Source organism: Panthera leo, chromosome B3, assembly GCF_018350215.1.
Source record: "Panthera leo isolate Ple1 chromosome B3, P.leo_Ple1_pat1.1, whole genome shotgun sequence".
Classification (NCBI taxonomy): domain Eukaryota; kingdom Metazoa; phylum Chordata; class Mammalia; order Carnivora; family Felidae; genus Panthera; species Panthera leo.
In genome coordinates, this window is record NC_056684.1 from 100659501 (window position 1) to 100803679 (window position 144179).

The 144179-nt window shown below is 39.3% G+C and overlaps 1 pseudogene; it reads left to right on the top strand.

The window, feature by feature from the left end:
* Positions 1-13181: 13181 nt before the first annotated feature.
* LOC122222650 lies at positions 13182-98785 on the top strand (annotated as a pseudogene).
* Positions 98786-144179: the final 45394 nt, after the last annotated feature.

Consider the following 144179-nt stretch of genomic DNA (forward strand, 5'->3'; position numbering starts at 1 on the left):
TAATAAACCAGTAATCCAGTAAGTAAAATGTTTCTGAGTCCTGTAAGCTCTCTAGCAAATTAATTAAACCTAAAGCGGGGGTTGTTTGAACCTACAATCTATGGCCATTGGGTGAGAAGCACGGGTGACAACCGTGAATGGCATCTGAACTGGGGCTATTTCTGTGGGACCGAGCACTTAACCTATGCAATCTGTCAGAATTGAGCTGAATTGGATTTGGCTCCAGTCCAAGATGGTGACTTAGGAAGACAACTGAACTCACCTCCTCCCTGGAACACACAAAATTACACCTATTAATAGAACAATTCCTCCTGAAGAATTGAGTTAAACTGTAGGACACCCAGCTGGTGTCAGAGAATTGCTTGGTGTTGGGGGGAAAACCCGGCCACTGGAATTGGGTGCAGAATCTTACCTGTGAAGATATCCACGTGTGTATCTCTAAACTTGAGATTATAATAGACCTTCAAAAGATACGTGTTAATGGTCTTATTTATGTTTTCAGCAAATATTTACCAAACACTCATGTGCCAGACATTTTGCTGGCTCTGTGGATACAGTGTTGAGCTGTTGGACACTTGTAAAGGGCACAGTCTAGGGAAAAAGGGCAACATCAAGACAGCAAAGAGAGCAACCTGTGGGAGAGTTCTCAGGTAGGGATGGTCTTGGAGTATTTGGGGAAATGAAAATTGCGGCTGAAGCAGAGTAAGGGATAGGGAGATGATGAGAGGTGAGGCTACAGCAGTGGGCAGTGGTTACATGATGATTCTCAATTTTATTTTAGGTACCACGTGAGCCACAGGAAAGATTTTGAGTGGGCAAGAGCTATTTTATTTTGAAAAGATTATTGTGACTGCTTTATGGAGAATAGGTTGGCACTGGGCAAGAAGTGAGGTAGGAAGTCTGGTTATGAGGTTATGGTATTGGTCTCTGTGAGAGAGGTGGTCGTGGAAAGAACAGGGGGGCAGGGAAGTGACAGGCTTGGTATACACCATGGAGACAATTGTGTTGACAAGGTTGGTGTTGGATTGCATATAAGAGTTGAGGGATGGGATGTGTCAGAATAACCCTCGTACTCTGGTTGTTATAGTGCCATTTACTGAGTTGGGAGGACACTGCAGAAGCGCAGCTGTATGAGGAGAGACGAAAAGTTCACATTGAGATGCCTGAGAAATATTCAAGAAGAGTTGCCAACCAAGCAGTTAGATAGTGGGTCTTGAATGCAAAAAAAGAGGCCTTGGCTGGTGATAGCAACTTGGGAATGATTAGCTCACAGATGTTTTCTCTAAGTCTGTGACGGGAAATGAGGAAGGAGACTAAAGTGAGGAGTCAGGGCTTAGGACTTGAGATACCACAGGGCATATACTTAGCACTATGTCTGGTACAGAGGAAGCACTCAACAAATGTAAGTTATTGTTATGATTTATAACAACTGTTGTTGTTGCCCTTGCTGCTGTTTTTATTGTTAGTAGAGTCATAGATAAAAACCAGGAGGGGGGCACCTGGGTGGTTCAGTCAGTTAAGCACCTGACTTCAGCTCAGGTCATGATCTCACCGCTCATGAGTTCAAGCCCGCATCGGGTTCTGTGCTGAAAGCTCAGAGCCTGGAGCCTCCTTTCGATTCTGTGTCTCCCTCTCTCTCTGCCCCTTTCCCACTCATGCTCTGTCTCTTTCTCTCAAAAATAAATAAACATTAAAAAGAAAAAACCAGGAGAGAGTGGTGTGACAGAAACTGAGAAGAAAGCATGTAGGGGAGGAGGTGGCCAAATGCTGTAAGAATCAAGAGCTAAACACATTGCACTGGAAACACTTAACTGTCCATAGACTCATGTACCTATGGGGCTCCAATTTCCCTGGGTTCCAAAAGCACATTATTCCCAATTCACTTACTGCCATTGACCCACCAATAGCCCTTTGCCATTTAAACCAGGTTTAGGAGACCCTCCATGTCCTCTCAGCCATCGTGGAACATTTTCATCTATAACTGAACCAACAGAGCGATGAATCCAGCTACCCTGTGGTAGGTTTGCTCTCATTTTGTTCAGGATACAGTAAGATCAAGACATAGATGGATTAAGGCTACTTAACATGGTCAGATGAGAGAGAACTCCCATCTTGCCTGGGAAGAGGAAATGAGCACCTGGAGAATGGGCTGATGATGCTGAACTCATACCAGTGAGGTCTTGCTGTGGAAGTCCTGTGATAACTGGGAAGTGTACCCTCAAGACAATGAGAATGTGTGAATGTGTATTGTGTGTGTGTGTGTGTGTATGTGTAGCTGATGTGTGAACAAAGGACAGTTATGGCATGGGAAAGCAGTGGAAGGAGGAGGAGTGGCTGCTCAATCCTAGGCAATTACCATTACAATATGGATGGCCCAAGATCTCCAAAGTTCAGTACTGTCCCAGCTCTGAGCAAGGAGCATTATCTGACCACAGGGCCTCATCACAGGCTGCTTCCCTAGCATAAGATGAGATTGGGACTTCTTGGATGCTGGATATTGCACAGGTGGCCTCATTTTAAGAAAATTCAATAAATAAAAGACAATTTTTGAAATAATTCTGAGTTGGAATTTGATGGGGGCAAAGATCATATCCTATATTTCTTTCATACCCTTCACCCATTAGGCCCTCCATAAATACACATTGTTTCTCTGCTAAATAATTCATTTCAGGGCTCTTGGAAATAATGAGTTCCCCCAGCACTCTAAAGATACATTTCTATTTTCAAAGATTTCCTGGCAACTCTTTAGGGGTGTATCTATTCTACAGTCAAAAATACATCTGTAGACAATTTTAGTTCAACTATACATATAACCAAACAGAATCAAATTCATGCATTCATAATGACTTATCATGATATTGCTCAGCTTGAAAGTTTTATTTTAATAGGCAATGTGTACTTTATAATCAAAGATGATTATATTCCTAAGTATATGGGAGGAAAAGGGAGCATAATACATACTGTTATAGGAAAGTAGATACTTAAAATTTGAGTTAATTGTTCCAGGAAAATAGTTATTGCTTTTTTAAATGTTTTTATTTATTCATTTTGAGTGAGTGAGAGAGAGAGAGAGAGAGAGAGGAAGAGAAGAGCACAAACAGGGGAGGGGCAGAGAGAGAGGAGGGAGAGAATCCCAAGAGGCTCTGTGCTGTCAGCACAGAACTTGACACAGGGCTTGATCTCACAAACCATGAGATCATGACCTGAGCCAAAATCAAGAGTTGGACATTTAACCCACTGAGCCACCCAGGTGCCCCAGTTACAGCTTTTAAGGGTTCTCTTGGCTCTTAGAAGATCAAGTTTCTTGGGGCCCAGGACTTGCTTAAAAGGGAAAGTGGATCTCCTGAATTTGAAGAACTTGTATTAATTCCAAGGACAAAATTCCTCTTCATCTTCTTTCTATGTTATAGTAGAACAGAGGTGACTCATCTGGTGGTAATGGTCCTTAATCCCTGGGGGAAGCCTGGGGTCCTTATGGGCTGTGCTGACTTGCTGTCCTCCAGGCTCAGATCCTGAGGAACACACACCACTCCAGAAACCCCCCATAGCCATTGGGAGCCTTTCTTCTCCAAGTCTGCAAAGGATGACTTTTCATCTCTAAGGAATCTTTATTTTGTGCAATGAACCAAAAGTTAAGAGGCCCTTTTCCAAAAAAGCTTTGTAACTTTATTTTTTTATTCTTTCTAAAACTCCGGATTTTAACTTCTTCTACTGTTGGGCTTATGGTTGGGTTCATAGACACAACCTCCATTTTGGCATTTCTGGAGCTAGAAATGTTTCAGAGGAGGGTAATGGGGAGGGGAGCTAAAGAATGCTATCCTATAAGGAGCTGGATTTATTTTGCTCTTTGGTTTTCTAACTTCTGGTGTCTGTCTCCTTGTACCATTGCTGTAGTAATTATGACCACAAATATTTCTCTCCCTGATGGAGTGCTGTGTAGCATGTTCCCAGAGAGACGAGTTGTTTGAAGTGAATACGTTCACTCCTTGAGCTATGCTAAGAACAGACTTTTATGCACTTATACCTGTGTGGCCACCCAGACTGTAAGCATCTTGGAACTTTGGGGCTCATAATTCAAGGAAACCACTTTTATGCACAAATGAGAAATACATCCCTGGTTCGTGCATCACTGAGGGCTGGGCCATGAGGAAATGGCAGCCACAGCTCACAGAAGAAACAAGAAAACCACAGCTTTGCCTGCAAAATTGGCTGCTTGAAGCAAAGTGTGCTAGCACTTTGGGCAGGTTATATGCTCAAATTTGCTAAATCATTTATAAGAATCTCTTTTAAAAACAGAAATCTTTCCTTAAGCATCTGTGTTCTGAATTAGACACATCTCTATTTAAACTTCTTTAGGCTTTATTATTATGGTGAAGTGCAGGTGCAAGTGTGGAAAAGCAAACATTTGAGAAAAGCTATGGTCTTTATAGAGCAACAGGGCTCAATTTTCAATCATCTGATGCTTTCCAATGGGTGAGCAGAAACCTTAAAGGATTGCATTCTCTTTAGGACAATGAGATTGTAAAATAGTCCATTATTTTGACTTGTTAAAACAGGTAATAGAAAACTATTTCACGAATTCTTTTTAGGCACAAAGGTGTCATGGAAGTCTTTTCTAATGGGCTGTTCCGCTGGAGTATGAGTGAGAGCTGGCTGCAGCTGGCCAGGAAGAAGGTCTTGAAATCCAGCTAAAAATGAAGACCTAATTGATTCTCCAGGTCTAGGCAGGTGAAGAATCAAGTCCAGAAAAGTCTGTCTAGGCAAAAGGAGCAGGTAGATTACAATAAGTAGGAATACAGGTGTTAGAGTTGAGTGCTGGTTCTTAGGTAGAGGTCACGTTTTCTTTGCTTGATTCTGTGCTTCCTGTCACGTACAGCTAGACCTGAGCTAATAGGTTCTGATTCCTAGACTGTCCTTGACATCCTATACTTTACAGCCACCTTCTCTTGCCAACTGCCTGCCCTGTGGATGTCAAGCTCCACATTGCATGTGTAGACAACAACCTCACAGAGACTGTTTACCCAGCTTCCCCAACAGTACAAGGTCAATTCCTTCTAACAAATCTCTACTGGTTCTGCTTCTTGGGTTGAATCCTGACTGACATGGTTTCTTGCAGGTCAACTCTACAACAAGGTCCATGCTCTAGCATCAAGACTTAGGTTCTATATTCTACAATGCTATTTTATTTGATTCTTACCTATGAGATAAACAAGGTAGGAACTCTTGTCCCATCTTACTGAAGGGGGATCTAAGGTCCTGTGAAGTTTGAAGACTTACCCACAGATTGCACAGCATTAGAAGCCAGACCATTGGACTTCAGTTAAGTGCCCTAAAGTTATTCTGAGCTTCAATGTTAGATATTTTGGTGTTAGATCTTTTGGGCAAGGTCAGCCTTCTCCATGTGTAGTTTGAGCTGAGATTTCTCAGTGAGAGTCAAATTATAATGGAGCTTGATTTGACTTTTCCTTCTCTTTGCTTGGTACTTGCTGTTATAGACTGAATTTTTGTTTCCCCCACACCCCAAATTCACATTTTCTATTATAACCCCCAATATAACATTATTAGGAGATAGGACTTTTGGGAGGTGATTAGATCATGAGGGAGGAACCCTCATGAATGGGATTAGTGTCCTTATAAAAGAGACCCCAGAGAACTCCATGGAGTCTTCTGCCGAGTGAGGACACAGCTAGAAGACAATTGTCTATAAACCAGGGTGCAGGTCCTCACTAAACACTAAATCTGCTAGTGCCTTGATATTGGACTTCCCAGCTCCTGGAACAGTAAGAGGTAATATTCTGTTGTTTGTAAGTCACCCTGTCTATGTTACTCTGTTACAGCAGCCTGAATGAACTAAGACAGCTGCTGCTGAATTTTTTCAAGGGTCACATGCGTACTGCTCATTAACATTTTCTTATCTTTCATAGTCAAAGGTGCTACTGTCTAGGGTGAAGGAGCCTAATATTGCTTTCTCCTAGTCAGGCACCTTGTGAAGGAAGCAGGACAATTTGAGGAAAATCAATAATATAAAGTCTTCCAGTAGCTTATAAAACAGATGTGATATATTTGTATGGGAATGACATGATCAGGGTAAATTCTAGAAAACATTAACACATTAATTAATCTTTTGCCTATGGGCAGAGAAAACTATTTTTTTCCTTCATTGAAACTGAATCTTGCGGCAGCTGGGTGGCTCAGTTGGTTATGCGTCTGATTCTTGATTTCAGCTTAGGTCATCATTTCACGGTTTGTGAGTTCAAGCTCCACACTGGGGTCTGCGCTGACAGTGCAGAGCCTTTTCGGGATTCTCCCTCTCCCTCTCTCTTTCCCTCTCCCCCACTTGTGCTCTATCTCTCTCAACAAATAACATTAAAAAAAACACCTGAATCTTACCTAAAACTTCTTTGCAGCAGTCCTTGTTACACATGAACCACACATAGTGTCCTGTCTACCTTGCTTATGATTATCTCTAGCACCTGCTATATCAACAGTGCTTAGTGCATAGTAAGCATTCAAAACACATTGACAGAGCAAATGGTTTTTAGGTACATTGATTGAAATCTCCAAAGATGAGTATTTCTGTCTTATAACAATAGCTAATACTGGGATACTATTTTATAGCTTATGCCTTGATTTTGGAAACTCATAACAATGGCAGTGACAACCATGATGACAATGATAGCAAACGCACAGCAATTTCATGTATTATCTCATTTCATTTTTTATCAAAAACTTTTAAGTAAGTAATAGCGTCACCTCAAATAAGAAAATTGAGGCACAGAGAGTTTAAGTAGCTTACTTAAATTCACACAGTTGGTTAGTAGTGAAGTGAGGTCCAGATCCAGACGACGTTCTTCAAAAGTATAGTTAATTATTATCCTGTGATTATTGTTCATACTTGAATTAAATTATAAATCTAGTTTAAGCAATGAATATGTTAAGAGCCATTGCCAGTTTGTGGCTATTTCGTCCCCACTCTTGTTTATTCACATATGTGTATTAGACATGTCTATACATGTACAGATGTTTGCTCTTATGATAAATCTCTTTCCCAAACACTGCATAATAATCACATAGGGATTAGCCATAAAAAGGTTGAATATCCCTAAGTTCAGGAGCTTCCCTCTCATGTGGCTCTACTACTATCTTTACATTGACTGGAAATCCCTACTATTTTTTGGAAGAAGATGAGAAATGTGAATTGGAAGAGAGTAGGTGAGGCCACGTAGAAGCTGTGGGGCCACAGGGTAGGAAGAAAGAGGAGGAAGGAAGGGGTATTTTTAACAGCTTTCAAGCTGAAACCCACTCAATAGACATTAAATAGTAACAGTCCTCCTTAAAGTTTTAACAACGGAATGGGAGGAAAGGAATTTTCAAGACACAAGAGGCCAGGACCCTGAGTAAGGACTCTGGGTATGATGTGTGTAAGCACAGAGTCCTTAGGGAAGGAAACTCTCTTGAGTTATCTGTCACATTGAAATGAATTGAAAAATATAGTAAAGCAATAATTTTGAAAATTTGGGAGCTGGCTAGTCTCTTAATCTCATTGGTTCCAATCCCCTCTGCCTCCACCACCCTTTCCCCACTGTTTATCTCAACTACTCTGCTTTCTTGCTCAGCTCTCTCTGAGTGATCCAGGTTCTACCATATTACCTTGGTCATCAAACACACTGACCATGAGGCAAAGCTCAGTTCATTGAATCTAGTGCTATTTCTCATTTGCTAGAAATAACAGGGGTTTCTAGTGCTGTTATAAAGCTTATCTGCTCATGTTATTTCTCAATATCAAATCACAGTAGAAAAACAGAATTCCCCCTGCTTAACATAGGTAGGATTACACTTGGGAGTGTTGATGACTTAAGCAAAGATTTTCCACCTACAGCCAACTGATTGATGGCTTATCCATCTGCATATAAAACCATTGTTTAAATCTTGGTTCTGTTTGAAAGAAAGAAGGAAAGAAAGAAAAGAAAGAAAAGAAAGAAAGAAAGAAAGAGAAAGAATAGAAAAGAAAAAAAGAAAAGAAACAACAGGCCCAAAATGGAGTCACTTGTGCCTAGCTCACATCACCAAACTGAGACCTAATACTTAACCTAATTGCAGTTTCAGCCGCTCCCAGGAATGTAATCTTAACCAGCCAGTCTGGAATTTCCTGGTCAGCACTAGTGAGGTAATCCACCTGATAGACCACTGCCATCCCCCAAAGGAAGGTGACCTTGCCTGAAACAATCCACTCTTTGCTTGTAACTTCCTGGTCCCACCCCCTTCTGCCTATAAAAGTCTTCCATTTTGTACAGCTCCTTGGAGCTCTTTTCTATTTGCTAGATGGGATGCTGCCCAACTCATGAATCATTGAATAAAGCCAATTAGATGTTTAAGTTTACTCAGTAGAATTTTAACAGTTTGTATGGGTCACATCACCTGCAGTTTCCAAACAACTGCATGTTTTCTTCTAAAGTAAAAATACAAAACAACAAAAATGAATACTTGCAAATTAACTTCTTATTTCTCTCCTGTTCAACAAACCTAGAAGAGCCTATCACTTGTTATGTTAAGTACTCTATGGCTAGATCTAGTCTGTGGTTTGTTCCCATGTTTTCTTCTCACAGCTAGAGGAGAAAGCCTATCCCAGCAGGTGTCATAAACACCAATTTCATTACCATTTAGATCTTATTATATGACTAGACATGATGGGTTTTTTTACTTTCCCTAGAAAGCTGTGAGTGTGTTTTTGAGGCAAGTAAAATGAAATTTTTACATGTTTTTCTGTTTTTGTGGTTGATGTTAAATTCTCCATCAATTTTTTCCATACTTGGGCATCAGAAATTGCTTTCTATTCAACTTCTGTTCCCAGCTTAAAAAATACTATGTGTACATTCCTCAGGGTATAATGTACAAATACATATGTATGTATATACACATGTACACTATTAAGCCATTTCTAATTTGAATAGCATTCAGATTGGTGGTATGTCTAAATGTCTAAAGAATAGCCAACATACTATGTGAATTATGCTACCCCCTGAACCCTCATTAGTTCTCACCTAAACCACTGTGCTAGATTCCTAAATAGACCTCCTGGTTTTTTCTTTGACTCTTGACAGCTGTTTTCTACACAATAGCCAGAGTAATTTTAAAAAGTAAATCAGACCATATCACTCCCCTGCTTATTGTTTTCTTGTAGCTTTCCCTTACAATGGGAGGAGAATTCAAATAACTTACTATCATCTACACAGTCCTACATGATCTGGATCCTGGCTTTCTCTCTGAGCTGATCTCACAAGGGCACCTGGGCTTCACTCTACTTCAAGATAAAAATTTTTAGTACCTCAGGGGCCCTTCCACCAGCCCTTTCCCCTGCCTAAACCTCTCTTCCTCCAGATCATAGCATGGCTGGCTTTCTCTCTTCATTCAGGTCTTTAGCTCAAATGACATTTTCCAAGAGAGGATCTCCCTACTTGCTCTGGCTAAATTAGCTGCTCCTCCCCCAGCTTCTCTATTACTCTACTTTTATATTCCTTACAGAATTTGTCATTGCCTAAAATTATCTTATGTATTATTTGTCAGACTTTTTAAAAAAAATGTTTATTTATTTTTGAGAGAGACAGACAGAGCATGAGTTGGGGAGGGTCAGAGAGAGAGAGAGGGAGACACAGAGTCTGAAGCAGGCTCCAGGCTCTGAGCTGTCAGCACAGAGTCCGACCTGGGGCTCGAACTCACAAACTGTAAGATCATGACCTGAGCTGAAGTTGGATGCTTAACCAGCTGAGCCAGCCACCCAGGAACCCCTTCTTATGTATTATTTGTGAAAATGTCTGTTGTGTGTTTCCCCACAAGAATTCAAGTGCCATGAAGGCTATGCCTTTATCTGCTTTTCCCTACTGTATTGCACTGCCTAAAATCATACAGGCATATTTTAGGGGCTCAAAGAATTATTTGATGAATAGAGGAACAAATGAATAATTCCACTTTAAAGACAGTTCTGTGTAAATTTGTGGGTTTGGTGCCAGCTTCTTTATTTGAAAAACTTTAATCATAATTACCAGTGCTGATTGGTAATTAGGGAATATTTTAGTTGGAAATATTGTACAATCATTATTCCAAGGAAGCATTCCCTTAGCAACATCCCTGTCAAGGGTCATCTAGTTTCTATTAAAATATTTCCAGTGTTGAAAAGCTCACTTCTTATTTATGCAGCATGTTCAGATGTTAGACAACTATTTTTCTCTAAAATAAACTAAAATCTTCTTCCCATTATGCTGAATATTAACTCTAGTTCTGTCTTGAGGGTTATGTGTCTTTTTTTTCTCTCTCCCACATGGAATTAGTATTTCATATAGTCTTTTCTCAGCTAAACTTCTTTTGTAATCTCAATGATTCCTTATATGACACTTTTAACAGGATCTTCATTGTTATAATATTTTTCAAAAAATGTTTGCTTCCTTCTCCTTTATCCTGAATCCATCCTTCTCTGCCAACATTCTTATTAAATTCTGCCACCCAAAGTGGAGCACAATATAAAGCTATTTGAGCATGGAAAACAATCAGAGGTCAAAGAAATCATGAAGAGGTTGAACATCATGAGAGTTCCCTAGTAAAGAGAGGTCATTTTTACCAATAAGACTTCTTTTTTCACTTTGTCCTTTCTTTTAACCATATTGGTGTTTCCCTAACTATAGACTTGATGGAAGGAATCATGACAGGTCATTAGATCTCTCCCTTCATCCCAGCATGCATATAGATGGACTTTGCAGGTGTAACTATTTCCCCCTGGACCCTGGATAGGACATCATTCTCTCTGGGAGAAAGGGGTCATTGACCCCTTTGCTTTAAAGTACCACTCCATCTTCAGTCCAGAATCTCAACAAATATAGATTAATTTTCCAACACTTAATATTGTCTCAAATGCAATATTCCTTCATTTTTTCCTCATCTCCTCTCAGCTTCAATAATAACCACAGTACAAATGCTGGATTCATAGTAGAAACTAAGTGGTGACTCTCCATCAAACAAAAAAGTGATCAAATGGATACTCTCTCTTTCCTTGGATTTCTCTAGCAGTACTTTGGCCTGTACACTTTGAATGGCGTGTGAATTACTTGGCCATGTTGAAATGGCTTGAATGAATTCCAAGAAACCACTGAAGTCAAAGTCAAAACCAACCAACAAACAAAAGACACTTAAATTTTTTTTTAAGTGGGCCAAGAAATGTTTATTTTTTTCTGTTCCAAATGAATAGCTTTCTTAAAATCTATTTCTGAGTAGTCAAGTACTTTTCTGAAAATTGAAAACCATTTGATTCTAATTTCTTGAGTGGTAGTGATTATTTTTCATAAAAAAATAGAGGTCTTCAATGAACAAGTGATTCTCTATAAACAGTGTTGTCCCAATCATGAGGTAATTGACCTTATCAAGCCTCATGGCTTGGGGACCCCTCTGCTGTTGACAGATGGGCAGAGAGAGAGAAGGTGGTTTCTCACAAGCCTAAAAGGGACATGATGCTTTTAGACCTATTTTCAGTCATTGAAGTATTCACTGCCAGCATTTTACTCAAGGCCCAGAGTTGGATGACACTTTCTACTTCCATACACACCTCTTGGCTGGCTTCTTAGACTTGGACAAGTGATTTCTTTTCCTATCCAAATCCACCTTTAATCTCTATTTCAACCACATAAAATTTTACAGCTATAATGATGGCAGATAGAAGCTATGAAATTTACCCGAGTGATGTCTCTGAGCACCTCATTTAACCGGTTTTATGAATAGACCACCTCTAGCTCTCCTAGTACTTCCCTGAAGATCTGATGGTCAGCTGGTGTGGAACTTAGACATCACTTAAGTTGGAAATTCCAAAGGGATTCAGTTCAAGATTTTTTTTTTTTTTTTTTACCTTCAAGGTTACTCATTTGTGCACACTTACAGGAAAAGAAAGATTTCAGTATCAGGTTTATTATTGATTCCAGAAAGGATAGTTTAAATGTTTTTAGTTTTTTTTCTGATAGTCATGGTGGTTTTATGTGAACACGGAAACTCCTCTGTGATCATTGCTAATGAATTGCCCTTGAAGGAATGAAGAAAAAAGGAGAGAGGTATAGGCAAAAGAATAAATGTGACAACGATGATGCTGCCTGAACCCAGACATGTTGTAGAGGTTGGAGTGAGAATTCAATGAGATGAGCTAGAGGATTGGTAAAGTACAAGGAAATTATTGTATCATCTGTTTAATAGTACTCCAGGGAGAAGATGCACTAGTTTGCTAGAAAAAAAGCCAGAGAAGATTTATTTGGTAATGTGTGGCCCATCTTTCACAACGGAGAAAATTAGATCTAAATCCATGAGGTAGAGCTGGCAAATATATGTTACAGGACTTTTCTTTGTTACTGGAATGTCACCATTCTATGTAAAAACCGAAAGCTCCTAAAGACAGTACACGAAATCAAAGATACACAAGTCTCAACGATTACACCTCTTTGTTAGATGATAATCTTTTCCAAGGGAGTGTTCTATTGCTACTGCTCATGTGGCGTTTTTACTTAAATGTTCTTGAAGAATCTATATAGAATGGGAATAAGTGTAATAAAAGATGCAAGAATTGTGGGAAATGGTGTTTTGTGGTCGAGATCTTTAAATTGCAGTCTTCATCTTAAAATCAGAGAGCTGGTGTAAACAGTCACTTGTGGGGTAGCCAGTGTTTTGTACCCATTTTAGAGATAGTGCATTAGAAGGAACTTAGAGTAAAACTATATCAAAAAGCAAATTTTGGTTACCTTCGTTAGATAATTTCTTCTAGGCTAGATCAAGACCACCAAAAGTTGCAAGATGGCGTGTAGTGATAGGAAGATGAGAGGCTGAAGATCTGGTGGGTGCAATTTTCCTTTGGGTGCAGACAGCTGAAATTACAGAATTTAGTGCTTGTTCTAGTGGGTTTGCTCTATTTATTTCTTGTTTATGAATTCAGACAGGCCTGTCATTGCTTTCTCATTAGCGTCTGATTCTTTTTATCCGTCTGGCTACTTGGGGGTTTTTGTTCATCCGTGTATCATAGGTGAAGTTGGCTTGGGTTCAAATCCCAGCTCTGTCACTTACAAGTTGTACAGCATTAGGGTTGCCACTTTCTTTAGCCCACTGTTAGCCTGGAAAACAAAGCCTGAGGCAAAATTATGTTGTCACTTAGTGGAAGTGTCATGGAGAAGGAAAAAGAGAGTGAGGCGGCACAGGAAGAAGAGCAAGTAAGTGCAGAGGGGTACATTCCCAAGCTGGCCCCAGATTTGTAACCAGCATTGATGACTAGTCAATCTTTCAGGACAGCTTCAGAGAGGCTGCATGAACTACTATGTCTCAGAACAGTCCACTCGTGGGAAGAAAGAGAAGGATTTAACCTTCATCTTTCATCTCCCATTGGTCAAAATTTACCCCCACAATTCCTCTACACTTCTTGGTTGTACCAGCTGGTCCTCCTGACAGCTACTGTGAAAGCACAGACCCAAGATGGCAGGTGCCTCTTCCATGTGAGTCACAGCACACAGAGCACATAGTAGGTAGCCCCAAGCTAGGGGCCCTGCTGGCTAGCCTTTCTCCACACTGAAGAAAAGGGTAAATTAATACCTGTAAATGAACACCAAGAGGGACCCATGGCACCCCACACCACAGTGACTAAAACAGCCTTTGGCAAGAGGCAGAAAGCTCTAGGAGTGAGGTGAGAGAAAAGATGGCTTTCCGCCATGCCCATGACATCAGATTCTAGGAGTAGCTACAGTGGTAGGTTCAGCTGGTTTAGCACACAGCCACCATGAAGACAAAGATGAACTTTTCTTGTGCAGAGATCAAAACCTCTCCTTGTGGTCTGCCAGGCTGTGCTGGGTGGCGGACAAGTTTGCTGAAGGGTCATGAGCAACAGGAAACCATTTCTGAGTGAGTCTCAGGTGGGGAGGTAGCGTCAGCTGGGTTCAGCACGTTATCCATCCTTTCTAAACCTTGGTTTCTTTATGGGTAATGAGAAGCAACCACTATTATTTCCTCTTTTTTCCCCTTTACATGCTTCCCTCCACAACATCCTCTTCCTCTAGCCATGTGCCCTGCTCAAGTCTAAGTCTGAGTGCTTGTGGTCTCTTATCCTTGGAATGCTTGATCAGCCTTTCTAAATTGCTTCACTACTAGTTTCCAAGGATCCTAACAACACATTTTCTTGTATGATGCCTTCTCTGAATGAATGAGAGTGAATCTTGTCTGTTCCTCAACTTCCAAGCAAAATACACGAGCATGTTATTTAGGCTTTCCTAATGCTTTATTTGTGGCCTTGGCAGTGACTGTATTTGGAATGCCTCTCTAAAATATTGCAGATATTGATGTTACCCGTATTATTCCACGGAAGACAGCGAATGTTTAAAGTATCTTTTATGAGTAGCAGCAGAGTTCCTTCCTAGAAGTAAACTTATTGTAGCTTTTGGCTGTTGACAACAAGGAGGTAGGAATGCTCATTACTGCTACTGTTTTTTTTTTTTTTTTATTTCTTTTTACTAATATTCATTAATGTCCCCTTATTTCCTTGGACCCTCTGACCCAAAGAGGCTACTTTTTCTGCTTAATTCCATGGCATGGGATTCCCTAGTAGGTAACAAACTGCCCTGCAATAGAATAATGGATCATATGCCCCAACACCATGCTCACCAAACACCATCACCACCACCACCAATCCACAGGGCCTGGAGCTCAACAGGTCATGGTTGTAGTTTGAGTTCCAGGGACCAGAGTTGGGCAGCGGAAGGAAGAAGTTACCATCTGTGTGTCTAAGAGTGGAACAAGTCAATGGATGATTGTGATTCACTGTCCTTAGGGAGCAGGAGGATTAACACTAGCACACACAAGAGCTGCCATGAAATACAAGGAGCTGCTTTCAGGTTGGCCGATGGGAGGCAAAGTCAAGAGTGTTGCTGGGTGGAACCAGAATGATGCAAGATCAGGAGCAACAGAGGACAGTTCTGGACAATTGTAAGACAGAAGCTGAAGCACGGCAGCCTGCTTTTAATGGCATTGGCTGGACAGAAGTCAGCATGTCAGAATGTTGAAATAGATAAAAGTACAGCATTGGGGTAGGTCCTGATGCCTGGGAGTGCCCGTGTGGAAGGGGCCTCTTAACAAGAGGCCCACCTGCCCTTATATCTCTAGCCGCACCCAAGCCCTGAGCTGTACATTCATGGGAAATAAATATATGTGTAAATAATTCCAATTCAGTTAAGGAAATGATGTAGCAGCAGGTAGAATTTGCCCATTTGCATTGGCTTTCCCCCTTGCTGGGCGACACACAAATTTCACAATTGGCAAATGCAAAGTGGCATTTACCACCCCTCCCACATGTATACCTTGGCCTGTTCTGGTCATAGGCAAAAAGCCAAAGAACCCTTGTTTCACACTATTGCAGAGCATTTCATGTCCCCATGGGTAGGAAATCTTTTTCTTGTTTTCAGTATGGTGAATTTTCAACTCACAGTCTGGGTAGGGAAGTAATATTTGGTTAATGTCAAATTTACTCTGAACTTTGCTGGCCTCAAAGTTCATGTCTTGGAAACTGTAGCTCTTCCCATGGTTTGGATATTTTACATCGACACATTACATTCAGAAAGCCAGAGTTTAGACTAATGGAAAAAAATAGCTAAATTGATGACTAATTTTACATCAGAAGCTTTTCAACCAGAGAAATAGTGTGCTACAGAGTAAGCAGAGCCACCCCACCCCTGGCCCCCTGCCCTCTGCTTGAAGTGAGAAGATTTTCAAGTGTCTCTTTGAGAGAGGGTGGAGGAACGACAGAGTGGAGGCCCAGCTGCACAGACCCACACAGCAGATGGTCCAACTGAAACACAAGCGGCCTGAGTTACTCTCCAGTGGGCACTATTGACCAAGGCTATTGAGTCACGCAGGCACTTGTTATGCTGAAGAGGATTGTTTAGGAAGAAAAAGGGGTGGTTTTCTTGCTTAATATATCCATACTGAAGGTTGCAACCCATCTTTCTTATTGCCCACACTTTTATTTATACACCATAAGGAATAATTTCCAGCTCACCTTCCCCACTCCACTCCTTTGCCAGAACATATAGAAATGTCCATGTTCAAAATGAAAGGCTCTTGTTTTCTTGGCTGAATATCAAGATTTTTCCAGATTGTCAACTCTTTAAGAGGGGAGAAGCATAAAATCCAGCTGTAGAAACCCAGAAGTGACCTAACATAATCCAGGTGTTTCTAGTTTTCTTAGGAAAGAAGGCGAATGTATATACAATGCCTGATCAACCATATCTGGAGGATACTGCCCAACAACAACTAGGTTGCTGATCACAATTCTGATAGGGGGTTATGAGTGAGTCTGCAGGGTGTGACAAGGATATCTGATATATCAACACTGGTTTTGTGGTGGTGTTCTGAAAGTTTGTGACCCTGTATTTATCTTCCTCCCATCTTATTTAATGCTCATAAAAATGGATTTGAAAGCAGTAAACTTATAAAGACAACATGGTGGTATAGAAAATGCAAGCAGTGGGAGAAGTGGGTTTTAGCTTCACTTCTGCCACTTGTCAGCCATGTGTCTGTGGTCAGGTCTTCAATCTCTCTGATCATCATTTTTTTTCAGCCATACAAATAAAGTAATATTTTCCCTTACGGCTCCACGATAAAATGAAAGCATTGTGTTGGGACAGAGTTATATGAATAACTTGGACAAAGGTATGGATAAATGTGCATTTAGCAATCTGTAGTCTCATCTGTGCAGTCCATAGTAACATTCTGACCCACCATTCGCTGACCCAGATACAGTCAACTATATTTCAGATTATATTTTTAATGGTTAAAATTGAGTTCGTTTGGCAGAATGAACTAATTCTCTAAAATGAATACCAAGCCATCTGCCAAAATCTTCCTCATTCACTCTCAAATACCACTTACCTCTCAAAGCACTCTGAAATTTTATTAACTTGGAACGACTCCCTCTTAGCTACTGTGTCTTCCCAGCACTGGGTATTTCCATGGTAGCTCTTCTGTGAGGTTATTGGTAGTGGCTAATAATCAACTAAGAACATGTCTTCATTTCCTAAGGACAGGAACCTAAGGATAAGGGTAACCTTAGTCAGTTTTGTACCTGGCCCACCTCACCTTCTAGAGTGTCACTCACGTAGGTACACAATGAACACAGTTCACTTTCTGAATTGAATTACTGCATTTCTTTGGTAGAGTTTGCATGGGAGGAGAAAATGGTGGCTGCTGAGAAGCATCTGGTTGGGTAGAGGATAGCATAGAAGAAAAATCAGAGTAAGAGTCAGAAAACTGGGTTATAGTCCAAGCTTCACCACTGCATTGTTGTATGTGGCCTTGGATAAGTTACCAAACTCTCCACCTTTGTTGCCTTCTCTTTTTAATGAGAGAATAAGATGAGTTGTTTTTTAACACTCTTTACAACACTAAGAGTTTACATTTCCTGTTTTATGCTACCTTCATCTTCAGGCAAATCAAGAGAGGTTTTAAAAAGAAAATTACATACATACATACATACATACATACATACATACATACATAAGAAAAGAAAAAGAAAATTACCCGATAGGGTGATTCTAAGGCAATAAGAATCTATCCTATTTTGAGTGGTAAGGATTATTTTACATGAATATGAGATTCAGGGTAAGGAGTTTATCAAGTCTATCTGTAGATGGTTTAAAATGAAAGGTCTAACATTAGAGCAGTAACTCAAAATTATCTCCACTTGGACTATTGTACAGAATGCAAAATACATTATGCATATTAAAGATAAACATGGATTAGAATTTTATTTTTTATTTTAATTATTTGAGAGAGAGAAAGAAAGAAAGTATGGGCACAAGTGGGGGAGAGGGGCAGAGGGAGAGAGAGAGAATCTTAAGCAAGTTCCACATTCAGTGCAGAGTCCTACTCAGTGCTCAATCCCATGACCCTGGGATCATGACCTGAGCTGAAATCAAGAGTCAGATGCTCAACCAACTGAGCCACCCAGGCACCCCTGGATTAGAATTTTAATAAAGTCTTTGAATGTTGGTAGTTTTTTTTTTTTTTTTTATTTTAGACATCTTATCACACTTTTTCTTCTTCACATTTTCATATTAGAATAACTTGGGGTTATCCCTGAAACTTGAAGTATCCTTTACAATAGCATTGCATGAAATGTATTTTTATTAGTAGAAAAAGATAGAACTCTTTTGCCTGTATTGGGTTAGTTTCAGTTCCAAACTGTAGAACCTTCTCTTTTGGAGTCAGATCAAAGTTAATAGGTACTTAATGTAGTCTTTGAGTAGCATGCACTACACCAAATTATTTTGTTGCTGGGTCCTTTGTAATTTATTGAGACCACTGTAATATGATCTTGTTGGAGCATACACATATGAAAATTCCATTTCTCTCTGTATAAGTTGTACTGAATCTGCAATGTAAATTTGGTAATCTAGTCATCTTTGTAATCCTTTTATCATGATTGACTTTCTTTCAATCTATCTTCTTGAGGACCAAGAAAGAAACTTCATAAATTTCAAGTCTCTTTTTTTCTTTTCTTTTCTTTTTTTTTTTACTTCTTCTTTTAAATGCGATGGAATCTTTACTAGATGAAGTCAACCCTTAAATGAGTGAACTATTTCCATTGTTCAGTTGTCCAAGTAAATTTAAAGCAGAGTGTTTTTGACAGCTTTGTTAATGCAGCTTCCACCGCACCCCCACCCCCCCCCCCGCCCCTTATTTCAAGCATTATTGACGTCTAGTGTTGAGCTTTGAATATGTTCTTGAGACTTGAAAAGGAAGCTTGATGAGGCATGTACTGCAGCATAATCTCTCAATTATTCACACATTTATATGACTATAATCACCAAGGCCTCTCACTGTAAATATTATGAACACTTTTATAACCAGACATTGACATGAGCTAATAGGCAGTGAATTACAATTCAAATGGTGAAACTACAAATAGCAATCAGAATATGGTCAAGGTCATCAATCATAATTAACAACATCATTGTTCATTTCTAAAATCTCTGATGCTGTATCAAGTCACATTTGAGTATAAACTGAATCATTTCCAATACTTAAACTCAAAGAAGTCTGACGGTTTTACAATGACTTTAGAACCCAAACACTACTCACTGGCTTAGCTGAGGACAAGGAAGGTTGCCATTTTTGTGTCTTGTGCTCTTTTAGATTCCAGTAACTTAGCAGGTCTCTGTCTATAATTCAGCATGATCTAACAGCTGTGTTTAATAAAGTGTCCAAGTTTGGATTCTGCTAGTATAATAATATCTAACAAGATGGGAGGAAAACCTACAAAAATGTTATTAGTGACACTTACCTCCCTCTGTCCTTTTCTCTGTTCCTGCTTACTATCAATTAATTAATTGAATCATTCAACAAATACCAATTGAATCATTATGTTGGGCCAAATATCTTCTGGTCACTAGGGGAACAATCCAGGCATGCTTTCTCACTGCCCTGAGAGTGTTTACATTCCAGTGCCATAATGGAAGATGTAGAGTATTCTTAAATCAGTTTATCCTGGACACACCTCTAAGTCATTAAAAAAAAAAAAAAAAAAGAGGAGTCCATTGAAATATATTGTTAGAATAAGTCTGGGTAACCCAACTCATTTCCTTTTCTCTCCATGGTGAATGGAGAGTGCAGCTGTCAGCTGGGAGATTGCTGGCCGTTTTTGTTTCTTTCCTTGAAACAGTTGTGGAAGTGACTGAGAAGATAATAAGGAACTATCAATTGCTTCAAACATTTTGAAAAACAACAACAACTCCATACTACCTTGTGATAGTTTTCCCATTTCTTGAATGTTTGTGGGATGAGCAGCAACATAAGTATCTCTTTCCGGATTAAATGAAGAAAAGACATATATGTTTAAATTCTACTGTGGATTAAAAATCATACACAGTTTATTATATCCAGTTAATGTAAATGTAGTTATGGGTAAAAGATGATCCACGAGAACACAACAAGGTTTAGACATTCTTTCCTGAGTCCCTCCTTTCTAAGGATTGTTGAAAACCCAGACCTTGGGTAACTAATCAAAGACATTAAAACAGATACTTAAAATAATTACTGATACTAATGTCAGCAGCATCTTCTTAACCTTGTGTTTCTCCTCTTGGGTCCTCTAGTGGCTGTGGTTCCTCTTCAAAGGTCGCCCTCACTCTTCTGTAGATTATTCTGGCATGATCATTTGCTGAGAGCATTTGTTCCAACTTTTATGCAAGTTCAGTTTTGTTCTTGTCATTGTAGTTTAGTTTTAATACATTTTATTTCCAAAGATACCTTGCTCCACTCAATGTAGTCTGATAAAATGTTGGCCTCTAATTACTTAGTAGCAGGGAATGCCTTCCCTATTTTGCACTCACATAGGGTGAGGTTATTTTTAATAAAAAATACAAAGGAGAAGACTTACCTTCAAATTGTTTGCAGATCAAAATGAAAATACAGTCCCCCCCCCCCATTAACTGGAAATGCAGCTGCCATCACATGACCTGTGTCTTTCCTTAAGCGTCATCTCTGACAGCAACTGCTCACTGCTGTAGCATTCCGCTGTGTTCTTGTCCTTAGTATAGTGAGCGGTGCTTGGATATCTCCCTCACAGCTTCAGCCTTACTGAATCAGTGACTCCATGACCCAGCAAGACAGATTCGATGGATGGGGCACATATGATCCAAGGACGGCCCTGTCTATAGCCTTATTGATGACCTCCAGCAGGGTGTCTGGGTGGAAAAGAGAAGACACCCTCTCTCTGCTTTCTTGTTGGAATTTAGAATTGAGTAAATTTAGAGCCTGAGCAGGTTAGCTTTAGGAAACTGAGTTGAAAGGCCACTAGGTAGACCTGGTCAGTAATTACAAATTATGAGGATGAAGACTAAGAGAAAGCAAAGATGCACTGGGAAGGTATGGAAACATATCCATGCAGTCCCTGAAAGAGAGGGAGAAAAACAGACACACAAACACAAAGCAAAAACCACCTCAATTCCTGATTGCTTTCTGCTTCCAATGTCAGTTCACCCATGATTCTTACTTTCAGGCACGTTGACAGAGCCATCTTTGCCTCCTATGACCAAACGTGTCTTGACAACAACAGCAAAATTTTAGCAACCAAGATAAATTAACCAAAAGATATATAATGTAATTGTTGCCTTCCTGCTACCACTTGCCAACTGTGAAATTTTTTTCCAAATGCCTTGACATTAGACAGTAGTTAGAAAATTATTGGAAATTGTTTTCTCCTTTGTCGATGTTCATTAAAAAATCAGATACCATCAATATCAGAACTCAAAGGTCCATATTATGTTGTTCTTTATTATTGCATTTTAATGAACACATTATTAAACTAGTAAGTTTTTACATATGACATTAAAAAAGGCTATGACAAAGTTTTGTGCTGAGCATACAAATGGGAAACCACAACACATTTATGTTTGGTTCTTATGGTGTGATTGTTGCCATTAAATTACTCTTGGTGGGGAAATGCTACATTTTGATGGTAGCTAGATGTAGAACTCTGTCTTTACCACTTTGGGGTAAAGTGGAAGAAGAGTATTTGGGAACATTTACATATATAAATATCTTACTATTCATTTCTGTGGTTTCGTGTTCTGCAGAATATGGTTTGGCAATGAGGTATAATAAAGCTTTTATTTTGGCAAGTGGAAGATATCACTCACTGAGTAGGTCTTTCCAAACAAGTTGTTGTATAAAATTTACAGCGTCTTTGCTCATTCACATGTTTCTCTTCTGCAGTGTGTTTATCTTCTTTTATTAGCTTTCCATGCTTTCGTCATTGTTCTTTCCTTCTGTCAGCCCTTCAGTTGTCATGGAAAGAGAGGATGACTTAGATTGGAGTGGAACATAATGTCATCTGTAAATGTAAGAAGGTAAATAACTTCTATGGACATAACTCATTGGTCCAATGGATAACAGGCATTCATGTGTGTTCTTAATACCCATCTGTTTGATCATCTTTGGTCTATATTTCCTACCCAGCCTCTACAACTACAAACACACACACACACACACACACACACACACACACACACACACACAGATGCTAACACTGAGTTAGAATGTTTTTGTTCAGACAATGAAAAGGAAAAATTTCCTGCAGTAGGATAATTCTAATAGCAATTTTTTTCCTTTAGAATTTTTAACTACAGTAGGCACACTGAATTCAGTGCTGGAGGCAGCCATCGTTCTGTGAAGAGATATTATTTGTCTCATTAGCACTGTGGGAGCACCATGAAAGGGTCCATGACCTAGAGCCCATCTTGCTTTAATAATGGCTTAACACTCATAAAAGATTTTTAATGGCTACATGAGACATATTTAAATATTAAACGCCATTCTTCTTTGTTGATTCACAAACCCCAATGAATAGGACTCCTTCGGCGCTTCCAAGATTGAAGAAATGTGCCTGGCTTCTCACGCCAAGGAGTGAACAAAACAAACTCAGGAAGGGAAATACCTCAATTCTGCCCTGCTAACCCACTTGCCAACCTGAGAACTGTGTGTCTCCTGGGCTCATTGGCCGCCTTGAGTTCTCACTCAAGAGGTAAAATGTTTATCTGGCTGATACCCATTTCTAATCCTGCTATAGGAGAATTAGGAAGATGATCATATATATGCAATGAGACTATTTTCCCAAACACAACTTGTTGGCTTTCATTGGAATGCAATTCATTTGCTTTGGTCGTCTGGCCACAGTGTTGCATCTGATGAGACGGATCATACCCCTACTCAGTAAAGCACTTTTTGCTTATATCTAAATTTGAACAGAACAATGCTCATTGGGCCATCCATGTATTTAGATTTCAGTAAGAACTCATGAGCCTGGTGACAACAGAGCTATTTTTCCACAGCCTTGGGATGGAGTGTAACATTACATGAGAATCAGTGCTGTTTGTTTAAACAGAGTGGGTCTTCCAAGATCAGCACCTGACATCTCATTGTTAAGTGTGTGATGATCCTGTGTGACTGACAAGACCCAAAAGAATTGTATTTGCCTTTCTTTCTTGCCTTCTGGTGTGGATGTCAGACCTATACTTTTGAAGGTACTTTTATTTACAGAACAGAAAATTGAGTTACAGCTTTCCTGTTGTGAACAGAGCTGCCTTGGGAAAACGATGGTGGAAAGGTATTCTCAAGTAGAAAGCTAGGCTGTATGGGCCCAGAAACAGTTGGGGTTTGACAAGCTTTGTAGTATTCTTTAGATATTTGGGGGTACGGCAGAGCCTAAAATGTAGTTTGCTCAAAGCACCACTTCCCTTCCATTTTCCCAAATCGTGTATGTTGTAGGGAAACGTAATCTGTGTAGTTTGGGATCATTTAACGCTCATTCATCAAAATGGTGCAAAGTAAATACTAGATCTGGGTTCCAGAAATCTCTTGAGCTCTTCGATAAGTGGTTTCCTCCTTGGAACTCAAAAGTAAAATTTTACCAGCTTTGAAGGATCCCTGATCTTAGAGCAGTTGGAGCTTACTTCTCAAATTATCTCCCAGCCAGTGTGTTGGGAGCTTTATATGTGTCTAGTATAAAGAGAGCAATGATGGAGACAAGGCTTTTCAGGGGCAAGGCCCTCAAAAATGGAACTTGCACATTGATGAGCTTTTCCACTTGGACCTCCTGGCACCCATTTGGCTCTGCCATTATTAGATCTCTCCTGGGGCAGCCACAGACCCAGGTTTGTCTCAGCTATATCCATGCCTGGTGCTTCTGAACCTCACAATTCTATCCTTATTTAAAATTGTATTTTGGGGCACCTAGGTGTCTCAGTCAAGGATGCTCAGTTAAGCGTCTGACTCTTGGTTTCAGCTCAGATCATGATCATGGTTCGTGAGTTCAAGCCCTGCATCAGGCTCTGTGCTGACAGCATGGAGCCTGCTTGGGATTCTGTGTCCCCCCTCTCTCTCTGCCCATCCCTGGCTTGCTCTCTCTCTCTCTCAAAAAATAAATAAACATTAAATTTTTTAAAATTATATCTTATTTATCATCGAGTTTTATGCATTAATTTTTATTTTTAAGACATTGTATTGCAATATTATTTACCTTGATTACTAAGTTTTTTTGGTGCCTTATTAAATTTTGTGTCTGTGGCCTGTGCCTCACTTGCCTAACCCTAGTCCCTATCTTGCCTTTTACCTGGGGCTTCCTTGTCTTCTTCACTCTGTAGCTCACATCAGACATATGCATGGCATCTGGACAAACAAATAGCTCTTACCTGGAGGGCTTGATGGTGGTGTGGAGAGTTTAGGAAGGAGTTCAGTTAATCTTGAAGTGGGCCTCTGGGCCTCTAATCCAGTTGGGGCCCCCCAGGGTACAGTGTGGGTGGGGCACGGTGGTTGAGAACTTCTGCTCTAGCCCATTCTTGACTTTTGGTTCAACTGGGCTTTCTCCTCCTGAGGACCAGATGACCTGTATCCAGTGCCAGTCATGTATCCTCTTCTTCCAACTGTCTGAGTTAGTGGTTAGGCCATGGGATTAGTAATTTTCCTCTTGTCAGGAAGTTATCTGCAGAGTGCAGGATAAGAATGGAATAAAGACACCTGCTCCTACGACACAATCTATTTCCCCTCAAAATGATGATTTCATTTTAATCTTATACAGCTTGAAAGTGAGAAACATTTCATTCATTCTATTATCATCTCAGTGATACCTAAGGGTAGCTCCTGAGCCAAAGGAAGGGGAAGAAATTTGAGTTCATACAGAATGTTATTCTTAAGATTGGCTTCCAAGTCAAGATCTTTATATTCGTGGTTGATGGCTTAATGATAATAGTCATTGCCAGCAACAAGTGAGTAGCACCAGACTCTGTTGAGTATCCTCCTAGTTGCATTGTGTCATTTAAACCTTACAACAGTCTGAGGCTGGAACGATTATTGTTTCTATTTTACAGATGAGAAAACTGAGGTTTAGAGAAGTTAAATTACCTCCGAAGATTACCTGAGTAGGTAATAGCAGAGTCCAGAACTTCCTAACTCAAAGCTCCAGTTCTTACCAATTGTTCCACACACTTCCTCTCCATGTGGGGATAAAAGCCAATTTCCCCCTCTTTTATGGGCATGCTAATAGCAGCGTCTATCATATTAAGACACTAAATAAATAAAATGCTATAATTCTTTCATTACTATTTCTGTTTCAGTGTATTTTTTCATTCTATAATGAAAACATTTCAGCATCTAAATTATAACAAAGCCATGTCCTTTTTCTTTGCCATGTTGCAGCCCTCACAATGCTTTTCTTCTAGAGTTCTAGAGCCAAGGTTCATGCAAGCAGGTGCCCCCGAACCAGTTTCTGCAATTCTAGATGGAATCAGATAGATAGCAATTTACTATAAACATTTTGGGGATGAGCTGAAGGATAGGAAACTCTAAAGAATTCACATCCATCTGGCAGCAAGTATGCCTGTCTGCTAACCTTAAAACCCTGGGTCTAGACCTATTATGTATTCTTTACTGGCTCCTGCTCTGAGCACACTACAGATTCTGCAAGGTATTCCCAGAAGATCTGCTCTGGTCATTCTCTTCTGGGAAGGCTTTGCACCTGGCCTCCAAAATGCCATCGAGAGCATCCCCTAGACTATTTCTCTAACCATACCCTCCACCCCCAAAGACTTGGCCTATATCTTGAACATCTGATTTAAAGAATATGGTGCCTTGGGTCCTACCCTCACGTGGGACACCACCACTCACCCTCACTCCCAAACTTGTGGATTTCTAATGAGGAGGCTTTAAAAGGGGGCTCTTTAGCTAACAAGGCAATTTAATGGGTCTGGGATTAAAAGCACAGCAGCCTGTGTCCAGGACTAGTTATGTAAGAGAGGCTCCAAGAGAGGACAGAACATGGTTTTCTACAAATAAATAAGGCAAAAAGGCTACGCTCACTAGTGCCACAGCTGGGAAGCAAATATGAGCAATGAATTTCTCATGCTAACAAATCCAAGCTCTTTGGAAAACAGATGTTGAGCCCTGGGACTGGCACTGGATCTCCCCTGGCAGGAACTGCAAGGTTCAGAGATGGAAGGGTATCTAGAGACCATTTGTTCATAAACACAGCTGAGGGCCAGCAACCTGCTTTTATGCCCTGTCTGGGCTGCACCGGCAGACCCCTTCCATGCAGCGTTTCCACAAGAAGGCAGATATGCAAGGCTTCTGCAGCCCACGCTCTAGAGAAATAATTAAACAGTTTTTCTTAACCTCTTGAACTTTTCATTTATTATTGCCATCCATTATGTCTACCTTCTCAAATCGCAGAATCCCGAAACTGAGCTCTGGGGTCAAGGGTTTATTGTTTAATGGAGATAGAACATTTTGTAAATTGCACGAAGTCACAATGTTTATAATAGAAGCTTCTGGTGGACTGAATCTCTTCCACTTAACAAACAGTGAGCTTTGACATGTGTTCTTCCTACATAGCAAGAAATTTGGGGTAAGTGCAGTACTGGCATGAACACGTTACCAAATCTTTCCTGTAAACCAAGTGACATCCACAAGTCAAATAAAAACATTCCTTCCACCAAATACCAGGAAATGCTAAAAGTATCACTATTCTTCTAAGGTCATGCTAAAATGAAGTTCTGGCTTTTAGAACACAAAGCAAGGATGAAGAAGGCCAACATTTTTGTCCAACACACATATGCTGCTACAAGTCCTCAGGGACAGCCTCCTGGTTCAAATATGAACATGTGAATGGAGAATTTTGCCTAGGATTTAACCTTCAAATGAAAAGTGTAAATATTTTAAGAAAATGTATGAATGTTAAAAAAAAATTCCTGTTGTCTTTGTTTTTACTAGAATTTGTACTTTCAAGTCAGAAACGGATTTGCTTAAAACAAAGCAAACATCCTCAAAAATGTACCCAGCCAAAATAACCAATGTATAAATTCCTAGGATTAACAAAATATGAATATTCTTCAGTAAAGAAACTTAACAAAAAATTGGAAGTTCTTGGGAAGCAACAGAAAAGAAAGTCTTCAACCTTCCAATTTTAACCCTTTGTGTTGGAGATCTCATCAATATTTTTGAGGGAAACAAATGTGCATGCAACACATTCTCATGTGTTTCTTTTGAGACTTTTTTAAGTTAATGCTATGTAAAACATTTTGGATGATAAGTGTAGCTGATAAAAACCTGTGTAAAAGGCTTGTCAAAAGGTATGTAAAAAGTGACTTTCCAATAATTAGCACAACAATGTTCTTAACGCTTAATAATTGGTTCCAAGTACAAGATGTATTTTGGACTCATTTTTATGAGGTCAAAACACATACAATCCTTAAAATTTATATTTGTAATGGTTCAGGCTAATTTCCCTGCTCCTCCCTCCCAAGCTTCTCACAGGAAGGACAATGCTCATTCAATTTTTTTCTAAGTTTCTAAAATAATTTTAATAGTATTTAATGTTTGTTTCAATAGATTCATTTGCTTATACCACGAGGCTCACAGGGCCTTTGCAGGGACTCCGACCCGCCATTCCTGATTGGCCAGCAGGTGTCACTGTGGGTTTGGGTGGTAATCCAGTTGACCAAAGAAAAGAATGACTGATGGGGGGGGAATAATAAGAGGAGAGAAAGGGAAATATAAAAGCAGTTTCTTAGAGGACAAAGTTATTATAAAATCTCTTAGGTTTCCATAGACCTTTTCTTTTGAAGCTCAAAATTCTTTGTACTACCTTTCATCTCCTGTAGACCCAGAAGTTAATTCACTTGCATGAGATCTGATGATGCTGAGTTAGTCACTGAAGATAACTTCGCTGGATAAAATAGCTGTAAAGATGAGCAAAATTGAGAAATGGATTCTTGTAGCCCGTACCCTAATCTCATGTTTTACCTTTTTGCTGCATGGCTATATGTCTTGTTGAATCACAGGCACCTTTGCTTAACTTCAGAAATGTTACAAAGTCTACCAGCTCCTTGGTAGGTCATAGACTCATGGTTCAGAATAAGATTTAGGCTATCACTAACCCCTGTGGTGAAAGAAATTTGCTGTTTCATTAGTTGAAGGGGCATCTTGTCTGGAAAGTTGGTTCAAAGCTCCCCTAAATCTGGATTACTCACTTTTAACAAAGCCTATTTGAGTCATATATCTTTCTGAATACATGGAATTTATTAATAAATAAAATTTCAATTGGTAAAATTAACACATATTTCTTGAACAACTGTCAACTTTTCAAGAATGGATGACCACAAAACCTCCCTGCACAGAGAGGAATTCACAGCTGGCCTAATTTGAATAACAGGCTGTAAATTGATTTCTTTTTTGGCTTGTTACTTGGAAAGGACATCCATGTTGCTGGTGCAGAGAGCAGGCAATTTGTGAAGAAAAGATACATGGTTTGACTTCTCCAAATAAGGTTTAACACATGTGTGACACATCCTAATTTTAGTTGAGGTCTGAGGAAAACAAAGCAGAAAAGGGTTTTAAAGGAAAAGAGAACCTTTTCTACATTCTGAAGAGCTTCTGTGTCGTTACAACTTTGGCATCTACTCTGAGCCACCCATCTCAGATGATGGATCATTATCCCGTGTTGGAGTTGTAGTACCTCATTGGTGGAGGTTCTACAACCTGAGAGTGTTGAAAACAAAAACAATGTCCACTCTGTTATGAACCTCCTGCCATTTCTATCTGGTTTTAATTGGCCCATCTTTATATATAAGTAAAGTTCTTAATGATATAATACATTCTTTTAATGCTGGTTCTAATTAAGAATTAAAAAAAAAAGTCTCAGGAAAAATAGAGTAAAGGCACAGGTTCAGAAATAGAGAAATATCCAAAGTATGATACTTGGTTTCCACCTAGTTTGGTCATCCATTCACAAAGATAAATCATTCTAAAGTAAGCTGATTTGGGTCCATGAAAGATAATACAAAGGATGGTTTAGTGCTTTTTTCCTCAGAAAATCCATGCATTTATGTATATGTCCCTTTCCTGACTCTGAGATGGCTGTTTTCGCTTGTACATAAGAATGTGTCATTAATGGAACATCGTTTTCTCTGGTGCTCAGAGATTAAGACTCACTTTTACTAAGCATTTCTGGCAGAATGAGTAGGAATCATAGCAACAGGCACTATAAGCACAAGCAGCTGATGGGTGTGGGGTGGAGAGAAGAGAAATAAAGAAGAGGGGTGTTAAGGTATAAAAATATTTATCCTGGGTAACGGAGCATCAACAGAATTTTCTTTTCAATTAGATGTATACATCTGTGAAGAATGGAGTCCTTGGACACTGGTTTATCCTTTGGAAAAATTCCCACTATTTCCATGACAACATTTTAGACCATTAGAAATAGTAGTGATCACTATTTCCTCAGGGTCACTGTACCCTTTGTGTATTGTGAGTGCCATTGAACGCTTAATCACATATGACTGGGTATTTTGTATATGTGTAAGCATGTGCATACACATACTTGTGTGTTTTCCCAACTGGAGTCTAGCTTGTCTAGAACAGTAGTTGCATGTTATGTATCTCAGATTCCTTAAAACCTTGTGCCTTGATTCAAAGCACTTGGTTAGATTTAAAATAAATCTTTGTTGAGGGAATGAAATTATAAAGGGTACTTTTGTTTGGTACACATTGGTATTGTTAGGTTACTTTTATGTAGACCATACAAATAATTCACTTCTTGTGGTTCCGTATCCTGAAGTGAAAATTACACATTTACCATGTTTTCATAGATATTAATGGGAGCTATTAAAATAAGAAGTTGTTTCTAGGTTGGTGGTCTTAGGCCTGGTATTAAATGAAAAAGATGAGGTAAATTTTAATTGTGGAAAGAATAAAACTCTATGCATTGCTTTGTTAAAGTTTAGCAGTTTGTGTGCATGATTTTTCCAGTTCATTTAGGAAAGAACAACAATAAGACATTAATTTTCTTTAATTTCAGCGTGTAATATAAAAAAGAAAATAAAATGGAGAATAAAGGGATAGAAGTGACCAATCTGACATTATATTTCTTTTCCTTAACGTCAGATGTTTTGTTTGAAAAGCACAGTTTAGGGGCACCTGGGTGGCTCAGGCAGTTAAGCGTCTGACTTCGGCCCAGGTCATGATCTCGAAGTTTGTGAGTTCGACCCCCAAACTGTCGGCTGCATGCTGACAGCTCCGAGCTCAGAGCCTGGAGCCTGCTACAGATTCTGCGTCTCTCTCTCTCTCTCTCTACCCGTCCCCTGGCTCACACTGCCTCTCCTCTCTCTCTCAAAATAAGCATTAAAAATTTTTTTTTTAAAAAAGCACAGTTTAAAAATGTAACTACAGATAAGATAACCTAATTAAAGGTTTAAAGAAAAATGATTTTATTTATGCTTTGGTACATCAGGATCAGCTATTATGAACCAGATGGTATTATGTTTCTGTTAAGAAAATATTTTTAGGAGTCAAAGAATTATAAAATGAAACAAATAAAATCATTACTTATACTTTTGGAGGGGGAGGACAGTGTGAGGAAAATGTGTGGAAAAGACTAATATTTGTGTCTAATGATTTCATTATCATATTTCTACTTTCTTTGTCATCCAGGGTAAACTCTAAGGATGTGTCATGAATTCCTGAGCCACAATAAATCTGTAAACATCAGACTCTGTGTGTGGGTAAAATGGATAATTTTCTGACCTTTAGTAAGCTTTCACTAGAGCAAAGGAAGTCCCTCCACATAATGTTTCCCCACTACAAAATACTGGCAGGACTCCAAAGTATGCCCTTTGGCAACTCTCCAGTCTGGATGGCTTTCCTGGAGCTAGAAGACATTCATGAATCTGCCCAGCCCTGCATTTTTTTTTTTTTTTTTTTTTTTTTTTTTTTTTTTTTTTCAGAAAGCCTTTGCAAAGACCTTTCTAATGTGCAACCTGCTGAGGGAGATGTGAGAACACATTAATCATGGATTTCTTCCAAAGAAACTTGGGGCTGTCCTGATCTAATTCAACAGGTCCACCTTCCTGCCCAGTGTGAGCCACAAAACTGTTACAAAAATGCCAGCAGATAACCTAGAATGGATCTAGCTGAAAACTAAGGTTATGATAAAAATAAATTAGAACTTTCTGACCCTTGGAGATGAGGTTCAGCCATGGTTGGCTTTACTTTTGAAGGACAAAACTGATAGTAATTAAAATATGTTAGTAAACATATCATTTATTCTTGTTTTCCTGTTTTATTCCAAATCTCAAATCATTACTATCACTGTTTGTCGTTAAACCCATTTTCATTTTCAGTCGTCACACGATAGAATACTAGAATGTTTTTCTCTTGAGTGTCTAGTAGTGAAGACTTGCTTGGACATTTCCAGAACCTGACTATAAACCCATATTCCAGTGTTATCTCTTGCCATTCCACAAATTTACACTGTCATCTGGCTAATTCACATGACTTTCTCTTCCTCTGTCCATGACAGAGCTTGAAACATCTTTCAGCTTGGAACATCTCACTAAATTCATCCAAGCCCAATTCATCCTGCAGAGTCCAGATAAAGTGCACTGTCTCCTCAAATACTTTGGGGAACTTTGGGTGATTCCACTGGTAGTAACACATCCTGAATTGCATCAGAATTATTTGTTTGTATGACTTACAACCAGAAGGCAAGTTTCTTGACACTAAGGATCATTTCTCATTTGTATGCCTATAATATTTAGTACAAACGGCTTAGCCAACATTTGTTAAGAGATTAAAATGTGAAATTACCTTAAATATTGACAATGACATGGCCAAATTCCTTCTTCAAACATAAATGGTCCTGTAGAGAATATGAATTATAGACTTGTTTCATGACCTTTAGCCACTAACTATTCATTTTGTAATTCATGCTTTCATTAAGACTTTGATTGACTTTTAAGGACAACACATACTTAAGGGCCAAAAGGGTTTGACAATAAATGGGAAAAGACTGTAATTAAAATTCAGGTGATAAACTTTAAACAATAGGAATACTGCTGATAACATATTAGCACTGAGATAGCAGGTATCTTGGGTACCATGCTCTGAATATTAAGGCCTAACTCTTTCATCCCAATTCAGAACACATCTTAAGGGTCACCCTGTCTTCAGAACTCCCTGCCAACTTCTACATCTTCCATTAGGACTGAATTATAGCTCAACTTCCCCCTCTACCTAGTCCTTCTTCCTTTCCTTCTCTTCCCTTCCTTTCTATAAGTGTTGTCCTTGAGAGCCTAATAACCTCTTGTATTCTCTCTGTCTCAGAGTCTACTTCCTCAGGCCACCCAGCTTGTCTCCCTGCTCCACTCCATGACTACTCCTCTGATTTTACTGTCACTCCCAATATAGTTATTCTGCCAGATTCAGTCCTGCTAACCCCCCACCAGCCAGGCAAGATGTAACCTTCCCCCAAATTACAGATGATAGGGGATGGCCAGGTGTTCTAAGTTAGGAAGGAAAGGAATGAGCAACTGCACAGGAGTCAGAAATGCAGGCTAGGAGTAGGTAGAGAAAGTACCAAGTGATATCAATTATAAAGGGGCCATGTTGGAGAAGACATGAATAGACATTTTTCCAAAGAAGACATCCAGATGGCTAACAGACACATGAAAAGATGCTCAGCATCACTCATCATCAGGAAAATACAAATCAAAACTCCAATGAGATATCACCTCACACCTGTCAGAATGGCTAAAATTCACAACACAGGAAACAACAGATGTTGGCAAGGATGCAGAGAAAGGGGAACCTTCTTACACTGTTAGTGGGAATACAAAGTGGAGCAGCCATTCTGGAAAACAGTGTGGAGTTTCTTCAAAAAGTTAAAAATGGATCTACCCTGCAATCCAGCAATTGCACTACTAGGTATTTATGCAAATGATATGAAAATACTAATTTGAAATATACATATTTCAAATACTAATTTGAAAATACACATACACCCTCATGTTTATAGCAGCATTATCAATAATAGCCAAATTATGGAATGTCCATCAACTGATGAATGAATAAATAAGATGTGGTATATGTACACAATGGAATATTACTCAGCCGTAAAATTGAACTACAAATCGAACTACACATCTTGTCATTTGCAATGACATGGCTGGAGTTAGAGTGTATTAGGCTATGTGAAGTAAGTCAGAGAAGGACAAATGATTTTACTCATATGTGTAATTTAAGAAACAAAACAGATGCACATAGGGTGGAAAAGAGAGAGACAAACCATAAAACAGACTTTTAACTATAGAGAGCAGACAGAAGGCTGCTGGAGGGGACGGGGTGGGAGATGGGCTATATGGTTGATGGGTAGTAAGGAAGGCACTTGTTATGGAGAGCACTGGGTGTTATATGTAAGTGTTGAATCAGTAAATTCTACTCCTGAAACTAATATTACACTATATGTTAACTAACACTATAATTTAAATAAAAACACTAAAATAAATAAATGGGTCACATTGGGATCAAGTAAGTAAACAAGTTAGAAGAAAAAGGTAGTGTTCCTAACAACCTGTGAGGGAAAATATGGCCCCAGGATTGGTAAGCAATGTGGTTTTAGAGGTGTAAGGATCTAAGTGATAGGAAAATGATTCCTAAAGTGGTTATATCTTTTTGTTATGATGAAACAGAGTTTATAATATTACCCAGAATTAATTCATGATAGAAGAAATGATGAGCAGGAGGAGTGGGGTTCTGTGAGAGGAAGAAGCAAAACTAGAAAACTCTCATGGTGATTTGCTTAGAAGCCAGCAACATGGTTCACCTCAGAGCATATAACCTCTTACAGTAAACAGTACCTATAGTATGACATTTAGGTATTAGGCTGAATCATGTGAAATTGCCAATATCTCATTGTATTCTACCTACAAAAATGACCCACAGTTTCATGTAGTTCAATATAATAGTTTTATTTATCGACAGTCTTCCCTCACTGGGATGATTATTTTGTTCAATACTGTATCACAGTACCCAGTACCACGTCTACCAAAATTAGGTACTCACTGCAATTTTTTGATAAATTAAGTAAGAAATGGATTATTTGGGTTGCCTTGGTAGCTCAGTTGAGCATCCGACTCTTGATTCAGCTCAGGTCATGGTCTTGGGGTCGTGAGATCGAGTCCTACATCAGGCTCCATGCCTAGCATGGAGCCTGCTTAAGATTCTCTCTCTCTCACTCTCTTTCTCTCTCTTTATTCCTCTACCATCCTCCATCCATGCATGAGTGCTCTCTCCCTCTGTGTCTCAAAAAAAAAAAAAAAAAAAGAGAAAAAGGGAAAGAAGTGAATTACTTAGCCCCCAATTTTTTTAGCCATAATTTACTATATGACTTAGGATTCCTTCAATTATAAATAACAGAATCCCTATTTATGTTAGATAAGAAAAGAAGAGTATTAATGGCTCCCAAATTTAAGAATTCCAAGGAGATCAGGCACTTGTTGCAGGTACAGCTAGATCCAGGGACTTGAATAATGTCATAAAAATTCGGTCTCTTGCCATCATTCATCTCTGATTTTTTTCTGTGTTGGCTTAATCCTCAGGCAGGACCTCTCAATTTGATGATTTCTAGTGGCTCCAGGCTTACTGTCATTAGCTTAGCAAGTACCAGTGAAAAGGAAAATACCTGTTTCCCAATGGTTTAAATCAAAATTCCTGACCTTGACTCTCTAAGAATCTACTCTGACAATATCTGAGGAGCTAAAGCAGGGTTTCAGTCCACCTCAGTTAACAGGGCTGAGAAAGAAAGAGATGGTAGTTCCCTGGAGGAAAATCCTGGTGCTGTTACCAAAATAAGTTGCAATAGCCAACACTAAGCCCTTATCTCTTAGGCACTATTCTAAAAGCAATCCCCTCAACAGCCCTGTAAAGGATAGCACTATTATTATCCCCACTGTATACGTGAGTAAGTTGAAGTGTAGAGAAGTTAAGTAACTTGTTCAATATCACATCTACACCTGGGGAGATAGAGCCAGGATTAAAACATCAACAGTCCAATTTACAGCCCATTGGTATAACCACTTCACTTTGCTACCTGAAAAGAACTTTACTCTACTTAGCTTATCAATTTACAGAGCCCCTGATCTGGTAGCATCTAATTCACAATGGCGCATGGAGAGTTACTGGTTCACTCACCAAAATGTGGCTGGAGAGACAGTTTTCTCTAAGACTGTCCCAGAAGTTGTTTTCTGGCTGCTAAAAAAGTGATTCCCTACAACCACAGGTCTCTCTTCTTTTATCCTCCCCACCTCCCACAGGCCTGATTTTTTTTCCCACCAAGTGAATTGATTCTGTTTTAAAACAATATTTAGAGCATCTTCGATGCAGTGAAATAAGAACACTATTTGGATGTTTAAAAACATTAAATACATGAGTTATGTCATGTTTAGGTCCCTTCTAGATTTGACATTCCAGTAGGTTCAAGATATTTTTTCTTTTTAAGATTTTGTTCCTCAGCAATCTCTATACCCAACACAGGGCTCAAACCTACAGCCCCGAGATCGAAAGGCACACGCTCCACTGACTGAGCCAGCCAGGCACCCCTGTTCAGGATATATTTGAGTCATCCACACTCTAGTTGACTCTTCAGATGCTGAAGTTACTCCCTGGTAAAGACCATATATAGCTCTCTTTTGTCTCTCCTTTCCCTACCCATCTCCTTGAGAGTAACTTACCAAAGCTTATTTCTAACAGGTGAGGAGTAGTGGAGGCTCAGATATTGTATTTTCCCTCAAACATGGTGGATGGTGCTTGGTTGGAGGGAGCTCTGAAAAACTGGAGAGAACAGAGTCTTGAAAGTCTGCCCCCTTGCCTGGGGTTGAGGCTTGTCTTTGAAGTCAAGTGTCCAATCGGTTGTATTTCCTACACAGTGGGAGTGGAGTTAGGTGAGGGATTTGAATAAAGGTTCTTCCCAGTAAGGCTCCTGCCTGGCTGATTCATGTACACACAACTGAGTTGTAGTCTCTATGTCTCTCTGCAAATCAGCATCCTCTGCAACTTCTTAGTTTGTGCCTTCTCATGATATCAGCTTTGTCTTGCCCAGGTGATGCCTCTGGCACTCACAGTGTCTAACTAACTCCATCTCAGTTAATTCAAAGTCGTAAGTTTCCTACGGGTTCATCCCAAATTATAGATGAGTTCGATGTTAGATCAATGAATTTCTCTCATCCTGTAAACTGTGACCAGAGGGCAGGATTACGTGGTACTGACATGAACCTAGGACCACTCCTTCAGAAGGAAAACAATTTGCCACCGTGGAAAACAATTTCAAGAGGAACGTGCAGTAGTGGGGGGTGGGAGGAAGGAGCATGGAAGTCACAAATCTGTCTGCTACATTTTCCAAAATTGTTCCTTATTATAAAACAAAGTAATTTCTTAGCTGGTATATCTGTAGCAGGGAAAATACAAAGAGGGCTGGTTTTCATGATAATGATCTTTAGATCACATTTAATACTGAAGTGACTTCTAAATTCTCATAGACTAACCATGGTCATAGAGGGTGTTTTTATAATTACAGGTTGTTCACTTTCTTTGAAAATGGCAACCTGGGTATTCCCTACAGATAGCTCTTCATCAATCAGGACACTGGGTTATTTGCAATACTTGTTTAAGCTGCACAAGAAATTCTCCTGCATTTGGTCATGAAATATAATGTCATGAAATAGAAAAGTATAACATAAAAATAATGATTTCAATTGCCAAATCAAAAAACTTGTTATGAATGAGGAGGGAAGCCTGGCTGGCAATAATTAAAAAGTCATGTAATACCAGATGCTAATGAGGATGGGAGAATTCTCCTACATCTCAGGTAGTAGAGACATTCTGGAGGGTAGCATGCAAATACGAAGCGGAAACAAGGGCACATCTTCCCTGTGACCTAGTAGTCTAACTCAGATATATTCTCCAAAAGAAATTCTTAAATTGTCTGAAGAGCATGTATATGAGAATGTTCAGAGCAATTTTACTTGTGGTAGCTGGGACTGGTGGTACCTCCAGTCCTGGAAGTAATGTTTGAAAACAGTGTTGGGATGCAGTCTACATAGTAATATGCAGCAGTTTGAAGTAATAAACTAGATTTACATACAGAAGCATTCATGGATCTTAATAAAAGAGCATTGAGTGAAAAAGTAACAAACAGAAGGAGAGCTTTGTGCAATATTACTTAGGTAAATTAAAAACAGGTACTGCACGAAACACCGCCAAATTATTCAAGGATGTGTGGATATCCAAGAACATATAGTAAACACATTAGAGGGACTGCCTATAGGAAGAAGGACAGCTTGAATGGGGACAAAGATGAAGGAGGAACAGAGAGAGAGAGAGAGAGAACGAGAGGGGGGCTTTGCACAGATAGGCAGTGAGCCACAAACTGAGGGATATAATTCCCAATATTGTACAGCCAAGGTTCAAAGAGGAAGACAAGACAAGAGAAGGGGGAAACATTTAGCCAGGTTAGGAGGGAAGCCCACTGATAAGTGGGGCAAAGCTGGAAGCCAGCGCCGTCTGGCTTCTCTTGGTCCCACCACTAACTTGGGCTGAGGTTATCTGGCCCCTGTTTTCCCCATATTCTAGCTGTCTGACACAGAAGGGGAGAGAGGCAGAGGCCCCTGGAGAGGTTGAGTGTCCACTGGAACACTGATTATAAGACATGGGAGAAATGTAGGTCAGTCTTGAGCTGCAACCAGGACTCTCCACGAAAGCCAGCAGGAAGCAGCACCCCTGCCACCTAGGACTTTTTCAGACCTTCGTTTCTTCCCTGTAAAAGTGAGATGGTCTAATCTTAGATCTCTGTTCCTAAGTCCCAATGGTTTGTGATTCCCCTGGCACAAGCTCATCTCTCATGAAAACATGTGCGGAGAGGGTGCCCAGAAAGTGTGAGCCCTCTCTTCTCTGCGGACCCACTAAGGAAACAGCCTGCTGCCCTCCGTGACCCAATGGCCAAGTGCACACGGGATCTTGTCCCAGTCGCCTTCCTGTTAGACAGAGGAGTCAGGCAAACACGTTTGCTCTGATCCTTTAAAAAATTCTTCCTTGGAATTCTTCTAAGGAAATGTGATATGCAGAGATAACAGATAAAACTGGCACGTTTAAAGTTGGGGCTTTTGGGGCTGTTTTATATTAATCATTCCTTTGGGTGATTAATTAGCCAGCATCGTCTGAAGACTAAGAAATAAGGTAGAATTACACTTTCTATAGAAACCATGTGAAAGTAAGCTCCTCTTTTAAAAGGCTCAAACTACGAAAAACAAGAACACTCTAAAATAAAATGCTCTTTTCATCAAGGACTTTTTTATTAGGAAAATATTGAAACTTTCCTTGCTCCTTATCTCTTCTGAATATTTTCATTTTCCCCCTAGGACTTGAACATCTCCTGTCTTCACAGAAATGGACATTTATTATCTAAGCCCCCGCTACATATTGTTAAAAATCAATACTAACATGCCTCACCTCTTTTTCAGCTCTAAGCTGCTCCCTAAAGAGGTCAGTGTCCACCTCTTCCACTCACAGTGATGAGTCTCATTAGAGGAAGATTGTCACTCAATGTGTAGCATGACTATGTCGCTCTATCAGGGAAAAAAGTGTCTTTTAAACCCTAACGCTGAGTTGTACATTTGCATTTATCCTGATGAAGAAAGTCCCCCATTAGTTTTTCTGGCTAGGGAACACTTCCCGCAGAATGACAGAGATGTCCACCCCCATGGAATCAGCACACTGTGGCACATTGTTGGGGCGGTGGTCAGATGGGCTGCTCTTTCCCGAAGGAAGATCCACCTCGCTATTGGTGATTACTGCAAAGGACCAGATGTTTTTCTTTAACCTCCTATTGGTTCTAATCTCCCTCAATCTTTGATCCCAGCCCCACTTGAAAGTAACCCCTCATTTAGCTCCTCTTGGGTGGTCCTCAGTGGAGATTTAGTTAATTCTAACTTCTTGTACAGTCTTCCCCCATGTGCTTCCATGGTAAAATTCTACCTTTCTAATTGCTAAGAGGAAAATTGTTAATCCTTTTGATTCAGGGAGCAGTGTAATAGCCTTAAAATTGGCAACTTAATTGAAAAACTCAGAAATTGCTGACTCCTTGTGGTAGTCCTTTAATAGCATTTCCTTCCCCCTTCTTCATTTTTTTCCCAGAGTAAAATAAAATAAAAGAAATGAAATGAAATGAAATGTTATTTTAAATGTGCCTACGAAAGACTCTCTTCTTGTTATCTCTCTCTATGCCAAGATCCTGTTTGGATTTCATGCATAGTCTCAGGTATTTTATTGGTTGTTACAGATCAGCTTAATGGGTGATTATAGAAAATACTCACCAGAATACGGAAAGGACATGTGACACTGACTAATGGGAAATAGAAATTCTTCCCCCTCCCTCCTTTTCCATTATGTAAGAATAAACAACTTAAATTGCTACCCTTAGATTCCCAGGGTTGTCTAGGCTACATATGTCAAATGTCAGTGTGAGTTTTGGAGATTCAGTTATTCTGCAATGCGACTGGTATATATTAATATTCTCTTGACTTCATTATCAAAAACCAACCAAACAAGCTAGTTTTTTGAAAGAGATTTCCAATTTTGCTTTGGGTTCATAAAAGTAAATTCTTTTAGAATCCTGGGAATAAAAAGGTTTCTGGGTTCTTGGCATAGCCCATTGATCTTACTTATGAATAGAGAAAAGGTCAAGGATTTTGCTTATTTGTTTTCCATAGGCACTCTAAATTTTAAAAGATTTGGAGACTTTTAAGGGACTTTTAAGAGACACTTAATTTGTTACAGATGCATTAACATATTGAATTTATGTGAAAGAGTGAAGGCCAGGCAAAGGATATTGGGTTCATTATTTATTAGCGGAGCTAGTCAAAACTTCCCTGTTTTAACCAAGTGGTGGTTTGGCCCCTATTCAAGAAGGCATCTCTTAATATTGCTGTCCCCAGCAATTAATGTACACTGAGAGGGTGGGTGTGCCTTTGCTCTACCCTACCATATTGGATTCTAGACTGTGCAGATCTATCTTGCTTCTGTTCAGACTGGACATAATGCTTCTGAGTAATCATTTCAAAGTATGTGCTGCTCTTGCTTTCCACCCAAAATGAGACTCACCAGTTAGACCTACAAATTATACAGAGTCTGAGCTCTTCTCTCCATCATGTCTCATTTCCCACTGTATCCCCCCTACTTTCTCCACACCAAACACACTGGTTTTTTTTCCTCAGTGCCTCTTACCATGCTCCCTCCTCCTGCATGGAAAACTATTCCTTGATGGTCACACTGTTTATTCCTGCTCAGTGTCTGTCTCCTCATGATAGTCTTCTCTTCCTGATCATGTCACATTGGTTATGGTAAGCTCTCATATTATCATGTTCTTCACATCACAGTTCTAATTTTATATTTATGTCTTATTTGATTGTCTTTCTATTCCACTATTTTTAGAGCTTCATGAAGGTAGAGACAGAGTTGAGTGTTGTTCACTCTTATGTCTCCCGTGTTTAGGAACTGGTAGTAAGTATTCAATAAATGTCTGTAGAATGAATGAAAGAATAAGTGAATGGAAGAAAGAAAGAAAGAAAGAAAGAAAGAAAGAAAGAAAGAATAACGTTAAGATTCACTTAAGCTGCACCTGACAATTTCATGTAAGAGTTCAATGGTTTTATTCCAAAGCCCATACTTTTGGGTATATCTGCATCCCCTCTCTAGTATTATTACATTTCTAGGAGACAAGTTTCTCTTGTTTAGTTCTCAGTGCAATCTCAGACAGTGGTAGGGGCCAGGACCATCCCTGTGGGGCTTTAGAACAGAGAACACAATAACACTCGCTCTACTTTTTCCTGTACAGAGAAATGCGTTCATATTAGAGAAGTGGAGAAGAAGTAGAGACAGCATAAAAAGACAAAGGCAGCTGAAAGGTATGTTGGGAGGAATGTGGGTATGTGGATCTTGGTTAATGACTCATCAGAATTTCAAGGCTGATTTAGTACGTAAAAAGTCTGGAGTTTCTCTGAACACCAGCCTGCAGTGGCCATTTTCCTATTTTATCCCCCTGGGGGAGATATGCCTTGCCTCCACTGGAATCATAACATAACTGTCAGAGTCATATGGCATTAGCTATGCAAACTGCTAACCATAAGCAATTCTGTCCAGTAATGGTATATCTCAAAATGGATTAAAATTGAGCATACCATGTTCCAGTTGCCTATCATTCTCTTTATCTCCTCATGGAGCTTCTGTGACCCTTGGGGACCCTGACCACACTGGCTGACCTTGAAGGACAGCTATTGATAAGTAACTTCCCTTTAAAAAAATTTTTTTTAATGTTTATTTATTTTTGAGAGAGAGACAGAGACAGAGACAGAGCATGAGTGGGGGAGGGGCAGAGCAAGAGGAACACACAGAATCGAAAGCAGGTTCCAGGCTCTGAGCTGTCAGCACAGAGCCCGATGCAGGGCTCGAACCCACTATCTGCAAGATCATGACCTGAGCCGAAGTCAGACGCTTAACTGACTGAACCACTCAGGCACCCCAATAAGTGACTTCCCTTTAAATAATTGCCCATACCCCTGGAGTTTCCTATCAGATTATCTGTAGCAGAATCCAAAGTTTCTCTTTCAAATTTAGCCTTCACCCTGGGAACAGAAGCTAAAAATCCCATATTAAAACCAGTTTTATGAAGTTTTCCTACTTATTTATGTTATTATTTCACATTTTAATTAATATTTTTTCTTTAAAATTGTGTTCTTGAGAGATTTAAAGCAAAAATTCAATTTCATTATGTCTCCTACCCACATCTGTCCCTGTAGAGTTTACACTGTTGCATTGAATGAGACAAACTTTACCTTTTTTTGTAAGAAAAGTTTATCTTTCTGCTGGTGATTACCAAGGGGAAAACATAGAATTTTATCAAGCTATTTCTTCTCTGCTCTATCCATTGCTTGTCAAATTTAGAAACAAAAATTGGAAAATCTCACACTTCCCAAATGAATCCCTGTGGTAAATAAAACCTCAGCTCCATTTTGCCACACTGCATATGATAGTGCTTTTAAAAAGCATTTAAACATAGGTAACAATGTGTCTTAAAGACTGGAACTATTGATTTATAAAGTTAAGTGTGAATAAAATCTAAAGATAAATAGTGTATCATTAAAAAGTGAAATAATATTATTTTGATTCATACTTGACAATTTTTGAAAGAATGTTAAGCTCTTACATAAATACATGGCTTCCCCAGCTGTTCAAATAGTATGATTAATTAAATGGATTCTGTCTGAAAACCAACACTGGCTCTTGTTCTCAGGTTGCAAATATGTCCAATGTAAAGGGAAATGAAAGAGTTTCTCTCCGGTATCTACTGCATTTGAGGTAAAGAATTAATATTGTTAAAATACCAAAGTGTTCCTTAGTATGTGTTTGTGGTGTGCACCCGTGTGCGTGTGTGTGTGATACTTTTTTAACAGCAGGAAACTTCACCTATAACAAATTTAGCTATTTGACAATCTCATCAATCCAGAATAAAGCCAAGAATCTGTTAAAAGCCAACAAAAGGGACTTCTAAGAAGCCCAGATAAGGGTGATCAAAGTCCACTCATGACATCTCTTGCATTTAAATATAGAAAGAAAAAAGAGTCCTAGACTTTCATTTAGAATATTACTATTTTTATTTCAGTGTAATTTAAATAATTTGCCTGGAGGGGACAAAGCATGAAGAGGTTGCTGAGGCAGGTTGCAGTGGTTGATTGGGAATGGAGAGTGGAAGGGCTTAATCCAGAATACACTGGGGGGTCAGTAAAAATTCTGAGTAGGAGAGAGACATTATCAGACAAGTTCTTTAGGAAAATTCATCCAAGTGCATTGAATATACTGCAGAGGCTGGAAATCAAAGGCAGTTAACAGACTTAGTCTGGCATTAGTCCAGATGATCAGTAATAAGATTCTGAACAAGGGTACAGAGAGGAAAGGAGAGTCTTAAGAGATGTTGTAAAGTATAATAAAAACAACTTGGGAATTGTTCAGATTGGGAGACAAAGAAGAAAGAAAAATCAAAGATGTCTTAAAAAAAGTCAAGTCTGTGAGAGCGAAATGGTGCTACCAGAAGAATTAAAGAACATGGGAGGAAGAACAAGTTTGGGGGGAGGTAGAGGAAGATGATGGACTCAAGTCTGCAATTTGAGGCACAAGCGGAGTATCAGGAAGGAGTGGATGTCTATAAGCAGCTGCAAATGCAGCATCATACTGTCTCTAGGTCGAGACGTAAAACAAAAACCGTAACAAATAATGTTTACTGAGCACTTCCTAGGTATGAAGTACTCTCCCTACATATTTCATGTATTTAATATTCACAACTCTCCCATGAGGTAAGTAGCATTTTATTTATTTTTAAATTTTTAATGTTTATTTATTTTTGAGAGAGAGAGAGCATGAGCAGGGGAGGGACAGAGAGAGAGGAAGACACAGAATCCGAAGCAGGCTCCAGGCTCTGAGCTGTCAGCACAGAGCCTGACGCGGGTCTCCAACTCATGAACCCAGAGATAATGACCTGAGCTGAAGTCGGAGGCTTAACCGACTGAGCCACCCAGGTGCACCTGTACTATTTTAAATTCATCTTAAAAATCTATTTTTAATTAATTTTCAAAATTGTAAAAATAATTTCATAATCATTGCAAAGACTCAAGCGATAAACGTGAAAAGTCAAAGGAAAGAATAGGAGGTGTTAAGTGAATCATAGGTGTTTTTTTTCTAAATAATATTTATAGAAAATTAGAAGCAGTATCCAAAAGAGACACTTACTTCAAGAGGAAACTAAAAGCTGCCCAGAAAAGGAGAAAACATCGAAACTACAATAAGAATAAAAAAGAACTCAAACAAATACATCACCACCACCACCACTAAAACATACAAAGAGGAAGCTTGGCCTCTTTAGGAGAGAAATAGTCTTTCCCAATTTACTAAGATCTAGAGTTCTCTGCAATAGCTCAGTACGTAACTGATGTCAAAATGATACCAAGGAAAAAGTTAAGTGACTATTTCTTTGTAATCCTTTAGGAAGGCAGAAAATTTTAGTTCTAATAATGGGCAAAATCAAAGATCTTTTGCACGATGTAATCAACAAAGTCAGCACGACTGCATAAATTATTCCATGATGGTTCCATGCTATTGAGTTTCATACTATGTTTCCAACAAGCGAGGTGTCAGACTTTTCTTCCCAGGCAAGCAGGGACTGGGCCCAGGATGAAATTCTACCAGCAGGGACTGGTATTGGTGTGGGTGTGGTTTTTCTGCACTTTGAGGGCTCTAATTAAAGGGGAATTAGAATCAAAGTCTGAGATGAGTGCTGGGGTGGGCCCAGATGTAAGAGAAGTTCCAAAAACATCCAGTCCAAGGATAATGAATGAAAAAACAAAAACTAGATTTAAAGCAATGAATCACATCAGAGAACTGCAGCCAAAATGGAGTTTAACAGGGTCTGAGAGTAGGGACCAGAAAGATTCCCAGAAGCAATGGGATGTAGAAGGTATAAGACTCTTCTAGGGTAACCAGGGTCAAGTATAAGGGTGAGGAAGGCTCAATTCTTTAAGCAAAGAAATGAAAGTCTTATGAATATAAGAAAATGAAGGAATTCAAAGAATTTGCAAAGAAGGTGGAACAACATCTGGAAGGTAGGAACCAGAATGCTAAATACCTATCTATCTCATGTATATATCTCATATATACATATATATTTTATGCATTTTTAAAATAGATTTTAAAATATATTTAAACTATATATAATGTATATTATTTATATGCTATATATGTATATTGTATTATATATACATTATATAATGTATATTATATATATATGTAATATATATATATATATATATTTGCCACTGTCCAGTGCCTACTTCTACTAGTGATCAAATAGGAGAGAAAGAAACTTTTAGTGAAAGTCTTTTTAGCTTTTAAATAACTGCCAATATGTATCCTGCCCTTTGCAAACAAGTATTCAAAAAATACAAAGAATTTACAACACTCAGCAGTAAGAAAACAAATAATTTAGTAAAAGGGGGTAGGCAAACGATCTGTGCTGATATTTGGCCAAAAAGATATACGGATGGCACATAAGTACATGAAAGATGTGCCACGTTATTAGTCATTAAGGAAATGCAAATTAAAACAGCAATGAGTTACCATTACATACTTGTTAGAATGACCAAAATAAAAATATTGAAAATAGCAAGTGCTGGCAACGAGTGTGAGCAAATAAAAGTCCCATGTATTGCTGGGAATGCAGCAGCGTAAAGTCACTCCAGCAATTTCTTACAAGCTAAACATACACTTAGCATATGACCCAGCAATCCCATTTCTAGCTCTTTATCCCAAAGAAAGTAAAATTTATTTTCAAACAGAAACTTCCGCATGAGTGCCTAAAGTAACATTCCTCAAAATCACCAAAACCTGGAAACAACCCGAAAATACTTCACTGGGTGCTAATTTCACACAGTGGGATATTCACTCGGCAACAAAACTATCATACTGCTGATACATACAAAGCATGAATGAATCTTAAATGTGTTATGCTAATGGAAAGAAACCAGTGCTACAGTATTGAACACTATATGATTTCGTTTATGTGACACTCTGATAAAAGCAAAACTATAGGTTCAGAAAGCAGATCAGTAATTGCAAGGGTTTGGTGGATATGGAATCACGACTACTGAGGGGCAGTACTAGAAAATACCTTGGGATGTGAGCATTACGCGGAGTTCATTTGCATGCTGGTTTCAAGAATCTATGCGTGTGTTGAAGTCCTTAGAACTTTAAACCATAAATTAACTAATTTATTTATTATTTATTTATTTATTTATTTATTTAACTGTATGTAAAACTTTTTAAATAAGATACATTTAAAATGGCAATAACCAGGAGCGCTTGGGTGGTGTAGTCAGTTAAGTGTGCAGCTCTTGATTTCGGCTCAGGTCATGGTGTCACAGTTTGTGAGATGGAGCCCCACATTGAACTCTGTGCTGACAGCGTGAAGCCTGCTTGGGATTCCCTCTCCCTCTTCTCTCTGCCTCTCTCCTGCTCTCTCTCTCTCTCTCTCTCTCTCTCTCTCTCTCTCTGTCTCTCTCTCATGAATAAATAAACATTAAAAAATTGCAATAACCATTTATTACTTGCAATTTTGTGAGTCAGGAATTTGGCAGGGTTCAGGTAGGATGATCCTTTTGCTCCATGTTATGTCAACTCAAATGGGGCTGAAGCATCCAAGATGGTTTCATTTACAAGTCTGAGTGTTGATGCTCTCTATCAACTAAGGTACTTTGGTTTTTCTTTACATAGTGTCTCTTTCCACATATTCTTATTCTCCAGGGTCTCTCTCTGCATGTGCTTCCTTCTTCAGCAGGACAGCTTGAACTTCTTCACATAGCCACATGATTCTAAAAACAAAAGTGGAAGCTACAAGGTCACTTATGACCTGGTTTCAGAAGTTCCAGAACATTACTTCCATTGTATTAGGCAGAAGTCTAGTCCAGATCAAGGGGAGAGAAAATGGCCTCCACCACTTACTTGATGGGAGGAGAAGCAAAGTCTCATTGCAAAAGCGCATGGACACAAGGAGGCATGACTTTTGGGAGAGCAGGTGGGAACACAAGGAATATTCCAGTATTCCAAACAGAAGGAACAGCATATGCAAAGGCTCTGAAAAAGTGGAAATCAGAGGAAAGTTAAAGAAAGTCACTGGCTGATGATGAATGTAAAGAAGTTTCAAGAGGGATGAGTTTGCAGGAAAAAGAAAAACAAGATCACGTGGGACCTGAAGGCTACTGATATGAGTTTGATTTTATTCTAAGTGCAGCAGATTTCAAGCAGGAAAGATCTGATATATTTTGTCTTTTCAAATGGTGAGTGTTGGTTCCTGTGTGAATTCCAATATTCATTAATTAGCCACCTGAAGAGAAAAACTATTCAAAGATAACTCAAATGTGGAATATGGATTTAAAAGCATATTGCATTGCAATTTAATGTGAAAGAATTCAAATCACATGTCTTATTTACATTTAGCATACATTTTAGGGACCAATGTACATTAGCCACTCTAGTTTAAAAGGCAAATGAACATAGTAATTGCTAGCTATAGTCTTTTGGAGACCAAAGTAACCAAGGACAAAATTTGAATGTTCTTGGGAAATATGAGTCTTTTATTCCTCCCATAAGTCCAGTTTCCAAACCATTTATAACACTGTTAATTGCCTTGAAAACTGGAACCAGAACAAGTCTACCTTCTGAGGTAGGGTAGTGATAAACCATAAAGGGTATGCTGTGTGGGGTTGTACTTTTACTTTTAAGTACATACATAGGGAAGAGATTGAAGGATGACAAAATAAATACAGATGCATTGGGTTCTCAGCAGGGTGGTTCAGTGAGAATGGCCATGTGTAATCTCTGTGGGTGCAAAAGTAGGACTAAATATATGAGAGGAAAGTATGCAATTAATCAGAATCATGCTTGAGAATGTATTAGTCAAATCCTCTTTAAGAAATCAAAATCAGCATAATTTAGTAAGCATTAATTGAGAGCTGAGCATTGTCATAAACTCTGAGACATAGAAAAGAAACATTAGTATAACATGATATAGGAGAAATATCATAGGTTGGAGAGCCAGGAGATGGGATTTTGGTCCCATCTCTGCTATTAACTTGGTATGGAAAGCTGAGCAAGTTATTTGTCCTTAGTGGTTGTCTGCTTTCTGTTCATACAGATTGCTTCCAGCTATGCTATTCCATAAGCCTTTCTTTCCATAAGGCATACTTCCTAACATTGAGTTTACAACCTGCAATTGTTGAGAAGCAAGACTTTAGACCAATGAAACAGAAGGAACAAATTTCAATTCAATTCAATTCAATTCAACTCAATTCATTCAACTCACGTTTATTGTAAGAGGGTGGATTAAAATATTCAGAGGCTCACTTTCAATTTTACTTTTATTGACTTAACTAAGATAGTTGTACCTTTTGTTACAAATTAAAATTTCAAATTCCATTTTTAAGAGGTGCTTTTTGGCAGGGGTGTGGCTAAGGAAAAGATCTTTGTATGGCAGTTGCAATAGAATTCCACCTGCAAATACTATTACCACATTTTCGGGAGAAAATAAGCTTGAAACATTTTGGTTATTTAGGACATGATTGCTTGCTAAAGGTGAATGAAATGCAACCAGAAGTTGAGTAAAGAAGAAAATCAGTTAACATCTCTCCTCCCCTAAAACCATCATTAGTACCTTCAGGTGAAAAATACTTTTCTTATTTTTGTGTTTTTTGTCTCACATTTTTACAGGATTCTCTTGTAGCCACAACAGAATATGAAGTGGTGTTTGTTTCAAATCTACTTTGATTTTTTTTCAATGACTGGTGGATTCTTTTGGTTATCCTTTTGTGCATTTGTACCTGTACTACAGTATAGCTACAGTGACCCTGGTGCTAACTCCAGGTTTGCAAATGTTCTTTCCATACTTGTGAATAAAGACATGGACATGGATTTCACCTACCAACCAATATTTGATCATATTAACTATGTCCTTGGACTAGTAGTGTAAAGAATTGGCCAAGTGCGATGAATAAGACAGACGTGATCTGCCCTTACCGATCTTACAGTCTCATGAGGAAGACAAAGAACAAGTAATGATGAGTATGATGAGTGTAACAAAAACAAAGAGCTCAGGTGTATTCAACAGAAGGAACTGACCTGGAATTAATTGATCATGGTCAGAGGACAATAAGAAAACCAGTCATATTGGAGTAGAGGCTTGTCAACTAATAAAGAATTTGGCTGGACTTTCGTCCCTGGAAGGTATCCTCTGAATCTTTGGAATTTCCTGAGTAATGAGTGTCTTTGTTATTTGTGGTGGAACCCAGTATGACTCAGGATGGGGCTAGCTAATCTGGAAGGACCAACTATGTGATTAGAGGGCATTAGGGTTTGACACATGTGATATCAGCCTGACCTTTGGGGAGGGGAGGAGTGCTTGAAATTGAATCCAATCACATGGCCAATGACTCAAACAATGATACCAATACAATGAAATCCCAATAAAAGCTATGGACACGTGTGGCAGAAGTAAACTTCCTGGTTGTTGATATACACTGATGTGCTGGGAGGGTGACAGGTCTTGAGGGAATGAAAGCTTTGCATTTGGGGCCTTCCTAAACCTCATCCTATGTGTCTCTTCAGATGGTTGGTACTAGTTTGCATCTTTTCTTTTTTAATTTGAGAGAGAGAGACAGAGCATGCAAGCAGAGAAAAGGGACAAAGGGAGACAAAGAGAGAGGGACAGAGGGTGAGAGAGAGAGAGAGAGAGAGAGAGAGAGAATCTTAAGCAGGCTCTCTGCTCAGCGAGGAGTCTGACATGGGGCTCAATCCCACAACGCTGGGATCATGACCTGAGCTGAAATCAAGAGTTGGACACTCAACCAACTAAGCCACCCAACACCCCTAATTGGCATCGTATACGTGAAACTGTCAGCATAGGTGTAGTTCTTTCCTGAGTTATGAGTCATTCTAGTAAATTATTGAACCTGAATTATGGAAACCCCCAAGCTTGTAGCCAGTTGGTCAGAAGTGCAGGTGGCCTGAGAACTCCAGAGCTTATGACTGGAGTCTGAAATGGGGGCAATCTCGTGGAGGACTGTGTCCTTGACCTGGGAAATTTGACCTAACTCTGGGTAGTTAATGTCAGAATTGCAATATAAGGCCAATAATGGGAAACCTAGTTGGATTGACAAGATTGAGCCAGATTATGGAAGATTTAGATATCAGGCATAGATATTAGACATGGAAAGGGAAGATGATAAGATAAAATAACAAAAGCTAAAATTTATTAAGTGCTTGCGGTGTGTCAGGAACATTTGTAAGCATTTCTTAGGTATCTTCTTAAAAGGTTACCTTTTACCTCCTTCTATCCAAGGATGTGGGAAGCAGTGTTAATTATTTTATAGACGAATACTAAAAAACAAAACCACAAAAATAACAATAAACACCGGACTCTTTGCTAATATGTATTAGAGGAAAGGCAATATATTGCATGGGGGCAGAGGAGATTGGGAATGTGTTTTGCCTTACTGTTAGGAAAATGGAAGTTTGAATGGAAATGGAATGTTATGGACAGACTGTGGGCATGTGAGAGTTGAGTCATTTTTAATATTAAATAATGAGGGATTGGGGCGCCTGGGTGGCTCAGTTGGTTGAGCATCCAACTTCAGCTCAGGTCATGATCTCAGGTTGGTGAGTTCGAGCCCCGCGTTGGGCTCTGTGCTGACAGCTCAGAGGCTGGAGCCTCCTTTGGATTCTGTGTCTCTGTCTCTCTCTGTTCCTCCCCTGCTCACACTCTGTCTCTCTCTCTCTCAAAAATGAATAAACTTAAAAAAATTTTTAAAAATAATGAGGGATCTTGAGGAATAAGCTCCAACAGTAGTGTATGTGTGGATTTTGTACATGAGTGACAAGGGAGGCAGGGCATTTTTTTCTCTACATATTTACTCTCACCTGACTATATAAGGAACATACACCAATTTCACAGCCTAGAGTAAGAAGAGACTTTCAGATCTGGAGTAGAGAACTCAAGCAGAAGAATAGATGAGACTGACTGGGCAGGGTGACAATGAACATGCATAAAGCCTACACCCATGTTTCAAAGTTTCGAGAACCATTTGGGGATACTTGGTGAACATACAGATTCCACCCTGGACTTTTAAAATCAGAATTTCCAGAGGAGGAGATTGAAGGATGGGCATTTGAGATTATTCTGATGCTCTGATGGATGTGAGAGCCCCTGGTTTACCTGATTGGCACACAGTGATGGCTCTCAAAGACTCAAAGAGACCTGTCATCAATAATGACCACTTTGCTTTGCTCTCCTGACATTATTCTTCTGAACAGGCCAGTTTGGTTTCTAAAGCTATTGATTTATGGATCCTTCTTTCTTCCTTCTTCCATCTGTGGATTTTTATTCTCAGTTTCTTTTGTTGGCATCTGAAATTAAGGAGATATGTTTTGCATTTTTTCACGGTGGGGTCATTTCTTCCTTGTATAGTAGACATAGATTGGGTATTTTTTGGTGAGAATCCCAAGGATGGGGTGGAAGGTAGATTTTAGCCATCAAAATCATTTGAGCTAACCAAATCAACAATAAATCACAAACTCCAGATTTTTGTTTAAAGGGGAGGAGACCAAGGCAGTGGATGTGCAAATTAGCCAGGCCACGACTTGCTGGCTCTGCTTCATTTTGTAAACAAAAGCAGGCCTGAATTCAATCAAACATTACTTGTTAAAGTAAACTAGCAAAAAGCTGGTGAAAATTAAAGTAGAACAGAAGATGGTTTCAATAATTTCATTCTCCGGCTTTTAGCTTAAAAAAATCTACCCACCATTCCATTCTATGGGGCTTGTCCTTTCTTTCAAGATACTTTCATGAAAATTAAAGAGCATTTTAGTTATAACCATATTGAGAAATGCTACCTGTAGTATTGGGTAAGTTGCCTTGAGAACAAAATTCTGAATACTATCATTTGTCGTTTTGACAGAATTTTTGTAGGCTTTTAGAGATTTTTTAAGTGACAGAAATGGGACCTAATAGGTTGGCTAGCAGAGCGACTGAATTGTTTGATAAATACCATGTGTTTGGTATGCTATACTTGTTTGAAGTGACACTGAGAGATTAGTTGTTTCTAGACATTTTTGGTTAGGTCTTTAATGTATACATTTTTTGGTTAGGTCTTTGAGTTTCCCCTCAAAACTGAAGAAGCCTAAGGGGTTTTGCTCAGTGGGCCATTGCTTTTGCCTGAGGGAAAGTTTTCCACTGAGGTGACATGTATTTCTCAAAGGAGGACAATAGAAATACCCTCAGAATCCCTGCATGAAGGGAAGTTCTAATTATCAAGCCTAAATTTACAAGTTACAAGTAGGAATTTTCTTTGCACGTAGAACTGTCATTTTGGGGGTTGGTTTGGGGCAGGGATCCAGAAGATCATTTCTAAGAGTTTTGGGACTAGTTGTAGCTGTCTAACTATCCACCTAGGCCAAAAGTAATCCTGAGTCATTGCCTGAAATTCCCTCCACCTGTGAGCTTGTGTTGTGTTCCAGCAACTGAAAGAGGTGTTGATTCATTTCAGGCCTAGTCTGTCTATGATGAAGTTCAACCCACCACAGAAGGACTCAGGGGAATTGCATTGTGGGCTCTAGGTCTGTGATTTATGTTTTCCCTGAGCTTTTCTCTGTTTTCTGACAGTGAGGTAGACATCATATGTGTTTAGCCCAAAAGATAATGCACAGTACCCTATAAGAGTGTAGAACAAAAGGTAGGTAAGAATATCTTATAGGCACAGGCACAAATCAACCATTGGTGATAAAACAACCACCAAAGTGAAACAATAACAATATTCCCCTCCTCTGGAATCAGGTCCAGGAGGCAGATATTTGTGATGGCCTCCCTGAGGGCCACTCACTATCATCAAAACATGGAGCTTGGACTTCCTCCTGCCCAGGTACCTCAGTGGATTGTAGAATGCTCACCTTGGGGTGGATACAGAAAAGCACGCTCCCTGCCTTGCCCACTCAGAGCTCTTAAGTACTGGAAGAAGATTCATTTAATGCTTAATGATGATTTGGATGTAAAATATTACCAATTAATCTTCTTTAAATGCTTTTATTGTGGATCCTCTTAGAGACAGTACACTGGATGAAACAACCTCTTATAATTCCTTCTTATTCTTTGGTCTCATGATGATTTGTTTCAATGACATCACAGGGTGGAAACCGTTTTCTCCTGAAACCTTTAAATATCAGCCATGGGAGGAGCTTTTTCTATTTCAGGGTTATGTCATTGCCCTGGGAGTTAACGCTTCTATTTTCAGAAATACTAAATTCTTATCTTTCATCCTGGTACCCATCTATGGCTTTGGCTCTACACCAAGTTACAAAAGTCATTGAGCTTGCAGAAGGTTCTTGGGGGGAAATGTCCTGGTTTATATTCTAATAGTGCAAGGAAATAAGGATCAATTTCCTGGCACCCCTACCTTGGTGCCTGCCCTCCTGGGGTGATCAGGAATGATGTTTGCACCATCTTATAGCTCAGCTTTCACTCCTTTGTATTTATTCCATTGCTGAAAGACTCAGAACATCACTTTTCTAGTACACATTGTTTGTCTGAAAATACACCTGGAGACTTGCCCAATTTGGAAATGACTTAAATTACAAAAAAAGCACAGCTGTCTTTAACAGCTCTAGGAGTTCATGCAATGAGCCTACAATTTATTGAGTAGGATTAGATGCTTATTGCCTATGACACTTTAAATACCATTACATTGAAGTTTATACAAGAAAGTCCAAGTTTAAAACTGGAATCTTAGCAATAACAGCTGGGCCATTTGTTTATGTGATAGGCAGGAAAGAATGACTTCTGTAATCTTCGTATTTGGCTTCAGGATTCTGCTCAGGAGGGAAAAAAAGATGGGGAGGGGGGAGAGAGAGAGAAGCTAATTTCAGATTGTCAAGCTGAGCTGAACACTGCTGGCTAATTTGTCCCTCATGTTAAGACCTCTGCCAAGGTTCCTCTTGTATCCTCTTGCTCTCTCACACCTGACAAACCAGCACTTGAAATACTGTAGCCCACCTCTCTGACAGCAAGGGGTATGTCGCTAGCTAGCTTGCAGCTCTCTCCCCCAGGCAGCTCACATTCCGCATTTTGTTTCTAGCATGAAAGACTTTGTTTTAAATCATAATAGCAACCAGGCTGTAATCACATTAGAGCGCACATGGAGAACTTGCAAACAGTCATGTGTTTTGGATTTGACATTCTGATTTATGGTTGTGTGCTCCAGTTACACAGCTGCAATCTCATTTTCCGACAAAGATGTTTTCTATTTTTCTATTACTTTGCTTCACCCTGTCTTTATGTTGGGGAAAATGAAAGCCACCAGGTGAAGTCATAACATAAGTACAAATGTTTTCGTGTTTGGGTTGGAGAGCGTAATAAATGGTGTATACCGGCATTTCAAACACAGCTTGTTATTTTTGAATAAAAGTGTAAAGGGAATTGCTTACTTAAGGTAATCGCAAATTAAAGAGGTACGTGGAAATTTGTTTGTAAAACCCAGAACTGTCTTACAAACTTTCCCTCTCTATCACCTGATATCAATTTCCTAGAAGGTAAATGGATGGTAATGTTCCATTTTAGATATTTAGGTAAAATGAGCTCCCTACTTAGTATATTCATTTCACAAAATTCTAATACATTCAGGATTGGGAACGTCTAAAGATAATCTCTGCCAAGCTGTACACTGTGCAGCCCAGAGATGTAAAGTGACCTGCCCAAGGTCACATAGCCGGTTAGCGACAGAGAGTTTAGACTAGATCTACAATTTTTTCTGTCCCAATCCAACACATTTTCCACCTCTCCATTTAAATGTGAGTTGAACAGCACTTTTTGTGCTAAACTGACCACGACCACAAAGAATATTCCAAGTCTTTTGTGAACATATGAAAAAGGAAATTTCTTTTACTTTTTTGTTTTTTTCTTCATGTCTAAACATTTGTTGTTGTTGTTGTTGTTGAGTGTGGTGAAAATTCAGAATCCTACCTGGTGCACTGATTCCTGACACAATATTCTGTCTTGGTCTCGTATTTGGGTTACATTATTGGCAATAAATGCAACAATCTTGAACTCAGATGTGTTAAATTGAGTTAATGTACAAGTAAAAAGTATTTGCACAAGAAAATTAAAAAGATATGTAGTATGAAGGCATGCATGGGTATAAGCAGTCAGATTGACTTGGAAAACTCTATAATGAATAGAAAGAACATTAAAGGTCTATTGTCTGGATCATTTTGGTACCCATTTTCCTCTTGCATAAACTTGTTTTGTGAGAAGATTTCGGATTCTATGGTCAATTAGGTCACCATAGTTTTCTCATAGAGAAGAAAATCCATATACGTAGTAGTTAATTATGACATTTCTTAGTAGTATTTTCCAAATTGTAAAACATGATAAAATGTTTCCCTCTTGTTCAGGGAGTGGAAGGAGAATGAGGACTAACAATTTTGTTCATTATTTTTAGCTGAATGCACACGAACGGGCCCTATATTCAAGTTTTAGGTTCCCTTACCTATCAGGAATAACACTTAGCAGGTGTAGTAGACATATTTTTGGTGGTGATATTGATCTCTCCCAGCCTCTATTCTTCTCCTTTTCTGCCAACAGCACTGAGATTTTCCTTTTGAGGAAGTTACTTCCACCTCATTCTCATCCATGAGAATTATCATCCTACCCTGAACACAAAGGGTAAGCTGATTCCTTAAGCCAATCACCTTATCTCATCTGCTCCTCTGTGACAGTGATAGCATGTGGTTGGGCATGTGACAATGTGGGCCAAGGAGATTGATGTTATCATTCAATGTGCTGCGATAAGAATGGGACTCCTAGAATTTAGCAGCTTTTTTTTTTTTTTTTTTTTTTTTTTTTTTTTTTTTTTTTATCTCAAGGGAAAGACCTGGAGCTTCTAAGGCAGCTAACATTGAGGAAGGCAGAATGGAGGAACAGGGAAAAACACATGTCCCGTTTCATGTTGGATCAAGCTTCTGCTAAAGGTGGTCCTATGTGGCAATCCACTCTGGTAGAGGCCGGCAGTGCGGGCAGTGAAGGAATTCACCCAAGGCAGAACAAAGGAGATAGAAGTTTCTGGAATACACTGCAGAGGAACAGCAGGCAGGACAGCAAAGGAGAGACTGCCAGGAGACAGTGCTGGGGGTTGGGGAGGGGTGCTGTAGTTAAGACGGAAGGGAAGGAGACAGGTATGGGAGGGAATGTGTGGAATTCTTTTTTGGTACCTGTGCCTGGTTGTAAGTAGCCCATTGGTTGGCTAGGGCTTATGGCTATTTTGAGGTGGGTTGCCCAATGGGCCTATTTGCATTCAGCCCGGTGGTCACTGTGGGCCCTTTTACCTTACTCAGGTTTCCATTGTTCAAGTTGGTTGCCTAAAAGCGGTCTGTGTAGGCCCTACCTGGATTTTTATTCACAGATTAAAAAATAAATCCCACTTTAAGGTTTTCCAGAACTTGTAACTAGAAGACTCCTGATATACCAGGCAAGTGGAAAGACAGTGAATGTTCAATTTGGGCATAGCTATCAAGACAGTTTTTTAGAAGCATGTGCCTTTATGGGATCTCATCTATCTTGTGGCAAGGAATGAGTTTATACTTGTAGTGTTCATCAGAGTGAATGACCAGAGTGGGAGCCCCTAGGAACTGTAGCTATTATTAGGATAACGATGATGGAGGTGACTATGATCTCTAGAGTTTGGGTCAAGGAAATTATTTGGCAAATACAGAGAGAAGATGCTGAGAAATGTGTCTTTGGCTGACATAAGAGTAAGATTATTGTTAAAGTTTTTTTTTACTTTATCAGAGTATTTATATTAAAGACAAGCTTTACAATTTGCCTCAATTCCCCCCTTTAATATTAAAAAGAAGTTCTGTATGTTTTTCTCAAAGTCTCATGCTTCTATCATGGGTCTTCAGCGAAGGGTGAGTACACCCCACCCTATTATGTTATGATAAGCTGACGGTTGGCTCAGGATCCACATTGTTCCAAGACACTACCCTTAACTACAAGCAGGTTTCCTTAAACTAAATCCAAAGTACTGTTTCTATTGTCCGTACATTTTTCAGGGCACATCAGTGTATGATCCCTGAAAGCATGAGGCACTGGAAAATGGTGTGAACTGCAGTAATCACACTATTACTGTAAGGGAAACAGTTTCCTTTACCTACAGATAATCTACCAATTATAAAGTTTGTTCACTAAAACTTGTGTAAAATCTGTACTGACAAACACTTACCAATAAAAGAAGTCTTCTTTTGGTTGAATCAGGTTTGTCCGAAAATGGGAACTATCTGCGTACATAAAATGTGTGAATCTTTGAAAGGCACTGCATGTTTATTTAACTTTTTCCTTTTAGTATTATAAAAGGATTTAGTTGACATTATCCATGACCTAAAAGATGTACATTTTTATCTTAGGGCAATTTAGAGCATAAAGTGTGTTCATATACCCTGAATTTACCACCATTTTAAGTAGTTACCCGAGTCACCATCATCATAGGTAGTTGACGTTTACTAAATTATGCTGAGTGCTCTGTGACTCACCTGACAGTGGATGTGAAGTGATGAAACCACCCCAGGTGCACATTTACCGATATGACACCTCAAGCAGAGGGGACTCACCAAGAGGCTAATGAAGCTTAAGTTTTAGCATCCTACAGTTAACATGTCTCTTCTAAGGATCTGGGTGGGGGGACCCTAGCAATTTTTACTTGTAACCTTTCATTTGTTTTCCTAAGGAAATGATATAAACCTCAGCGTCCCCAAAATAAGGAATATCTTGATCTCTTTATTTCTTTTGAGAGGTAGGAACAAAGGGAGAGCAAAATCCATATGGGTTTGAACCCCTAATCATAGTGTTCCTTACAGGAATAGAGGGTTAAAGATACTCCTCCCTTCTGGGATGCAGAGAGCATACCATTCAGAGGCTGTGCCTTCTGCTCATGTTTTAGAGAGAGAAGTGTAGTGCTGCACAGCCATACCTGATTAACATGCAAAGCAGTGGGCAATGCTGTGTCGTGGTGGTTAATTTTATGTGTCAGCTTGACTAGGGTAAGGGATACCCACAGAGCTGGTAAAACGTTACTTCTCAGTGTGTCTAAGGGGTTTTTTCTGGATGAGATTGATTAGCATTTCAATCTGTACACTGAGTAAAGAAGTGTGTACCGATGCAGGTGGGTATCATCCAATACACTGAGGCCCTGGATACAATAAAAAGGTGGGGGAAGGGAGAATGTGTTCTCGCTTGAGCTGAGATGTACTTCTGCCCTCAGACACTGGTGCTCCTGGTTCTTGGACCTTCAGTCTCAGACCGGGACTTAACATCATTGGTTCCTTTGCTTCTCTGACCTTTGATTTTGGACTGATATTCTATCACCCGCTTTCTTGGACTTTCGGCAGCACTGTGGGACTTCTGAGTCTTCCTGATCATGCAAGCCAGTTCCTCATAAATCTCTTTCTATATATCTATATACAGGCTTTTGGTGTATTTCTCTGAGGAACCCGCCTAATATATACGTAGTTGCAGAGAGTAAGGACTTCTGTAATTTGTCTTTAGTCCTGGGATAGGAGATTGATAACCCAGGGCAGGTATAGCATGCAGACATGAGGACACTGACTGAGCACAGGACCCAAGGAAACAGGAAGAAACTGAGTGTAACCAGTGCAAACAGATTTCTGGTTTCGACAGGATACTTAAGTGTCTGTGTCAGCCTTTTGTGAAGGGAATTGGCAATTAGAACCTCTGCATATTCTTTGGAAACTACAGCTGGCAGTTAACCGCATAATGTCTGTATAGTAAGCTAACCATGTAATGTAGTGTTCTACCATACAAAATATGTAGTAGAATGTATTTATCAGTTCACAGCACAAGTCCTTTACGTAGAACATTTCCGCAATGATAGTAATATATGAATACAAGCTCATTTAAAATACATTCAGACAATACAGATAAAGGAGAAGTCCACTCTTGTCTGTCCCCCTTCCCCTACGTTTACTGTGCTAATTTCAGTCATTGCCTCCAGAGAGGTAACCCACATCACCAGCTCGGTTATGTTCCTCCATACCTTTTTACACGTAAATTTACATTTGCAGCTGCACTTAAATGTAAATATTACCTTATTGACTTTCAGGATCAGCTTTCAAAAAGAACAAGAGAGTAGCCTACAATACAGGTGCTGCAACTTTTGTTTTAAGCTCCATGATATGTATTAAAGAGTCTTCATAGCACTACATTAGACATATCTCATAATTAACTGCTGCATAATACCCTACAATGTGACCATACTGATATTTGTTTACACCTTCCCTTATTGAGAGAGGCTTTGCTATTGTAGTCAATGATGCAGCAAATATTTTTGTGCATTTTCTGCACATTTGTGTGTGCATTTCTCTAGGGGGGGGATACAAAACAGTGGATCCTTATGCTTTACATTTTAATGGAAGCTATCACTCTTCTCCAAAACTGTTATTCTTAGGTTATGCTTCCACCATACCTGAGGGTGCTCAGTTCCTCATCTCAGGTAATATACGATGGGAATCCCTTTAATTTTTTGCTAATTTGATGAGTATATAAAGTTTTCTAATTATTAGGTCATTAACGTTTATTAATATTTTATTTTAGAGAGAGAGAGAGAGAGAATGAGGGAAGGGCAGAGAGAGGGAAAGAGAGAATCTCAAGTAGTCTCCATGCTTAGTGCAGAGCCTGACCTGGGGCTCAATCTCACAAACTGTGAGATCATGACCTGAGCCAAAATCAAGAGTCAGTCGCTTAACCTACTGAGCCACCCAGGAGCCCCTGGATCATTTAATTTTTAGGTAAGTATTTTGGTCTCTTTGTGGGAGTCCTCCTTAAAGAACAAGCCTAAATATTTTTATATCTAGATACTTGTACTTATAGCTTGTCTATTATGGAGACGATTCTGGAATCCAAAGTTGGCAAAACAAGGTAAGCAGCCCTTTTAAAATGCAGACATGGCAACTTATATTTCTGGCTTGTTGTGTTGTGGATTACATCTACATCCGAGATGGTTTCTGCCTCAATGTTCCAAGGAAGCACAGCAGAAATCCTAACAACTAACCTTAAATACATCTAATAGACCTAATTAAAGTAAGTTTAATTGCCAAACATTTACTCAGTAACTATTATGTTCATAGTCCTCTGCTAGGAGTAAAAAGATACATGAGATATAGAGTGCCTGGGTGGCTCAGTCAGTTAAGCATCTGACTTTGGCTCAGGTCATGATCTCATGGTTGGTGAGTTTGAGTCCCACATCAGGCTCCACACTGACAGCATGGAGCCTGCTTGGGATTCTCTCTCTCCCTCTCTCTCTCTCTGCTCCTCCCCTGCTCGCTCTCACTCTCTCTCTCTCCCTCCCTCAAAAAATAGACTTTTTAAAAAAGATAAATGAGATATGATACTTACTTTCAAGTATTTTACAGTTTGATAATGAACAATGTACAGGCTGAAAAATGAATGTAATGCAAGGAATATCTCACTAAGGGTCAAATGACATGCAAACTGGATGCTCCAGAAACTTTTAGAAGGGAAGTCTAATTGAGATACCAGGACAGGCTTCAGAGCTGGTGTCTGGGTAGATTTCATGTGACAGCGGGAATATAGAAGGACAATCATGGTTGAGAGAACAAGGAGAAGAGCACAAAGGTGGGGCTCTGTGTCAGTCTCTGAGGCCTAATACCTGTGTGTGCATGCATGCATGCGTGTGGTATGTGTGTGTGTGTGTGTGTGTGTGTGTGTGTGTGTGTGTGCATGCCTTCCTCATGCACACACTAAGGATGGGATTTGGGAGTTAGTGTGAGAGATAAGCCTGGAAAGTTATTCGGGCCTGGAAAGGACATTATTCTGTAGGACAGTATTTTTTGAAAGGCAGATCAACTACACTTGAACGGGTTAACCTGCTTATTTAAAATGCACATTCCCAGCCTCACCCCAACTGGATTAAAATATCTGGCATTTGGGGCCCAGGGGTCTTCATTTTTAACAATATCCCATAAGAGTTTGGGTTTTGTGTTTTTGTTTTTGTTTTCAGTGCATTAAATTTTAAAATCACTCTTTCAGACAAGAGTGAGCCTTTGACAAACTTTGACTCTTTTTCTGGGAAGGGTCTAAGGAAATCAACCACTTAGGGAACATCCTGCAGGTGGTTAAGGGAAAGGAAAGGGAAGTGACCCTGGGGAAAAAAAAAATCCTACTGGCTAGTGCCCTTGGGACATACTGTCTTTGGGATTGCTCTAATATCAGGATGTATGTCGGTCAGAGCAGCCCAGGTCAAAAACAGAGATGCCATTTAGGACCATTTAAAACCAATATTAGCCTGAATGCTCTTTGAAAGAGGCATAATTAGGAATGTAAAAGTCAGGTTACCTCTGATTAGTGAGAAACTGAGTGAAGGGTGAATCCATTAGGAGCTACTTGTGAGACATTCACACTTTAAGAACACTGCTTTGATGATTTTGAAGGGACCGCAGTGGGGGAGAGAGGTAGCAGAACCAGTTCCTACTTCAAAGACCTATTACAGTGTTTATCTTTTTAGGGCAATACCCTTAATTGTTTTGAATGGCACTAAAAGGCTCTTTTAATTTGAATATGAATGACGCCATTTGCAGGTAAATTTTGGTTGACCTTAAGGTTAACTCCATACTATGAAACAACTGATATTTTTTAGAGGTTTGCATTTGCCTGTATGTATTTGTATTTTCATGTGCATAATTCCATGTGCTTTTATGGACTTTCAAATTATATTGAAGATGTTAGTCCTTGCTACTGGTGAGATATTTGGGACAGGGATCTTTATGACTTCTTTGGAAATGAGACAAAGGTCAAGTGTTTTCCTGCATTCAATACTGGAGACTTGGTTTTCCAAAGTCTAGTCAGGATTCTTCTCTCTAAATGCCTTGACGACAATTAAACTGTGATGGTGATGCACTGTAGCAGATAAGGAAATAGTTCTCTGTCCCCTGCAGATGGAAAGCCTCTGGGGAAATACTGCAATCTTAAGAAATGGAGGCCAGCCACACACAAAGGATTTTGAGAGGCTTAGCTGTGAAGAGGAAGATACAGTTAAACAGGAAGAGGCAAGTCACTGGACAACCTTAAGATTCTTTCTTCAGATAGATATTTGAGTTGAATTTTTGGCTGCTGTAGTAAACCCCTGGAGCAGAAGATGCTCTAGCAAAATACACTTCAATAGGGGTATCATCTTATGTAGGAGATGTCACGGTAATGGTAGAAAGGAAGGACTGCATAGAGGTGGGGAACAGGTTTAGGGCTTTTTATTGTGCCAGGTCTACATTGCAATAAAAGGAATTGGGAATTTAATAACATGCATGGTGTACCCACCTACTTCAGGGCACTATGCTATTTATACATTTAGGAATCGGAAAAACAGATAGGATCCAATAGATGTAAGCTTACAAAAGTTACCAACACTTACAAAATTTTCTCATTGGTGGTGCTGCCAGAGGTCGCATTAGCACATAGGGCAACAGCTTTCTAAAATAAGGGATGTGGCATGTAAGAACCATGGCGACAGTCACTAGAAATGGCATATGTGGCTGAGCAATAAAGAAGGATCACGGTGTGTTGTTTTCAAGTCTCCAGGCCTAGAAGCCCCGTATTTTCCTTTACTGCCTTCAGCACCTTGATAAACTTAAAAAAAAAAAAAAAAAGTTTATTTATTTTTGAGAGAGAGAGAGTGGGGGAGGGGCAGAGAGAGATGGGGGACAGAGGATCTGAAGCAGGCTCCATGACGACCGCAGAAAGCTCAATGCAAGCCTCGATATCATAAACCGTGAGATCATGACCTGAGCCGCAGTCGGATGCTTAACAGACTGAGCCACCCAGACGTCCCTCAGCACCTTGAGATTTAAAAAATATTCTTGGATCTTCCTTTAAACCAAAATCTGAATATTCATATAGACATCTATTTGGGCTATGAACTCATAAATGAAATAGGATCCTCGCCTTGATGAAACTGCATGGTAGACATCCAAAAAGTATCTGCTCTAGGAAATGATTTGATGATTCAACATGTTGGCACCCTTTCTTCTGAACCAGGACTGTGCCAGCCTTAGTGTTAGGGGCCACTGTTGGAAGGCTTGGCTTTCCACTGAGCTGGGACATGGAGTTGTAATCTGCCCATGTCAGTAAAAGTCCAGCAGCATTTTCTATCCATTTAGAGATCTTAACTTCAATCACTTGGCCAAAACCCAATTTGGGTAATCTACAGACCCAGAATTCCCCAGTAATTTCACTTGGATGAGACACTGCATTTTCTCTTCTCTTTGCCCCCCAAACTTCTGCCACATTACATGGTATTAAACATGTTTCACTGCCAAGCTGGCTGAGGCAGCAGGTAGCATGATAAATGTGCTTTGTACTCATTGACTCCCTTCAGAAGTCAAGTTTATAAACCATTTGTTTATTTGGCAAGAATGTAAAGGGAGTGTCTTTCATTTCATCCTTCCCCATTTTCTACCTTTGAATTTCATTTGTCCTAAAGAATTCCACAGGTAATAAATGGATTTATATAAGAGGCAGTTCATAACAGCATCCTGATTTTTGCAATTAAAAAAATTTTTATTAGTCTCTATGTTGCTATAACAGAGAAATTAAGATTGGAGCATATAGTTGTGTACATCAGCTATGGTTTGCTTTTTAAAGATCTATGTCTAGAGAAAAAGCTTTGAAAACCAGTAATATTAATCTCTAAAGTACATCCCCTCCCCCCCCCCCCCCCCCCCCCCAGCCCCCGGAGATTTTGGTGCATATATAGACATGTTTGACTTGCTTGCTTTCTTTATGGTCATCATCCGTAGTCCCTAGCACCATCTTGGGTATTGTTGAAGATAGGTTAAACAAGTTTAAGGTCCTACGCTTGCCCCTAAAGCAACTATAAAGCAACTGTAGTCTCACTGAGTAGACTAAACACACATAAAATGGTGACAAAACAGATAGAACATGCTAAAATGTCATAGAGAAAAATGGTATATAAGTCACACTAACTGGATTTGAATCCACACTCTACCACTTATTAGTTGTATAATTCTGGGCAAGTTATTTAACTGCTCTATGCCTCATTTTCCCCATCTATAAAATAGGAATAATAACAGTTAACACATCAAAGGGTCTTAGGACAGGATATTAATGACTATTAACTCTTAATAAAAAGATGCATGTAAACAAATTGTGTATTTTTGAAGGGAGAAACTTCTTTGAGTTAGAATACTTAGGGGAATTTCCATGGAATACTTAATGGGTCAAGTTGAATTTGAGCTCTGAATTTCAAAACTAGAAATATTTTTTGTCTGTAGTTGCTGACTCCCTTCTGAATCCAAGTTTATATCTCACTAGCCTACCTGATAAGAATGTATCAATAGTGGGTCTACTATTCCAAAATAAGAATTTTTAAAAAGTATAAAATAACATGTTTATTATAAAACATTTAGAACATACACAAGTACAAAACTCTTTTATGCTCTGTTGATTTTTTTTTGCATTTCCTTCCTGTCTTTTTTTTTTTTTTTTTAATTCATGTATTTTAACCAAAATGTTGTCATGGTACATATGTAGTTTTGTATCCTACGTTTTCATTAAGTCCACCGGATGACATTTTCCATTGTCATCTCATATTTTTCTACATAAGTTTTTGTGAGGTTCTTTGACTTTTTTGTTTTAAGTTTATTTTTATTTATTTTGAGAGAGAGATAGAGAGCAAGCAGGGAAGGGTCAGAGAGAGAGAGGGAGACAGAATCCCAAGCAGGCTCTGGCTGTCAGCACAGAGCTCGATGTGGGGCTCAAACCCACAAATGTGAGATCATGACCTAAGCTGAAGTCAAGAGTCAGATGCTTAACCAACTGGGCCACCCAGAGGCTCCCTCCCCACCTTTTTTTTAAAGAATAGAACCCTAGAAATGAATATACTGGGTTAAAGACTGTGTTTTAAAAACTGTTGATGTTCATAGTTAAAATTATTTCAGAAAAGTTAAACTAATTTACACTCTCCCAATGTTGAAGAGTTTATATCTCACTGCAAATTCACTATAATTAATATCATTTAAAAATATTTGTCAGCTTAATAGACAAAGCATAATATTTTCCCTTAATTTATAATGATTTGCTTACTAGCACAGTTGACCTTTTCTTCATATGTTTCTTTGCTTTGGATTTCTCCATCTATGATAGTCTGCACCATTCAGTTTTACAGGGATTTTTTTTTTTAACGTTTATTCATTTTTGAAAGGCAGAGAGAGATAGAGTGTGAAAGGGGGAGGGGCAGAGAGAGAGGGAGACACAGAAACAGAAGCAGGCTCCAGGCTCTGAGCTATCAGCACAGAGTCTGACCCAGGGCTCCATCTCACGGACCAGGAGATCATGACCTGGGCTGAAGTTGGCCACTTAACCGACTAAGCCACCCGGGTGCCCCAGTTTTGAGGGGATGTTTTTGATATTTGTATCTATATACATGAGCTCTTCATATATGGTAGTGAAAGTAACTCTTGGTCACATTTGAACCAAATTATGTCTATTTGTTTTTGATGTACCCAGATTTTACATTCTAGTGAAGTCAGTTTAAGATTTTTTTTACTTTGTGATTTCTTTCATGTTTTTAAATTTATGAAGTCTGAAATTATGCTTGTCTTAGTAAAATCTGTATAAGAAATTAAATTTTCACTAAGGAGAGGTAGAAGATGTGAGAAACAAGGTCACTGACCGAAACAAAGGAGGGGCAGGGAGACTCCGAGCACAGTGAAGTGAGGCTTTAAATCAAAGTTTATGCAAGAGCAGTGTCTGATGGACAGGCACACTCCTGAGGATACAGTAGGCAATTTATCTCCCACCACATCTCCTTCCCCTGGTTCCTCATTGGCTGAGTACTACAGAGGTTACAGCTTTTCCCAGATATCACTGATGCCCGTGTAAGGCAAAAAGTAATCCGATTGGAGCAAACATACATTCCCTGAGGTGATGTGGCAATGTTCAGTCCCTCCTCCCTTTATTTTTTGACCCACGCTCATTGCAAAGCCCCCAAGCTAACCCCATGAAAATAAGCCCAGGAAAGGGAGAGGGGAAGAAGAAGAACCAGGGAGTGAAGTGTCCAAAGGTTTGGGACTCCATTGTGGCCACTGGGGTCGAGGGGAGCTACATATTTCCAGGAGGTTGTAAACCTACTGTTAACTGGAAAGCACAGCTTTTATTTAGTATTTCTGAAAATGAATCATCTCCCTTACTTCTCACAGAAGAGATACTTCTTTCTCATTCTGATTCCTTTTCTCCTGCTTTCTCTCCTCCTCCTTCTTCAAAAGAATCTGTCAATCAAAGACAATTCATGGTTAATTTTGGAAAAATACATATTTTTTTGGTCAATTTCAAGGCTTCTACTTTTGGTTCACACCAGTTTCTTGTAGAGCCTTTAGTAGTCAAATAGTTAAGTAGAAAATATTTTCCCACCAGCTGGAAATAAATTATAGGACATTGTTTGACAAAGATTCAAACTTTAGAATAGCAATTAAAAAAAAATCACATTTTGCTCTTGACTCAGTTTGCTCATGACTTAGTGGAATCCAATCCTCTTTGTTGAGTTTGTTCTTGTTGCTGTTGGTTAACCCCAGCTCAGGGGATAAATCTAAAATGCACACTGCCTCATCATTTGTTTTCCTGGGGGAAACTGATCTCTGCCCTCTACCTTGCTTCTCAGCAGGTCCGCTATACGTGGGGAAGAGTCGGGAAGTTTTTACAATCATATCTCACAGGAGGTTTGATGTAAAGGAGATTAAATCTTAGTATTGTTTCCCAAATTATTTTAAATGTCTGTTTAAAAGGCTTTTAAGGTTTTTGTTTTGTTTTGTTTTGTTTTTTTTCTTTGAACGGAAGTATTAACTAGAACTGCCAGGGGCAGTTAGTTTGAGAAAAGCAATACTGTGCATCTTAAATTGGGTAGAAATTTTTATGACTCAAATTCTTCATTTATTATACGCAGATGGTGGGAACATGCTGCTGTCTCCGATGCCCTGGTGGAAATGAACCATCAAGGGCTAAGTGGGAAGCTTCACTGAGAAGTTTGAACATGGTGCCAGCATTGTCTTTTGTTCAACATCTTGACTGGTGCTTCATACTGGAGCACCTTTAATTTAAATCCATTTCATTGAATTCCCTGAGATTTAAAGCTCTTCCTGAAAATTGCAGTTGCCTGTATGTACATTGGCTAAGAAATTAACTGAAGGTGTTGCTTTACCAAAGTACCCACCTGAAACTTGCAAATATGAAGCAATCAGTTGTTCACTCAACAAATTATTTGATCATTACCCACAAAGTATGAGATATCCTAATGGAGTTAGGAAAAGAAGTTGCTGGAAAAAAAATTACATATGAAAACTGAAGAAACTATTTAAAAGTACTATTTATAAGCCATATCTTAATGGAAAATTCTTTTGTTCTGAGAAAGCCTTTATTGAAAAATTAAATATACTGGTATAATGTGGCACTGATATTAGCTTAACATATATAGCACCTCATAAAGTATGTTTACATAGGATATCTCATTTAATTTATACAACTTTTTTTGTGGTAGTTAGGGAAGACATTACCATCTTGTTTTTACACACCAGTGAGTTGATAGCTGAAGTTACAGGGTGAGTAAGAAATGGAGCCAAGAATCAAAAGTAGGTCTTCTGAGTCTTAGGCTGGTCTCATTCCTTCCCTGTTATAATGCTAAGGGAGAAGAAGATAAGAAATAGTGACATTTGCATGTAAGGCATCTTAAAGGTTAGTGCAGCATTTTAGTGGTAATCCGTTGTCACAGTTTTCCCTTTTAAAAATGAATGTAAATTAGGGTATTGCTAGGATTTTATCTCTTAGTATAAATGGACTAGTAGCTAAGGTTTAACTATAGTAAGACTGCAGAAAATTTTCATAATATTTTAAGTTCGAACATGGAACATTGATTATTGCATTTGTTTAGGCAGGAGAAACCGCAGGTTTTGTCTTATCTAAGCATTACATCAGGATTTCCTTTTCTTCTTCTTCTTCTTCTTCTTCTTCTCCTTCTAAGTCTTCTAATTCTTCTAATTCTTCTAATTTTTCTTCTCCTTCTCCTTCTTCTTCTTCTACTTCATTTGATAGTATAGTTGATTGGGACATGCAAGCTGAATTGGCAAATAATTGTAGCCACAATCACCTAATTCTGCTGCTCCTTAGGTGGAAGGATTTCCTCTCTGAGGGTAGTGTGGGTAGATGATGACAGGCTGGGTTGTATGCTGCTGAAACCACTGTTGTATGTTGGAAGAATGAGCAACAGATAGAGAATTTTCATTGTTTTGGCTCAGTATGGATTTCTGCTAAATCCAAAGCTTGAGAAAAATTTTTGTCCTGGTACCCTTGCTCAGTAGAAAACAGATGTGAAGAGGACCACCATCATTTATACTCGGAATGCAGTGCAGACCTGGGACATAATTGTTTGAAGGTCAGAAAACCAAGGCACTAGAATATAACCAGTTAAATTCAACAAATGTTTATCAAGTGCCTCCTCTGGGTCAGGCACAGTTCAGAGAACCTAGACCTATGATAGAAAAAGCAAGTGAAATATAGCTTCTGCAGTTATGGAACTATAGGCCAGGGGATTACTGATATTAAACATGTGATTAATTACAAGGATGATGAACGTTATGAATAAAAAAGGATGGGGGACTATAGGGCATGAAGAGTCAGGGGATTTAGTCTAGGGTAGGAATTGAGGGAAGGCTTCAATCTTTTAACCTTTAAAAACTTCTTAGAAAAATAAAGCAGAAGAATTTAGAAAAATCACAAAACCAAGTTAATTTTGTGTTCAACTTGACTGGGCCATGGGGTGCCCAGATAGTTGATCAACATTATTCTGGGTATGCCTGTGAGGATGTTTCTAGATAAGATTAACACAAGACTGAGTAAAGGAGATTTTCTTCCCTAATGTAGATGGCCTTCATCCAATCAGTTGCAATTTGGTCATACCTTAGAATTAATACGATTTATCAAAGGCATGAAGTTACTTAACATTAAGCTAATAATTTATTAAAAACTTAAAACAATTACTGAATTTTAACAATATTAATTTCATGTTGCCACTCAGCTGATAGAAGAATCTACCAACCATATATATATTTATAGGTGACTATACACCTACGTATATATATGAATCTATCAACTATACATTATCATAGTGATGTCAAGACCTGGATATCATAGAAAGGATGACTCCTGAAGATAAATATAGTTGTCCAGGAAGAGTGTGAGTTATCAATCAACCAGTAAACACTAGTAAATATAATTTCATGGTATTGGGAGTAGCAAATATGTGGTGAATACAAAAGAAATAGAAAATGTAGCATTTTTTCACATAGAGCTTACAATCTAATCCTAAACCAGATCCAAGTACCTTGACTACACCACTAAAGGACTTTGAGACAAGTAGAAATTTCAGCTCTGCAAGCTGAAACTCACCTGGGAAGGGATGTGGGGCAGGAGTGCAAAGAGGTAGGTGGGGTTAATTCATTCAAGACATTTTTATTAAGAAACACTAGACTGAGGCATTCCTGCTAGCAATGGGAATTCAGTAGTGAGAAAGAGACACAGTCCCTCTTAGAGTTTAGGCATATGACACAACTAGGAGGTAGTAGACAAATAGTCATTCCCCAAATTATTCTACGGTGCTTTTACTAAGTGTCACAAAGAAGTTGGGTGCTGTGAGAGTACATGAGGAAGGTAGGAAAGGCTTTTCACAGAAGTGATGTTTCAGATTTGACAAGAAGAAAGACCAAGGGCTGATATGATTAAGGGAGAAGAGGAGAGCCTTGTTATCAGCAGAGAGAAGACCCCCATGTGGGGAAAGGAGATCAACAACTTTGGAAAATTGAAAGGGTGGTATGTATGGTGAGCTAGAGAGAATGAAACAGAATATGCTAGATTATGTGGGCCTTGTAGGATTCTAAAAACATTGGAAGGACACAACAAGCCTTCAGACAGAAGGATGACATGATCAGATGTCCATGTTAAGAAGACAGTTCTATCGTGTGGAGAATGGACTGTAGGAGATGAAGAGTGGAAACAAATGGAAACCGTTACAGTAGGGGTAGGCCTCAGGTAATGGTGGATTAGCCCGGAGGGTTAGTGATGTACATGGAGAGAAGAGGGTGGGTAAATACATTTGTTGTCGAGGTAGAATCAATAGAGTGACTAGATGCAGGGGACTATGGTAAGGGACAAACCAAGTGACTCCAGAGTTTGAGCTTGAGTGTTTGGGAAGATGGTAGAGTCATTTGTTAATCTGTGGAGGAAGATCGAGGGATTAATTTTGAAGTCAGGATACGAGTTAAACAAAGGATATTTCTTTTTTTTTTAAGTTTATTTATTTATTTTGAGAGAGAGAGAGAGCACGTCCACTCATGCACACATGTGCAAGTGGAGGAGGGGGAGACAGAGAGGGACAGAGAAACACAAGCAGGCTCCACACTGTCAGCATAGAGTCTGACACAGAGCTTGATCTCATGAACTTTGTGATCATGACCTGAGCCAAAATCAAGAGTTGGATGCTCATCTGACTGAGCCACCCTGATGCCCCACCAGGGATGTTTCTTGAAGGGGATGGGAAGTGAGAAAGTACTCTATAAATACCAGAAAGAAATGCTATCAATGCATGGAGGCAGAAAGAAGGCTATCGATAAATGTGTCTGCTTACAGAGGAGTGAATAGAAAGGAAGAATCTGTTGTAATGAAGGAAAGGGAAAGACAACCTCAAAGGAAAGGCAAATATATTTGAATTCAACCTGTTGAGCCTACAAAGAAATGGTACTAAAGACCACTGCTTAAAGGTTAAAGATTATCCCAATGTCTGGGGCACCTGGCTGGCTCAGTGGGGGGGAACATGCAATTCTTGATATCAGGGTTGTGTGTTCAAGTGCCACGTTGAGTGTAGAGATTACTTAAAAATAAAAATAAAAAGGGGCGCCTGGGTGGCTCAGTCGGTTAAGCGGCCGACTTCGGCTCAGGTCATGATCTCGCGGGCCGTGAGTTCGAGCCCCGCGTCGGGCTCTGTGCTGACAGCTCAGAGCCTGGAGCCTGTTTCAGATTCTGTGTCTCCCTCTCTTTGTGACCCTCCCCCGTTCATGCTTTGTCTCTCTCTGTCTCAAAAATAAATAAACGTTAAAAAAAAAAATTAAAAAAAAAATAATAGTAAAAATAAAAATAAAAATAAATTAAAAAAAAAGATTACCCCAATGTCTTTGCGCAGGATAAATCATGTGGGCAGACAGGAAGAAGTCACCTTTATTTAACTTGACGCCTTGAGGAGACCCAATAGTGACATAATACTTTTCTTAGATATTCAGTCCTATGCAAATATTAGGATGGCAAAAGGGGTTGTAAATAGTGGAGAGAACTCCAGATATCAGAAATCCTATATGAGCTGATTCAAAAACAAGAACAAGAGCAATAGTAAAGGCAACAAGTACAACTGCTATTCATGGTGCATTTAGTATGTGCTCACTAAACGCTACCATGTTTCATCTCATTTTACTAGTGTAATCACTTTACAATATATTTTTAAATCTCCATTTGCAGTTAGAAGATAGAGCTCAGAGATATAGTTAACTTCCCAAGCATTAAGCAACAAAGAAGTGGTAGAGGCAAGATACAGGTTTAGATTTGATTAACTCTAAAATCCTTGTGCTTTACCCCAAATCATTCCAAATCATTTCTGCCCTCAAGAAACATCAGGAGGACCGTGGTTTGTATTGATCCAGGAGGAATCCGGAAATGGCTTTGAGTGCCCTATATATACCAAGCTTCTAGACCTTTCTAGGGTCCCGCGGCAGTGGAAATAACTGCTTAGGGATAAAGGGTACCTGAGAGGGCTGGACATACAAATAGGGAAAGACCTGAAGCCTCTCCATTTCTTCACCCCCAATACTGCCAGTTATCTGGATTTAAACTCTATGCACTGATCGCTGTTTGGGTTTCATTTTCTGAATTTCTAGGGTAAGAAATAGTCTGTGTCCAGACAGCACTCACTCATCACCCCACATGCCTTTCAAGAAGTGATTGCACTGGGATTTGAACCCAAGTCTAGTTAAATTCTAAATAGACGTGCTTCATCACACAACACACAGGCCTTTGTGAGACTGGGGGAAGATAAAGAAGAAAGACCAGGACTGCAGAGGAGCCTTTTAGCTTGAACAGGAGCTAATGGCCACCATAGAGGGGTGTGACTAGGAGCTAGAAAGTCTAGAATTTAAACTGTACTCCACTGGCCACAGATAGTAAATGACCTCAGCTCCTTCCTTCTTTATGGAAATCCGGCTTATGGTATATGTCACAGGAATGTCAAGAATGAGTTTTGTGGTCTCAGTGATTTCATTGTTAAAAGCCATGCACCAAAGTATAGGATAGTAATTATAGGAGAGGCAACGGATTTTACCAAGTTTAATTCAATTGAACATTGTGTCTTAACAAATCTTGAGTTCCAAACCAATTCCACTCACTGGGGGTTCAAGTTCACATGTCTTTGCACCACACAGCTTCCTGCCACTACGGAAAAAGGGCTTTAGAAGACTTACAAGGCTTCATAGACGTCAAATAAGTCTTATGAAACAACATGTTCACGTGTTAAGTGTAAATGAGTCAGAAACATAAGGATTAAATTTCCCTTAAAATACACAGGGGTTTGAAAATGAAGGGAAAAATGCTGAGGGCAAAACGTGTTTTGGATTTTGGCAAACCGAAAACATTTGAAAAAAATGGTTTGATGTTTGATGAACCCTAAATACAGCAGAGTTTGCTCATCTCTCATTATGATGAAGACCAATAGACCATTTTTGTGTGAAAACAAAATCCCACTGGAACTGCCTGTGGACCCCTCACTACTGTAGAATTTGACTGATTTTTTTTATTTCATTAATTCACCAACTTCCTTACTCACATGGTGGTTGGTGGTCTCTCCCACACAAGTTCTCAGCAAAAACATAATAAGAAAATACTGGAGAAGATGTCTGGGATTACTAAGACTTCATTTGTCTTATAAAATGTACTTCAGGGCATAACCACTGTACAATAAAACATTAACATAAATCATTCAAATAGAACCATTCCTTGTCAAGATAAATAAGAGGAGTGTGTTTCATGTGGCACCGTCCTCATTTCTTTAAATTGGTTTGTTCACTTGCTAATTTGCAACACCGGGCAATCAGACATCCTGTGGTATGAATTATGGTGCTGAGATTTCTCCATTCATAGATTTCCCATCACTACCTCTGATTTTCATTGAAGTTTCTAAAGTGGTCGTAAAGATGGGAACAGGGTCTGGTGGATGCTTTAGGAGCCATAGAAATAGTAGGAGGTGAAAACAGATGGCAATACTTTTTCTTCCTCAAGTACATTCCGAGGGCCCATGGGAGGGCAGATTTGCAGATGTCATTTTTGTTCCTTTTGTGTTAGATCTCTCATGCAAACAGCGGCTCCCTCGTTAAAATTATTCTGTCTGATTTATTTGGGTTGGCCTTTGATTTGAGCTGAAATTACTTTATCTTTGCAATGCTCCGGTAGTCGGATTCGTGTGACAAGCCATTCACTTTTTGAAAGACTTTCATAATGTGTATGAAGAAATGCTTCAGAGACAGCTATAAAAATAGCAACAAGAAGTTCCATGGATTGAGTAAGTGCTATGTGTCAGCCCTTGTGCTAAACTCACTGCACACACCACACTGTTGAAAATTCTCTGAAGGAAACATGATTATCTCCTTCTTATAAATGAGGAAATAGAGGTTCAGTGAATTACATCACGGTGGTAGAGTTGGTATTTCAAACATTTATTTGAATGGTTATTAAACAACTGATTTATGTCAGACATTATTCTAGGTGTTAAGGATATAATGATGAATAAGATATATCCCCTGCCCTCACAGAGTTTACATTCTAGATGGAAGAAGACCTTTCTGATCAGAGAACTTCATTCTTGGCCACTGTCCACATTCTTCATGGTTTTTAAGTATAACGAGACAGGAATAAAGACTTTATATTGATTTATCTTGGATTTGCTTCATCTGAGAGTGTTTGGTTACAGGAACAAGGTTGTTGGTGGATTATCATTGTTCAGATAGAGAAGAGTTGCCAAAGCAGAAAAGAAAACCCCTTTTTCCAAGAAGTTACACTTTTCCATTTTGCAAGTTAGAGTGCTTTAAACTTAAAGCCATTAGTAAATACACAATATGGACTTGGACCTTGAAATTTTAAGAACTATAGGTCTGGAGGATGGTCTCTCCTGCCTTACATGTTCAGTTGAACAAGAGCTATGCTTTTTATATCTCTGTTAGCAAGTACTTGCTGCCATCCTTGTGATTTTCCTAACTGACTTATTTGAGGTTTTATTGATTTGAGGGTAAATTGTCAATGAAAAAAACCAATTTAACCCAGAAAGCTTTGGGTTGAAAACTCGAGTTTCTTGCTTTCAATTTTCCAGGGTATAAGACTTCTGGCATGAAAAAGGATCTAGTTCAAACTTTTCACTTTATAGAAACTGAGAAACTAAAGTTAGAAATCTGAAATATAAACAGTCCTCATGAAGGCAGGCCTGGTGTAAATCTCATATAAAAGAAGTAATACTGATCTTTGTTAGATTAAGTTTTACTTGATTACTCACATGTCCTTTGGGGTCACTCTTGCCCTTAAGATTTAGATGATATTATTTAGAAATTCCATTGCAATGTTTGTAGGAAGTCAAGTATGTTTCCAAAATTTTCTGCAAATTTCCAAGGTCTCACATTCCCATGCCCACCTCTGGCTCCATGCTCTGGCTGCTCCCATGATAGTTGTGTTTGTAGATGGATCATCTGTCACATTATATTCCTATTCCATGATGTGTTGACCTACACTTGGAACTCAGAGCTTTTACTTAATTTCACCCTCTCACATATATAGAGGAAGACCCAAGCAATCAAACAAAAACCACTTATACGAAGTCTTTATGTATTTATCAGACTTCATTGAGGTTTGGGTAAGATAAAGAGGATTTAATATTGCACCATCTTAACACTGAACATTGGGTATCCTTAATCTTAAAATTATCCTTGTCCCTTTCAGCGAGTAAGGCTCAGTCTCCAGCAATGTCACTCCAATAGCTCTTTTTTTCTCTTCTTGCTCCTGATTCCTTTTCTATTTCTCCTTCCTCTCCAGAACTGAGGCCAGGTTCTTCTATGTTCTATGTTATTTTAAAAATGAGATATAATTCACATACCATCAAATTCACTATTTTAAAATGAACAATTCCGTGGGTTTTTTAAGTATATTCACAAAGTCATACAATAATCATCCCTGCCTAATTTCAGAAGACTTTCATAACGTCAAAGGAAGCCTCATATCTGTTAGTAATTCTCATTCCTCTGCCCCAAACCCCTGGCCCTGGCAACCATCAATCTACTTTCTGTCCTTATGGATTACCTATTCTGGGCACTTCACGTAAATGGAATCTGACTTCTTTTACTTAGCACAATGTTTTCAAGGGTCTTCCATGCTATAATATGTATCTGTATTTCTTTCCTTTTAATGACTGAATAATATTCAATTGTATGGATAGATATTATCTGTATACCCATTCACCAGTTGACGAATATTAGGTTTGTTTCTAGTGTTTGGCTATTGTGAATAATGCTGCTGTGAACATTCGTCCAAAGGTTTTTGTATGAACATATATTTTCACTTCTCTTGGGTATATACCTAAAAGTGGAATTGCTGGGTTAAATGGCAAGTCTATGTTTAATTTTTGAGAAATTCCTGAACTGTTTTCCAAAGTGGCTATACCATTTTACATTCCCGTTGTCAATGTAGGAAAGTTTCAAGTTTTCCACGTTATTGCCACACATTATTTTTATTATTTCAGTCATCCTAGTACATGTGAAGTGGTATCTCATTATGGATTTGATTTCCATTTCCCTAATGACTGGCCATGTAGAGTATGTTTTCAGGTGCTTATTGGCATTTGTGTGTCTTCTTTGAAGAATGTCTATTCGAATCCTTTGCCCATTTAAAAAATTGTGTTGTCTCTTTGCTGTCCAATTGTAACAGTGCTTATGTTAGACCTTTATCAGAAACATGATTTACAAATATTTTCTTCTGTTTTATGGGTTGTCATTTCACCTGCATGGTAGTATTGTTTGAAGCCCAAAAGTTTTTCATTTTGGTAAAGCCCAATTTATTTAGTTTATCTTAGATTGCTTTGCTTTTGGTGTCACACCTAAGAAACCATTGCCTAATTCAAGTTTCTGAAGATTTATGCCTATGTTTTCTTCTAAGAATTTACAGTTTGGGCTCTTTTATTTAAGTCTTTGATCTATTTTGAGTTAACTTTTGTATATAGTGTGAGATGGATATTCAGTTGTCCCAGCACTATTTGTTGGAAAAAAATATGCTTTCCCTATTTATTGTCTTGGCACATTTGGGCTTACCTCTATGTTCTTAAGTAGAGTAATTCTGTGATTTCCAACCCTTACCTCCAAATTTAGCTCTGGATGTTCCTTTGAATGTTCAAGGATCTAACTGAAGTGTGAGTATATTGCTCCCAAGTGTCCCTCTGATTAAGTCTTAGATGAGAATTAATTTCTAACATAGCGGAAACGGGGAGCAAAGAGGAAGGATGATGGCTTGTCTTTTTGATCATATGGGAATTAATAATGTTGTATAGTAGCCAAGAGGATGATCAGATAGTCACACTAGCTGTGTGATTTGGGGCAATAACTTAACTGCTTTGAGCCTCAGTTTTACTTTCTGTAGTATATATCTTATAGTAGTATTTCTATCTGGGAAGCCCTTCTCAGAATATTCCAGGGAATGTATGTTTTTCTGAATCTTGCAACTCATGAAAAATCATTGAGAAATCAGGAAAACAGTACAAACTATTATAATTCTCTTATGAGAATTAAAGCTTAATAATCAATATATAAATGTTCTTTGCTTTAAGACAGTCACTGATGTCACATTGAAAGTAAGAGCAGGACTTCTATCAGAGTGAAAGTCAAAGCAGACATTTCCAGAATTGGGCCAGGACCACGTAGGAGAAAAACAGCCACAATTGAATCCTGCTCAGTCTAATACAGTATATGTGGTTATTGAGTACTTGAACTGAGACTAGTCTGAATTGAGATATGTGCTAGAAGTATAAAACACATATCTGATCTTAAAGATTTAGTATGGAAAAAAGAATATAAAATATCTCAATAATTCTTACTTGTTACATATTGAAATGATAATATTTTTAACATATTGGGTTAAATACATTACTAAAATTAATTAGGCCTGGGTTTTTTTTCCCCCATTTGTAATGTGGCTTCTCAAAAAATCAAATTACATAGGTGGTCAGCATATGTAGTTTGTGGCTATTGTCATGTGTAATAGGCAAAATTCTAATATGGTCCCCAAGTTTCCAGGTCTCTGGTGTATACACACTTTCTCCCAGTGATTCAATCAAACACTAATCTAGGTGCTATTGTGAGAGGATTTTGGAGATGTAATTAAGGCCTTAAATGTGTTGACTTTAAAATAGGGAGATTATCCAAGTGGATCTTACCTAATCACATGAGTGCTTTAAAAGCAGAGAGTTTTCTCTGGCTGGTCACAGAAGAAGAAAGCAAAAAGAGCACTCCAACTGGCCTGGAATAAAGAAAAACATCCAGGTTGTGAATTGCCTATGGGGACCACAGGCAAGGAACTGTGGGTGGTCTCTAGTAGCTGAGAGTGGTCCCTAGCTGACAGCCAGCAGGAAAAAAGGGACCTCAGTCCTAAAACCATAAGGAAATAAATTCTTTTAACAACCAGTGAGCTTCAAGAGGACCCTGGGCCCCCTGATAAGAACTGTGGCCTCAGCTTACACTTCGATTTCAGCCCTTACAGGCCTAACCTACAAAAATTATGAGATAAATTTGTGTTGTTTTAAGCTGTTAAATTGGTGGTAATTTGTTACAGAGCAGTAGAAATCATGGGGCTCCTGAGTGGCTCAGTCGGTTGAGTGTCTGACTTTGGCTCAGGCCGTGATCTCACAGTTGGTGAGTTTAAGCCTCACGGCAGGCTCTGTGCTGACAGCTCAGAGCCTGGAGTCTGCTTCAGCTTCTGTGTCTCCCTCTCTCTCTGCCCCTCCCCGGCTTGTGCTCTGTCTCCCTCTTTCTCTCTCAAAAGTAAATAAACATTAAAAAAGAAAGAAAGAAAGAAATCTAATGAACCATATTATAAGGCTTGTTTGTGGTCTTCTGACTAATAGTGGGTTATTCTTACAAATAAAATACCAATAAATTTGTATGTATACTATACTTCATACAAATTCTATGAGTTGTATTTTAAGAAAGAATGTATTTAGAAGCAAACCAAGTCCTTAAATTAGCTAGTTTGACATATAATTCTGTGTACTGCTGTTAATCTTGCTAGAATATCTGAAGGTTAGGTTTTTCCAGCATTATACAATAATTTTTGCTGGCATTTTCCAATGTCTGAATATTCACTATAGGGTATAATTCTTTATAAATCTGACCAAAATACTAAGACAGAACAAAATAAAATAAAAATCACAACTAAAAACTTTCCCTTGGTAAATACCACTAAAATGCAGAATAATTTAGGATTTTGGGAACTCACAAAAATTCCTGGGAATTCTGATTTCTTGTTTCCTAAGGGTTATTTTCTATTGGGAATTTGGAAACACTGTTTAGTGTTGCTATAAGGATTAAATGAATTAATGAATGTAAAAGGCTTAGGCCAGAGCCTGGAGAGTGTTAAGTGCCTAACACATGGTATTCATTATTAGTCTCTAGTCTCAGACACATAAATAACAGGAACATCAAATTGACTATGAGCATTTATGGATGCAGCTGATTGAATTTATATAACAAAGAAGAAAGTAAGGGAATTTTAAGCAATTGTTTTAAAAGAAATCCAAAGGGATTAGTCTTAAAGGTGCATCAGCAACCTGAAGATTTTTTTATTTGAGGGGTATTTTGATATATTAAAGAATTTATTGAAAAAAATCATCACGATGAGGATTAAAGGCACTTGTGGGAGATCAAAGAAAGATGAGAAAATAAGAAAGCAAATGATTACCTTTCCCTCAAAGCCCATGTCTATTTTCTCACATTATAAAGAAGTGTGAATTGAATTTCAACAGTTTGATCTGATTTGATTTGCTTATTGCTAGCAAAAAAAGTGCTTTGCATTATCTAACAAAGAAAACAGTCTTTATTTTTTATTTTTTGAATCTGAGTATAGTTGACACACAATGTTACATTCATTTCAGGTAGACAATTTAGTGATTTGACAAGTTTATGCATTATGCTATGTTCACCACAAGCAGCTGCCATCCGTATCATTACATCACTTTTGGAATATCATCGACTATATTCCTTATGGTCTCCTTTTTATTCCCATGATTTACTCATTCTCTAACTGGAAGCCTGTATCTCCCACTCGCCTTAACCCATTTTGCCCAACTTCCTCCCCTCCTCCCCTCTGGCAATCATTGGTTTGCCCTCTGTATTTATAGCTCTGATTCTGCTCTTCGTCTGTTTATTCTTTTTTTTTTTTTAATTCCATTTAAGAGTGTAATCTTATGGTATTTGTCTTTCGTTGTCTGACTTATTTCACTTAACATTATATCCTCTCGGTCCACCCATGTTGTCTCAAATGGCATAGTCTCATCCTTCTTTTTGACCATGCAATATTCCATTGTATTTATATACACATTTTCCTTGTCTGTTCATCTACTGATGGACGCTTAACGTTGCTTCCATGTTTTGGTTCTTGTAAATGATGCTGCAGTAAACCTAGGCGTGCATATATCTTTTTGAGCTAGTGTTTTTGGGTTTTTTGGGTAAATATCCAATGGTAGAATTACTGGATCATATTGTAATTCTATTTTTAATTTTTTCTGGAACCTCCATACTGTTTTCCAAAGTGGCTGCACCAATTTACATTCCTACCTACAAGCGCATGCTTTGTCTCCACATCCTCACTAACATTGTAGTTTCTTCTTGATTTTAGCCATTCTGATAAATGAGGCCTGATATCTCATTATGGTTTTGATGTATATCCCTGATGATAAGTGATGTTGAGCATATTATCATGTTTCTGTTGACCAACTGTATGTCTTCTTTGGGAAAATGTCTATTCAGTTCCTCTGCCCATTTTTAAATCAGAATGTTTGTTTTTTTGGTGTTCAGTTGTGTAAGCTGTTTATATATTTTTGATATTAACCCTTTATTGGACATATCATTTGTAAATAGCTACTATTCAGTAGGTTGTCTTTTTCTTTTATGGATGGTTTTCTAATTGTGCAAAGGCTTTTTTTTCTTTTTGTGAGCTCTGTGCCCAATGTGGGGCTCGAAACTCATGACCCCAAGATCAAGAGTCACATGTTCTGCCAGCTGAGCCAGCCAGGCACCCCTGTGCAAAGCTTTTTATTTTGATGTAGGCAGTCCCAATAGTTTATTTTTGCTCTTGTCTCCCTTGCCTTAAAAAATGTACCTAGATAAATGTTACTATGGCTGATGTCAGAGGAATTACTGCCTGTGCTCTCTTCTAGGATTTTTAAAAATTTTAATGTTTATTTTTGAGAGAGAGAGAGACAGAATGCGAGTGGGGGAGGGGCAGAGAAAGAGGGAGACACAGAATCCTAAGCAGATTCCAGGTTCTGAGCTGTCAGCACAGAGCCTGACACGGGGCTTGAACTCACAAATTGTGAGATCATGACCTGAGCTGAAGTCAGATGCTTAACCAACTGAACCACCCAGGCACCCCTCTCTTCTAGCATTTTTATGGTTTGGGATCTCACGTTTAGGTCTTTAATCCATTTTGAATTTATTTTTTTGTATAGTGTTGGAAAGCAGTCCAGTTTCATTCTTTTACATGTAGCTATCCAGTTTTCCCAACATCATTTATTGAAAAGATGTCTTTTCCCCATTGTACATTCTGGCCTCCTTTGTCACACATCAATTGGCCATATATATGTGGGTTTATTTCTGGGGTCTCTATTCTGTTCTATTGATCTATGGGTCTATTTTTGTGCCAGTGCCATATTGTTTTATTTATTATAGATTTATAGATCTTGAAATCTGGAATTCTGATACCTGCAGCTTTGTTCTTTTTCGGGACTGTGTTGGCTATTTGGAGTCTCCTGTGGTTCCATATAAATTTTAGGATTATTTGTTCTAGTTTTGTGAAAAATGCTATTGGTATTTTGATAGGAATTGCATTAAATCTGTAGATTGCTTTGGGTAATATGGACATTTTGACAATATCAATTCTTCCAATTCATGAGCATAGAATATCTTTCTATGTTTGCATGATCTTCAGTTTCATTCATCAATGTATTATAGTTTTCAGAGTGTAGGGCTTTTGCTTCTTGGTTAAATTTATTCCTAGGTATTTTATTCTTTTTGTTGCAATTGTAAATAGTGTTGTTTTTTATTTTTTTAAGTTTATTTATTTGTTTTGAGAGAGAGAGAGTGCGAGTGAGTGGGAGAAGGACAGAGAGGGAGGGAGAAAGAGAATCCCAAACAGGCTCCAAACTGGCATCACAGAGCCTGATGCAGGGCTTGAGCTCACAACAATGAGCCAAAAGCAAGAGTCAGACATTTAACCAACTAAGCCACCCAGGCACCCCAGTAAATGGTGTTTTTTATAAAAATTTTTTTAATGTTTATTTATTTTTGAGAGAGAGACAGAATGTGAGCAGCGTGAGGGGCAGAGAGAGAGGCAGACACAGAGTTGGAAGGAGGCTCCAGGCTCTGAGCTGTCAGCCCAGAGCCCGATGCGGGGCTTGAACTCATGAGCTGTGAGATCATGACCTGAGCTGAACTCAGATGCTTAACTTACTGAGCCACCCAGGGGCCCCTAGATGGTGTTCTTTAAATTTCTCTTTCTGTGACTTCATTGTTAGTGCATAGAAATGCTACTGATTTCTGGGTATTAATTTTGTATCCTGCCATTTTACTGACTTTGTTTCTTACTTCTAGTAGTTTTTTGGTGGAATCTTTAGGACATTCTATGTGTAGTGTCATGCTGTCTGCAAACAGTGACAGTTTAACTTATTCTTTACCAATATGGATTCTTCTCATTTCTTTTTTTCTTGTTAGATTGCAGTGGACTTCTAGCAGTATGTTGAATAAAAATGGTAAGAGTAGATATCCTTGTCTTATTCCTGACTTCAGAGAAAGCTTTCAGTTTTTCACCATTAAGAATAGTGGTAGCTGTGGGTTTTTCATACATGATCTTTATTACATCAAGGTATGTTCCCATTTTGTTGAGGGTTTTTATCATGAATGGGTGTTGAATCTTGTCAAATGTATTTTCTGCATCTGTTGAGATGATCATATGATTTTTGTCCTTCATTTTGTTGATGTGTATGATGTTGATTGATTTGCAAATATTGAACTATCCTTGCATCCCAGGAATGAATCTCACTTGATCATGGTGTATTTCTGTGTGTCCATTTTTATTTCTCTTCTCTAGTTTCTGATTTTATTTATTTGGGTCCTTTCTCTATTTTTCTTGATGAGTCTGGCTAGGAGTTTGTCAATTTTGTTTGTCTTGGTTTCATTGATTTTTTTTTTTTTTTAGTCTCTTTCATTTATTTCTGCTCCAAACTTTATTATTTCCTTTTCTAGTCACCTTGGGTTTTGTTTGTTCTTCTTTTTGTAGTTACTTTAGGCATAAAGTTAAGTTTTTTGTTTAAGTTTTTTCTTATTTCTTGAGGTAGGCCTGTATTGCTATGAACTCCCTCCTAGAACTGCATTTACTGTGTCCCTGAGAGTTTGAACCATTTTGTTTTCATTTTCATTTGTCTCCGTGTATTTTTTTTATTTCTTCTTTGATTGATTCATTGATCTTTGTTTTTCTAATATTGTGTTGTTTAGTCTCCACATGTTTGTGTTTTTTTCTAGTTTTTTTTTTCTTTTGATTTGTTTCTAGTTTTATACCATTGTGGTCAGAAAAGATGCATGGTATGATTTCAATCTTCTTCACTTAATGAGTCTTGCTTTATGGTCTAATATGTGATCTGTTCTGGAGAATGTTCTATGCACACTTGAAAAGAATGTATATTCTATTGTTTTTGGATGGAATGTTTTATATATATCTGTTATGTCCATCTGGTCCAGTGTGCCATTCAAAGCCACTGTTTGCTTATTGATTTTCTGTCTGGATGATCTATCCATTGATGTAAGTGGAGTGTTAACATCTCTTCCTATTATTGTATTACCATCAATTTCTCTATTTATGTCCATTAATATTTGCTTTATGTATATAGATGCTCCAGTGTTGGATGCATAGGTGCATAGATATTTATAATTGTTATATCCTTTTGTTGTATTGATTCCTTTATCATTATATAATGCTCTTCTTTGTCTCTTCCATTTGCACAGTGAATGTTTTTCCATCCTTGTACTTTCAGTCTGTATGCATCTTTAGGTCTGAGGTGAATCTCTTGTAGGCAGCACATGGATGGGTCTTGTTTTTGTTATTCATTCTTCCACTCTGTGTCTTCTAATTGGAGCAGTTAGGCCATTTTCACACAAAATAATTATTGATAGGTATGTACTTATTGGCATTAAAAAATTTGTTTTCTGATTGTTTTTGTAGTTCTTCTTAGTTCCTTTCTTTTTCTGTTGCTCTCTTTCTTTGGATCGATGAATACCTATAGTGTTTTGTTTGGTTTTCTTTCTCCTTATTTTCTGTGTATCTATCATGGGTTTTTGGTTTCTCTTTACCATGAGATTCATGTATAACATCCTAAGTAATTAGTAGTCCATATTTAGTTTGATGTCATTAAAGTTCGAACACATTCTTAAAAAAAAAAAAAAAAAAAAAAAACAGAAAAAGAAAAATCTTTTTTCTTTTCCTTTTTCTCCTCTTCCCTTTTTACTCCCTTCTCCATGCTTTAGTATGTTGTCATATTTTACATTTTTTATTCATATTTTTCTATGTCTAATTATGACTAATTTCCATTTCTCTTCTGCTTAAAGAAGTCCTTTCTCTTAAGTCTTGTTTAGTGGTGATAAATTCCTTTACCTTTTGTTTGTCTGGGAAACTCTTTATTTCTCCTTCAAATCTGAATAATTTTGACTGGTAGAGTATTCTTGGTTGTAGTTTTTTCTTCCTTTCAGGACTTTGAATATATCATGACACTTCCTTCTGGCTTGTAAGAAAAATCAGCTCATCATCTTATAGGTTTTCCTTTGTAGGTAACTTTTTGTTTCTTACTTGCTGATTTTAAGATTCTTTCTTTATCATTAATCTTTGACATTGTAATTATTATGTGTTGTGATATGGACCTCCTTGGGTTCATTTTGTTTGGAAGTCTGTGCTTCCTGCACTTGGAGGTCTATATCCCTCCTTATGTTTTCAGAGAAGTTTTCAGTTATTATTTCTTCAAATAAGTTTTCTACATTTTTTCTCTCTCTCTTCTTCTTCTGGGACCCCTATACTACAAATGTTTGTTCACTTGTTGTTGTCCAAGAGATCTTTTAATCTATCCTAATCTTTGAAAATTCTTTTATCTTTTTGCTGTTCAGCTGTGTCCTTTCCATTATGCTATCTTCCAGGTCACTGATATGTTCTTTTCCATCCTCTAATCTACTGTTGATTCTCTCTAGTGTGTGTTTTATATCAGTTATTGTATTCTTCAGCTCTGATTGGTTCTTTTTAATATTTTCTACCTCTTTATTGAAGGTCTCACTGAAGTCCTCCATTCTTTTCTCCAGCCCAGTGAATATCTTTATAATCATTACTTTATTTATTTATTTTTTATTATTTTTTTAATGTTTATTTATTTTTGAGAGAGAGACAGAGTGTGAATAGGGAAGGGGCAGAGAAAGAGGGAGACACAGAATCTGAGGTAGGCTCCAGGCTTTGAGCTGTCAGCACAGAGCCTGATGTGGGGCTTGAACCCACAAACTGTGAGATCATGACCTGAGCCAAAATTGGATGCTCAACTGACTGAACCACCCAGGTGCCCCTGCAATCATTACTTTAAATTCTTTGTCAGGCATATTGCTTATCTTTGTTTCATTTAATTCTTTTACTGAAGTTTTTTCTTGTTCTTTCTTTTGGAGCATATTCCTCTGTCTCCCCATTATGCTCACCTTTCTGTGTTTGTTTATGGCTCAGATGAAGCTACTATTTCTAAAGTTGAAGGAGTGGCCTTGTGTATGGAAACCCCTATGCAGATTCTGTGTGGTTGGTGACTTTTGCTGGGGCTGGCTGGACAGTGGTAGTATATGCTAGCTACTCTTTTAAACCATGACTTTTTACAGAGAGAATAAAGAAGAAATTATAATAAAAGAAAAAAGAAAAAGGAGGAAAAAAGAAAAAGAAAAAAGAAGAGAAAAAAAGAATAAAAGAGAAAAAGAGAGAATAAGAAAAGAACAAAACCCAAAAGAAAAAAATAAAAACAAAACAAGACAAATTTTAAAAAGTTAAAAAAAAAAAGGTAAAATAAAACAGCAAAAATTTAAAGAAGAAGAAAGAGAAGGGGAAGGGGTAGTTTCTGGTTTGTTTTTTGTGCCTCAGCACCACAGGGCAGGTAGAGTAGGCTTGAGACTTGGGACTTGCTGAGAAAAAAGCATAGAAAACTTATTTGAAGAAATAGTAACTGAAAACTTCCCTGAAAATGTAAGGAGAGAAATAGACTTCCAAGTCCAAAAGCACAGAATTCCAAACAAAACGAACCCAAAGAGGTCCATACCACAACACACAAAAAGAGAAGCTCACCATTAGCTGGGTCCTGCTCTGGTCTGGGTCCTCAGGGTAGAGGGAGAGAGAGCATTCCTACAGTTCCTCAGCTGTTCTCAACCATGGTTTTTCCTCTGTGTCCCACTGCATCTTGGGCTGGTGTAGACCTGTGGACCCGGGCTTGCTAAAGTCATAAGCTAACCCAAATGATGGGACCAGCCCGCACTCCTGTCCAGGCTTCCATGGGGGCATGGGAACATAAGCCTTGTACTCCAGTCTCTCTGACCTGGAGAGCATTCCCACAGCTCCTCTGCTGCTTGGCAGAGTTGTAGTATTGTTTCTTTTGTATGCTAGTTGCTCTTTTAAACCATGGGTATTTTTCTGTGTCCAAGGACAGAGGAATTTATTTCCAGCCCCTTAGTACTATCCCTCCCTACTGCTATTCATTGGGTTGGGAGTGGGGGTTCCCTTTGTTACTATGTCTCTGTCTCCTTTGTTGTTCTCTTGCTGTTCTCTCTGTCTTTGGTTGTTCAGTAGCTTTTCAATCATCCTTCAGCTCTTCAGGAGCAATTATTCTATTAATAGGTATAATTTGGTGTGTTCCATAGAGGAGGTGAGTTCAGAGTCTTTCTACATCCCATCTTGAACTGGAACCTACTCCTCAGTCTTTATAACTTAACCATAGAAGTGATATCTACTCTTCCTTTACTGATTAGGAGGAGAGAATTGGATTGCAGTTAAGGTTGAAAGAAAAGAACAATGAAGTAGATTTTGCTTCAGGGTCTTAATTTCCTTCATTTCCACTGGAATATCTTACCTTCTCCTGTCATCCAGCCATGTTATCCTCTCAAATTTACCTAAAACCTCAAGTTTCTTTGGGAAAGGTATCCCTGACTGACTTCCCTTGTTCTTAATGATTTCCACTTGCCTTCAGGGACTTTGCCCTCTGTTGTGTGTTTTCACTTGGAATGGTGATCTCTGAGATCTTGCAGGTTCTTAGGTCTGTGGGTGCTATTTCCCTCCATTAGATTATGAGGTGCTATATCAGAACAAGAATTCAAGTTGTTTTTTTGTTTGTCTTTAATCTATAGTATTCTGCACATGGGTACCGTTTAATCAGAGGCATCTAGTAACTGTAAGTGTATCTCAAATAAGAATTAATGGTACATGGTGAGATGTTAGTTTAACAAGTAGGGAAATGTCTTTTTCTGTTCAGTCCAGATTCTTAGAGCATGAAGATCCCACTTTTTCGTGCAGTTTTGAGTAAGATGTTTTTCTTTTGCAGTCATTAAATCTTTGCTGTTCTCAGACTCTCAAGCTCTCCTGTCACCCATTATATTCCTAATACAAATGAGAGCTGAAGGAGTACATAAATTAATAGATTGGAGATATTCCAACGTTTTTCAACCCTTGTTTTTAGAAATAACATAGTTGTCATATTTCATTGAATGAGTGATGGTATTCAAGAATCCCAGAAATATCTCTTTTATAACTAAGTCTATCTTCGGAATTTGGAATTTCCTAGCTCCTGCTGAAACTGAATGAATTTAATGGAATGTCACCACTTTAGGAGTTTTGGGTTCCCCAGTTTTTCACTCTGGACACACGGTGTACATATTTGTAGGTGTTGGCAAATCCCACACATGCAGTCTCTTCTTTCTACCCCTTACCCAAACAAAAAATATTTCCATTCATATTAATTCAGTCTTGAACTTATTTTAGAAGCAACTGGAAAAAGCCTCATTTATCTTTGTCGTTATGCAACTGGCCAAGAATTGCAGAAATCATGTGGTTAGATGATTGTTGAAAAGACCTAGCTTATTAGAGATGGGCAAACCTTGGAAGGGTTGATGAGGTTCTTAGAGGGCCCCTGAAGTGTGGCTACTTCTCTGAAAGCTAATCAAATTAATAACCAGTACATAATAACATTCAGGATCTCTCAGAAAGTTATTGCCTCGTGAGGTTATCATCTTTTCACATGTATTTGTCTTTCCCAGCGAGGGCTCCGTCATGGGAGAACTCAGACTAATGGCATTATGCTGTGACTTCAGGCATCTCCTTCCCCACCCCCATCCCACCTTTCCTTTCTCAGCCATGGTGGGTCCCCTGTCTGAGCAACAGCAGAAAATTCAGAGCAAGAAAAAAGCCCACAGGGTCAGATCTTTACTGCTATATTGTGGGGATGGTCCTACGCTAAGCTGGCGTAAATAAAATATGCTGCTGCTGCTGCTGGCTATGTCTCCAGAGAAAATCATCTGGGAGCCTGTTAGAACAAAGAATTAGACATGGTCTCCAGTGAGTGGCTTTTCTAGGCCTGTGGCTGGTGGTAACTTCAAAGTGAGGTCTGTGCACAGAGGGAAGCATTGAGAATATTGGAGACCAAAGCGTTACATGACCTCAAATGTTTCCCTTGCTTGCTTGCTTGCTTTCTCTTTTGAGCCTGACAAATAGCTTCTGGAGGCCCAGTTCCATTAAGGAAGTTGAAGAACCAATGAGCTTTCCTCTTATTAAAATACTATTTGTTTCACTGGCGTAAAATGAGTCCAGGGTGGGAAGTGGCCAGGATGAGACAGAGTCCACCACGTAAGTCTGCTGGGCTTGTCCTTCCTTGTCCATATCCCTTTGTGCTATTGTCTTGTAAAACTGCAGATATTTCCATACTCATAAACGCCAGTACCAGAAATCAAGAGGAGACTTTCTTTTAGATGCGATTGTCTTCCAGTTTGCTGGTAGGCTTTATTTCTAGCTTATTTGTTGGAGTCTTCAGATGTGTCGCCATTTGGGCCTATGAAACTTCATATCTAATTATTTTGAAATTTGGTACCCTTTAATACAAAAGAAATTAAAACAACAACAATGAAAATATTGTCCAATTCTATGCACAATAAAATATCCTTCAGTAATTTGATTTGCAGGAAATGAAAAGTATTATCAACAGAATATGCTTTTCAAAAATTTATAATCCTTTAAACGGGCAAATCCTTTCTCCGGGATTAGTAGCATGGTTTGTGTCCTAGGGGCCAAATCCTATTCTCTGATTCAATCCTCAAATCCTTTCTAACAGTGCCTATATTGATTTCAGACCCAGTTTCCCTTAAGAATCTGAGGACAGAATTTGGTGCTGTGTGTGGAGATCCTTAAATAAGGATTTTTTAAAATGAAGTTTATCTAAAACAGCCTCTATTTCCAAAAGTTAAATTCTGATGCCTCAATGAGTGTAATAGATGTGCTTAATTTCTTGGCTGTCCTTTGTTTTCTCCATGCATAGCTGAATTCATACTTCTTTGATCTGAAGGAACAAACTAGAAGGTTGATGCTGAACTCCCAAAGTTTTTGGTGACTCCGGGTATTTCCTTAATCCAAAATATTGACACTGAATATGCATATAGTTGATCTTTCTATCATATTTTTAGTATTCTTGGAACTTGGTCTTTTTGAATACAGTGTACGTATAAATGTTTATTATACATACTTACATTCACAGAGGTCAGATGCTCTCTGTTATAAGGAATGTAACTGGTGTTCTGCTCATCTACAGGAAGATGATAATAAATACTGATGACAATGTGTAGATAATGAAGACAGTAAAAACCCCAAGTTGATTTTTTTAATCACTAAAGAGTGTTTACATTATGAGGAGCACAGTTTTAGTAAATGTGTTATGTTATGTTAATTATTCAAAAAATGGTTATCCATGTATAAAGCAGAATATTTGTTTTATCAGGACACATTACTCCCTACCTAGAGTAGATAACAGAATTTGTTGTTCTGTCTCACAAAGTCTTTTCTGAGAAAAAGAACTGATATAGTGCAGAGAGGTAGTAAGAGGATCATCAAAGCATGGCCATATCATGAATGCCTACATAGAAGAGAAGTTTACAAAGAAAGTTGGCAGGCAGATTATAGTAAAGTTAACCATGCAATTTGCACAATAACAACATTCTTGAATGGGTATTGTGAGCCAAGTACTGAGCAAAAGTATTTATAGGAATTGTGTTTGGTTCTCAGAACAACTCTATGAAGCAGGTATTATTCCCATTATCATTTTCCATCTAAGGAAAATAAAGCTTAGTTGATATGGAATAGCTTGTCCAAGATCACACAACTAAGTGACTCAGCCTGGGTTTGAACCCATTTGTGCCAAACTCCAATCCCCAGGATCCTAATTCCACCTTCTGTGCCTTTTGTCTTCCCAGTTCTTGTCTCCCAGAAGTGTGCTGTGCACATCCCAACTGTCTGTGCTGCCCTCAGTCTCTAACAGTCTCTAGCTTCCTTCTGCACGTTTTTCAAGGCTTGATTCTTGGCATTTGCTCTCTGCCACCTCCAGGATCCTATACTCCTCGAACGCTCTTCTGATAATAATGCACTGTCTTTCCATCTCATGCCCATAGGCCCACATCTTAAAGCCACTCCTTGTCCTCACTGTACCCTCCAATTCCAGAACCTGTACTTGTTCCACCTCTGTCTTCACTTCATTATTTCCAGCCTGGGTCAGCCATGCAGGATCTTTCCAGCTGAAAATTGGTCCTCTGTGGACTTGGTTCTCCCAAGCCTGTGATCTCCACATACCTTCTCACCGTTCTGGAAAGTGGGTCATTACTGAAGGTGGTGCTTAGATTCCCCACAGATCTCTGTTATGGCATCTTATTTGGGTGTCCAGGGCTAAATGGATCACTTTTTATTCATGTCCAGCTGATGCCATCTCATCTTCCTCATAGTAGCAGTTCTAAACTTTTCTATTTTCCTTAAGTCCTCTGAGAGACTGCTATACCCTTACTCTATTTCTTTACCAGGAAAATCAAGGACATTTGATCTGAGCTTCCTCATATTCACTTTTTCCACCTAACAATTGCTCTGCCTGTGTTCTTCATCTCATCCCCCTTCAGCCTCCTCTGGAATCTTCTTCATCAGTTATACTCTAATTTCTATATATTTTCAGTCTTCCTTCTCTGGTGTCTTTTTTCTAAACATGTGGGTTCCCCATACAGTAAGGATTTTTTTTCAACCCTTTTAACATCTACAGGTGTCATCCTCCATATATTCTTACTTTTGCCTTCAGTTTACTCCAGAGAACACTCTCCTTAACTTCTGGTAATCTGGCTTTCTCGAAACTGCTACTGAAACCAAAGGCCACATGGATCTCCTAATCCATTGAACCACTGTCCCTTTCTTAGCCTGTATGCTTCTCAACTTTCCTGAAGTAAATGACCTTGTCATGTGCCCTTATTCTATACTTTTCTTCCATTAGCATCCATGGTACCACATGGCTCCATCTTCTGAACTGATTCCTCTTCTATTCAGTCTAATTTAATTCAATCAATGTGTATTCAGCATTCACTTATTTCAGCTAAGGTTGATGAAGAAGCAAGATACTGTTTGGATAATCCCCCAGTGTGGGATATGGCTGATAACAGTGTCACCATCAAATTATTAAACTTTCCTTTCTCTAAAACTAATTAACTAGAATTATAAATTATGTTCTCTATAACTCCTGGACTTGAAAATTTGGTTGATGGTGATGATGTAATTTATTTGAAATAATCTTGAAAAGGGTACCTTTGTTTGTGAGCCGTGGTTATGCTTGGTACATCTCATTTTAACTCAAACACTACACCATGTGTGTTACTTGCTAGGTACTATTCCCAATGCTTTCTTTATAAATATTAACTCATTGAACACTCAAGACAAGTGGGTTATATTGTCCTACAGATAATGAATGGAGTTTGCCCTTTGAAATAAAACACAAATTGTTTATCATTTTATGGCTCAAATCTGTTTTTAGTTGGATGGTCTTTATTACAGAGTATTTGATTTCTCTTCTACTTAATGGAAAGTTTCTCTCTGGTGGATGTTCTTTAAATAAAATTCAAAAAGAAAAAAAAAGTGAGCACTCTGATTATTCCCATTTTATAGATGAGGAAACTGAGGCACATTTAAATAACTAACTCAAGGTCATATAGCCAGCAAGTGACCCAGCTGGGATTTGAATGCATGCCGTATGGTTCCAGATTTTGTGCTGCAGAGATAGTCAATAGGTGATTATGAATGGAAAAAAATACATAAAGAACTAATTTTCTGATTATTTATCAAAAGCTAATTTAAGATTTTCCTTCCCATTTAAATTGCTTATTTCGTGTATTTTGAACATTCTTGCTGCTTCCTTTCATTATTTGAGAAAAAAAAAATTGTAATTAAAATGTGGATATATAAATGTATCAGTGGGACAAGGTAATTTGCTCTCCAGGTAACAAGACCTTTCCAGAATCTCCTTCTGGATTTCTATTCTCATTTTAGGCACACCCTGGTGTGAAATGATGGGGAGTCTTTGGAAAACGTACCCTGAAGGAATCATTGCCTTCTACAGGTGCCTCCCATTTGCTACTTCTTCAGCAGGCTTCAGCAGTCTTCAGGTGACCTTGGTGGTACTAAGTCCTGCTGCGTCAGCACTGCTATCTGTAAAGGGTGAAGACTTTGTCAAGTGGCTTTTTTCAAAACATGCATTAGCTACTATGCCGACTTGTTTGTATACCTTGCACAAGTACCATGAAGTTCTCAAATCTCTTTTGCATCAAGGGGTTTGGTCTGTGGTTAAAGAGAACTGACCACAGCAGCTCACCATCTTTCTGTTGGTTGCTGGTTATTCTGTTACATTATTCTGTGCTAGAATTCCTTTCTGAGCACCCATATGAATGGCGCTCATTCATATGCTCACACATACGAGATTTAGAATACAGACCCATACTTGAAAGTTAAGATATTAAAATTGTCCGATTGTGTCTTATTTACTGTTTTTGGTGTCACAATATCCTTCTATGAAGTGACAGTAAGTGTTGTCCTTCCTCAAGTGCTTACTCAGCAAAATAAAAAGTTAGTAACTCTATCAAAAAAATTAATCCAAAATGTCTTGTTTCTGTTATCTTCCTAGCGTTGTTATGCTCATTAGATGAAATTGTAAACAGCACAATCCCAGGATCGCTGATCATTTTACATGGTCTGGGTTACTAAAAATGACATTGAGGTAGACATTCAGCTAGTTAGCCTTCTAGAAAACAAGACTGAAACTTTTGCCAAATATTAGTGTGATTCTGAAACTTAGTGTATAGCTAACATTTATCTTTCTCTTCCCAATCCATTACTTCTATCTTATTCTAGGTCTTGATTCCCTTGGTGTCTATATTTCTAGGTTATCTGTCTCTTTTCTGAACTTAGATCTTATGTGAGGTCCTGCTAATTTAACATTTAATCATTATATTTCTTTGTACCATTTCTGGGTCCAATGTCTCACATGGTCATTTGGATTTTGTGCGTATACTTCTATTATCCCCAGCTCAATAAGAAGCTATTTGAGGTTAGGCATAGACATTATGTTCTTCAGGTTCCCTGCAGCTCCTAGCTCTGTGTGCCTGAAAGAACATGTGCTTTCTGAATGAAGAAATGAAGGACATAATTCAACCTTTACTGGGCATTCAAACAAGAAGGGTTGTTGGGTTTGTCCTGTAGAGTGGAAGTTCTAGTGCTGGAGAAATTTGGCCAAGTTTACTGTCAACTAGAGTGGTATAAGCAAGCTGGCCTGGAGCTGAGTCGCCTGTGATATATCCATGCTATTAGATCTTGTGACATGAGAAGTCAACAAACACTGGATTGCAAATACCACTTAGTGAGTGCCGGGTCTGTGCATGTATGAACGCTCTTTCGGAACTCTCTTGATAAAAAAAAAACCTGTATGTGGGTTTATATGTCCCAATTAAATGATACAAATAAAAGTGACAGAGGCAGGATTTGAACTTCAACAGATCCACCTCCAAAGTTACAGTTTTTAATCATTACACGACCTTCATGATGCAATGCTTCATAGAATCAGAGCAATCAACATCTAATCCTCACGGGCCCTTATGGTAGAAAGGTCAGCCTAAAGTCCTAGGCAATGCCACAGCATCTCTGCCAGGGTCAGATACTCATTTTCCAGACTACCAAAACTAGTCTCAGAGGGAGGACAATGTATAACAAGTTTAAGGTGCCCTCAGGTGGTTCAGAGTCAGTCTGAAAGAATAGCAGAGAGTCAGCCTGCCCTATCTGTAGGGTGACCATATAATTTACCATTCAATCAAAATACTTTGGAGAGCTAAAGGAAACGCTGTGATAATTATGCAGAAAGTACAAATGTAAACTGGCTACTCCAGGCGGTCTTTACTGGCTGAGTATGTTAAAACCTCTCAGGAAAGGGAAAGAAAAATGTGAGTAAACATGGTAAATGTGGGAAGCCAATGATCTGAAAGAGGACAAAGTTGGGGTGAGGGCACTAAACCTAGGGGCAGAAGTTTGGTGCGGTTAATGATGTTTGGAAAAGACCTGGGCATATACGTATAACAAAAAGAAGCAAAAAATTGTATCCAGACACACAAAACAATAGAGTAGTTTGTGTATATGTGAAAACAAGTCAGGGAAATAAAAAATGCTGAGAATGGATTTCCAACAACTATTTGAAAGTTGAGGGCCAGATGGATCTAACATGCAGTGGGTACGTCATAGCAGGAACTGTGAAACAAATCCTGGTCATCAAAGGCTCAGTGTGAACCCGAGAGGGAGTCCAGGTTTGCCGCATCAGTATCTTCTTGGGACCAGGATCATTCCATATTTTTGTCAGGTGATGTACAGCCATCTCTTCTCAGCTGGCTGACTTTTCTGGTACAATAAATGTAAATAAACTTTTGAAATTTGGGAGGCCACCTGTCTAAAAGAGAATAAAGTTGGGATCTCATCGTGCACCTAGGAACAAAAAGCGAATGCAGTCCAGGAAAGGATTGGATGAGTATATGTGACAAGAAGAAACCTGAGATCCAGATGCAAATTGAATATGATTCAGCAGTATACTTTGAAAATGACAGAAACTCTACATCACCAATCGGAAAGAAACCTTTTGTTGCTTCAAGACTTGCCAAAGACCTTACAAGAGCAGTATGTGCAGTTCTGACTTCTGCATTTTTAAAATGATTCAAAGAGGGGCGCCCGGGGGGCTCAGTCAGTTAAACGTCCAACTTTGGCTCATAGTTTGTGGGTCCGAGCCCTGCACTGGGCTCTGTACTGGCAACTCAGAGCCCGGAGTCTGCTTCAGATTCTGTGTCTCCCTGTCTCTCTGTCCCTCCCCTGCTCATTCATTCTCTCTCTCTCTCTCTCTCTCTCTCTCTCTCAAAGATAAACATTTAAAAAATAAATTAAATAATGTAAAAAATTAAAGTCCAGAAAAGAATTACCAGATAGATTATAGTGGTAGGGGCATGGCCTTTTGTGAAATTTAGTAGAGAGAGAGAGAGAGAGAGAGAAAGCTGAGGGTTGATTTCACTGTTTTCAAAAATCATGGAGAATATGGATACTCATTATTTTGCTTCTCCACAGTAGGTTGAAAAGAAGAAATGGGCTGACATTGCAGCAAGAGGTATGTCAGCAATGCTTAAGGAAGAACTTCTTGACCAAATACTGGGACAGGGAAGTGCTGAAATGTTTGACCCTATAATCTTTTTATTATAGGATAGAAAATCACTAGTAGTCCTGAGTTGTCATTACCTGTGGTATTTGAGGTAGGAGATCCTGAAGAGTGGAGGAATCTGGGAGAGCACAAGGATATCTCTTGACAGACCTGGATGTTCCGAAACTGGTCGGAGAGAAGGAAATGTCAAAGTTAGTTGACCATAAAAACGATCACGTGGACTCTTATCTCTGGGTTATAGATGTGTTGAGATGAATCTTTACACACAGGGCCCTGCCCCTACTCCTGAAATCCAGATGGTGACACTCTGACATTGCCCTGTGACTTCACCAGCGTTATTCCTCTTTATTCTACTTTAGTTCCGGGTGATTCACCTGGGTGGGGACCATGCCTCCAGCTGTGAGTTAAGCATCACTTCTGCCTTTTGAGTGGGAAGAAGCACCTTCTGTAGCTGTCCCTCCCAGAAACTCGATGGCTTCCTTAAACCCCAGAGGATTTTCTCTGAGACAGAATGTTTACTATGTTTGGTTTGGTACCCTGTTCTTCTATTAGGAGAGAAGGCATACCCTTGCATAGGGCAGCCAGCCAGTATTGGATCAGCTTCAGTTGAGACCTTTCTTGCCATTGCAGAGCATCACATAGGGCTTAGCATCCAGGCTATCTAAGTCCCACTGGCCACTAGTCTTGGCCTTCGTCCCTCAGATTGTGAAGCCCAAATCTGCAGAACTAGAGCTGCACAGCTGTTCTCAGCAGATTCAGCACTGGTCTCCTTAGGCGGATACGCTATTTACTGCTTGTGAGGCAACTGCACAGGATGTCCCTGAGAATCCACAGTTTGTCTCTGAGAGGTAGAAGGTGAGTAAGAGCAAAAGGATGTGTGTCGATGCATAGTCACCCTAACATTTGCTCTGAAATCACTGAATTGAGTGAGAAAGGGCAAGTGGAGCACTAAGTGACCCCTCTGCTCCTGTGTGTGACTCTTGGGAATCCTATGGCTCTAGGTCCCAGGCTCCATTTCTGCCTCTATTGGAAGCCCTAGATTTGCTGGGCTCTGTGGCTACTGTGCTTTTATGTAAGCAATGGAGATACAATGATGAATAAGACAGATAACGTCTCACTCTCATGGGGTTTATTCCTAGTGAGAGGAGACAGACTACACACAAAGAGGCAAATAAATAAACAAGAAAATATCAGATGGTGACAGGTGATAGTAAATCAGCGTGATTGATGGGAAGTTAGTGTTGGGTGTGGGAACAGTTTAGGCTGAGATGTTGGGGACAGACTCACTGAAGAAGTTAATTAGTAACTTGAATGACAAAAAAAGAGGCAACAAGATGATGCAAGGAAAGAGCTTCAAGCAGCAGGAACTGCCAGTGGAAAGGCCCTAAGCTGGGAAGGAGCTCAGTGTTTTTGGAACAAAAAAGGGAGGCCAAATGGGACTGGAGCTGAGTGAGGTTGGGATATGAGATGAGGCTGGAAAGTTTGTCAGGTGCCAGATCACAGGGAGCCATGGGGTCCAGGAAGAGAGTGAATTCAAAATGGTCCTAGAATTGGATTAGACTCTGGAGGTCATCTAGCTTGCACTTCTTACTTCAAGACCGTGATAGCAGAGCGGAGGTGCAATTTCATCACTCCAGCTCTGCCAGCCAAACTTGGTCATGCTCCGACGTGGAAACAAGATCTTCTGACCCAGGGTCCTTGCCACTTCCCACCAGATTCCCACCAGGAAGTGGGAGTCCTGAATATCCCACTTTAATAGGGAATTAAATAAACTAATATCTGAGTAACATTTAGAACAATATTCATTACATTATGCTTGTTATATAATAAACACTATATAAATGTTTCAAAGGTAAAAAAAAAAAGACATAAAAACGTGGAATTATCCTTCACACACCTTGTAAAAAAAAGGGGGATTATAAACATCTTTGTAGACTAGTTATGCCTGTCTCAGTAGTGAGTACTTAGTTTGCCTGTTTAATGCCACAGACCAAATGCAACCCATTTATTCTACGGTTGAGACACATTCCCGCTATAGGGACGTATGGTGCAGCTTATACATCCAGGAGGAGTGAACATTCCACTGTGCACACAAACATTCAGAATCAGAAAATTGTAAGTTATGTACACACAGGGCACATGTGTATATATACATCTTGGTTTTTCAAATAGCAATGACATTGTCAAAAGGAGTGATAGCTTTCGCATCCTCCTCTGAAAAGAAGGTTTTACTGAAGAGGGCATATGGAAATACATTTTGGAATAGCTGAGATCTTCAGTTCTGAAAGGATTTGAGGCTGGATCGATTAAGCACAAACCCATGGCAAGAGATGTGCTGGTGGAATAGAAGTTTGTTGTCACGACTCAGGCCCTCATTCGGGATTTAGAGCCCAAAGATCTGCCACGAGCAGATGCAAGGGCAAATCACACCCTCTTTCTCTGGCCTGAATCTCCATTCATCCTACTGCCTTCTATACTTCCTCCTTGTTCTCTCCCATTAACTGATAGGAGGGCTCTAATAGACTTTCTGCTTTCTCTCTCTTTATTCCTCCTTTATCTCTATCCTTTAGGGAGAATGTAATAGAGAAAAGTCTCACTCCTTCCTCCAGAGCTTGAAGAGACAGGAAGGGCATCCTCCCTTCTGGGGTAGAAGATGAAGGTATAAATGGGGTGATGGCTTTGAATCAAAGATAGTAGGGCTAAGAGAAACATCAGAGTCCATGGAAATACCTCTTTACTGTTCAGCTTTATGGAACATGTAGAAGGAGTTTGTACAGTGTGCTAAGGTAAATGGAGGAGATCGCTTAGAGCTGAGGTGTCCTACTTGGGTACTCCAGCTACCTTAGATTCTCCAGCTACCCTGAGGGCCAAAGGGACCCAAGCTTTACAGAGGCTCTGTGAACTTCAAGGTCAACCTAGGTATCGATATCCAGCTGAAGACAAGGGAAAAGAGAGCACGGAGGGCCAGCTGCAAGGATTATAATTCAGGTCTAATTACAAACCTTGGTGCATGTTCCATTGGCTGGAGCCTGTCATATGGACACACCTGACTATGAGGAAAGCTGGGACCTGGGTTTAGCTGTGTGTTGGAGAGGGAAGGAAAGAAGTTTGGTGAATAGGTAGCTAGTCTCTACCATGGAAAGTATATGACCAATGGTACTCCAGAGACAGTGGCAGAGTTGAAATTAAGACCCACATTACTTAACCCATAGCACAGTGCTCTCCTCACCAAACCACCCTCTGTTATATCATTCATATGTTCCCTACCTTTAAAAAAAAAACACTTCCCACAAAAGGTGGCAAAAGGAAACCAAGAACCATTTTCTAAGGAAGATTGAAATGATGTGAAAGCACCAGCCATGTTTGATATAGGAAACACAGAAAATTGTTAGTCTCAGGGACCCAAGGAACCAAAATGCATCTGATTGCCTCAAAGGTCATTTTGTTAAAGTGAGGCCTGTTGCTCTGCAGAATGATGAATGTGCATTAGAAAATCCGAAGTAATTACTGAGTATATTCAAGGCAAAACTGCCTGCCCAATTTGTATGACATGGATCTTACCCATGAAAAATGTGCTCCATGGTTGAGAAAATGTCAGGCCAGGACGAAGCTCATGTCGATATCAAGACTACGAATAGTTATATGCTTCATTTGTTGTGTGATCATATTTGGAAGACCTCTCACACTCAGAACCTACAGGTCCACCAAATCCAGAAGAAGATGATGGAAATCATGACTGAAGAGGTACAAATGACTTTAAATATGTTGTGAATAAACCGATTGCAGTCAGCATTGGGAAAGACATAAAAAAGCCGTGCCAATCTCTTTATCTTCTCTATGATATGTTTGTTGAAAAGTAAAAATGCTAAAGAAGCCCAGGTTTGAATTGGGGAACTCACGTCACTTCATGGTGAAGGCAATAATTCTGGAAAGTCCCCTGGGATAAGACAGGTGATACAGCCAAACGAGTGGATGGATATGAGCCACTAGTCTACAAATCTGCTTAAAATTCAGACTTCAAATGGTGACAAATGAAAAGTCTTATCTGTGGAGACAAAAGGACACGCATGGCCCAGTAATGCCATTCTGGCATATCTTCAGTCAAATTCTACTCACAAGAAAGGCCCTGGTACAACTTGTGGGAATCTCACAAAGAAAGGTCAGCCTTGCCTCCTGATAAGACAGAGAATTTCCACTGTACCATGAACTCTTTGTAAGGAAATCAGCTTCCGAATCCTCAGCCTTGCTTTTTCTTACTCCTTGCTGTCCTTCCCCACTTGGCTGCTTCCTGAGGACCTGGGGAGGGAGGCAAGACGAGGGTTATTGCGCGGTTCACTGCAAACACCTGTCTCTTGGTTTTACCTCAACCTTTTGATTCAGATGTTTTCACTTCCTCCCCTTTTTACGTTTGGCCCTTTGGTCTCTGTCCCCGGAGCTGACTTTCATCATCCAATTAGAAATAATACCCTCTTCTTGCTACCAGCTTTTCTGGGAACCGGAGGGAGTAAACCCTAAGCCTCCCTCACAGCCCGTGGGGCCAGCAGGGCTTCAAAGGAGCGTGGTGGCGGCACCACCTCCCGGCTGGGCTTCTTTTCTGTTTGAACAGCTTCTATTGCTCACTGCTGATCAGTAACTCAATGATTCATTAAACACACAAACAATGAGCGAATCTGTTCCATTAGCAAGGCCACCTGTTGATCTCAGACATCCTCAGCTGAACTCGGTGAACGTGAACAACAGAATGGCTGCCTCCGTGGAGGGCCCCGGCTGCATTTGATGGCATGTTGCGGCAGGAAAGGCAGAGTCCCAGGCTTGCTTGGGCTTTTATGCTTTTCCTTTCATCTGGTGGCAGGGCGGCCAGAGTATACTGCGGAATACAATGCTGTTCTCTATAATCAAGTGGAAAACTCCAAGAGGTTGGTCATTATTGCCTCCTTAGGCTTGTGGAATTAGACAAAGAGGAGAGTGGGAATATCTTGTACTCTTTTGCATGCCAGTGGCAGGGCAGCAGAATCAGCCGAGTGCTAAACAAAAAACAACAAAGAAAATGAAGGAAACAAAACATAACAAAGTATGTGTAAGAGCAATCTTATTTATTGCGGCCATACCTTCTCTCCCCTGGAAATAATACAATCTCTGCTACTTAGCCCCTAGTTTCTGTAGCTGATCCAGGCCTTTAGGAACTAGTCTACCAGTGTTTCCCAGTTTATCAGAAATCAAGGCTACTAAAAATCCTGGAAAGTTGACATTTTGTTATCTAAAAAAATAGTGCTTTCTCTTCCCTTATGCATAACCAACCCCTCTAACCGTTGTAATAGAAGAGCTTTCATAAGGTTGGCAATGTTTATTTAGAGCCTAAAAACTGTATCATATCAGGAATAGGGAGACATAATCTTTACTCAACTGAATATAAAGTTGCCTCTTTAGAGCAAATTTAGTTTTTGAGTGCCACAGTCATTACGATTTGTACTGCGTACTTCAGAATGGTTAGGTTTAAATTTCTCTACAGTGACACTTTGATTAAAATATTTGATCACATAGTCCAGTTTTTATGTTTTTGATGGCTTTATATTCTAGACTATCATGAAACACTTTTTTGTTCATTGGTTCGTGTAAGAACATAAATGAATTACAGGGAAATGACTCTTTAACAAAAGTTCCAGTTCCTGTTAGTTTACCATGTAAAAATTTGCTTAAATTAGTAAGGAGTGATTATATATTTAAATATGATTTATTGTCAAATTGGCTAACATACAGTGAATGGATAAACAAGATGTAGTTTCTATATACAGTGGAATACTACTCGGCAATGAGAAAGAATGAAATCATGACATTTGTAGCAACGTGGATGGAACTGGAAGGTATTATGTTAAGTGAAATAAGTCAGAGAAAGACGTCATGTAAAACTTTTAATGTTTTGTTTTTAAATGTTTATTTATTTTTCAGAGAGAGACAGAGAGCAAGCAGGGGAGGGGCAGAGAGAGAGTGAGACAGGATCTGAAGCAGGCTCCAGGCTCTGAGCTGTCAGCACAGAGCTGGATGTGGGGCTCAAACTCACGAGCAGTGAGATCATGACCTGAGCTGAAGTCGGATGCCCAACGAGTTGAGCCATCCAGGTGCCCCATCATGTAAAATTTTAAACAATCATCAGTTTTAAATCTCTTGACAGATTTCAGAGATTACTGTTGCTAGTGGCTGTTTTGCTTCCATTTTTGTGGCCCTGGAAATGGGAGAATGCCAGGCAAGGAATTCACGTTGAGCTTTTTTCCTGAATATTGTTTTGCTTTTAGAGGATGGGCTTTGAGCTCCAAGCATTCAGAATGAACATTATGAACAGATGGAGGCAGGCAGACTCCACTGCTTGGGTTCTGCAGGCAGGTGTGAGCATATCTCCCTCATCCAGCACATAAAAGGACCACGTGCACTTTCAAAGGGATTTCTGCAATCCTGGTCTTTTGACAACCACGACTACAATTTGATTGCCAAATGCAGGTGGTTGTGCAGAGGCCCAGTTGTGTAATCAAAAGAATCCTCAGAGTCTTCTGTATAAAAAGGAAAAGCACAGGGAGCAACTTTTTAAAAAAGACTAAGTAGGAGATAGCCACATACAAATTAAAAATTAGGTGGAAGAGGGGCACCTGGGTGGTTTAGTCCACTAAGCCTCTGACTCCTGGTTTCAGCTCAGGTCATGAGCTCATGATTTGTGAGTTTGAGCCCCACATTGGGCTCTGTGCTGGCAGTGGGGAGCCTGTTTGGAATTCTCTCTTTCCCTCTCTCTCTACCCCTCTCCTGCTTGCTCTCTCTCTCTCTCTCTCTCTCTCTCAAAATAAATAGATAAACTTTAAAAAAAATTTAAATTAGGTAGAAGACTCATAGCCATCCTCTGATGTAATTAGACTAGCACCATCCAATAGAACTTTCTGCAAGGCTGAGGATGTTTTGCACTGAGCCATGGAAAAGCCTAGCCACATGTGACTATTGAGCACTCGAAATGTGACTAATGTGACTGGGAAGCTAAATTTCAACTTTAGCTAATTTAAATGGGCACACATCTTTAGTGGTGCTGTGTTGGACAGAAAAAGATCATTCTATAAGTCCACGAGGGACAGATCAGGTTGGTCCTGAAATATTCCCAGTACTGAGGGGGGTTTTCTACCTTCATTGTAAGTTCTTAATAAGTATTTGGTGTGTGAAAGCATAAATCTGATCATGGTCCATCCTTCTTTAGCACCCTCAGGTGCTTCTCCCAACCTGGGAACTCCAACTCCTGGCAGACCCCTCAGCTCCTTCTACCTCCTGCTCCAGGATGTCCAATTTTTATTTTTATTATTTGTATTTATTTTTAATGTTTATTTATTTTTGAGAGAGACAGCGTGCAAGAGAGCAGGGGAGGGGAGGAGGGAGAGGGAGACAGAGGATCCCAAGCCGACTCTGTGCTGACAGCAGAGAGCCCCATGCAGGGTTTGAACTCACAAACCAAACCACAAGATCATGGCCTGAGCTGAAGTCCGATGCTTTATGGACTGAGCTACCCAGGCACCCCCAGCATGTCCAATTTTTAAATCTATCCTTTGACTTGTCCTCATCTTCCTGTCTCTGTGCTTTTGTGTGTGAAGTTTCCTTTGCCTGGAATGCTCTTCTCCCCACTTGCCATCTTGGCAGACCTCTGCTTATCTTTCATAACCGGAAAGTCTTCACCAACTGGCCCAAATGGAGTTAATCACCCTCATCCCTTGGTTCCCATGGTAGTGCAGTATAAATGTCAGAGCGCAGATGTCTTAGGGCAGACTCAGATCTGTGTGTAAATGTTTGTAAGGAAATTCCCAGGGGAAACTAGGAAAGGTGTGGGTGGGGGGTGGAGGGCAGGGAGGGGAGGAAGCCGAGTAACTGTGCAATCATGAAGTCCAACCAAAGATCCAATTTGCCCCATCTGCAGGCAGATTCAGGAACTCTATAAATCAAGTGTCAGTGTTTTCCTGACCATGGCAAAGGAACTAGTGTGTTTGAACTGTCACTTCCATCAGTTACTGGTTAAGGACCACCCAGGGAACATGCACTCCCAGACACTGCCCTCTCCATTTGTGTGGGTACAGGAGACTCAGAAGATAGTTCCCCAGGAAAGAGGGCAGGTTCTGGCTGTAGGAAGTTTTCTGTCTCATGGGATCGATGGGGCAGGCAGCACAAAAGTAGTGGAAAAGGATCCTGAAGGATTTTTGGGCAGAAACATGAACATTAGACATCCAATGATACCCTCTACAAGGGATGTGAGAATTGAGTCTATATGGGTTGCAAACCCAGATCAATCTTATCCTAGAAAAGTGGCTGGTTTCCAGTCTCTGTAAACTTCAGAAAATAATTACATCTTACTTTCAGACTTAAGGTAACAGACTTAATTTAACATACTTAAATATGATAATATGTCTAAAGTATTTAGCATAGTTGGGGTTTACTAGCAAAAAGTCAAAAATTGCATCTGTTATTAAAACACAGCAGTTTATTGTGATTTCTGAAAATAAAAGTGCTGTCTGGCAATAATGTGATATCTGATTCTTCCACTGGCTTTGAGATTCTCTAGGGCAATAATATGCCTCATTGATCTTTAAGTCACTGGCACTTAAGCCAATGCTTGACCCCGAGTAGATATCAGATCAATAGTTCTTGAGTAAATGAATGATACTCAACTTTGAACCTAATCTTTCTTATCATCTCTGATGACATGTTACATTGAAAAAGCTCTATTCATGTGTCTCTTTTTCCCATTAGACCATAACAGTATGGTTTCTTACCCTTTTTGATTCCTTTAAACGTAGCACAACCTGGCATATGGCAGTTGCTAGACAACTGTTTGTTGAACTGATGTTTATTGGGTAAGAGTCCACAAAGTTCCAAGGGTAAGAGTATTATAAAGTGTTGTTTTCTTCATGTCAGAGTTTGTTTGCAGACTGTGATCTCAGATCACTTATGGTTGAGTACAGAAAAACAAAACCCCTCTAGGTTTTTCAAAGAAGAATGTAATTTAATAGAGGGTATTAGGTGTTACAGTAGACAGAATTCCTAAAATGCTCCCGCAAAGATGTCTCACCCAACTCCCAGAAGCCACGAATATGCTGATGCATCACTCCTGTGACTATGTGATGTTATATGGCACTATTCCCAGTACCAAGGTGGGTTTTCTACCTTCATTGTAAGTTCTCAGTAAATACTTGTTGTGTGAAAATATAAACCTGATCATGGTCCATCCTTCCTTGGCACTCTTATTGCTTCTCCTGGCCCATAAAGAGAGATTACCTGGGTGGGTCTGATCAAATCACACAAGCCCTTAAAATCAGGGAGCTTTGTCTGGCTGAGAGGAGAAAAGAGAGTCAGAGTCCAAGTGTGAGGGGATTGGGTGTGATGGGTTCTGCTCTGGCTGCCATGTTGGGCAAAGGACTCAGTGTGTCATTGTTGGTTTAAAAGTGGAGGATGCCGCTTGGGGAAGGGTGTGCATGGCTTTAAGGAGATGGGAGACCCTTCTGTCTGACAGCCAGCAAACAGTTGGGGACCTAAGTCCTCAAACTACAAGGAGATAAAGTCTGCCAACATCCTGAATGAGTTTGCAAGTAGATTCTTCCCAGACCTTCCAGATAAGATCCCTGTCAACAGTTGACATCTTGATTTGAGCATGGTGAGACTTTGACCTAGAACCCTGTTGAGCCCACCTGACTTCTGATCTACAGAACCATGAAGTAATGAACACGCGCTATTTCAGGCTGTTTTAAGTTTGTAGTAATTTGTTACACAGTGGTAGAAAACTGATACCAGTGCTTTTTAGATTGTAGAAAAGCCTGGAGTCAAAAAAGTAAGGTGGGCTGCTCCTTGCTTTCAGGTTGCCATCACAGGCTTCCAGGTAGCTGTGGGAAATCACAACTGACCCACAACCCTGAAGCTGGTGCCTGGCAGTGAGAGAGACCAGCCAGCTGCCACGCTGGTCACATCTGCTAAAGCTCACATTGTCACCCCGGACCAGTGCTGAGAGAAGGATGGGGCTCTTGCTCTCTTCTGCCTTACAGATATCCCACGAATGAATTCTATTATTAAACATGTTATATCCAGAACATTGGTGGAAACGAAGTTTGGAGACATGTGGCTCCCAGACATCTAGCACCCAAGATAAAGGGGAACCTATGAAAGGGGTCAGGATAATGCTGATTGACAACAAATGGTATCCAGTATGGTTCTTCAAACTTTCAAGATCCCTTTAAACCAGCCTTCCAGTAGGAGTTATTTTCATTTTACAGATCCAGAAAACTGAGGCTCCATTGGGCTAAATATCTTGCCCCCAAATCTCCTCAAGAGCAAGTAGCAAAACCGAGATTAGAACCCTGATCTGTTTCTTCCCAAATCCACATTTTCTCCCTCTGCCACTGATGCTGGCCGTGAGGTGGAACTTACATGACTGGCTGACAGTTGGATTGTGGAGGCTCAACTGAGGAGGCGATAGAAGTGGTAGCAATTTCATTTTATTTTAAAAAAAGTTTTCCTCAGGTTTCTGGCAAGGGCTGCTGTTAGTTTCTTGTTGGAACCCTCTCTAGCACTGTCTCCTCCCCCCTTGCTCTCATCCAACCTTTCTCCTTGGCCCACAGTCTCTGAGTTTGGACACAGACCCTGCAACGTGTGCTCTACTTTCTGGGTCTATTTTGGTGAAGGGTCCTGCCTCCTTTCAAGGGGCTGTCCCTGCCGTCCTTTTGTTTTGTTTGCTGCACACAATTGGCCCTTCTCTTCCATGGTCAGGGTCTCTCTGCCTCTCCCCCACTGGGGGCTGGTGCTGGACTGAGGATCAGCATCAGGAGAAATATCCCCTCCAGAGGGGGGGCCACGGAGCATTTCCCCCGGACGGCTCTATCTTTGCTGCATACCAATCCAATTACAAACAAATTGGCCCACAGGTTCAAGCATGAGAGCGATTTGGACTTCTCTCCTCCCTTGCTGACAGTTTTAAACCTGTTTTCTTTAAAAACTCAACTCTGGGAAGAAAGTTTAGCACCCAAGCTCAAGAGAGGTGGGATGCAATCATCCCAGATATCAGGGTATAGTGAGGCTCAGAGAAGGAACTTTGAATTCTATTTTTCAGGAAAAAATGAAACAAAAAGAGGTTCTCTGGGATTTACCTGTGACTGCAGGTTGGCAGCAGGAGGCTGGTCTTTTCAGGTCTGATTTGACTGGCTCTCTGGGTTCCCTTCTCTACCCTGGGTGGCTGCTCTTTTCTCTGGACTTTTCCTCAATGATGAGGAATTCATTCCTAGGTTTCTGGGGTGGGGGGAGAAGGAATGATTTCAATCGTCTTTACTATGCCATAAAAGACATGATTTTTTTTCAAGCATGTGTCAAAAGAGAAGTGCATAGCCCACCTACTGAGCAAATTTGGGATCAGCCAGGCTTTCTTCACTCAAAGATCCCATAGGAACACTGTCAGGAGAGAGACATGTGAAGGAATGTGCTCCCTCTGCCTTTTAAAAAATCTATTTAAACACACCTTAAATTAAAAACCCAACTTAACTAAAAAGAAAGCAGATATAAAGTTGTACATGTAGTTGAGTTTTTTTTTCTTTGACCCCAAATTCCTCAGGCTGGGTTTTCCTGAAGTGGAGTTATCCTGGGCTGCATATTGACATCAGTCAAATAAAGGATGATCCTTCCTTCTGTTCCCTTGTCTTTTTGAGACAGATCACCTGTCACTTCCTATCAGCATACCAGTCACACTTCTCCTGTGAGGATCTGTGTGGAGTTTCTGGGGGAAGTCTAGCTCACTTGTGCTGAGATGCTCAGCTGGCAGGGAGCCCAAGACCACTCCATCATCGCAGGTCACATCGGAAAGCCTCATCAGAACTGCTCTTCTCTTCAGAAAGATGTCTCAGAGGGTTTCCAGGGTGATTCAGAACATCCTCCTGAGATGCTGAGAGACTCAGGTCAGAGGATGCGTCTAGACGCAGGTATGTACTCTGCTGGAGACCTGGGTATGTATGCGAGTACTCTGTTCGGGGGTGGGTGGAGGGGGAAAGTCTATAGACCAGCTGGGGGAACCAACAGGTACAGCATGATTACAAGTCAGAGAAATATTATGACGGGGAGAAGGATGTGGTGAGGGCACAAAGAAAGGGTACATAACCTTCACAGAGCAGGAGGACCTTCCAGAAGAAATGGCAATGGTGCATAAGACTGCTAATGACATAGCCACAGTCTCTGTGATGAGACCTCAGAAACTGACCTGAAAACAGAGGTGTGTGTCGCTGAGGGGAAACTTTCGGGGGGACTACTTTCATTAGATCCACTTGGATGAACAGCAGCAGCACCATAGCCATGCCCACGGATTCTGCAGCTACCCTTTGATGGCCTTCGACTTTACATTGAAGATACATGAGAAGATAGGAGACGAAGCTGACTCCTCCCTCAGTTTAGTTATGGCACCTGCCTCACCTCTTCTGAGCTTCCAGCCCTTGGGTCGCAATGAAAAAGAAGATGCAGGGATCATCCTGTTCAACTGTCAAGTTTGGGGGTGAATGAAATATCCATAACGGATCTCCAAGAAGCCAGAAAACTCATATTTACTTTCAACCAGGGAGAATTTGAACCTATGTCTCCAGATTTAAAAGTCTAGGATATTAATTCATTGTGACATCTGGTCCTTCTCTTCGATATTTTAAAAATAGGCTAGAAACAGAATTGTGAATCCATGCTCCAAAGCGCTCCACTCAGATTCTGGGAAAGAATGCAACTCTGAGTTTATCTTGTTTATCCAACTAGTCTCTGGTCATTTGTGTAACATGATATTTCTTCCATTGGATGCCGTAAGCCAATTTCTAGCACAAGGTTTCCATTTTGTTTTAATCATCCATGAAAGAAAAGAATGTGGGAATGTCTGTTTTGCCATTTTCTAGGACTGTGGTGGCACCAGTAGCTGGCTGCTGGCTTCTAGTCTTTGCTGCAGCCACTTGAGAATGTGAGATTCTCTACGAATCCTAGAATTTTGGAACTAGAAAGAAAATTTAGCAGTACGTAACAAGAACCATAAAGATGCTCATACCTTTTATTCCAGTCAACCCACTCTAATGAATTTCAAAGAAATATCACTCACCAGACCCGCAAATATGCATTTTCAAAGATGTTCACTCTAGAATTTTTTTTTGTAGTAAAAAAATGAGAAATCACCAAGATGTTCAACATTATGGACCTTGATTTAAACGTTGGGGTACATTAACTTCAAGGAATATTCTGCAGTCCTAAAATAATTATGAAAGCTGCTTTACATTCACAAATGTCTATGGAAAGCCTACTATGTAGCTGTGCCCTAAGATAATAAAGAAATATGCAGACTTCACATCTATGTTCCCTGTGACCTTGGCTATGTGAAAGACATATACGTACAGAAGAAAATGTGCAGAAATATTATTAGTTGGCAAAGTAATAAATACTTTATAAGTGCTTTTGAAGAAAAATTTGTTACATTGTCTCGTGTCAATTAATATGTGTAAAACTTATGATAGGAGGACAGAAGGTGCTACTAGCTTTGGGAAAGACTTCTGAGAGGTAAGAGTGAACATTCATTCATTCGTGGTACATATATTTGAGCAACTACTGCGCGCTAAAAAATACAGCAGTGATTAAGACAGAGACATAATCCTCACGAGTGTTAGGTCTGTGTTTTACTTTTATTAATACTTATTTAATGAATATTTGAATCTGAAAAGTAACCTTATAATAATCTATGCTAATTTCCATCTTTCCTATCTTTTTCCTCCAAAAAACACTTGTCGTCGAAGTAAAATTTAAGTTATGGAGACAGTAATTTGCCTGCAGTCACACAGCTTATTTGTAACAAGCCTGATATTAGAATCTGATTCTTGGGTTACCACCTCACCTCCACATTTCTCTTATAATCAGTCTCTTAGAAACAAGTTGTTGGAATAACAATGGAAACTCAGAAAGAGTCTTTAGAACCATGATATTGGGCAGAAAGCGAGAATGATCAAGACCTGTGCTTCTCAAGCTTTATTGTATGTAAGAATTACCCAAGAGCCTTTGTCCAAGTGCAGAGTTTGAGTCTGTAGTCTGGGGTGGGGCTTGACATTCTATATTTCTCCTAAGCTTCTCGGTGATGCTAATAGTGCCTGTTCTCGAGTAGCAAAAATGTGAGGATATAAGCTGCCCAAATATGGGTGAAATTTCAAGTTTAATCTATAGCCAGTGTTATTTTTAATTTTGTCCATGGGGAAGTATAGATGTCAATTTTTTACAAAGTCTAAGTTTACTGTTATTAACCGCTGACGTGGTTTTCCTTTCCCTCTTAGCACTTGCTCTACATCTCAGTCTCTCTCATGCAGCAGGCCTGTGAAAGACAGGAAGAATATTCTAGAACCACATCACTATGGGATAATGGAATAGGAATTTGTACTTGGGTCATTTGGCTCCCAAGCCCTTTCTCTTAACTGCTGTGATGCATATTCACATATGCATGATGTTTCCCCTTCACCTACCAGTCAAGGTCCAGGTCTTGGAGTCAAGATCAAAGTTGGGTCTGAAAGCTAACTAAGCACTTAGTACTGAGGGCCAGTTACCTCATCTGTTGGTGTTTCTATTTCTTCATGTATAAATATAGCTAGTAGTAGCACCCATCTTATTAGATGCCTATGTAGATTAAACAAGATAATGTACACAAATCACTGACCTCACTATCTGCATGGAGTAAATGCTCTATAAAGGTAGCTATTACTGGGGCGCCTGGGTGGCTCAGTCGGTTGAGCGCCGACTTCAGCTCAGGTCACGATCTCGCGGTCCGTGAGTTCGAGCCCCGCATCGGGCCCCTGTGCTGACAGCTCAGAGCCCGGAGCCTGTTTCAATTCTGTGTCTCCCTCTCTCTGACCCTCCCCCTTTCATGCTCTGTCTCTCCCTGTCTCAAAAATAAATAAACATTAAAAAAAATTTTTTTTTAAAAAAAGTAGCTATTATTGTGTTGGTTGAGTCTGAATCTCATTCTGAATTCTTCCAGAGGAGTTCACACAAACCTAGTGCTTGAGGCAGACAGGATATCAAATACAGTAAAACCTTGGTTTTCAAGCATAATTGGCTCTGGAAACACGCTTGTAATCCAAAGCACTTGTATATCAAAGCGAATTTCAAGAACCATTGGCTCAGTTGTGATCATGTCACGTTCTGTGTCAGGTACTACTCGTATTGCAAGACATTTCTCATTTATCAAGTTAAAACTTATTTTGCTCATCTTGTGGAACACTCACAGAACAAGTTACTCACAATCCAAGGTTTTACTGTAATGTATTTATTTAAAATTTAATATTTAATTGAGCATACTCTAAATATAAAAATGTAAATATATGAATAAAATGCTAAGCAAATAATGAAACATAAATAAAGCATGAATATATACTTATATAAACATATAGATATACTTAAATAATATCTAATGTATTTCATTAATTAAAATATTTATACAAAAGTATATAAATATGTGGACAAAATACAATTTAGAGAAATAATGTATATAAGTTTATGAAGTTTAAATAATGTGAATATATTATAAAAATGTAGTGTAGTTTAAATAATTTAAATTCCAGTAATACATATAGTAAAATAAATATATCAATACTATTTCATATACGCTATATAAACGCTATATTTGTATATATATGAATGTGACACGTGCTAATGCACAAAGGTTTTTGAATATGAATACTATGACAACACAGAAGATAGTAACTTGCTTTCTGGGATGATGGGGGAGATAACTTTTGAGCTTAGTCTGGAAGGATAAGTTTGAGGTTGGGAAAAAGCACTTCAGGCTGAGGGTTTGGGGTAAAGAGGGCAGCAGGCAATGAGGCTGTAATGAAGATTGTTGCTGGTTTATAAAGAGCCCCTAAATCATAGCCCTGATCTGTAGACTGGGGGAGGGGGGGCATGGGAAGGTGGTTTTGAGCAGGCCAGTCATGTGATTAGATGAGTCTTTAAGTCTGTGGGGTGGACAACTTGGTTAGAAATACGTTGGCCTGCTCTCTGCTTTTTTCAGGAGTCTACACTGTTTCCCAAGCATCATCAAACCCTGCAATAGTCTTTCAAATCTGCCCTAGCCATTGAAAAGCTAAGGGGGAAACATCACTGGGTATTTTCTAATCCTTGTGCCTCTGTGTACTAAAATTTCACTTTCAATGGTAAGGTTTGAGGCATTTTCCCTGAAGAGGAAAGAATTATTGATGCAAAAGATGTTACTGAAAGGGAAAAAAATCAGATGGGGAAAAAAAAGAGGTGAACACAGAGAAATGCCTTACTCCTGTTCCTACTGTTAACTTCTAATTTCTTATCCTTGGAGATACTTCCCCTTAACTTGACCTTAAAAAGAATGAACTCTGAATGTCACAGGAGTCCTTGTGATCGATCACCAGGTAAAGACCAAAGGTAGAATTCTGTGATGGTGGAGGGAAATTTTAATTCTCTTCCTTCATCAGTAGCTAACTTAGGTGGTTAGAGAAGGAAAGGAAACGTTTCCTTAAAAAGGAAACATTCTAAAATTAGAATCTGATGCAACCTCTCCTATCATTCCCAAGCAGAATCATTTTACTGGCTATTTGTTGGTAATCATATGCATAGATCTGCATATTTTTATTGGCCTTTGCCACAGAAATAGCATCTCAAAGTCTTTTCCCATACATATCACACAAAAATAAATGATAATTCTTTTTGACAGTTCCTTTCATCTAAGGATCTTAATCACCCAAACATTCCTTAATAAAAACTTGCAACACCCTGTGAGGGAGGTAAATATTAGTGTGCTATTTTATGAATGAGGAAGATGGTTAATAAGGAGATTAAGCTATTTGCCTATAACGAGGTAAGTTTGTAGATATGGAGTCAAATTTCCACCCTCTGCGAGGAACTCGATAATTGTTAAACTAAGACAAAGCCTTTACTTATCCTTTAAAAAAGATTGAGCAAAATTGAAACCTGGCTTTTTTGTTCCCAAGTTACTAGACTTCATCCCCAAACAATGATAATACATTTTTCAAAAAGAGAGAGGCTCATATTTACAGGTATGAATTCATTTCTCCATTGCTTTACAGAACCTTAAGACTGTAGCATGTTGTTCCCTAAACAATCTGTAACTGAATCACAATCTTTTCAAAGAAGGTGTGGAATTTGTTATTATGTAGTATAATCTTTGTCTTCCAAATCTATCCTACATTTAGATCTATGTCTTCTTGTAAAATGCTCCTAACATAGTACTTTGCTGCCTTAGATAAGAATAATTTCATACCACTTATTAGGATGTAGAGCTCTAGTGTGTTTTCTCTACTAATCCCAGATATATTTTATTGAGCACTTATTATGTGACATACTCTTTGCTAAAGGCTCAACGTAATTCACATTTATTCTTTCAACACTGTGAAAGAGTGTTGACATATGAGAATCTATCCCCATTTGACTCATGAGAATCTGAAGCTTCAAGGAAATTGGCTCAGTCAGGGTAACACAGCCAGGAGGTGGTAAAGCATGGAATCTCCTCAGATTGTCTGACCCCAGGACCCAACCATTTCCAATATTGGATCATAAGCAACACCTTCAGCTCAGTAGAATTCTTTCCTAAGGAATAATAGAAGTTTAATGTCTGTTTTTTTTTTTTCTGTGCTTTAGAAAATGAGCTTGAACATTTGACACACTTTGTTTACCTGCAGTAGAAATTTGTAAAATGGTTCCTGCTATAGGTCCAGATATAGAATTTGTAGGAGACATGACAGTGACTATAACAAAGCATTAATCTTTAGAATGTTTCCTCGATCCTCAGAGTTCTCATTATCCTTCACAGAATGGGTTATGTATTCTACTTTTTACCAGTACCTTCTGTCTTCTCAGCCACACCCAGCGTCTCCTCCAGGATATATACTTGGGGTTGGTTGTCAAAAGTTCATTTTGTTGTTTCAAAGCCTTTTTCTGTCTGATACTCAATTTTAGTTCCCTTTCCTTTTTTGTTTCCTTTATGAAAAGTTGGCAATATCTGAAACTCTATTCTCTCCTGATCATAACGGCATTCCTACTCTATTACTATCTACCTCTTTGGTGCTGTGGGGGACTTTTCTAAAGGTTGTTTGTTTTGCTGAAGGACTGGTAAATGATGTGTTTCAGAAGTGACATTTTGACTTGCAGAGGCCAGACAATCTGGACATGGGCAGACTTTCTAAAAATCCCACATGTCTTTCTGTATTTCAATGCTGTCATCTTAAACGCAGCATCTGTAGCATAAAACTGCCAAAGGGGGTCGTATTTTTATTTTTTTACCAATAATTCTAGGTGACCTGCTTTTACCCAGATCCAACAACTTGGGTTATTTACCGACTTTTCTATTAAATCGAGCCATTCCTTCTGAACACCAGAGATCTGATGTAGCAGATAAAATATCTCTGTGGCACTGCCACTTACAAATGTATACACGTGCTACTTCCAGAAAATGATCTTCCTGAAGAACAAGATGAAAATTTAATGGCATCTTTAATCTTAACCTCAGACCCTTGCAATATTACACTAGTAAAAAAGAATTCACCAACAGCTGCATGTCGGAGAGACCAAGGGACTGATTAAATCCGTCACATGGACAACAAGTAACTCTTTGAGTGGTAGGTGTGCACTGTGGCTTCCAGTAAGTCTGTTACCAGATGAGCCAACTTCAAAGATAGTGGTGGGTTGTGCAGAGGATAGTAGGAGGTGGGGAAGGGCCAAAGCTTCAAAGAACGTTGAGGGTGGGTTGTTTGGTTTTTTTGGTTTGGTTTTAGCATTTCAATTCATTGCATGCAAAAATAGTTTGAGGTATGTTGATAATGACCTAACACTTATTTTCAGTTTTGTGACAGTAGTATACAAAGATTAAATAAATACTGCAAATTAATTGCATTTATATTTTAAACAGAAGAGTCCTTCAAATGCAAATAGGAGACATCCTGTCTACAAGGATATTTAGCCAATTGCTTGATGCATGTGGTTACAAAGAGGCTTGAGTATTGTCCAAGAGGCACAGATGGGATGATTTAGGCACAAACAAGTTTTATTTTGTTACTTCTGTGCAAACTCTTGGACATACCTGGCTTTATAAAAATTATATTCTTGGTTACATATGAAAAGTCTTAAATAGACATCAAGAAATTATATAGCAAGCAGTTTCTTGGCTAATAACTAGGGTTATTAAACTTTAATATATTGCAGATCCATATTCTTTATAGATTTGTTATAATTTAGGAGTTAAATGTTGACAGTTCCTGGTTACAGAACTTTTATTTAAGGTTTCTATCAGAATAACATTTCCCACCTGATTTGAAGCAGCAATTTCTAGGATTGTTTCTTTCTCTTTTTTTTTTTTTTTTTTTTTTTTTTTATGCATATGTCTTGTGAATGCGCTAGATGATATTGTCAGCTAGAAGTATTTTTAATGCTGGAAAACTCTTATACCTGAGGTTTTTAAAAGTCTTTCCTGAGCCCTGCAAGTACCCACTGAAGTGTCTGTTTCCCTCTTCTGGTTGGATGCTAGGAAGCTCAGGGCTATGTTTGTTCATTTCTAGTAATGTGTCAAATTTCATGATCTGCGTATTTGTGTACTAGTCTCATGCCGGTCTGACTTTATTTTCTTATCCCTGTTTTCTTTTTTTAAATGTTCTTTAAAAAATCGTTAACATTGAAATTTTAAACTTCAAATAATATTCTTTTAAATCTCACTTAATCTTATCACGCTATGTAAGCCACTTAAAAAATCCTCAGAGTACCGAAACAATGAATGAAGCAAAACATACTCATATTTCAACACCTATAGCTCATTCGTGATACAAATGCCAAAGCTTTAACTCTGCCTTTTTTTGCATGGATGACACAGGGCTGCCTAGATTTCCAAGGGTAAAGTGGAATTAGAAATAATATTACTATAAATGATTAACTCATCTAGGCCATAATGAAGATAATTATTTTTGTGTATCTTTATCCCTCTGGGATATGAAATAATTGTATCGGTGCTCTGCCAAGTACATTTAAATATTGTTATTAGTTGAAACAAAATGCACATCTTGTGGGCCTCATACAATGGGTCCAAACGCAAAGAAAGATACAGAGAAAGTAACACCCAGATTCACATTTACTAAGGGATTCCAAATAATGCCCTAAATGACTATTTTGGAGCTCAGTTACATGCAGGTGCTAGGAGGATTTATGCTGTGAATGCCTGAAATACTTTCTCCACCGAGGGGAGATTATTAAGTACTAGTGAGCCTGAGTGGTGCCAATACTAACCATTAACTTTTGGCTCCCAGCCACGACTGTCTACTCGGCAGTGGATTCTGCCACCAAGGGGAAGGTCATTAAAGGCTGTTCTTTATTCTCGTTAGTATGTTCCAACATAATTAACAGAAGTTGTTCACCAGATGGTTTCCTTCCTGTCAGCAAGTACCTCCAGCTTAATGGGCTATGCAGGATTCTTTACTTTAAGTGGGTGAGGCGGGAAGCAAATTTAAAATATATCATCTTTGATCCTCCCACTTCTAATTAGTTCTAAAGGTTTTAGATAATAATGTAAAGGGGGCTGGGAAATGAAATCATTCTAAATATCAAAGAATCACAGAAGGCCAACAAGAATTTTATACATACTACGGGATGTTTCTTTCTCCTTGCCAGGTCTCTGCCCAGCACCGAGAAAAGCGCAGAAACTATTGTCAGCCTACAGCTGAAACATGTTCACAGAACCTTAGAGCTGAAATGGTTTTAAAATCTGATAACAAAACCATTGGGTCTCAGAAATTTTAAGGGATGCTAGAGATATGCAGCTGGGGATGTGCCCCTCTGGACCCAGAGGGTAGAGAGTAAGTGGTTTAGACCTGTAAACAGGCATTTTATAATGGAGTTTGGGAAGTATAGTCTCAAACACTGTTGCCTTCCAACCTCTGTGCCACACCCCTCTTCTTGTGAAATAAACTTTGATCTTGTTTATGTATGCCCTCTCTTGCACAAGGTGCTGGGTGCAGAGAGGGTCTGCTGTGAGCCAATCTGAGCTGTTCCATTCCCTAACCCATGTTTGGTTTACAAATTGTGGACATAGGAGCAACCTCTGGCCAATAAATCATGAAATGAGTCTTGACTGAGAGCTTCTGGGAGAGGCTCTCTTGCTCCTAAGAATGCATTTCCATTGTTGGTACTGTCGTAGGAATCATCTAGCTATGTGGCATAAGGTACAATGACCTACCTTCTAGTAGCTAAACTAAGTGGTTTCTTGCTAAACTAGTTACATTTAGGAAATCATTTTATTATAATGAATGTAATAAAAATATCCCATTCTTACTCATTATCTCAAACGATTGTTACAACAACCATGTAACTCACATGAGACAGAAACTCTTCCCTCTATAACAGATGGAGAAGCTGAATCTCACAGACACTAATGTGATGAGCCTGGACAAAGCTGCTGGCTTTGGAAACTAAGAACCCTTCCTACCACATCATGTTATTTCTACCTTAAGGAGAATAAAAACCTCAGTTGCCTGAGTCAGGGATACAATGTAATTATAAAACATTTCTCTCTCTCTCTCTCTCTCTCTCACTCACTCACTCTCTTTCTCTCTCTCTTTGCCTGAAAAAAATACTAACTCTACCTTCTTTTGAGCTTTTATCCTGGTATTTATTTATTTGAGTTTATTTTGAGAGAGAGAGAGAGAGAGCACAGCTAGTGTAGAGCCTGAGGTGGGGCTCGATTCCACAAACTGTGAGAACATGACCTGAGCAGAAATCAAGAGTCAGATGCTTAACTGCCTGCACCACCCAGGCAGCCCTATCTTGGCATTTTAAATTCAGTTCCATCCTCCATATTTTTACATGAAGAAATATTTGAAGTGAAGTAAGATGAAAAGGGCTTTCGAGGAGGGGAAAATATCATTAAAAATCAGTTTAGTCTACCAATGACCAGGAAGGTTTCAAAAGATTTTGAAGGAAACAAGAAGAAATGCCCTTCTAGTTTTGGGTACAGTATATATCATTCCACCTAGGGATGACTGCATCACTGATGAATGGGCTGGAAGGCTGTGCTATAAAAATTTGAGCTAGAATAGTTACAGGCTTAATTATCATGTGCTATAGCTCACTTGTGAAGACAATTTTACTCATTGACTACAGTTCTTAGGACTCCTTTATTTGTGAGTGACAGAAATCCCAACTCAATTGGTTGAAGCAAACAGAATTTATTGGGCTCACATAACTAAATAATGTTCAACAGGTGGCTCTAACTTCAGGTGCAGCTTGGTTGAGGGCTCAACTCCTGTCAAGGGGCTCTACCTATGGGCTCTTCTTTTTCAAGGTGGCTCAATTATGGCTCTGAGGGATGCTCCCAAACTGAAAACACATTTCATCATAGCACCCAGTCCACTGGAAATAAGGTTCACCTCTTGAAGAGCTCAAATGAAAGTCCAAGAATTGAAGTTCATTGGCCTTGACTGTATTATTGTGGTCAACTGAGTTATTTTTTGTCATAATTCTTCATTGTCTTGTAGCAGTTTTGCTTGCCTTTGCCAAGGCCTCAAAATAGGCAAAGTATACTCCTCCTCTTCCCATGACCATGGCCTTGGTCATGATTTGTTTGGTGAATGTGACACTAACAAATAGAAGAGGCTCGGATATACTCGCACAGTTGGGCTTACCCTCTTACTGCAGTAAAAGAACATGCCTTGTATATAGCATTTGCTTGTGCAAGGAGGATGAGAGATACCTGAAGAAACCCTGGACTAGTAGACTGTATCTGTTAGCTATGGCTCTAATAATACCACATAAAAATTATTGAAAAACCCAGTGGCTTATACATTTGTTTCTTGTTCACATTTCTTCAGGCGGCTGATATTTGGCTGGATGATTTGGCTCCAGGTGAGTGATTATGTCCAGGGTTTCTCCCTATGTCTCTCACTCTCCTTGCACAAACAAATCTTACATTCGAGCCATGTTCTTCTCATGGCAAAAAGGAAGAGGTGCAGCAAGGGAGCAAGCCCAACTGTGTAAGTATGCTCAAACTTCTTGTATCATACAGTCGTCCACTGGGAGCCAATGCCATCCAGCCTAGCTTTTATTTGCCAAATCTCAGCCACTTGCAGAAAGTGAGCAGGAAACACAAATGCCTATGGTTATAAGCCACTGAGTTTTGTGATAATTTGTTACGTGGCATTATCAGAGCAGTAGCTAACTGATACAGTTTACTGTGCCCATCACTATACCATACACGAAGGCAAGGTGTTGGAATGTGATTGGATAAGCCTAGATTGTGAGTTCTACTGCTAGAACCCAGTGGTGGAATCTGACTCACCTTTAGCATAAAGGATGAAAGGGCAAAGAAATATGGACACTGTTACCAGAAGGAGGTTCTGACAAACAAAAACTGCAGTCCCACCGTCAGCGAAACCTGCATTTTAGTGTTAGCGATGGATTGCATCAACCTACCACACTCTCTATGCAGAACCATTGTAAATACCTAACAACCTGACATGCATGTGATGCACTAATGATCAACGAAAGGCAGATGGTAATGAATAGAAAGAACAACCTTCAGAAGCTGCAGGCTTGTACTGAAGGCTTTGTGCTCAAAACAGAGCAAGGAGGAGGCTTGCTGTAGTCGGCACTGGTTGAGACACACCTAAAATATTGGGTTTGATCCTGAACATCACATTTTTAGAGGTACATTCTTAAATGAAACTTGTTGAAAGTGAGGGATCCAGAAATTTTAAGAAGAAGAAAAAGCTGGACTCTATTGGCAGAGCAAATGTGGGAAGGATGGAATATGAATCAGGGTCAGCAGGAGAAGGAATCATTATTTTCAAATATCATAAGAGATGATGTATGGAAGAAAGATTGTATTTAGTCTACATTATGCAGATATGTGTTATTGTGGAAAGAATGTGGTCTTTGGGGTCAGGGAGACAACTCTACTACTTATTAGCTGTGTGTCTTTAGCAGGTAACATTCTCTCTCAGTGTCTGCTGTAGAGGTATTAGAGAGCTTGAGAAGTAATACATGTAAGACTGGTTCTTGTGGGTGCTCGGTAAATGTTAGCTATTTTAATATGGTTGATGTCATTATTAGAACTGTATTAGAACCAACGTGTGGAGTTTTCAGGAAAGCTCCTTTCAGCTAAGGATAATAAAGAAGACAACTTAGAACTGTCCAAAAACAGAACGGGCTTCTGAATGTCATAGTGAGTCCTCTGTCCCTGGAAACCATTCCCGCAGAGGCTGGACTTGAGGACTGGAGGCTGGAGGACTTCTGGGAGTGCCAGGAGGCTATGTGATATGGATTTCTAGGCTGCCCCCTAATTCTGAGATCCTAAGTTCAATGAACTGTGAGCCAGCTTCCTTCACATACATCCCCAACTAGGTGAGCACTGAAAGGTATTATAAATAGGGAGTCCAAACATCTGGATGCACTTGGAACAATCTTGGTTTAGACCTGTTGTCCTGGTGCAATTATGAAAGAATCCCTCCCCTTTCTCTCTCAACGGTGTCCCAGTTTAGATGGTAAAATGACATAGTCACCCTAATTATAACTAACTCAATGAATAGAGGCCAAGCATATTCTTGTTATTTTCAACATAAGTTACCCCCCTTGAGCGCCAGAATTACCACTCTTCCTGGGTTTCCCTTCCTGGTGTAATGGTATTATCATCCTCCTATTTAACTCAGCCTCACACCTTTGGAAGCCGCTTCAGCATTTCTGCCTCCCTCTCCCCCCACCTTCAATCAGTTGCCAAACCCTTTTGATCCTATCTCCAAAACACCCACCAGTATCTGCCCCTTCTTTTAAGTCTCAATGCTTTAATTCAGGTCTTGTTACCTCTTGCCTGGAGCATTGTAAAATCCTCCTAACAGCCCTGACCCATTCTGTTATCCATCAACCTGCCGCTGCACTGTGCCTTTTAAAGAAAGTATGCCACCAATCTGGCTGCGGCTTTCTATTCACCTAGATAGATAAAATTAAGTTTCTCTTGTTTGTCTGACTGTATCACATAAAAAACACATGGAAAGGTTTTCATCAAATGTGGAGGACACATTTGGGATGGCATGATTTAAGATGTAGAGGTATGTGGCCTGCACAGAATTCCCCTGGAGGCACTCAGGAGGGCGTGTCAACGATATAGGTGGTTAACCTTCAGAGCAACTGGAATCTGCTGCTGAAACCAGCCTGCGTGACTCCTGCCTGGAAGAGGCAAAGCTAACAAAATCAGCCAGAGACAAAGAAAACAAAGAAGGGCTCCCAATCTGAACCCAACTTAAATGTCTAAGGGCAGGTTCTCAGAATTGCAGATGCCGGTTTGCAATAGGTATTGATTTTCCACGGAGCTGCTTCTCTCATGGGCAATTTGATACAGTATTTTCTGGGATTGTGTACACAACGCTGGTGAGTGATTCCTTTGAGCAATCCCAGAGTACCCAGCTAGAGTGAGAAAAACTGTCAACCTCTCAGAAAGGCATTCACATTCAGCTGACCTCTCAGGCTCTCCTAAAGCTGTGTCCCATGTACACTGTGCACCCGTTCTGTCTCTCACCTGTATCTCCATGCCTCTTCTCCCTGAACTGGGGCTCAGGTGTCCTCCTCAGGTAAAACACTCTCCCATCACCTCTACTTGTGGCAGTCCTTGCCATCTGTCAGGGTTCGGCTCAAACACCCACAAGACTTTGTGAGATTCTCTTGGGGTCTTTAATTTCCTCCTTGGCCACTTTTCACTGCATGTATGTAGATGGAGAGAGAGAGAGATAAAGATAGAAAAAAAGAGAGATATATACATATATTTGCATATACAGATTTTCACTATGTATTTATTGAACGAAGTGGTATTTTAAAAGAGTATCTTAGCTCGGTTCAGCAACCGTGTGGACTGATGTATCTCCTAGACAGGGGATCATAAAGGCAATATTATACCTTTATTTGACCAGAACGGGAGAGCACCCCTCCTAGTGGAGAAATCTATTTGCTTTGCAGTTAACAAAACGATAAAAGGACTGTCTCCAACTTTTTAAAACGAGGGTTTTGAAAAGCTATGGAATGCCAGAAAATACTGAGTATAAAGCTAATCTGAATACTTAATTCTTGGTTATCCTAAAGCTTAAATTCTTTAGTTATCTTAACACTTAAGTTCTTAAATGTGGCCTGTAATGTGTGGCACTAGCTGAGCAACTTGTTACTCTCGTTACTCTACTCACCTATTTTGGGCAATAATCTCTAGAGAGTATCAAATCTTCAGCAAAGTTGTTGGCCTCAATCTAAGCAATTCTGAATTACCTTATGGGTTCCAGTCAGTGGGATATCAGATTGCTTCCTGTGTAGTATGCAGGTTTAAACCAACAACCACAAGGGCCTATCTTTGAAGCATAAAACACTTGGACATTAAAACTTCTTTTTGGCACCCTGCCTGAGGTCAGAAATCTGCATTTTCAGCACAGGTCACTTGGGACTTCTCAGCACACATGGCCTGAGTTCCACATGCTCACTCAACTTCCAAGCATGCAATTCTGTTGGAAAGAGAGAGCCCGGTTTTGGAGTCTGTTACAAAAGCAAAACATGGGACCTCAAACTGGGCAAACAGTGAGAAAGATATCTTCTTGAAAAGAGAGATTATGGAGACCATGACAAGGTTATCAAGAAACCATTTGAACTGCATAAGGTGAAATTGAGAAAGGCGTCTGCATTCAGACGAGTCCAAACAGAAAAGCAATTTCCATGAAGACGGTGAAGATCAGACATTGGGAGAATGTTACAGGGAGCGAGTTGAAAGGGCTGTCCCTAGACTGCTTAAATTCTGGCATAGGATCCCAGAGCAAAAAGCCACAAGCAATCCCTAATTTGGAACTGATAGAATGAATGAGAAGAAATAATTAGGTAAACAGCCCTGAAAGAATTGTGTAAGCATGTGATCAAACACAGTGCTTGATTACTTTAAAAGGGGTGGTCACTACCATTTGTCTCCCCGAAGGAGTGTAAAATAGGAGGGCGGGAAAGAATGCAGGGTGATGTGTGGCCAGAGGAGGAGGGCTGGGAACCTGCGGGGAGTACTCACAGGGGCCAACAGAGGAGCTGTGGGAGGATATAAGCATATCCTCCTGCAGGCCTTGGCTTCCGTGCCCATAGTAGTCAATTCCTCCTCCAAAACCCTGAGACCCAGAAGGGACCTTAAGAGACTATTTAGTTCAACATTGTTCTGTACAGAAAAGGAGGCTAACCATAGAAAAGATGAGTGGGGTGCTCACTCACCCAGTGATAGAGCTGGGTCTTGCACTGAATTGTTAGATTCCTCACCTATGCTTTTTCCCTTGGGGCACATGACCTCCAATCAGATGTGTCCTGGCGCCAAGCCCCAACTTCCTCCACTGTGCACAGCACTCACCTGCTTCCAGATTTCACGCAAAGGAAAAAAGGGTAAAGGATCCTGAAAGATGCCATAAAAGAAGGTGTGCACTATGCACTTCGTTTCCGTTGTCTTCAAAACAATCAAAAAGAGACAGCAATCGTCGGCCCCATTCTATAGGAGCTTGGAGAAGTTGAGGATCTTGTCAAAGACAACAAAGCTAGTACATTTGGGAGATGACTTGTCATCCAGTCATTCTGACTTCAAAGTCAATTCTCCTTCACCCCCATGGTGAAGCTATCCAGGATTCTACCCCTCTAGCTGGTCCCTGAATAGGTTTCCTAAAATTACCAAGAGTCTGCTCTTCCCTGTCCTTCTGCTCTGGCCCCCCAGTTCTCAGACCCTGACCTATGGGGCTCAGCGTAGCACTTGTACCTCTGCTCAGCAAGCAGTTTCAGTTACACTGGATCCCTGGTTATAAGGTAAGAAGTTTTCCTTTGGGAGCTCAGCTCTGGACACCTGCAGCCTCTCTTAGGTTGGTCTTGGGAGAACATCAAGTCAGGGACACCTGTGCATGTGCACAGGAAAGCTAAGGAAGTAGTTCTGTGCACACTGAAGACTGGAAAGACCAAGAAGAGTAAAAATCACTATGTGGGACAGAAAAACGACAACAGGGAACACAATGCCTTCATCCCCCTTCCCCCTGAGGACAAAATACTGGGAGGAAGTCTTGAAGTGCAATAAGAGGAATATAGCTGGGGCTAACCTATCCCAGCATGACCCTGACCCTGGACATGCCTGGGTCAACCTCACATAGAGTATTTTTATAAATAAGGATGGGTACTTTCATAAACCTGGATATTTAGTGGCTTGGACCATAAGTACTGCAATTTGCTAGAAAAGGTGGCTGAGAGAAGATGGGGTTAGAAATGAAGGTGTGTCCCGGGCTGTTGGGCCTGTGAACACCAGGTCCGGTGGAAGGAAGACCGGAAACAAGATTCTCTTTTTTTTTTTTTTTTTTTGCAGGTGATCATGGTTCCTCCCGAATCCTTTTGCATTAGAATGTGTTCAGCTCTAAGCAATAGAGAAACCAACGCAAACTAGCTTTTACAATAAGGTTATTCTTCAGCTTACATGTGAGGAAAATCAGAAGTAGGGGTGGGCTTCAGCTTTAGTAGATCCAGAAGTTCAATGATATCATCAAGGACTTAGCGTCTTTTCATCTTCCACATTGCTGTCCACAGTGTCAGTTTAATCCTAAAGCAGTTTCTCTCGGGGCTGTGGGATGACTGCCAGTAGCAATCAGCAGGGGAGTGTCTGCTTTCCTGTTGCTCTTTCTTAAGAGTGAGAAAGCACTTACTCGGAAGCCTCCAGAAAATCTCTCTGGTCACATGCCCACTCCTAAACCAGTCACTGTCATGAGGGATAGGATAACCCTTTAGACCTTTCAGATCTGCCTTTCAAGCTACCAGCAATTCCACAAACTGCTTTGATAACATTCGTTAGGGGAGGGATGGAATGGATGTTGCTATCAGCCACAACATCCGCCATACCCTCCTGACACTTAGTAAATTGCATAGCAAATATCAACAAGTCTTTGTTCATTGAATGGAAGTCTAGGTTCTGAGGTGAACTTCTTATGGATAGAACTGGGTACAGAAAGTCACCAAAGAAAGGCTAAGTCTAAGACAAGCCATTGGGCTGGAAGCTAGAGGCACTGCATTCTATTCTTGACCATTTGTGCCCAAGCTTTGGGCATTCCATATGCAAAATATATTTAACCCCCTCCTTTCCATAAATCCAAGTTGTTGCTTAAGATTCGATAAGATATATGTCAAAGTACTTTAGCTTCTTAGGAAGAAAGAAAATGTGTTATCTATTGTTACTTCAAAACATTTTGTAACAAGATGGGAATTTTCCAAGTACATGAAAATCATCTTGTGTTAAGATAAGAATCTCCTGCTTATGACAGGTGACCAGAAGTACTGTTTTTTGAACTGAGCCAAGAAACTAACGGGACTCTATGCAGCATGGGGGGAACCGCCCATGTCTCTGAGTCGATAATTGGCCTGACTTTCCTGGGCTTGGACTTCCCTTTTGATTTAGTGAGGGCTCGATTAGAACCTCATTCTTTAGCTTCTCTGACTGTTCTTGGGGGATTTGAACTTGTTGGAGCAGCAGTATCAGAAAACACAACGCTTTATTAAGTTCATCAAATGGTCGACTCTCTGTCCTGGGGGCCAGAATGTGCTAGTCTGTTATCATGACCCTGTTCCAGTACTTCTCATAGCAGCTGTTTTCAAACACATTCTTGGGCTCATACTTAACATATGATGTTAATCCATTTGTTCATTCAACTATCTGTTGATGTGTAATCTTGATCACTATCAAACCCCAGCATATTTAGTAGGCTTAGATCCAGGAATAGCACTGAGCTATGCTTTGTTCAGAAGGAATTACTCAGACACGTTGCCTCTGGGTATGATCCTCAGTGACCCAAGAGAGCTCACTCTGTGCTTCATTCTTTCATTACTACATATACCACCTGCAGTTCTTATTTTTCCAACGTCCTTCATTATACCGATGATGACCATATTAGCACAAATCATTATATTGGACTCATCTCCAGGGGCTACACGAGCCTTTGGGAGAGGGCAATTTATAAGCATGATGGGCACTAATAGGGGGGAAAGAGAGAAAGATAAAAATTATTTTTTTGCATGTGTATGTAAATTTTAACATATATATTATATAACAAGGAAAAAACCACAGGTCGGTGTTATAATCCACATATCCGCAGCTGGTTAAAGAGCTATAATGTTTGTAATTTCATTATTCTATTATTCATTCCATGTTCTTTTTGCTTTCAGGCAGTTTTTTTCTTTGGTGGATTAAATCATACCTTCATACCTGAAAGTCTGAGACTTTGATGATCTTGCTTAGTTAGGCTTGTTGTAATCTTCCATTAAGTTTTCTAATCTTTGGAGACTGATGCTATTTCTCCCCTAAATGTTAGAAGAACTCACTAGAGATGACATCTGGGTCTTGAGTTTTACTGCTGAAAAGTTTTAAATTACATGTTCAATTTTTTGAATACTTATAGAACTGTTCAAATTTTTTTTCATCTTCTTGAGTTTACTTTAGTAACTCTTTTTCCCCTGGGGAATTGTGCATTGATTCTGAATTTTCTAATTGATTACCATGCAGTGGTTTGTAATAGAATTGTTTTACCTTTTTAATGTTTGTAGGATCTATAGGATGAGCCCATACAAGGATCCCAAAGATCACATGTGTCATTACTGTACCACAAGTTTTGGTGTGCTGTATTTGCATTACCATTTAGTTCAAAATATTTTCTAATTAATTTCCACTAAGAATTCTTTCATCTATAGATTATTTGTAAGTGTATTGCTTCATTTCCAAACATTTGTGTATTTCTAACTATCCTGTTGTTGCTGATTTCTAACTTAGTTCCAAGATGATCAGAGAATATATTCTGTTGGTTTCAATTTTCAAAATAATGTGAAGACTTGTCTTATGGTCCATAATGGCCAATGTTGGTAAATGTCCCATGTCCCATGTGTGCTTGAAAAGAATGTATCCTTCATCTGTTGGGTATAGTGTTCTATATATGTCAGGTCAAGTTTGTTTAGATCTTTCATATCTTTATTAATTTTTATTCTCAACTTTCTCAGTTGCTGAGAGAGAGAGATGAAAGTATCCCACTCAGATTGTAGATGTGTCTACTTCTCCATTTAGTCTTTTGAAATTTTGCTTTATATATTTTGAAGCTATGCCTTTAGGTACAAACAAATTTAGAAGTGTTGTATCTTCCTTGTCAATTGACTGTTTTATATAAATGAGTCCCGCTTCTTGGTTAAGTTGACTTTAAGTATTGCTATGGCAGATTTCTTTTCCTTTTTTAATTTTTTTTAATGTTTATTTATTTTTTGAGAGAGAGAGAGAGACAGACAGACAGAGTGGGGGAGGTGCAGAGAGAGAAGGAGACACAGAACTCGAAGCAGGCTCCAGGCTCAGAGCTGTCAGTCCATAGCTCAACATGGGGCTCGAACTCACAGACTGCAAGATCATGACCTGGGCCCAAGTTGGCAGCCTAACCGACTGAGCCACCCAGCCACCGCTGCTATGGCAGATTCCCAATTGCTGGGTGGTAGGGGAGGGATAATTAATTTTCATCAAGATAGGCTTTATTACCAGATGTGGAATTCTCCCATTAATTTCCCTGGGCATGGCATTGCTAAGAGATATCATGGATATTTTCCTTCCATACCCCCTTGCCACCATTGTGTGGCAACAATCCTCACTGATCAGGCTCATTGATCTCAGGTAAGATTCAAACTCCACCTTTTCTTGAGAATGTTTCCCCCTTTAACAAAATGAGCATGATATGGTGATCTCAATTTTCAATCCATTGAAACAGTTGTTTTGTATCCTTGTGGAATAACTCCTTTGGTACCAAGATCTCTAACATAAAAGAGTCATTGTTGTAGGCATTGTTGTAGAGCAAAAAATTTTCAGTGAATCATTAGATATAATAATGAGAGATGACACCCATCTTTCGTACCATGGTTCCCAGACCAATGTATTCAGGCTGTGGGAGAATCATCATTTTTATAGGATACTGATTCAGAGAATAAACCACATCTTAAAAAAATACCATTCCAGCCTACCAAGGTTGTGTTATTGTTTCCCAGATGATGCTGTAGCTGACTCTAAAGTAGGCCACCCAACTGTCCTATAAAGCCAACTCTTCTTTATGTAAGATTTGCAGTACATTGCCATAAATCATTGGTTCTCGACTGGGGGTGATTTGCCCTTTAGGGGACATTTGGCAATGTGTGGAGACATTTTTGATTGTCATGACTTGTGTGTGGGGGTGGGGGTTGGTGGGGGGTAGTATTACTGGTGTCTAGTTGGTAGAGGACAAGGATGATACTAAATATCCTACAGTGCTCGGGACAGCCTTCTGGAACAGAGTTATCGTGTCTAAAATGTTAATAATGCTTCTAGGAAGATATTCTGCCTTAAAATCTTCACCATAAAATGAGTTTCTTGGTCAGAAGCAGTGTTACACAGGTTAAAATCACTGAGAATAGAGCATTCAGTGAATCTTGGAATAGTGGTCCTTTATGAAGGTGACCAGAGAAAGCAGATAAAAGTTAGTGTACAATTAAGTGAGGACAATTGTCATCTCCCCCAAAGGGAAAATATATGATGTAAACTTGCCCCAGTGGATATTTGGACCATCCCATATTATGGAATTCTATAGGAGGCCCAAAGTTGATTTTCGTTGCTGCTGGTGAGTTAGGCATTCAGCAAGCATGTTACCTGTGAGAAGTCTATCCTGTTAAGTCTAAGCATCACCTCCATTCCCATTACCGTGGTCATTTAATATATGACCCCACTGAACAAGTCTTAGGGTGACTGAAAAAAAATGCCCAAGATAAATCCATTGGCTGCGTTTACTAAAAGCTTCCCTTACTTAAAAAAATAAATAAATAGAAGCTTCCTTTATGGTGGGGATTTTGCTGATTATTCATATAAAACACAAATATTCACAGGCTCTGGGATCATTCTAAACAATTCATCTACATATCTCCCTCAACTGTCTTATCATTAATTTCTAAATTAATTCCTTCTAATGTCTGATCATCTGGCCAGGGCCAATGAATAAGCTTCAGTCCAACTGTAGCTACCTTTCTTACAAAGCAAAGAGAACAAGCCAAATAACTAACAATCCCAAATATCTTTTGGGATAATTTTTCTTCCATAGTGTCTTTCAGAGCCACCTCTATGTGTGAATAAAATCCTGCAAGAGTCTACTTTAAACACATGCATATAAATCCTTGCTTACTGGTACAGAGCCACTTTTAATAACCTCCATGTCCTCTGATCCTTCCATCTTCCTCTACCCTAACTTCAACTGCTTTAAGGAAATAGGTGATTAGGGATAGGAGGGCTCCCCTGACCCCAAAAGACATTCAAAGCTATACATACCTACTTGCATATACTGGGAAAATTTGGAGAGAGGAGGACCAAACTTTTATGCTTCTGTTGGATACAGATACCCAAGACTCTATCCTACCTAAGTCTCTGTCCTTATAGGACAGGGGCACCCAAATTTAGCTACTGCTACATCTATTTCATCCTAGATCCAGAGAGATATCCCTAAACACCTTGGCCTAATTCACTCATGGTTTGGCTAAGTTAAAACTTGATTGGGGGCACCTGGGTGGCTCAGTTGGTTAAGCATCCTACTTCGGCTCAGGTCATGATCTCACGGCTCGTGAGTTCGAGCCCTGCGTCAGGCTCTGTGCTGATGGCTCAGAGCCTGGAGCCTGCTTCGTGTTCTATGTCTCCCTCTCTCTCTGCCCCTCCCCCACTCATGCTATCTCTGTCTCTCAAAAATAAATAAACATTAAAAAAATTAAAACTTGATTGTGTTCACTGGGCTGCAGGAGCTATTGAAACTCTGTTCCAACTTGTAGAACTGAAAATAGATGTGGTCACTATGCTCAATGGGGAAATATCCAGGCCATTTTCATAGCTTTGGCCAATATTCTCCTTGATGATGCTTGTTATATTTTTATTGACTCTGAATTGTTGCCAGTGACCTAGCAATTTGGTCTGCCATTTGGAAAACAACACACTGGCATATCAGAGACTCCCTTCTTTGGGACTGAAAGCTGGGGGGAGGGGAGTGGGAATCACAGCTTCGGATCAAACCATCTATTTCATTCATGTAGATGCTCATGATAAGGGACTATTCTCTGGGAAGACTGTTGATGAAAACTGTACTGTCCATAGTGCCACCATTGGCAATCCATCATTATACTAAATATAGCAACTCATCTATCATTCTAGACTAGGAAAAACTAAAGGAGTATATTGCTGGAATTATGCCTCTGGCCACACATTTACACAGTTGTCCCATGCCTACTCCTGGCAGACTGACCATACTGGACGTTTGACCTACTCTTGGAACTACTGGGGGTACCTTATCCATACTGAAAAGTTTTCAGGATATAGTATTGCTATCCAGCCTGATAAGCCAATTCCCAACATGCCATTGTGACTCTTGAAACTAATCTGTGTCACACTTTCAGCTTTCCAGATCACTTGCAGACTGACAACAATAGTATACCTTTAATAAAAGAAACCGCTCATCAGTGGGTTCGTGATCAAGGTACATGATGGATCTTTCCATGTTTTCTACCATCTATGGGCATCTAGTATTGAAAAAGTTAGAACAGTCTCTTTAAAAACTCTACTTAAAAATGATTTCTGTTTCTGGCTTCCTCACTTTCTCCTTGTCCACATACCTTAGTAAGACAATTTAATCACTGAATGCAGCCTTCTCCATGAAGGGGTCATCTCTCAGCCACTTCCCAAAACAAAGGATGTAGGAACTTGTATCAACCTCTTTGGAAGACTGGTTATTTCACACTGACAATTGCTGAGCACATTGACTCTTTCTGCTTCCCAGTGACGACTCCAAGCCAGGCTAATTGATATACCCTCTAGGTGGCAGCCCAATTAAAAGGTAGCCTGGTGAATTTAAGCTTATTTCTGAGTCAGCCACCTGTGTTCCCTTACTGGACTAACTTGATCCTATATCGTAACAACCACTTGGTTGAGAATACTGCTTGTTGAATACCTCTGAGGTGCTCTGTGTTGGTCTCTGTATGTTCTATAGAAATGTTCTTGTCCATTGTGAATCTGGTCCTTCTAGTTGGAGAGCCTATAGGTAATGACTGGAAAAACAATGTAATTGTGGCTACTAAAAAGAGACACAGCAATTTTGTGGCAGTGAAGGGAGAACAACAATCCTGACACCTGGAAAAAAAACACTTTTGACCTGGCTGATTACAGGAGAGAGACGGACATTAATGAAATCTTTCAGAATCACCCCAAGAACCTTCTTCACAAAGAAGATCAGCTTGTACCTAAAGATGATGGAGGTCTCACTTGTAAGGGCCCCCACATCATGCACAATACTTTCTGAAAGCACCATATATGTCTTTGGGAATATACTTGTGAAGAAGTTAGGCATTGCCTTGCTTCTCGCTCCAAAACAAAATGACTGGTACTTTTCTTAGGGGTATCTTAAGAGATCGCCAAATGTTTAAGGAAACGCCATCAGTAAATAATGTAGTCCTCAGATAGCTGTAAATAGGTCTCCAAAATGAAGCTACCCTTGGTTAATCAAGGGGAGCTTCCCAGAGGATAACTGACCCATTATTTATGTACATGTTGTGTGGGCAGGTATCTGTATAACAGGAGTTGCCCAATTAGAAAAGGTGAAAAAAACATGTCCCTGACTAGCTAAAGTGATTAATGACACTACCATAGCTGTAGAAAGTATTCCAGGAAGCCTAATTTAATGGCCAGGGTTGTTGTCCATAATAGAATTGCCCTAGATTTCCCATATAGGAAATTTGCCAAAGCTTTGCCAAGACAAAGTCTATGTAATTGCTAATACATCCTGTTGTATCAGGATCAATTCCTCAAGCCCAGTGGAAAGGTAAATGCAGAAACTTAAGGAGTAAGGTAGACCCTGATGGTTGATGGGATTTGTTTGGCTGCTAGGTCCAGGATCTTTGAGATCAATGTCGTGGGTTGGCCCCATCCTGCTGATTCCAGTCCTATTGAGAGCAGCTTCAATTAAATGTTGTATGAGATGAACTGAACAGATTTGGTCCCAGGCTCTGTCATTCAGATTAATCAGAGTGGCCAATAGAGTGGCATATTAATGGAAAATTTTACTAGAAGCTAAGACATTGTAAAGACTCCATGTGGATATTGAGTGATAATTCTCTGTGGGTCTCTTGTACTTCTGCATGTCTTGAGAGCAAGACACTGACAGCCTTTTGTTCCATATTATCTGTTCTGTTCATGTGGCAAATGGCTTTAGAAGATAGTGACAGTGTCTCCCCTGGGAGCAAAGGACATGTTTGTTTATAGCTTTGGAAGATGGAAATAGTGTCTCCCTTTCACCAAAGGGCAGGCATGCTTACTGCTCATTATTAAAGATCCGGGTTCCCTCCCGTCAGCATTTTTCTCTTGTAATGCAACCCACTTCCTGCTCACATATCCATTTGGGCCCACCTGAATCACTGCTGAGGGACATGGGGACAAGGGGAACTGCTGCACACATGCTCATGTTTGCGGTACCATGGATAAAGAAGTCCCTTGTCTTTAACTCAGGAGTCAGTGTACTTCTCAATGTCTTGGTGAAAGAATGATCTCCTAAGCCCTCTTGGAATATATATTTGCTTTATTTTTTTTATTTTGAGGTGGGAGAGGCAGAGAGAGGGAGGGAGAGAGAGAATCCCAAACAGGCTCCACCCCGTCACCAAGGAGCCTGATGTGGAGCTCAATCCCATGAACCATGAGATCGTGACCTGAGTAGAAATCAGAAGTCAACACTTAACCAACTGAGCTGCCCAGGCGCCCTGGAGGATATGTTTAAAGGGAGGGTGATAAATAGTCTATAGTAAGTCCCCTCCCTACCTCCTTGGTTCCTTTCTTTACATTACTGTGAGGAACTTGGGGGCATTCTAGCCTCTTTTCTCAAGGGCCATAGCTGAGTCTGGATTTCAGTCCTCCACCCATGCAAACAGTTGTACCACACCAAGTTGCTCTAACTAGCACATTGCATCTCTGATCAGAATTTTCATATCTATAAATTTGGCCTACTTGAAAATTGTGTTCTACACTCCTTGGTCCAACACCTCAAAAGCCATTCCCTCACACAGTTTTACATTTTTGCTCATGTACATTAACAGTAACTTATCAGTCTCTTTCTGGATTTGAGTTGTAATTAACCTTCTGACTCCAGTCTCAGAACTTTCCAGGTTCCATAGGAAGAGCAGCTTCTTTGGCTTTCTGTGCATCTTTTGTTTTTTAGCTCACTTGGTTCTGCTTAGTCATAAAGTAAAAAGCTTGTTTACTTTTTGTTTTCCAGAAATTTGTCAAAATTTCTGGTACACTGATGACCTCTCCTTCTTATTCTTAGTACTATTATGGAATTAGGCTCCGTAACAATTCTTCCAGTCATCTCAGTTGGGTGACAAGGGAGATAGATGTGTGTGCTCAGTCTGGCATTTTGAAGCAGAAGTCCCAACCGAATACTTGAGTAAAACTGTTCTAGTGAATGTCACCTATGACCCACTGACTGTCAAATCTAACTGGTCCATTCTTACTTGATCTTTTTGGAATTTTTACATTGTTGATTATTCCCTTCTTGAAAACCTCTCAACCTTTCCCTTTAAATACTTGATGCTTTCCTGGTTCTTCGAGTCCTTGTCCTCAGATTGTTTTATAAGAGTCCATATCTTTTTCTTAACTATTAAAGTGCTGGTATTACTAAGCTTTCATCTTTGTTCTTTCTCTTCCCCTTCTAGTGTTCTCCCAGAGTTGGGGAAAAAATAAAAGGAAATAAGACTAAAATGGAAATTGGACAGCTCATCAACAAGCCTATATACTAGAATACAGATCAGTACTTGATTTCCATTTAAAATCCTATGCCCAAATTATTAGTGCAAAATAAAGACATATTCAAGCATGCAAAGACTGATACAGCTATCTCTATACTTACGACTTCCGAATGTATACAATTAGCCCAGACTTTGACACTTAGTTCCTGACTTATTGGATTACCTATTAAATATCTCTCCATCTGGATTTCTCAAAAGCTCCCTAAACTTAGTGTGCTCCAAACTGAACTAAACCTGCCTGATAAAGTCTGTCTCCTGTATTATACTCTTTATCTTAGCATATTCTACCACTACCCCCCCCCCACCAAACATCCAATCATTGTCAAATTCTTCCTCTCCTATCAGCAAGTAATCAAGTCTTCTCAGTTCTACCTACTAAGTATTTCTCATAGCCATTCTCTCCTTTTGTTCTCACTATTGCTCCCTTATTCACATTCTCATCATTTCCTGTCTGGCCTTCCTACTTCCAATCTTGACCTACTCAAGTCCACCTTCTACCCTGTGGCAAGAATAATCTTTCTACAAGGTAAAAGGACATATCTCTCCCTTGATTCAAAGACTCAATGGTTTTCCAGTTCTTATGATAAAACCCCAAAACTCTTTAATTTCATGATCTCTCTCCTGGCTGTCTTTCCCTTCTTGACTTCTTCCTTTTCCCCCCACTTCACCATCTTTGCTCCAGCTATAATAAATTATACCATACTTGTAGCTCTCTAATTGTTTCATGTCCCTATATTTTTACTCCTATTGTTCCCAGTGTCAAAAAAGCTCTGTCCCCCTGTTGATGATAGCCCAACCATCTTTCAAGACTTAAGGGAAACATGAACTTTTCTAAGAAAACTTTTCTGAATCCCCATACAGCCCTGCCAGTCTGTATAGAAGATATCTATTTACGTTTTGGATGTCTCCAGTGTGCCCTGAAAGTACCTGTTAACATGCCTGCTTTCAACTAGACTAGAAATTCCTTAAAAGCATGGACCATGTCTTGCTTATACTTACATAATCAGCACAGTGTTTAGCACAGTCAAAATTTATAAATGAATGGGTAAATAAATAAGTGAATGAATAAAACCTTCATTATCCTTTGTTCTGGATAATCCTTCTCCAAACTATTATCCTTAAAGTATTGCTAATTCTCTCCTTCCTTTCATAGATCAACACCCTGGACAAGGGGTAGGAAGATAATTCCCAGATAGGTTGGGAAGGAATCTGAAAATAAGTATCAGGAAACGTGCTAGGTTTTCTTTGTAAGCCTGCAAGTCACTCAGAAAAATCCAACCCACGGGATTAGAGCAATAAAATAGTGAGGTCTCGGGGAGGTGCTCTGGAGGCAGGTCTGGGTAGTTGCCAGAACCCCATATGCTATATAGCAGTACAGAGACAGTAACTGAGAATTCTCAGGCCCAGAAGAAAGGCAGGGATGCAGAAGACAAGCAAATGAATAACTCAGAAAGGGTCTGGATCAGGATAGGATGCAAGAGCTCTACAACAAGCCAAAAGTAAGTAATGGAGAAGTCTGTGGATTCCAGCCTCACACTCCCAAAGACCAGGTAGAAGCCACACCACAGCAGGCATGGCAAAGAGAGAAATTGATGCTCAAAGACCGTGTGAGACGAGAAACCCAAACCAGGGACCGCTCAGGACTAGATGCTCCTTCTCAATGCCAGGATAGTGTGAAAGTCAGCCAGGAAACTAGATTGCCTCCAAGGAGAAAGAGGAGAAAGGGAAGGGTAGAAGCCCTGGAGGGCTGACATACAAACCAGATGTGACAATTAGACAGTAGCTGGGGATAATAACACTCAAGTTTGACAGCAGACCTTTAGATCAGACTATAGCAACCTGAGTGGAATAGGGTGAGTTGTCTGTCCTGGGAAGACAGAGGAGATCAAGAGAAACGTTGTCAGTTATAAAAAATAAAAAAAAAAAAACAGTTCTCTCTCTCCACACAGGAGTCCTTGGGTGTACATTTGCATCTCTCTGCTTCTACCCTCAGCTATCCATGGAAACCACATACCCCAAACACTCCAGGAGAGTTCTAACATCAAATATTCTCGTCTTTCTGATTGCATCAACTCTTCAGAGCCCACAGGCTCCAGGCTTTGGTTCAGAAAATACCGCATACTTAGTTTCATTACTGACCTGCCCCCATCCCATCCTCATCCCCATGTCAGGGGAAAAGAGTAGATGGTAAGTTACATTTTGCTTTCAAGTCTCTTTAGCTGTGATCCTGTCATTGTCAGGAATTTTGTATGGCACATACTGTACAGATTTCTATGCATGATGTTTAAGAACTGAGACATATTTAAATTTGCACATTGGCCCTTTGGGAGTGACAGCCGGCACTGCCTCTCCATTTGTGTCATCATTTCATTAGTAACTATGCATAACAAATGTGAGCCTCTGGTGAAAAAGATGATAGCAATAGCAAAACATTAACCCTTAAACGAAAGCTTTGAGAAAAGTCCAGTTAAGGTCTCCAGTCAAATTAGCCTCTGTAAAGTTTAGGTATAAATAAAAACAATCAGGGAAGCTCTTGGACCTCCTTGGGTGGTTGGAAGCAGGAGGAGAAGAAAGCTGTAATTAAGTTTCCTTTGTCATCAGCCACTTCTCAGATAAATGATCATAAATGAATGAAATGTGTCTTCACTCCTGGCACTGCAAAGCCATGAAAAAGCTCCGTCTTTTGACTTGCTTTAGACATTTGGTGTGAGTGATCGCAATAGCAGGAGATTCTTTGGTTCAAATCTCTGGCTTTCTTAAACTTTTAATAAAGTTTCTAAATAAACTAGAGTAGGAGATGCTGAAGCTAAACCACAGTCTGGCCTGTCTTCTGTGTCATTTTTGCTGGAAGGAGCAGAGAGATTTTCCAACATCATATTTAATTTCATTAGCTACTGTTGCTTTTTGGGAATCTACTTGTAACACATGCAGATAAACATGCCCCTGTGATAAGGCTGTGTTTATAAACTGGGTTTAGGATGAAAGAAAACCCTAAACTGATGTGTTTTCATTGTGGGGTTAATGGTGCTTTACTAATCCCCTTTCTGTTGGCCAGCAAGGCACAGGCATTTGAGCATTTTTGGTGACTCTCACATGTTTGCCCTCTTAAGAATTGTAATAGGAGGAAACCCTTTCCCTTGCTCAGGAATGCTAAGAAATGATGCCCCTCCTCCTCCTGGAGGAATTTTGTGCAGCAAAAATAAAAATGTGTGAAATTTTAAAAGTTTATTAGGAAGGGCTGAATGAAAGATATTTATCCCTTTAATAACTGAATGCTCTATGCAGGCGTCTCCTCTCTCCTTCTTTGTCTCCCTGCCGTGGATGTGAGTCTCTCCTTCACTGAGGAGGGGGGAGAGAAGCCACTTCTGTGTGGTGGGAAGGTCCTGCTCCAGCGTGGATTTCCACCCTTCTCCCCAGGAAAGAACTGATGGTTTAAAGAAAATATATTGTTAAATGTTTCAAAGCTATGGAAAGGTGAAAGGAATTATGTAATGAACACCTGTGTACCCACTACCCAGCTGAAGAAATGAATCATTACAGGTATAGTTGAAGCCCCTGTGTACACCCCATTGTGTTTACCCCACCCCATTCTTCTTCCCGCTTCCAGATACAAGTATTTAGATTTTCTTATACATTAATGGGTCCCTCACCAAAAAAAAAAAAAAAAAAAAGTTCCTTTCAAGGTTTTAGACTGTGTAATAGAATGTTAATATATATATTCTTTTGCGACTTGCCTGCTTTGTTTTTGAGCTTTCTCCAGGGCAGATAAAGTTTTTATTTTATTTTTTTTAATTTACTTTTACTGAGATATAATTTACATAAGTTGTGTAAGTTTAAGGTGTATAACATGTTGGTCGGTTTGGCATATTTCTATATTGCAGCATATATTTGCCACTGTAGCATTACCTCACACCTCTGTCATGTCATGCAATGATCATTTCTTTTTAGTAGCAGATGAAATTTTGTCATGAACTTTATTATGCACATTGTTCCATAACATCATTTCCATTATATGTTGTGTGGCTATACCATAATTTATCTCTTCAGAGAAGTCCTTCTTCCCTCCTGAACAGATATACGAATGCTGGGAGCATCAGTGGGTTGCCCCCCAGATGGCAGAATCTACAGCGAATGCAATATCCCCATCCAAAAGAGAAAATATAAGGAAAGTACATAATGGATGATGCTTTTGTAGTTCACTTTATTCTTTAATTTTAATTCTATTGTACTTTCTTTTGTGTGTATGCTGAGATGGATTTCTACAACTCAGTGAGTTCACACCTTCTACACATCACATTGAGTATATGCTGAAATAAGAAATTGAGAATTGTTGTCACCTGCTAATGTTCAGAGACCCAAATCTTCCCACAGGTGGAGGCATCCCTGGGTGCTTGTCTTAGGGTGTTCTCAGCCTCAGAAGAGAGATGGCCAGGAGGTGAGAGTTTGGCAAGCTCAGAAGAATTCTGCCCTGAGAAGTTGGCAGTTGCAGAAAGCTCCAGAAAGTTCTGGAAAGGCTGCTACTGACAAGGACTAGGATATTTTTTCTCTTTACATCTTAGACTTTATACAACGTCAGAAAGCAAGGGGCGCCTGGGTGGCTCAGTTGGTTGAGCAACCGACTTCGGCTCAGGTCATGATCTCACGGTTTGTGAGTTTGAGCCCCGCATCAGGCTCTGTGCTGACAGCTCAGAGCCTGGAGCCTGCTTTGGATTCTGTGTCTCCCTCTCTCTCTGCCCCTCCCCCACTCATCCTCTGTCTCTCTCTGTCTCAGAAATAAATAAACATTAAAAAAAATTTTTTAAAAGAAAGAAAGAAAGAGGCTAGCAAGTTGTAATGGTGAGGCTACCTCCTGATTTTAAGGAATGAATTAGCAAGTCTACTGGGCAAGGTCATGGGTTGCTGACCCCCAGGCCTGGCTTCTATTTCCTAAGCCTTCCATCTTTTGCTTCTTCTACAAGTGTTAGTCATTTTCTTATCTCTTCTGTTGCAGATGTGGTAAACGCAGAGATTTTGATCTACTGAAAAGCGTTTATTAAATCCTGCTGAGTCTCCCTTTGAAATGCCTCTTATCCACACCTCCTTCCTTTCTATCATCTCCCCGCCCCCTCCCGCCCCCCCCCCCCACCAGTCCCAGCTATCACTTCACACCTGGATGGCTGGCATGGGCTCATAGATAGACTAGGCAAGGCCTCCTCTTTCCTAACTCATCCTATAGGCCATGGATATTCATCTTCTGCAGACACTCTTGTTCCACAGCTCAGGGGTCCCCAAACCTTCAAAGACTCCCTGTTTTCTTGGGCATCCAACCCAAGCTTCTCTTCTGAGTTTTCCAGACCCATAATTTGTCCATCCTAGTGATCCTTACTTCCTGTTATTTCATGTAATCCAACTTCAGATCTAGTTTGGCTAATCTCTCTCACATTCATCAAAATGCCATTCTCATGCCTCTCTGTTGATATTGTTTTCTCTCCTGGAATACTTTATTTATTTCTCCAAACCATTCATTCACAGCATATATATTGTGAGCTTTCTATGTGCCAAATCCTAGAGTTGCAAGATCAAGATTTTTAAATTGAATTTTGTGACTACCTCATCTTCATTAATCTCTTTCTTTTATTACTCTTAACCACTTTGAACATATATAATAATAAATAGAATATTATATATACCAGGCCCAGGGCATAAGGGTGAAGGCAAGTGAGAGGCATGGACCTCTGTCCTCAAAGTTGCCTTCATTTAAGCAATAAGAGGAATGACAGGAATTTCAGCCTATAGAGAAGTAGTTATGTGAGGCAAGGTGTGAAAATTAAATGAAATGGAATGTGATTAATGGAGTGATGATTTAGCAGTGAATTATGTATAACTTCATTTTGTTCACTCTTGTTTCAAATGTGTTTCCTTATCTTGTTGAAAGATAAGCTATTTGAGCACAGAGGCTAAGCTTTCTTTGAATTGTCCAGTTCTTAAAGGGGGTTCGATACACACTTGAGCCTTTACCAACTTTATATTGCTTCTAACTTCCACAAAATGAAATGCTCCTTTGCCTATATTCCCAGGAACACTACTGAAGGAAGGAGATCCAAGGTGCAGCCACTTTCCTAGTTTTATCCTCAATTTATTTCCTAGAGCAGTAGAAGCCCTTGGAGAAGACTGAGGCAGAGATGCAGTGAAAGGGGGTGAAGTTGGGGCACCCACTTACCTTCCTAATGGTTCTACCCTCATGGATCAGTGAAAGGTATTGTGTGTCTCCAGAAATTTCTGTCCGTATGTTCACATCTTTGGATCCACTCCTTTCCAAGCTATGCTTCCATTGTTTGAGTCATTCCTCCTGACATATCATGACATTTTTACCATTCTCTTAAGCCATAGGTCCCAGCAAAACTGCATGATTCTAAGTCAGGGAAATGAGGAGGCATTCTTAAAACCACTGTAGAAGAATCTACAGTGGTTTTGACTGGGTTTTAGATTGGTTGAAGCTGAATTTTAGTCCAAGTCACCCTGCCACCAGTTCAAAGCGTTGTAGATGGTAAAAGTTCATTTTGAACAAGATCATAATTTGAATTGTTGTAGGATTTACTCAGAGTGGTGCTCTATTATGAGTCAGCACTTCAGTGTATTCTGTCTTCCCTCCTACACAACTGTATGCTAGGACTTTTAAATTTAGAATATTGGGTCGGAACAATGAATCATGACTTTTCAGAAAAGATGATGAAGCTGTTTTTTACTTGAAGGAAAGCAAGCTATAAATGCTAAATAAGTCAGTGATTTATAATACGATTTTTTAATTGAGAACGAATCATAAATAGGGAGTTCAGTGATGCTGCAAACAGGTGACCGCAAGCAACCCAAGTAATTCTATTACAATGTAACGTGCCAATTAACTTAATGATATTTACACATTAATTTAGGGGAGGAAGAAAGAAAAGACTCTTCATGGATGTTTCTAATAACTTAGAGAGAGGTAGCTCTAGACTTCTTTTACTTCAGAAAAAAGTGACATCTCAATATTTGTTTAAAGATTGGAATGTGGTCGGGAAGACAAAGACCATGCTAACTGATGAAGACATAAAGATTTGCTATAAAATATCTTGGCTTTAAAAAAGATGAAGATTATATCTTCCTTTTCCCTCCACATGCCCAACCCCTGCCCCCAATATGTTATTTCAGTTTATGGTTGGCTATTCTGTTTTAATTTCCATTTTATGGGTAAGGAAATTGGGACATAGTGGTATAAGAGGAATTCAAATTCAAAACATCAGCTGAGAAACCAGAAGTTGTGATTGTTCTAGTGCCAGACCTGTGCTCATTCTAGAAGGTTAGGATATATGCTGAAAAAAGGAAGGTGATGCCATTAGGATGCTGCTGTGGTCTGACTGTGTGCCTCCCGAAAGTCATATGTTGAAATCCTAACTGTCAAAGATGATGGTATTAGGAAGTGGGGTCTTTGGGAGGTCATTAGGCCATGAAGTAGAGCTCTCATGAACGAGAATAGTGCTCATAGAAGAGAAATCCCACAGAACTCCCTCTCCCTTCTTCCATGTGGGAATACCATAAGAAGTCTGCAGTCCAGAAGAAGGTCTTCACCCAACCATGCTGGCACCCTGATCTTGAACTTCCAGATTCCAGATCTGTAAGCAACAAGTTTCTGTTATTTATAAACCACCAAGTCTGTGGCATTTTGTTAAATTTACAAACAGACTAAGACAGATGCATTTCTATAATCATTTATACAACACTCCTCCCAACAACAGCATACTACACAATCTTAAGTGCACATGGGGCAGTAACAAAAATAGACAGTATTCTGGGCCATAAAATAAATTTCAAAAATTTTAAAGGATTTAAATATTCACAGAGTGTTTTTTTTTTCTGATAACAATGACATTAAACTAGAAATCAGTTATGGAAAGAAAATATTTCTGGAAAATCCATAAATAGTTAGAAATTAAACAGCTCATATCTAAATAACTCATGGATAAAGGAATACATCACAAGGGGAATTGTAAAAGAGTTTTATATAAACAAAAAGAAAACACAATGTATCAAATTGTGAGATTCATCTAAAATAGTTTACTTAAAGAAAAATGGATAGCATATAAAAAGTATATTATTACAGAGAAAAATTATAAAGTCAGTGATCAACGCTTCCATCTGGGGAAACTAGAAACAGGAGAGCATCAGTAATTAACTTAAGTAGAAAGAAGTAAAACTTAAGTAACTACAGAAAGCAATAAAATATGAGAAAAATGAAACTACCAAAGTAATAAAGAAAATCAGTAAATCCCAAAACTTATTTGAGAAGATCCATATATTCCTTAAAAACTAGACAGATTGATCAGGAAAAAAAAAGAAGATACAAATTATTGCTATCATGAATATAAAAGGGAATATAACTACAGAGCCTGCAAATTTAAAAGAAATATAAGGCAATATTATGAATAACTATAAGCCAAGAAATTCATCAGTCTGGTGGAACGGATGAAATTTTGAAACGCAACAAACTACCAAAGCTAACTCAAAACAAAATAGAGGAGCTAAATGGCCCTACATTTATTTTTAAAAATTGAATTCAAAGTTAAAATATTCCCTTAAAAGAAAACCTTAGGTCCAGATAACTTCATTGATGAATTGTACCAGGCATTTAGCAAAGAGATAATACCAATTCTACATAAACTCCTCCAGGAAACAAAAGAGGAAAGAATATTTTCCAAACCATTTTTAGGAGGCTAGCATTAACCTGTTACCAAAATAATAGAAAGACATTAGAAAAAAAATTCTAGATCTGTATCTTTCATGAACACAGATGCAAAAAACCTTACCAAAATATTAATAATTTGAATCCAGAAATGTATAAAAGGGTAATATATCTTAACCAATAAAACATACATGACATGGTCTTCTTTGCATAAAATCCCAAAATATCCTTAAAAAAACCTACAGAACTAATAAATGTATTTAGCAAGGTTATGGAATAAAAAGTCAACATACACAAATCAGATGTATTTTCATATGCTAATAATTAACAGAATTTTAAATTTAAAAAGCAATGATCATTTACAATAGCATGAAAACCTTAAATATGGATAAATTTAACAAAAGCTGTGTAAAACATGTAAAATTAAAGACACATAAGTCTGAAAATTGTAAAAAAAAAATGACTGTAAGTAATGAAAGAAGACAAATAAATGTAGAGATCCATTATTGTGAGAGAACGGCAAATTCAATATTGTTAAGATGTGAATTTTTCCTAGGTTTTTCTATAGGGTGAATGAATTCCCAAGCAAAAATCCTAGCAAGTGTTTTCTGTAGACGTTGAGAAGCTGATTCTTTTTTTTTTTTTTAATTTTTATTTAAATTTCAGTACTGAAAATACAATGTAGTATTAGTTGCAGGTGTACAATATGGTGAGTCAACATTTCTATGCCACACATGTTGCTCATCACAACAAGTGCTTCCCTTAAGCCCCATCACCTATTTTATGCGTCCCCCCACCCACCTCCCCTCTGGTAACTATCAGTTTGTTCTCCATAGTTACAGCTCTATTTCTTGGTTTGTCTCCCTCTCTATTTTTTCCCCCTTTGCCCATTTGTTTTGTTTCTAAAATTCCACATATGAGTGAAATCATATGGTATTTGTCTTCTTCTGACTTCATCCACTTAGCATAATACTTTCAAGCTCCATCCATGTCATTGGAAATGGCAAGATTTCTTTTTTTTTATGGTTGAGTAATATTCCATTGTATATATACACAACATCTTCTTTACCCATTCATCAGTCACTGGACACTTGGGTTGTTTCCATAATTTGGTTATTGCAGATAATGATGCTATAAACATCAGGGTACATGAATCCCTTTGAATTAGATTTTTGTATTTGGGTAAATATCTAGCAATGCAATTGTGAGGTAGTTTTATGTTTAACTTTTTCCTAAAAATTTTTGTATTTATTTTTGAGAGACAGAGAGAGAGAGAGAGAGAGAGAGAGAGAGAGAGCAAGGGGGAGAGGGGCAGAGAGAGAGGGAGACACAGAATCCAAAACAGGCTCCAGCCTCTGAGCTGTGAGCACAGAGCCTGATGGGGTGCTCAGACTCACAAACTGCAAGATCATGACCTGAGCCAAAGTCGGATGCCCAACAGACTGAGCCACCCAAGTGCCCCTGTTTCACTTTTTAAGGAAACTTCATACTGTTTTCCAAAGTGGCTGCACAAGTTTGCATTCCTATCAACAGTGCAAGAGTGTTCCCCTTTCTCCACATCCTTGCCAACACGTGTTGTTTCTCATATTGTTAATTTTAGCCATTCTGGCACATGTGAGGTGATATATCATTGTAATTTTGATTTGTATTTCCCTGATGATCAGTTATGTTGAGCATCTTTTCATGTGTCTGTTGGCTATATGTATGGCTACTTTGGAAAACTGTCTATCCATGTCTTCTGCCCAATTTGTATTTAGATTATTTATTTTTGGAGTGTTGAGTTTGATAAGTTCTTTATAGAATTTGGATAATAACCCTTTATCAGATATGTCATTTGTATATACCTTCTCCCATTCCATAGGTTGCCTTTTATTTTTGTTGATTGTTTCCTTCACTCCGCAGAAGCTTTTTATTTTGATGAAGCCCCAATAGTTTATTTTTGTTTTTGTTTCCTTTGCCTCTGCAGACATATCTAGAAGTTGTTATGGCAGATGTCAAAGAGGTTACTGCCTGTGTTCTTCTCTAGAATCTTTATGGTTTCAAGTCTCACATTAAGGTCTTAATTCATTTTGAATTTACATTTATGTATGGACCAGTTTCATTCTTTTACATGTGGCTGTCCAGTTTTCCCAACACTATTTGTTGAAGAAACTATCTTTTTCCCATTGGATATTCTTTCCTGCTTTGTTGAAGATTAATTGACCCTATTGTTGTGGGTTCATTTCTGGGTTTTCTATTCTGTTCTATTGATCTATGTGTCTATTTTTGAACCACTACCATACTGTTTTGATCACTATAGCTTTGTAACACAACTTGAAGTCCAGAATTGTGATACCTCCAGCTTTGGTTTTCTTTTTCAGGATTGCTTTGGCTGTTCAGGGTTTTTTCTGGTTCCATACAAATTTTAGAAATATTTGTTCCAGCTCTGCGAAAAATGCTGTTGGTATTTTCATAGGGATTGCATCAAATGTGTAGATTGCTTTTGGTAATATAGCCATTTTAACAATATTTGTTCTTCTAATCCCTGAACATGGAATGTCTTTCCATTTCTTTGTGTCATCTTCAACTTCTTTCATCGGTGTTTTATAGTTTTCAGAATACAGATCTTTCACTTCTTTGGTTGGATTTATTCCTAGGTATCTTATTGTTTTTGGTATAGTTGCAAATGGGATTGATACCTTACCTTCTCTTTCTGCTTCTTCATTATTGGTGTATAGAAATGCAACATATTTTTTTATGTTGATTTTGTATCCTGCAACTTTACTGAATTCGTTTATCAGTTCTAGAAGTTCTTTTGGTGGAGTTTTTAG